General features: G+C 37.8%; 2 protein-coding genes and 1 pseudogene across 3 annotated transcripts; all 3 read right to left on the reverse strand.

The window, feature by feature from the left end:
- Nucleotides 1-4596: 4596 nt before the first annotated feature.
- On the reverse strand, nt 4597-45020 carry LOC138842251 (calcium-activated chloride channel regulator 1-like). 2 transcript variants are annotated; one of them, XM_070043402.1, is made up of 14 exons: nt 44945-45020; nt 23873-24013; nt 23463-23610; nt 22592-22700; nt 19886-20066; nt 18697-18924; nt 17006-17230; nt 15543-15720; nt 14365-14465; nt 12551-12775; nt 11605-11875; nt 10925-11092; nt 9970-10209; nt 4597-5833 (listed from the first exon to the last, which is right to left on the reverse strand). In XM_070043402.1, the coding sequence occupies exons 1-14, from the start codon at nt 44963-44965 to the stop codon at nt 5499-5501; spliced, it is 2571 nt and encodes an 856-aa protein (XP_069899503.1). In that variant the 5' UTR covers nt 44966-45020; the 3' UTR covers nt 4597-5498. The 2 variants fall into 2 exon arrangements, with proteins under 2 accessions (XP_069899503.1, XP_069899502.1); XM_070043401.1 differs by lacking the exon at nt 44945-45020 and adding an exon at nt 25269-25427.
- Nucleotides 45021-46617: 1597 nt separating this feature from the next.
- On the reverse strand, nt 46618-61693 carry LOC138803091 (calcium-activated chloride channel regulator 1-like; annotated as a pseudogene).
- A 45799-nt stretch (nt 61694-107492) lies between these two features.
- LOC138803092 (calcium-activated chloride channel regulator 1-like) lies at nt 107493-133078 on the reverse strand. The gene is given in 7 exon segments (XM_069986931.1): nt 107493-107759; nt 120086-120390; nt 124997-125236; nt 127916-128074; nt 128590-128851; nt 129584-129808; nt 133013-133078. Coding segments are annotated over 7 exon segments (1524 nt in total).
- Between the last annotated feature and the right edge of the window lie 11101 nt (nt 133079-144179).

The raw sequence follows: 144179 nt of genomic DNA on the forward strand, positions 1-144179 counted from the left end.
ATTAATCTTTTTCCTTCCTTGTTACGCAGTTCTTGAATAATCTATTCCATTTTTTTCATTTTTTACACTTTCGTAAATTTCTATTCACATAGCTTTAATCTCTAATATTCACTAATACTTCTTCTCTGATTTTTTTCCTTGTGATTTCCATGTCTGTGCTCAGGATTGCCTATGTCTCTGTTTTTACATGTGATTTCCTTTTCTGTGAGGGTGTTACTAAATAATTACAGTTATTTTAAGTTCTCAGACTGATATTTCCATAATTTCTGGCATATAAGTGTGGTTGTTATTTCTGTTGCTTTGATGTATTTTTGTTTTCCTGTCTCTAGATTTTTTTCATTTCTTTTAGTATGCCAAAAGCCAGACATTATACACAGGGTAAAACAAAGAATGGTAAACAAGTCATTAGTATGAGGTTTTGTGTCACATGGTTATGAGTCAGGCTGTGTTTACTCTTTGCAATAGCTTTAGGTGCCAGAGGCAAAAATTTGTTCTAGTATACTTGTTTTTGACCCCATGACTGTCTTTGAATTTTCTTAGACACTGGATCTTAAATTAAAGTCAGAAGCCTCCAATTCTTTCATGTCTAATCACCAGTTCATATACAACAGCCTATTAAAGTTGTAATAAGCTTGTATGTATGTGTGAAGGAAGCATCATATAGTCTTGTAATTAGATCTCTAACTTTTTGTGTTCAGTCTCCCTGGGATGTGTCTTTCTTTCATGACTATTTTCCAGCTTTTGTTCCCCTTTGGTGAGGTGGGTATGTAACAGGGCTCTGGAATGAGACGTTTTCCTCTCACCATGGAATGCTAGGTGAGGCTGGAGTCAGGTCTTTCCCTTTTCTCAAGTTGGTAACCAGCTAGCAAATTAACTAAAGCCAGTGGGGCTTCCTTGAAGATAGACAGTATGTGGTGTGTGTTTAGGAGAATAGAATGTTCTAGGCATATGTTGAAATCATAATTTCCTATCCTCTGATGAAAGTCTGAGGTCTTTCTCCACTTCTCACTCTGAGAACCTAATATTGTCTTCGCACAGAGGTGAGGATTAGTGAAGCTCCCCTTAAAATACAGGAACTCTTCACTTAGGGTTTTTGACTTTGATCGCAGAATAAGAATTTCTGGACAAGTCACAATGGTAAGAAAACTTGGCAGAGCTTTATTGAGTAAACAAGCAAGGAAAACAGACAGACAAAAAAGCAGACAAACAGAAGGCAGAGGCACACTCTAGCAGAGTGTGGGTGCTCTCATAAGGACACAAAGACACAGACACAGACAAGGAAACACACAGCTCCTTAGGCTGTTGGGTATTTATAGGGTAAAGGCAGGGAGTCTGGCTTTAAGTTATGCAAAGCTAGGTGCTTTGTCTTTGCTTTAACTACACCTGGTGTTCCAGGGAAGAATCCATCTTGCCATAAAACAGATCCTTATCCTTGAAACAAGGAAACACCTTCCTGTTGGCATTTTGGGGCATCCTGTCACGCAGTTGTGAATTCTTGGGTGAGAAAAGCATCCCTTAGGAAAGAATGCATTCAGTTGCCTCTCTTTGAAGCAAAGATAGCATTTCTAAGTTTTTAGATACCCTATTTCTTAGTTGCCTATAGCAGGCCTCAGTTTCCATAAGCTATCCTGCTTCATTTCCCCCAAAATGACTTTTGTTCCCTTAATCTTAAGGGAAGTACATGAAGGAATATCTCCTGTACTTGCTGTTAGCTGACCATATCTCCTCTTTCCTCGTCTACCCGGCTTCAATAGTACTTCTCAAAGTAAGTTTTAAGTTCTGAAATTCACTTACACTGAGTTTCTGCCTATTGACCATTTACAGTTTTAAATATTCATACTGGTATTGGTCTCACTAGTAGGCTTCTGCTCCTGGTGAGCTACAGTTCTTTCTAGTTTTTTGGCAGCAGGTTGTAATGTTGATTTTTAATTCAGCTTTTGTTGTTGTTGTGAGAATGAGAGTAAAGATATCTAAGCTTCATGCATGTTGTACTAGTAATACTCATAAATTGAACTTGTGCCTGGAGGCTTTCCTGAATTCACTATTAGTTTTTTTATTCTATTAGATTTTTAAATGTTATCTGTAAATAATTACAACTTTATAACTTTCCTTTCTTTCTTTCTCATTCCCTGATGTGTTCAGACTCAGTGTAGGTGTTTTCATTCTATCTTTTATTTTTTTATTTTTTTATTTTTTGGGTACGGTCATGGGACCTGAACTCTGGGCCTGGGCGCTGTCCCTCAGCTCTTCAGCTCAAGGCTAGCGCTCTACCACTTGAGCACAGCGCCACTTCTGGCTTTTTTCTTTTTGATTATGTGATGCTGAGGAATCGAACCCAGGGCCTCATGCATGCAAGGCAAGCACTCTACCACTGAGCCACCTTCCCAGCCCCCTCTCTATCTTTCTTTCCTTATTTTCTTCCCTTCTTTCTTTCTATTTTCTTTCTTTCTTCCTTTCTTTCTATCCTTCCTTCCTTCCTTCTTTCCTTCTTTCTTTTTTTTGTTGGTTATGGGGTGTGAACTAGAGGCCTGGTCACTGTCACTGAACTCTTTAGCTCTACCACTTTAAGCCACAGCTGCACTTTGGTTTTCTGGTTGTTAATTGGAGATAAGAGTCTGATGGACTTTTGTGCCTGGGCTGGCTTTGAGCCATGATCCTCAGATCTCAGGCCTCCTGAGTAGTTAGGATTACAGGCATGAGCCACCAGTGCCGAGTTATATCTCTTCTAATTATTGTATCTTCTATTCCTTTTTTTTTTCATCTCATAACATTTCATTCTTCAGTGATTGCTTAAGCTCTATTCAGTATGGGCCATGTATAGGATAATAAAGTATATGCTGACCCTCTTCTCATAACTAATCATAATTTTTATGATTAATAGAATCTTAAATAATTTACTTTCCTAAGAATTTAGAGTTCTCTCTGGTATCTGTTTGTATCTCTACTTGAAAACTATATACCTTTTATTTATGTTAAAATTATTCAAGTTTGAACTTTAAGTTTAAATGCTAGGTTAATAGTTGTTGAAGGTTTTATTTTGAATGAAGAATTGTAGGTTACAATGTGTTTTTAAGTATGATAGTTTTTTCTAACATTAAATCCTTTTTGGATTCCTGGATTGAATTTAACTTGGCTGATATAGTCTTACTTTTTATATATTTATTTGGATTTGGTTCGCTAACGTCTTATGGTTTCATATAGTTTCTTCCTTTCACCTATTCAAAAAGTTTTGAAATCTTGCCTTATTAGATGGATTTTCAAACCGGGTGCTGGTGACATATCTATAATAGTAGGTGAGATCTGAGGAGCTCAAATCAAAACCAACCTGGGTAGAAAAATCTGGGAGTCTCTATTTCCAATTAACCAGCAAAAAGCTGGACTCTCAAGTGGGAGAGTTCCAGCTTTGAGTAGAAAAATTAAGTGAGAGTACAAGGCTCTGAGTTCAAGCTTCACAACCAGCACACACACACACACACACACACACACACACACACACACACGCATGAACACCCATGTGTCTGCACACACAATGTGATTTTATTCTAGTATAAATCATACCATTGTAATAGTAATAACTTAGTTTATATTTTATTAGATAGTTTAGAAAGATGATACATAAATTTTTGAAACCTGTTTCTTTAGTGTATTGAATTTTGAACTCAGGGTCTCGTGCTTGTTAGGCAAGCTCTACCACTTTTCTGCTTCAGTTATTTTCAGACAGGGTCTCACTATTTTGACTTGGTTTGCCTTGGACCACAATCTTCCTGCCTATTTCTACTGTGTAGCTGGAACAATAGTCATAAATCACCATGCCTAGCTTAATGATTGAGAAGGGCATGTCACTAACATTTTTACTAGGTTGGCCTTGAACCTTGATTTTCCTGATCTCTGCCTCCCAAAAACTATCACAGGCATGAGCCACTACACAAGACCTCAAAAATTTTTGGTTTAAACCAGCGATAATAAGAGGTGGGGTTTATGATATAATGTCCTATCATGTGCATGATGTAGTATGGGTATTTTTTATATAATTGCATCATACCTGCCTTTTTCTTGAGTAAATAAAAGTACTTGTTGGTTTCTTTTTTATAATTTTTATTGAGATCAAATGATTACATAAATGTCACAAATTTCACAGTATTGTGAGAGAGTGAGACTTAAAGTCATAAGCATATTTTAAGCTTCACAAGGCAAATTGTCATTATCATGGTCTATAAAGTTTATGAATTTTATGAGCTTTGACAATACAACTCTTTCTTCCATGTCAGGTGATATGTACATTTCTTTCCTCTCTCATTTCCTCTCATTCCCTCCCTCCCATTGCTACCCTGAGTTTCTTAGTTCGTTTTCATCAATGTCCAGTGCAGCTGATGGGTCCTTCTGTTGTATGTTTTCCCCTGTTTCCCTCTGATGCTGTGTCTTCCTCCTAGTTTCTCTCAGATGTGCATTTGGTGGTTTAACAAATATTCATTAAATATATACTACATATTAAGGATCATTTTGCATACAAAGATCCCAGCAATGAAATCAATTCTTGCCCAAATAGAGATTCTTAGTAGTACTTGTAAGAGTTGTGGAAAAGAGACCACCACATGGTTCAGGCAGGAGAGAGTTTATTAGGGGAACGGCCTGCTCCAGGTGTAGCAGCCTGGCTGATGGTGGAGACATATAATATAGGGAAAGGTGAGGAAGAGGTGTGGCCACAGCAGATACAGAAGTGACATCAGAGCCTAGGGTGGTTTTGCTGACTCACAGCCAGATAATTGGTAGTCAGGTGATTAACAGTTACAGATGATTATCAGTTTCCGGCAGGTGATTTCCGGTAAGGCTTTATGCTGTCCTTTAAGAAGAGAATATGGTGGGAAGGGAGCTGTTCTCCTGGCAGACCTAACAATAATCTTGATCTAAGGATGGTCCATGCGTAGGTATAGAACTTTATTGTGATAGTCTACAGTTTCTACAAAAGAGGATTCTTTCCATTGTAAAAACAAATTTGATTTTCTTACCGTGTTAGGTCATTTTTTTAATTGAAAATTTACCTTTATATTCCTTTTTATTATAAATGTAAACATGAAGTATTCATTCATAATCTCTTGTGGGATATTACAATATTATTGTATAAACATAAATATTTTCAAATTAATTGTATATATTTTGGTTTGGTTAACATATCATATGAGTTTGTGGCATCCTCTGAAATGTTTCTTAAGAAGCCCATAAAACAAATATTCTCATTTTTCATATTGAAAATTAAAGAGTAGTAGACCTCTTGCCTACCATGGGTTAAATACCCAGAATTGTAAAAAGAAAAGAGCAAAATGAATAACAACAACAAACAACAAAATCAACAAAGTTAATAAATAGACTATCCAGAAAATATTTTGATTAACATTGAATAAGCTAATTGATATTAATTAGGAAATTTATAAATTTTGTCTAAAATAAGTATTTACTAAATACATATGGTATTGAATTTCATTTGTAATACATTCTTTCATTTAAATTACAGACAAAATCATAACCAACCCCCAAATAGCCAAACTGATTGCAGAAATACCCAGAGCAGGGATGCTGGAATCTTGTGGAACAAAGAATCTAATTGCTGGTGGAATGTTAGAAACTTCTGAGGTGAGATTAGCTTCATTGTTGGCTTGGATTGCAATGTAGAACTTGGTGTCATTTTCTACTTTAAAAAGTTCTGGGTTAAATACAAATGTTTCTTTAGAGCCAGCCTCCTTAGGTGTCAGACCAGAAGTATTTACTACTGCAGCATTGTCAAAATCATGCTGGAGATCCTGGAAAGATTTACTTATTCTTATAATGTAGTTGGCAGCTGGAAAACAGACAGACAGTTGTTGTGTTGTGAATGAAACCACAAGAACACCTCACCTGGGGGGCACCTATCAGAATGCTCACTATAGTTTAGTTAGAGAATACCAGAGGCAACTTTTGTCTGGTTACATCATTGCTCTTAGTTTAACAAGTACATGACGTTTTAAGATGCATTATGTGATCACAGAAAATTTTCATTCACTATCATTAAGCACTGAGCCTCCCTCCCTGCCAGAATTTAGTTGATACAGAGAAATATACAAAGCTGAATGAGTTTTTTAATTTAGAAAGGGAACACAGGAATGCTCAAGTATGCTTTCTTAAGTTGAAAAAAGTAATATGAGACAGGAGTAAGAGAGAAGATAAAGAAACAGAAGAGTAGGAGCAAAACACAAAAGCTGGAGAATATACTAAGCACAGGACCTAGGGTAGACCTTGACTGGTGATCTCATTCTGTTGGTTTTCTAAGTAATAGAACTTTTTATTTAAACTTTCTCATCTCCAGCTTTTCAAACCTGTAAAACATAGATTTAGTCATTCAGCTCTATCAAATATTTATTGAGTATCTACTACTCCTGTGGCAAGAATTATAAACATGAAGTGGTTAGCACAATTAAATAAGTGATGAATGAATACTTGAAATGTTAACTACAGCTATGACTTTGTTAAGAATGGAAAGAAAGATGCCTACATAAATGCTTTATCCCACGTTGCTTTTAGAATTCTACCAGAGTCACAGATATAAAAATAATCTTCTAAGCTGGGCGCCGGAGGCTCACGCATGTTATCCTAGCTACTCAGGAGGCTGAATTCTGAGGATTTCAGGGCAGGAAAGTCCATGAGCCTCTTATCTCCAATAAACCACTAGAAAACTGGAAGTGGCGCTGTGGCTCAAGCGGTAGAGCACTTGCCCTGAGCTGAAGAGCACAAGGATAGGGCCTAGGACCAGAGTTCAAGCCCCACGACCGACAAAAAAAAACTCCAAAAACTTCTAGCTGGGCTCCAGTGGCTCATGCCTGTAATCCTAGCTACCCAAGAGGCTGAGATCTGAATATCTTGGTTTGAAGCCAGTACAGGCAGGAAACTCTGTGAGGCTGTTACCTCCAATTAACCAGCAAAAAGCCAAAAGTCGAGCTGTGGCTCTAGTGGTAGTGTGCCAGCCTTGAACAAAAAGCTCAGTCACAGTACCCAGGCCCTAGATTCAAGCTCTAGTGCCAGCATACACACATAAAAATTTATCTTCTCATTAAGTATGGTGTCTTACAGGAACTTGGGAAATAAAGATCAGAATAATTTTTTGTTAAAGACTAGCCTACGCATAAACATTTCAACAAACATGGTAGAACGTGTCTGTAATCCAGACTGGAAGAATCGCAGTCCTCTGCCAGTCCAAGTAAGTGGTGCAAGATACTCAAGTGGTAGAATGCCTGCCAAGCATGCTTAAATAAATCCCTAATACAACAACAACAGCAATAGAAAAAAAAAATTTTCATGTATGAAAATTTGATGATAGATCTGATGCCACTTTTTTAAGATGAAGAATTTATTTTTATGTTTTGGGAAGTGATAAGAATATTTCAAGTATGTGGTAAGTTATTTTGGCATTTTTTTCTAAGACAAACTTAACATGTAGTTTCTCTATACATAGCCTTGTTGGTATATTTTACCATTCTGCACATAAACCTTGTGTTCCACTGAGGTAAGTCTCCTTGCCTCTCCCTCCCTCTCCCTCTTCTTTCTCACTAAGTTTAATTCAAATATTGTGAAGATTTGCCTTTTTAATTTTAATATTTGGCAGTACTTGGGTTTGAGTTCAGGGTCTTGTACTGTCGAGGCAAATGCTCTACCACTTGAGACATACCACCAGCCTTTGTTTGCTTGTAAGATATTTTTCAGATATTTTAAAAATCTTATTCTTTAAAGTCTAACCAAGACCCATTTCTCATGAAATCTTAGTCAAGCATTTCATCTGCCTTGATATTTTCTCCTATGAACGTTCACTGCATGGAATGGCTTTTCCCAAATTTTCTGGCTTAACTTTTCATTCTGATGAGATTGTATTATTCTTGAGAGTAAACTTTTTTATATTGCCATTGAGGGTAAACAGTATTGTACTGGTATGTGTTTGATACAAGTAGAGAACTATAAAATATTGGAATTTTATCTACTTATTTGGGGAATTCTAAATCTCATTTTTTTTTCTTGCCAAATATGCGTGCTTTTTTTTCTTGTTAATTGGAGATGGAGTCTTAACAGACTTCTGCCAAGCTGGCTTCAAACTGTGATCTTCCAGGTTTCAGCTCCTGAGTTGCTCAGATTACAAGTATGAACCACTGGCAACTATCTAAATCTGTATATTTAACAGGTATGGAAACTATGACTGGAGAATCTAAGTGATTGACTCGAGATTATGGAGCTGCTCATCCTCATTTCCTCGTTAAGGTGATGGTCTTGGGGGCTTAAACTCATGGCCTGGACACTGTCCCAGAGCTTTTTTTGCTCAAGGCTAGCACTCTACTATGTGAGTCACAGCTCCACTCTGGCTTTGTTTTTTTTTTTTTTTTCCTCAGTCAATTGGAGATAAGAATCTCATGGAAGCCAGCGCTGGTGGCTCACGCCTGTAATCCTAGCTACTCAGGAGGCTGAGATCTGAGGATTGCGGTTCAAAGCCAGCCTGGGCAGGAGAGACCGTGAGACTCCTATCTCCAATAAACCACCAGAAAACTGGAAGTGGCGCTGTAGCTCAAGTGGTAGAGCACTAGCCTTGAGCTGAAATGCTGAGGGACAGCGCCCAGGCCCAGAGTTCAAGCCCCACGACGGACAAAAAAAAAAAAAAAAGAAAAGAAAAGAAAGAATCTCATGGACATTCCCCTCCTGGGCATGCTTTGAATGGTGATTCTCAGATCTCAGTCTCCTGAGTAGCTAGGATTACAAGAGTGAACCACCAGTACCCAGTTTTAAGATATCTTTATGATGTTTAAGGGTAATGTTTGCCAACCACAATTACTCTTCCTGCCCTTCACAAGAAAGAGGAAGGAAGGTTTAAGCACTTATGGTTGTACATGGTGCTATTCTTCCTTCCTCTGTGCCCTCAAGTAACACAGCACTCCTTTTAGTTTCTGTAATCAACACAAAGGACATTTCATAAAAGCCAGTCTTCCACTGAAGACTCCATCTTTACTGATTTGAACTTAGAACTAAATATTTGATTAGATGATTTCCTTCCTGGCTTTTTTTCTGTGGCAATACTATTTTTTTTTGCTAGTCCTGGGACTTGAACTCAGGGCCTGGGCACTGTCCCTGAGCCTCTCTCTGCTCAAGGCTAGTGCTTTACCACTTGAGCCACAATGTCACTTCTGGCTTTTTCTGTTTATGTGGTACTGAGGACTTGAACCCAGGGATTCATGCATGCTAGGCAAGTACTCTTATCACTAAGCCACATCCCCAGCCCCAAATACTAATATTTTATTTGATTCTGCCTAGTATGGGTCATGAGAAAGTGAGTCATGATCATGAGAAAATGATGTATTTCAGAAGTGGTTATAGTGAGAGTTTTCAATATTGAAGCACAAATAATCTATATGTGGATGTTCTGTGTTTCTTTTGGCTTATGAAAGGTCTTTTGATTTTTTTAAAATAGTGCCAAAACAAATATGGCTTTGAAAATTCTATCTAGTAAGTGAGATGCCATTATCATTCCAGGTCTTAGCAGTATGACATGACTTGTCTAGTCATGTGTCTTTTATGCCCAATTGACTTAATAGGGATAATTTCTAGGAACCTCATACTGTTTGAAACTCAATGACAAATGAATAAAATTATATAAGTACAGAAATGCTTAGAAAAATAATTTCCCATGCCAGAGATAGAAAACTGTTATTCAGGCCTCCCCAATTAAGTTTAGGATGGTTTAAACTCAGAAAAGCAGTTTGTACCATGGAATATGACAAGAATGGGTTAGAATTCTGGGTTATAGATATAACTTGGCCCAATTTCTATCTCTTGGTCTTTCATTTATCACATCTGAAAACAAATGAATAATGGCCCAGGTAGACACTCCACAAATGTTATTTATAAATGAGACATTAGAAAATTCTTAGTAAATTTCTTTTACAAAATGTAAAATATCAAGCTTACCTTTGCCTTTATCAAGGGTACTGCCAGGGGCAGTCCATGAAAGGTGAACATGATCTCCTTTAACCTCAGCCTCCAAGTCTGTGATTTTACTGGGCGGGAACAAGGGAGCATTGTTACCAGCAGGAGGAGCTCCTGATACAGTGAATGACCCTCCTGAAGTTACTCGGCTGAAATCTTCCAGTTGAGCTTCTGCCAATTCTTCTTTAACTTCAGGTCTGGGTGGGTTCAGTACAATTGCACCTACCCCAAAAGAGTAATTATGTAACTTTTCATATTGTCATGTGGATACTTCATCTTGTAGAGGGGTAAGTTAAAACTTAATGGCAGACACCATCTTTGATCTTTATTAACTGCTTGACTAGAAATTCTTTGAGGGCCAAGATCCTTTTGAACTCAGGGTCCCATTCTTACTGACTAGGCACTGTATCACTTAAGCTATGCTTCAGAGCTTCGTTATGTTCTTTTCTGGATATGGTATCAAGGTTTCTACCCAGGCAAGCCTGGGCCTGCAAGCTTCCTATTGAGGCTCCCACAGATGTCCATCATGCCCTTCGTTTTGTTGTGATGGAGGTCTCAGGAATTTTTTGCCCCAGCTTGCCCAGAATTGGAATCCTGCCAATCTCCTCTTCCAGAGTAGCTGTATGACTATGTGAGACATGAGCCTGGTACAAGGATTATCTTTCATTCATCTTTGTAGCAAGCGTCTTCTATAGTGCTGGCCTCATACCAGATGCTCAGTCCAAAATTTTTCATTGTAATTGAAATGAATCAGCGTAGATGTTAACAAAACATGTGACAACCTATTTTATACTCAACCCAATGAATATAATTTGGAAACAGAGAAGTTGAATACATAATTATATACTTGACTCTTCCATAGTACATAAAATTTTCCATGTTTGCCACATGCAATGTACAAAAACATGTGACTCATTTCAATTTTAGTGCTACTTACCATTTACAACATAGCCCGGTATGTACAGAGACTTGTTCTGTCGTCTTAAACTCCGTCTAGCTGTGTAATTTCTTGCCTGAACATGAACTTTTAGACTGTATCTACCATTTCCATTGTATTCCATAAAGTATCTGGAGTAGATGCCATCATTTTTTATAGTATCAGCACCTTGACATTCAAATGTAATAATTAGTTATCCAGTAAATAAAAATGGTTGTTGTATCTATCCCTGAGCAGCAGTGATATCAACAGTTTGCGGGATAGCATAGCATAAGGTATGTGAACCCTAAAATCAAATTGTTCGCATTCAAACCTTGGCTTAGCCACAAGCTAATCCTTTCATACTGGAAACAGTCTAATTGATGATCAATTTATGTTAATTGTTATTATTTTATAAAAGAAACTTATCAAAAAGAAAACATAACTAGCTTGGGAAGTTATAGGTGAAACACTAAGAAAACTGGAGGAGGATTGTATTCATACATTCCATGGGAAAAGTAAAATTGTTTTTGAGATTAAAATGAAATAAATGTGTTTGATTTTGCTTTGTCAGACTGAGTAAAAGTTTAGAAACATTATAACTTTAAAATATGACTTATATGCATATATATGTTATGACTTCATGGAATCCTCTTGGAAGTGTTTTAAGTTCAATATAAGTTGAAGCAGATGCTAGTTACCTGCACCATTGTCCCAGAGTTCCAATGTTTTTTGATATCCATCTTGAGTCTCTATCATGGCTGTTACATTAACTCCCAGCACAGGCATAAACCCTTGACTGACCCGTGCATAAACAATTATTGGGCTAGGGTATTGTGCTGTATTTCGACTCATGTGAGCAACTGCAATTATTGGAAGTACAGAAGGATTTCTTGCTCTAGTGGTCATTGTCACCGATAGCAATTGAGGTTGGGCTTGCTTATTTAAAAGGCTGTAAGTCCAAGTACCTGTCTGAAAAAAAAAAAAAAAACTTTTTAAGAGCCTGGATAATATTACTCTTTCCAGCTAGTGCCAGTGGCTCACACCTGTAATCCTCGCTACTCAGGAGGCTGAGATCTGAGGATCATGGTTTGAAGCCAGCCTGGGTAGGAAAGTCTGTAAGGTTTTTATCTCCAATTAAATCACAGAAAAATCCAGAAGTCATACAGTGGCTCATGTGATAGAACGATAGCCCTGAGCAAAAAGGGAGTCAAGGACAGTGCCCAGGCCCGTATTTCAAACTTTAGGACCAGCAAAAACAAAATAAAACAAAAACAAAAAAAACCCTGTTTTCTTGGGATATAAACTTATTTAGAAATATAAAGAGTTCATATATGTATATATTTATACATAGGTACATATGTGTGTATGCCTAGCTGTGCTTATATATACATATACATATATATACACCTATGTGTGTGTTGAGATTTCATCTATATAAGTGTTTATTCTCAAGCTACACCCCCCCGTCCCAATATTGATTTTTAAAACTGATTTTTACAAACTAATAAATATGGATGTAAATTACTACATATTCAAATTATTTTTATTTTGACAGATTACCGTTTTTAATATTGACAATGTAGAAGACATTGTATTTTTAAGGTAGTAATTAATAAAAACATGGTGATAATAAAAAATAGTTACCTCTGCAATGCCTGGTATGTGAAGACGAGAAGATCGAATATTTAGCTTATATTCTTTGAATTCTGGGGTATTATATTGTTTTCCTTTTGGATCTTGGAGAATAATTTGTGGTTTCTGTATTGTCCAGGTAACAACAAAGAATGTGTCTCTTCCAATGGTGCTGTCTACAGACACTGTGCCATTGGCCCATGTCTTCCCTTTGACATTTAGAGTTTTGCTCTCCAACTGGTACATAAGTAAGAGGAAACATATAAAACCACTTGTTACTCATTTTGGCAACACTTGGGCTTGAACTCAGGGCTTTATACTTGTTAGGTAGGTACTCTACCACTACACCAAATTTCCATTACTACTGTCTGGCATTGGTTATTTTGAGATTGGCTTTTTACCTATGCCTGTGCCTGAACCATGATTCTCCTATATTATGCTTTTTGTTATAGTTGGGATGACAGTCATCTATCTCCAACATCCAGTTTATTCAATTGAGATTGAATCGTGGGAACTTTTTTTGCCCAGATTGCTCAGATTACAAATCTTCCTAGGGCTGGGAAGTTGGCTCAGTGGTAGAGCGCTTGCCTTGCATGCCTGAGACCCTGGGTTCGATTCCTCAGCACCGCATAAGCAAAAAGAAAAAATCCGGAAGTGGCGCTGTGGCTCAAGTGGTAGAGCACTAGCCTTGAGCTGAAGAGCTGAGGGACAGTGTTCAGGCCCAGAGTTCAGGCCCCACAACCGGACCAAAAAAAAAAAAAATGAAAAAAAAAAACAAATCTTCCTAATCTCAGCCTGTCTAGTAGTTAGCATCACAGGTATGAACCACTACACTCAAACCTATTTGTTTTCTCATAGATAATATAACCTTAAAGCTTATTAGATATGTTATAAAAATGAAATTCAAAACAGTTCCTAATGAACCACCTGCTTATTTTCTAAATGGGTTAAAAACATACCAAGAACTAAGGAAAAAGCTAAGAAAAAAATACAAATTGATCTATTGCAGAAAATAGTGTAGAAGTTAAAGAAGAGAGAGATAGCTTGGCACTGGTGGCTCATGCCTCCTAGCAACTCAGGAGCCTGAGATCTGAGGATCATAGTTCAAAGCCAGCCTAGGCAGGAACGTCAGTGAGACTCTTATCTCCAATAAAACAGCAGAAAAATAGAAGTGGCTCTGTTGCTTGAGTGGTAGAGCGCTAGCTTAGAGCTGAAAAACTGAGGGTCAGCACCCAGGCCATAGTTCAAGCCCCACGACCAACAAAAAACAAAAAAAGAGAGAGATTAGAATAGAATTTAAAATTTATTTTAAAGATTTCAACCTAAAGCCGGGCGCTGGTGGCTCACGCCTGTAATCCTAGCTACTCAGGAGGCTGAGATCTGAGGATCGCGGTTCAAAGCCAGCCCGGGCAAGAAAGACCATGAGACTCCTATCTCCAATAAACCACCAGAAAACCGGAAGTGGCGCTGTAGCTCAAGTGGTAGAGCGCTCGCCTTGAGCTGAAGAGCTGAGGGACAGCGCCCAGGCCCAGAGTTCAAGCCCCACGACCGACAAAAAAAAAAAAAAAAAAAAAAAAAAAAAAAAAAAAAAAGATTTCAACCTAAAATAACAAAGAATTAAAGAAGTTTTTCAAGAGTATATATAAAGACTAGAAGCAAGATAAAAGTGGTTGTGTCATGGAAAAGCAATTTCAGAAAGGATGTTTTTCTGTACAACTGAAATACTTTTTAGCACAGAATTATTTATTAGACAAAAAGTTAATAACTAGCATAATAGGAAGTAATTGCAATTGTGAGAAAGTAAAGAGTTTTCTTAATATACTAACCTGAATAGCCTGCTCAGAAATGTTACCACTTCTTGATGAAATTCTGCTGAATGCATCAATAAGCCCATTTATGTCTTTATTGGCATACAAACGAAGCCCTCCTAAAATGAAGTTTTCAGTGGGGAAATATATTTGTTTGCTGTTGTCAATGTCAATAAGCTTTAAAGTCTAACATTTCTCTTTAAACTGTACAAAAGATAGATTTGTAAGAACCTCATGGACTTTCTGGAATCTGTCTCTTAAATAAAATCCTATAATATCTAAACTTTGCTCAAAAATAAATAATGCAAATAAGAATAATGACAAAATTTACAGAATAAGTCATTTCATTTTTTAAAATTCATCCATTGTTAAATGTAAGTACATGTCACATTTTTAAAGCTGGTCTAATTACTAAATATCTTATAAAAATAAATTTAAAACAGTTCTTAATGAACTAGCTGCTTATTTTCTAGATGGGTCAAAAACATAACAAGAACTTAGAGAATGAATGCTAAGAAAAAATACAAATTGATTCAGTATAGAAAGTAAACAATATAGGAGTCAAGGAAGAGAGAGATTACTTACTTAGGTGTGAGAAGTTAGACTAGATTAGAGAGGGCAGGAATTAACACAAATGAGTTCCAGAAATATGACAATCAGTATCAGAAAGGCCAGCTGAAAGGGTGTTGAAGATGTCGAGGCAGAAGTTTGTAAGGGCTGGATAAGGATGCATAGAACTGGATACAAAGGGGAAAATGCATAAATATTCTCCACTCATATTTAGTGAGATTTGGAGGGAATAGTGAAGGCCGAATTAGCAATCAAGACTCCAATGACAGCCTTAAGCAAATCATTTGTAGTCAGGTCTACCATTTCCTTATCTAAAAAACAAGAATGTCTAAACCCTTACTCTGAGATTGAATAGTATTTTGGAATTGTGTAATAACTTTAGACTTGCAATTGAGTAACAATAAAAGAACTTTGTTTAGTGTATATTGACAGTGTTGTAAGGAATGAATGAAAACAGTAAGAAGCTTTATATGAAAAAGTGAAAGAAAGGGAAAATAATTTAATTTGAAGGAGAAAAGACAAAATTCATTTTATGATAGGCAATTTTTGAACAACTTTACAGCTCTGGGGAAAGCTTTCTAAGAATGTGTTGTTGTTTAATATAAAATGATGCTCCAAAGCTTTACCTGTTATATTTGACAGGGTTTCCAGTTCTTTGGCAGCGTCAGGCCCCAGAGCAATGGTGTGGATAATTGCACCACTTTGTTTGACCTCCTCAAAGCATTGGCTTATGCCATTATCTTCTCCATCTGTCAGTAATATAATTTCAGAACCAGAAGTAGTCTGGTTACTGGAGGTAATTACCTGATAGTTAAAAATTAGATTATTAGTTACACAATATCATTTCAGTTGTAACTAAGAACCAACTTGTTATTTTAGTCAGAATTTTTAGTATAATGCATTTAGAGTAAACAAAAGGAAACTTTTCATATTACCATATTGAATTTGCCAATTCAGGCTTGAATTGGCAAATGGAAATGAGTGTAGTAAAAATTTCAGAGAGCTGCTTACCACTTCTAACAATTTCAAGTATACATATTCCCTCTACTGAAGAAATAAAGAATAAAGCACAAAGAATAATTCCTGTCACATAGTAAGTATTTAGTGAGTATTAACTGTCATCCTAGGAGATACTTAGGAATATCTTTTTAATACATTTAACTTAGTCACAACTAAAGAATCTTAGGATTTACCAGGAAAAAATCCCTGACTTGACATTAGGAAGGAAGTTCATAATTTTATCATTATTATAAACATTTATTCTCATTTTTCCTGAGATCTTGTACCAAGAGTATTAGTTAAGTGCTTTGGTGTTAGATAACTAGAGAATAAATTACATTTCTGCCATTTACTAAATAGAATAGTCTTCAGTCTTTGTGAAGAGTTAAAATTAACATATACACACACCACCCCCACACACAGTTTCTCCATCTGTTAGTAATACGATGCTGGAGCTGGGAGTAGTTTGGTTACTGGAGATAGTTGCTTGGTAGTAAAAAGCTGAGTTTTTAATTACATAATGTCATTGTGATCATAGGGATTGAACTCAGGGCCTGGGTGCTGTCCCTAAAAGCTTTTTTTTTCCTTAAAAAAACTATTTTTTTTCTTTTCTTGGTACTGGGGATTGAACCTAGGACACTGCAGTTGCTAGGCAAATGCTTTGTCACTTAGCTACAACTCAGCCCCATAATCATTATATACAAACACATACACACAAATTATATATAGTTAATCTAAACCTCACTTTCCTTGCATGCAGAGTGGGCATAATAATATTACCCAATTTACAAAATAGTAGTAAGGATATAAAGCATTTAGCGTAGACAATAATGTGTATAGTCAAAACATGTTAGTTATTGTTATGCTTTTGTAAGTAAAATGCTTATACATTGAGGTGGTTTTAGTATGTAAATATTTAACATCTATTTATGACTTTGACTGTGGATTGAAATAATCTATTATTAATGACTTGTCTTGATCAGATCAGAATATTACTAAAGAGAAACTTATGAATTCATGACTTTTTTCAAAAGTACAATGAGAAAATGAAAAACAATAGTAAATGGCAAATATTTAATTTTTTTTTAACCTGGAATCCTGCTTTGAGTCCATTGCAAATTGAAGTTCCACCATCAGCATCTTGTGGCAGGTTTCCAGTGATGTTTTGGTAAGCGTTGCCATCACCTATTCTTGTTAGATTATTTTTAATTTCAGCAATATGGTCAAAGACAACCATCCCAACCAGAGATCCTCTTTCAATGACTTGAATTAAGTATAGTTCTGCTGCTTGATTCAACCGAATAAGACGGTCTTCCTGTAAAAAAAAAAAAAAAAGGTGTAAATAATTCCCAAGTCACTTCAGATCTTGACAGATTAATGAAAGATAGTCATTGGCGATACATCACAACAATAATAAGTTGATATATTTTAAAATGTAGCTCCATTTTATTAAAAAATTAAAAATTCTAATCAGCCACTGGTGGCTCCTGAACACTAACTATTCAGGAAACTGAGATCTAGAAGACTGCAGTTCAAGTCCAGCATGGCAGAAAGCCCAAGACACTCCATCTTCAAAATAAAGCAAAAGCCAGGCAGAAGACAAGCCTCAAGCAAAAGAGTGCTAGCCAAAATAAAAATAAGCTAAGAGACCACGAGATCCTGATTTCAAACCTAATACTAACAAAATAAACAAATGAGAATGTTTTAAAAGCCATCATATTTGAAAGTCTTAAAAATCGATATGCTTGGTACATGACAGCTGTATATTCAAAAATATTACCTAAGGAAATAATTTTAGATGTAGATTTTAATTGTAGTTAAGTTGAAAACTTTTAAAAGGTCCAATGAGATCATTTGACTAAATTGTAGTATGCATCTATAAAAAGCCTTTAAATACTATGTCATAGAATGATTTTTACATATATAAAAGATAATCACATTGATTTACTTATTTTATTATTATTTGGGGGATTGGTCCTGGGACTTGAACTCAGGGCCTGGGCACTGTCCCTGAGAATTTTTTCATTTCCCTCCAGCCTAGCATTCTACCACTTGGACCATAGTTCCATTTCTGGGCTTTTTTTGGTGGTTAATTGGAGACAAGAGTCTCAGGGACTGTCATACCTAGGCTGGCTTCACACCACTGTCCTCAAATTTCATCCTCCTGAGTAGCTAGGATTAAAGCTGTGAGCCACCAGAGCCCAACTATAATCACACTTTGGAAAAAGAAAAATAAATACATTGGCAAAAATAAACTAGAATATCAGGTTGGATAGTGAAATTCGTTTTTATTTTTTCTCTTTGTTCTAATTCTTCTAGTTAGTAAAAGATTAAAAAGTAAAAATCATCCATAATTGTATAGCCTTAATATAACAGTCACTTTATATTATGTATTTAATGTTATATATATTTAGCAGGTTATCTTCTAGCACTTTTTTTTTTTTCTGGTCGTGGAGCTTGAACTCTGGGCCTGGGTGCTGTCCCTGTGCTCTTTAGCTCAAGGCGAGCACTCTACTGCTTGAGCCACAGGGCCACTTTCGGTTTTCTAGTGGCTTACTGGAGATAAGAGTCTCTTGGACTTTCCTGCCCGGGCTGGCTTTGAACCGTGATCCTCAGATCTCAGCCTCCTGAGTAGCTCGGATTACAGGCACGAGCCATGGACGCCTGGCTCTTCTACATAAAATTACTGTGCTAAAATTTATTAGAGCATAAATTATGTGTTAGTTAGCCTCTTAGGACTAGCCTTAATAATTTAAGAATGTTAGCAAAAGACTGACTTACTGCACTCATGCTTCCAGATTTATCCAGTACCAAGCAGACCACTCGTTGTTTGGACTTGAGCAATGAAAATGCAGGGTGAGGTGGCATTTTCATTCCTGTGATGGGAGATGCATTCTGAAAATCCTCAGACTCTTGGACTACATCCCAAATGCTTCTGTGATTGCACATTTTGTTATGTAGGTTTGGAGCTTCTGCATTGTGTGTTTTTTTGGTACAAAATTCAGTCACCTGCAAAATAATCAGAACATTAGACATTTCAATAATTTGGAAGCATTATCTTTTCCAACCAAATGTGTGCTGAGCTGCTATGTAAAGCAAGAACAATGTGAAATAGATATTTTAATTCTGATAAAGAATTAAATCAGATGTAATTGTTATCCCACAGTGATGCAACCTAAAAATGACAAGTTATGTTTCACTACCAACTATATATCTCTTAACACACCTGTTGTTATATTTTGAACTTTGTATATTTAAATAGAATGCTTCAGGTCAAACATTAGGTTTTTTTGTTTTTTGGTTTTTGGTTTTTTTTTTTTTGTCGGTCATGGGGCCCAAATTCTGGGCCTGGGCACTGTCCCTCAGCTATTCAGCTCAAGGCTAGCTCTCTACCACTACTACTCTCAGCACTACTTCCGGCTTTTTCTGCTTATGTGGTGCTGTGGAATCAAACCCAGGGCCTCATGCATACAAGGCAAGCACTCTACCACTGAGCCACCTTCCCAGTCCTCAAACATGTGGACAAGCATATGTATTTTTTATATCATTTTATAGTAGCTTGATGCACTGTAATGAGAATACATAGAAATAATAGAAAATCTAGAATGCCAGCTTTCTAAAGCTCCATTATAGATTGCTCTAGAAAAACAGTGTCTAAAACCTGGAAGAAGGCATGGAGGTAGTTAGACTAGACACCAAATCCAATAGGAGTCAATGGAGAAGGATTTTCTAAGAATTCATTATGTCACTTCACTGAGAAGGATACACTGTCACCATTGAAGAAAAGTAAGAAAGGATGACACAATTCCCAGGCATATCCTGACAGGGGCTGGAGAGAATGGGATCTAGTTAATGGTATGAGTAAATTTCCTTCTTCTCTACTGGTACACATATCATAATAGAAAATCTATTTTCTAATTCATTTTTTCCTAAACTTTTCTTTGTAAGACAGGAAAGAGAAGGTACTTACAGAATCAAGATTTTGCATGAACATTATGGAGTCCTTTGTAGTCTGGGATTTGTCTGGAATAAATGTACATTTTGCCTCATACAACCCTGTCTGTGAGTCACGCCGACAAGGCCTTGTTACACAGCTTCCTCCCTGGCAATCATTGAAAACCACATTCCTGCCAGTAATAGCAGTGGAACATCTGTGATGAAAGAGTTAGATTGCATTTAGAAATGAAGACTAAGTGAATGAAGAATAAAGACCAGCATCCTAAAATCTTTATTTCAGTGGCAACTGCTATAGCTCATATATCATAATGTTTATACCTATTTGGTTTTTATTTCAATAAGAGCAGTCTTTTTGATTCCTATCCACTAATATTCATTGCTTATCACTGTGATCAATAAATGCACTCTTTTTTTTGGGGGGGGAGGGTCCAGTTGTAGGGCCTGAACTCTGGGCCTGGGCGCTGTCCCTCAGCTCTTCAGCTCAAGGCTAGTGCTCTACCACTTGAGCCACAGCGCCACTTCCAGCTTTTTTCTTTTTGCTTATGTGGTGCTGAGGAATTGAACTCAGGGCCTCAGGCATGCAAGGCAAGCGCTCTACCACTGAGCCATCTTCCCAGCCCCAATAAATGCACTCTTTGTGACATATTTTAAAGAGAGTTACAGAAAAATTGTTTCTTAGTGGGCAGGAGAGAATCAATATTTTAAAAATATAATTGTATTGTCCTTATTAAGGTGTCATACAGAGGGGATATGGTTTCATAAGGTAAGGCAATGAGTTCATTTCTTTTGGGACAATGTCACTCTTTCCTTTGCTTTTCCCTAGTTTCCATTTCCATTCCCTGCCCACAAGTTGCATGATTCATTTTCCATATAGTGTCTACTAAATGAGAGTCAGTATTATGATTAAAGTGTTCTTAAATTTCCATTTTTGGTATATAAAATTATATGTACCGCTAAGCTAGACTGAAGGAAGAAATATAACTAAGGTATGCATGCTTGTCCATTCTAGTCATGTGGTCTTCATGATAAAGGTAACTGTCAAACCTTTGGAAAGGAAAGGAGGGGAGGTATAGTATGAGTTAAAGAATTCTAAAAAGTTTCTGTTTATAAGCAGAATTTCCTCCTTCCCATTCTGTTAAACTTCATGACACTAGTCTATTTTAACAAATTTGCTTGTATTTTATGGATTAAAAAAGATGGTGAGTAATATTGGCCAAGAGAGTTCTGGAGTTAGACTTAAAGTTGAACTTACACATGAAGATACTTAACTGATTTAAAGTTCCTAATGCAGCCAGAGGCTGGGCTCATGCCACTAATCCTAGCTACTCAGGAGGCTGAGATCTGAGGATCGGGGTTTGAAAGCAGGAAAGTCCATGAGACTCTTATCTCCAATAAACTACTCAGGAAAAACCCTGGAGTGGCACTGTGGCTTTGGTGGTAGAGTGCTAGCCTTGAGCACAGAGAGGCTCAGAGACAATGCCCAGGCCTTCAGTTCAAGCCCAGGACTGGCAAAAAAAAAAAAAAAAGAAAATGAAAAGTGCCTGACACACAAACAATAGGAGCTCCATGATTTGTTCTAGATACTTACTTTCACTAATTTACCTATTTTTATGACTAATTATGAGGAAAATAATTGTTAAATATTTATTGTTTGAAAGCTGGTTTAGATTTGCTTTTATGACAGGCCTAATGATTTATAAAAGCACAGTCCTGGTTTTAGTTCTTGTGATAGTGTTGTTATCCAATAATACCAAGTCTTACGCCTTCCTCTGACATATTTTAATCAAGGTCTTTCAAATAATATGTAATTAATAATAAAAACATTGCTACAAAAAAGCACAGTCTAAATTACATGGACAATTACTGCTCAGTGATGTAAGCATGAGGGAACCCTCACACGTTACCGTGGGAGCTGTTTCAAGAGCATCTAACCTTAAGTGGAAGGAGAGGAAAGACATTTAGAGACAAAAAATTAAAGGCTAACCAGGCATTATATAGGCAAGGGAGGAATTTCATGGGATGAGTGGGAAATTGAGTGTCTCATGCTAAGAGCTCAGTCTGTATGAAAGTCTTGCAGTTCTAGAGACCAGGCAGACAGTACGAAGAGCCTTCTTCCATCTAATACATTTTTCTCTTATTTCCTTGCTGTATTGATTTCTGTTCTTCAGTACATTTTAATGTTCTATGTGGTTGATATTGTTTTTATGTAGTGGCTTAAACATCTCTGTTTAATGTTTATGAACAGATGGTCTGTATCCACTCCCCAAACTGGAATCGTATTTCTTAAAACTTCAACTTACCTGAATGAGAAATGCTTTTTTTTCTTTCACTGAAAGGTAAAATATATTTACCAAAAACTCGAACAGTTTCAATGATTTAAGGGAAGCAAGTTCAGTGAAAATGTAATGGATTGCATTGAACAAAAGAGTGGGTAGTTTTGACTCTATCTGATATCTTAGGGCTTAGTTTTTTTTTCCTTTCTCTTCTTCTAATAATATGTTAGTAGAATTTATATGTGTGAATATTGAAATGATTCCCAGTTCCTGATTGGTCTTCATTCCAAGGTGGAACCCTGGAATTAATTGGTAAACACCAATGGCACAGATTGCATATGTCAATTAACTGTAAGAAGATCCAACCACTTTAAATAGTCTTTGTTTGCCTATATAGAAATTTGAAGAACAGTAAGTGAAAAGATTTGTTTTGAATACAGTAATACCTTGTTGCTTCAATAGTATTCTTTCTGGAAATGTAGAATGGCCGGTTCACATTATACTCATCAAATACTCCCCACCGGAGATGGGCCCACTCATGTACAAATACTCTGCCTACAAGAGAATAAGTCATTTATAAACATGTAACTATAATTTTTTTTTTTTTTTATCGGTCGTGGGCCTTGAACTCTGGGCCTTAGCGCTGTCCCTCAGCTCTTCAGCTCAAGGCTAGCTCCCTACCACTTGAGCTACAGCGCCACTTCTGGTTTTCTGGTGGTTTATTGGAGATAAGAGTTTCACGGAGTTTCCTGCCCGGGCTGGCTTTGAACCACGATCCTCAGATCTCAGCCTCCTGACTAGCTAGGATTACAGGTGTGAGCCACTGGCGCCTGGCTTAATATTTTAATGCAATTTCTTTTGGTTTTAAAATCTTCTACCCATCTCCCAGTCTTACTGAGTCAAGAAATTCTAGAAATTGATATTTTTCACTAGGTCAAAAGAGTTGAAATTATTTAGTTGCCTATGACTCACATTATTAATTGACTCACATTATTAAACCCATGCACACAAGTAAATAGGTGAACGTAACTAGCATACTTTTTTGTTTTTTAATGTAAATATTCTTTTTTTATTGTAAGAATACTGTACAGAGGAGTTACAATTACATGGGCAAGATAACGAGTACATTTCTTATCAAGCATTGTTGCCTCCTCGTTGTTTCCCCAACTAGCATACTTTTAAAGGCATTACATAATATTTGTTTTTAATTAAAATCCTTAAAAATACAGTTAATCACAGTGTTTTATATTTTATATATTTACATATTATATATTTAATGTGCTATTGGAAATAGGAATATAAAATAGCTATTCCTACCTCGGGGCCCATAGACAGCTAAGTTGTCAGTCAACAGGAAATTTGGAGTAAAATGTATATATTGTCCTTTCTCTCCACATTGTCCATATTGTAGTGTATAGGGATCATCTCCATATTTCAGATAAGGATCAGCAACTATAACATCTGCCTAAATTAAGGCAAGAGAACAACAACAACAAAAACAACCCTCAAAAACCAAACCAAACCAAAACAAAACAAAAGCAAAAGAACCAAGAAGCAAAAACAAATTCCAAAACAGAAACAAGGGATTGTAAAAGCAAGAACTTTTTCATCTACATTTAGAAAAGATAGATTACTAATTTAATTCCTAAATGAGTGAGTAGCAATTAGCAAAAATAATATCTATTAATTTAAGGAAAGCTTAGGAAATACTTAGATAACATACCTACCTGCTCATATGATTCTTGTTTGGGCAGTAAATACTCAGATTTTGACTTCCAGGTCATTGGAATTAAAATGCTTACTTTCCTGAAATAAACTCTTTGCTTGGTGGCATGAAACAGGTAGGTTGAAGCTTCCGTTACCATTTTCTGACAAAATTAAAAATATTTTGTGGTAACAACTTTACAATGAATATAGAATGAAAGTATACAAAATAGAAAAGGCAAATTGAAGCTTATTTTCTCCAAATATTTTTCAAAGATTCACTGCAAAATAGTTTGAATATTGCTGCATCTCTCCAATCTGTAAGCTTATTTTCATATGTCCCAAAGCCAAATCCTTTTTACTTACACAAATTTGCACTCAGAATTATTGGTTGGAGATGGAAATAAAGATGTTGGGGAAGATCGAAATGTGGGTAAGATCCAAATATGAGTAAGATTGGGAGCTGTGGGAAAATTGCTTACTTATCCAAATTAAAGTTCTTATTGGGCTACTTCAAAGTTAACTGAACTCAGAGCCTCACACTCACTTGCCTTTTTTGCCTATTACTCTACCACGTAAGCCGTGTTTCTAGCCTATCTTTTTGTTGGTTATTTTGGAGTTGGAGTGTTGAAGACTTTTCTGCTCAGGCTAGATCTCAGCTTCTTGCGTAGCTAAGGACAACAGCTGTGAGCCACTGGCTCCTGGTTCAGGTTTAGTTATGTTTTGTGTTTATTAAAAAAAAAACCATTTGGTAGGTTTTGAGACATCTCATTATACAGGATGTGTTTATGGAAATACATAATTTTATCAAGTAGTCATAAAATATATGTGTATGTATGTTTGTATGTATGTATGTATGTCTAATTGGCTTCAGGCCCCAGTTTGCCACTTACTCTATGACTGCACAATTTAACTTCTTTCATTTCTATGATGAGGATAAAATTCATTGCTGAGAGGATAAAATTCATCCACTAAGAGGATCAAAAAATAGTATTAAATATTATAAATTTTTTTATTGTACTGACTAATATAAATGACATTAGGAAGAGAAATGAACTTTAAAATATGTAAGGTTTTCTTTCAGATGAAATAGATAAAAAAATTTAAGTTTTCTGTGGAAAAATATGAAGTCTGGGGTGTAAATGTGGATTATTATTTAAACTTTCTGAGAGTAGCTTTCTTTCTATTAGCTTAACTAGTTGGAAAAAGTGTTACAAATTTGGCCTTTTAATTATTCAATAAAGGAATGATTAATGCATAATTAAATCATAAAACTAAGCAGATTGAATCCTAGCAGTTTAGACCAGTTTTACATAAATGATGACTTTGGGAAGTTATAACAGTTTGAGTATTTGTATGTGCTGAGATGGAAATAGTTATCAAAATAAAAATATAGGAGTAATAAAAATTTTCTCTTACCTGGATGTTCTGAATTAGTTTTTCATCTTCTGTTACATTGGGGTTAATTGCAATGACAATGCCTTCATATCCATTGTCATGTAACTTTACCATTGAGCTTTTCACCTCTGGCAAGAGATGCAGAGCTAGACATAGAATGCCACTCAGACTGAACATCATTTCTGCCCAGGCTACAATTATACAGAAATGCAAGGAGGGTATTTATATGTCTGCCTATTAGTTTAGGAATTTGAATCAAGACCAAAATATTTGCATAAATTTGATATAGTAAAATACACTGTTTTCTCAGTAACTCCCTTATCTTATTCATTCTAATGATGTAGTTGTGAAATAGCAGTGGGGATTATGCTAAACATCCTTAGCATTCTTTGTGTGGATAGTCAAGCTCAAAGTAGTGAGTGGCTGTCATTGTCCCCACCAAAGTTAACCTCAGGATCTCCTTACTGAAAAGCAATTCAGTAAGAGGTGAGAATGAAGAAAAAAAGCACCAGGAAAGGGAAGAAGAAAACGTCTTGGAAAAATAAAAACCTGAAAGGGACTGTAGAGGGAGTGGTAATGATTAAAGGTTTATATTCTTTCTTTAGATGGGGGTGCTATAAAGACAATGGTTCAAAACATCTGTGGGTCAGTGGGAAAATTTTTACCTTCTGTGATAAGTGCTTGTTTATTTCAGTTCTCAAATACCATTGAGTGTTTTAAATCCTTGCATTGAATGTTTTAAGTTCTTGCATAACTTGGGAACTTAATATGTTTCAGTTAAGATTTCTTTCTTCCTTTTACTCTTGTATTTTTTGGATTGAACACAAATGGACCTTAGCTTGAACTTGTTGTACAATGGTATTGTGAGCTGGCTCTAAAGTTAGAAAAATATAAATTCTATTCTTTCTTGATTTGGTCACTTAATGCTCAGTAATTCTTTTTTGGTAAGAGTTGTGTGGCTCATTTTTTAGGCCTGTCTTTCTGAGCTATTAGAATAATTTGTACTAATAGAAGCTCTAAATGAGATACTCTATGAATAGGATCTACAAAGTTTTCATACAAGACTACTGACACCAGATAAGCTCTTAATATGTTATTATTGAGCATTATATATTATTGATACAAACTTATTATAGATTTTGATAGCTAAAATTTCAGTTTTCATTGTTTTATTTTTTCAACATTTCTTTGTTTTTTTGTTGTTCGTTGCTTATGTGGTGCTGAGGAATCAAACCCAGGGCCTCGTGCATGCAAGGCAAGTGCTCTACCACTGAGCCACCTTCCCAGCCCTCATTGTTTTATTTTTTAAATATGATATGTCAGTGTTTTACTGCAAGTCCCTGAGCATGCCAAAAACTAGAGATAGAACTGTCTGCCAGAATGAAACTATAGGCTTTTTGGAATGCTCTTTCATTATCTCTTGTAAAAATCTAAGTCATCCACATTAAAAGTAGTGTCTTGGGCTGGGAAGGTGGCTCAGCGGTAGAGCGCTTGCCTTGCATGCTCAAGGCCCTGGGTTCGATTCCTCAGCACCACATAAGCAAAAAGAAAAAAGCCGGAAGTGGCGCTGTGGATCAAGTGGTAGAGCGCTAGCCTTGAGCTGAAGAGCTGAGGGACAACGCCCAGGCCCAGAGTTCAGGCCCCATGACCGGACCCAAAAAAAAAAAAAAAAGTAATATCTTTTTTTCCTTTGAACTTATTTGTGCCACCATGTATACCTAACATCCGCATTGCTCTTCCAATTTACTATTTTTGTTAACCAGTACTGGGGGTTTTGAACTCAGAGAATTGTGCTGCTAGGTAAACTACTGCTTGAGCTACACCCCCAGTCCTTTTTACTTTAGCTATTTTTTAGAGAGGGTCTTACAATTTCATCCCAGCTAAGCTTGGAGGGCAGCCTCCTGTCTGTAGCTATGTGTATGGGTGTGAGCTACCGCATCCAGTCTTGCTTTTGTTATTATTGATATGCATAGTAGATCTTCTTACAAGTTTGTGACCTTCCTTGGAGGGAAGGTATATTTTTCTTAATTCACTTGTTCTCAGCCTTAGTTTCTTTAACCTTAAAATGAGGAAATAATAACGAAGGAATTTTGGGCAGATTAAATACATTAACATGGTGAAAGTACATACAAGTGCTGGTACATATTGGACTCACAATAAATATTTATTTAGTATGGGGAGAACAAAAACTGTGTAATTCCTTAGAAATCTAATTCACAGTTCAACCAGGAAACCTGTATTTGAAAGGGGTGAGATGGGATCAATGGGATGGGAGTAGATGAATGAAGAGAGGATGGGGGGGAGAATGCAGTCATAAATATATCCTCCCAACCTGTGAAAAGTGAGGGAATAGTGTGTGTTGAGAGGGATAGGAGAGAACATTGAAAGGGGTGACACTGATAAACATGCATTGTATTTATAAACTGCTTTTTTGGATGGCAACTCCTTTGTACAATATATCAGAATTATTGTTTAGTGCTTTTCCTTGTTTCTTTTAACTTATATGAAAAAATATGAATTTTTCTAGGTGCTAGGTCCAGTGCTCTACTCGAGCAAGTACAGAAATGAGTAAATATAACATTACTAACAAAGAACTTAAAGATTATTTGTGTAGATTAGAAATGTAAAAAAAAAAAACACAAGATAGAGCAAGAACAGTTCTGTAGGAGAATTATATGCTCAGAACTAAAATCGGGGAATAATTTCTGGTGAAATGATTCAGAAAGACTTTGGGAGAAGGCCATTCTTTAGGAGATTGAGGAATGGAGAACTTATCCTTTCAGAAAAGGAAAACTTTGGTATGGAAACTGAGGACATTCAGCTTCAGAGCTTATATATTTTTAAAGCTTTTTTTCCCTCCCCCAAACCTTTTTTTTTTCAGCAATGCTGAAGATCAAACCCAGAGCCTTATGCATGCTAGACAAATGTTCTCCACTGAGCCATACCCCAGTCTTCCATCTGTTTTCAAACAAATGCCACATATAGTACTTTTGAAAAAGATGATCAGAGAGTATTCAGCTTGAAAATATTTTGAAAGTAGATTCTTTTATAAACAATAGTCATCAGTAGAAGAGTCAAGAGAATGTGAATCATTGGAATAGTATTTGAATTCATGGCTTTGCACTTGCCTAGCAAGTGGTTTACCACTTGAACCATATTTCTAGCCTATTATCATTGATTTTTTATTAGTTAAAAGAATTTCTATTTTGTTTCAAGATAGAAACAAGGCTGAATAATGGCATTTTCTTTGGCTGATTTGCTTCAAAATCTTAAAAGTTACATATAAGTCTTTCCAAATTTAGTTACACATATTTGATTATTTTGTGGACAGAAACTCTTTACTGTAAGTCATTTTAAATCAAATCAAATTGAAATGGACAACTGTAAAAATCATATTGTCAAAACATTCTAGAGTTCAAAGTCAGCCCTGGCAGGAAAGTCCATGAGACTCTTATCTCCAATAAACTACTCACAAAACGGAAGTGTGGCTCAAGTGGTAGAGTACTTGCCTTGAGTTGAAGAGCTGAGGGACAGCGCCCAGGCCTATAGTTCAAGCCCCATAACCCACCAAAAAAAAAAAAAAAAAGCCATTCTAGAAATGTAGTCTCCAACTAAGTTCCCTTAAATGTATGTATGTTCTTTTCTTTTCATCTTTTCTTTTCTTTTTTTTCCTTTTCTTTTCTTTTCTTTTTGTTTCTCTTCCTTCTGAAGGACTAAGCTAGCTCCATTCTAAAAGCAATCCATCATCTCCTGTAAAACTGACCTCAGGTTAAACTTAAGGGACAAAACAATTATTGTCTTGGAAGGTTCTCTGCAATTATACCCATTATACCCCTAGCAACTGCCAGTTAGATAAGGGTTGAGAAACACAACCCCAGTTACTGGAAAATGGACGGAATGGTCAGCTGGTAGAAGTATCTGCAGGGTCAGGGAACCCAAAATTTGCCTGCGAAATGCTGACCAATTATGTAGAAGCTCTCGAACCTTAAACCCCCTCCTATTTGCTGGAAACCCTATAAGAACCCTCCTGAACATGTGATCGGGACTCACAAATCTGACTCGCTGTGCTGGTGATGATTGAGAGTCCAGGCTCAAGCTTGCAAATAAACAACTCTTTTGCTGTTTGCATTGGTCGTGGTCTCTGGGGGTCACTCGGGGGTCTTGAGTTTGAGTCTAACATCTGGGGGCTCATCCGGGATCCCCTCCATAAGCCCACCCAGACACCAGATCACGGAGTCGTGAAAAATCCGGCCGGTAAGTTGAGGCATTGCCATTCTGTATTTTTGGTTGCCTGCAGGTTCTGTATCTGTAATTCCAGTCTCCCGCGGGGTCTGTATTCTGGTTGGCAATTAGTCTTGGTGGACGTGCTATAAAGCTGCCAATGGGGTCTGTGGGAGATGTCCCCAGTCCCCATCTGGGTAAATTGCTGTTTAGTGCAGCTGGCACTTTCTGGTTGGCAATTTACAATGCGCAGCCTGTATCTTTGTCTTAAGTTGTGTCTTTGTATTGAGTGTTATGTTTGTCATTTGGGGTTTATCTTAGCCTTAAGCCTTGGCCCAGGGGGGGTCTGAGTATGGGAGAGAATCAGCCAGTCTGAGGGGATGGCTGCTAGGGACTTATTTCCCTTGCCCCAAATGACTGGGACTTCTCTTCCACCTCGGAAGGCCCCTGGGTCAACAAATGTTGGTGAGATGTTACCCCATTCACTGAGACCTGATTGTTCTCTGTTTTATGTTTTCTGATGTAGGGAAGTTCTGGGTGAGAGTGGCAGGCTCACTCAACAGACTCTGGATTCAGCTTACTGAGTGAGAATGGCACAGAGTTCTGTGCCATTCTGGGCCCATTAGTCTCCAACTCAGCCTTTGGTTGTTGTCTTGTCTAGTTCTGTTTTAGATTTGGTACCAGTTTTAAATGTGGATCCTTGGTTTTTGTGCTTATTTTTGTTTTTGTTATTTATTTGAACATCTCTAGGGGAATAAAAGTTCCACCCTCCCTCTAGGCTCGGTCACAGACCTGCTATGCCCCGCTTCCTGTGAGGTGTGGAAGGTTGCTAGACTACTTTGGTTCCCTTCAAGTCTCAGGCTGCATTTTCTACTTGTGGAGGCTGCCAGAGGGGAGGGTGTGGAAGGCTGTGTGCCTGTTTTTGATTTTTCAGCTAGTCCTGACAATGTAACAATTTGTAAAGTACTCTTATCTAAAATTGGATAAAAAATCAGGCCAGTTTAGTTTCAGGTGCCCTCCCCACAGCCTTCCTCCAACAGAAGGGATTCAAAAGACCGATTGGTGAAATGCCTTGCTAAACAAGAAAGCCCTGGGAAAAATTGTCTTAAATTTTTGTTTGAAAACTTAAAAAAATGTACATACAACTGATTTTGATTTTTGTGTGCTTTAAGAAACTGTGTGAGTGTGTTTTGTATGTGTTTGTGAACATGTTCAGTGTAAAAATTGTCAGCATGCTGTAACAATTGGGTGAGTTTAAGTTTAAAATTCAAAAGGTTATGAGATTTGGACATTACCAATTTTTTAAAAAAAATTTAAATTGTTTTAAATGGTTTTTTTTAAGGATTCTTTAACTTAAAAATTAGAAAATCTGGTATTTTAAAATGCATAAGGCTGTTTACACTGTAAGAAAGTTATCTGGCTTAACAAAAATGCATTGGCTGTTTGGGATTTAGTTCTCTTGGCTAAAATTTGGGGATAAATATTAGAAATTTAAATGTAAAGGTTAGTTTAACACTGTCAAAGATGTTACTTGTTCTGTATGTGTAAAACTATTTCATTCAATTACCAAGAGGGAAAAAAAGGGGGGAAAACTTAGAAGCCAACAGAAGACCTATCTTTAGGGGTGAGGGGTGAACTGGCAGAAGTGCAGTTCATCTGGTCATGCATGGTGGGACAGGCCCTGGGGTAAGTCCACAGATGGTGGAACAGGCCCTGGGAGGAGTCCACGCATGGTGAAAGAGGGCAAGCTGGCACAAACGCAGTTCATCTAACCCTAAAGAGTCAGACTTGGTGCGTGCCCATTCAACAGGAGGGGCCAAGTGGCCCATCTTTATTCTGTCCCTTTTCCCTGCAGTTAGACGCTGGAAACATGATGGTAACCATAAGTGATGTGATGATCTCATTAGCATTGCTAAAACTGCCTCTTGGAGTGTTAAAATTAAAATTAAGAAGGCCTTAAAAAGAGGGTTAAATTTTTTTTCTGCATAATGTGTTTTGCTCTCAATGATATTTTGCAATTGGATATGTTTTTTAAGGCATAAAGGTGTTAAAGTACAGTGATGGTGATTGCAATTCTTGCCTTAAGGAAAAGTTTTAATGTGTATCTATTTAAAAACAAGCAGCCGAAAGGAAATGAGTGACACCTAGCCTTGCGAGTTCAAGGGATTTTTCAAAAAAGGAAATGAGTGACACCTAGCCTTGCGAGTTCAAGGGATTTTTCAAAATGCAACTAAAAACTAAAGTATAGAATATTAAAACAGAGATTAATAGGAAGCTTAAAAATTAGGAATGGATTTCTGTGTATAACGTTTAAAAGTAAAATTGTTCTAAACATTTGCCTCAAAGTGTAAAAAGGAATAATTAAGATTAACAAAATAATTGCTTAATTCCTATTTCAGTTTGCTCTAATAGTTTTTTTTTTGTAACAGTTCCTAGCAGGCCCACAAAAAGGGTTGAGGATTCTTGTAAGTTTGTCAGATGTAACTTCCGCTCTTAATAAGTTCCAAGTAAGAGCATGCTTAAAAGCTACTTCTATGTTGACCACCTTGTTGTTTTTAATTGGAGTAAAGTGGCCTTTTATGAGACTCATTGGTCTGAAAACTGTTTCAAAGCCAGCCTGGGCAGAAAAAGGTCTCTGTGAGACTGTCACTTCTACTCAGCCAGTGGAAGGCTGAAAGAACAAGCAGAGCTGCTTTAGGACTCACAGTGGCAGAGTGTTAGCCTTACTCTATAGAACTGAGGGACAGCATTCAGGCCCTGAGTTCAAGTCCAGCAACCAACTAAGGGAAATGCCAATGAGGCATTTATACCAGTGTGGAGAAGACACTCGTGGGATGAAAGCAAATGGAGGTGCATCCAGAGGCAGTAAGCCCCTGCTTGGATGGCAGAAATAATGTCAGATCCTAGAGTTATTTGTGTGTGGTCCTTCAAATATTGGTCAGAACCAGGAGGTCAGGAGAAGATAGTTTGTAAGCATGCCTAATGTTCATGACTATCTACCTTGTAAGGGACAGGAACTTGCCAGTCCTCTGTGATAGTAGTAAAAAGCTAAAGTTATAAAATGTGGGGGATAGTCCTAACTGACAGTAACTGAGCTGACACCAGCTACATGAAATTCATCTGCTCAGGAAAAAAGGGTTTATAAACCCGAGAGTGTGTTTCTATTGACATCTGTCTGAGGCCTGCACAGGTAACTTAGGCATTGTTAGAGTCACTAGAGATCACATTCCTAAGCCATCCAGAAAGATGCTTTTGCAAACCAGAGTGCTAAACAAGCTACACTGCTGTAGATGGAGAAAAGTTCTGTGCATTTGTCAAAAGTTAAAATATTGTTCTTAATGACATCTAACCCAGGTAACCTCTTTGTAAAATAGGCTAAGGTTATAGGTTCCTGGCTAGGTAGGATCAACACCCCTGAGTCAGCTTGAAGAAGTTATAGAAGATAAAACTTCACCCATCATCCTCTTTTAAGAACAAGGGACCAGAGTCACTTGTTTTTTAAAAATGTGGCAAAATAGACAGAAGGAAAAGGCATGGGAAATAGTAGCACAGGTCTGAGTCCTCTATATCTGCCTAGAAAAGCAGCCTTCTTAAAAGAACTATCTAGTTTCAAAAGTTGTCATTTTGGTAAATTGTCCTGTGCTATTGTCTAAATAGTCTTAAAAACTAGTGGGGACACAGCCTGCCAAGCCTATGCAATGTATCCTTAACCAGTCTGTGTAGGAATTTGCAGCCCAGCATGAGGTGTGACAGTCCCTTGGAGCCACTGAGAGCCCCTGCTGCTGCTGCTGCTGCTGCTGTTGCTGCTGCGGCTGCTGCATACCCTAATGGGCAAAGTTCAACAATAGCCTGACAGTCACCTGGAGGAAATCTACATCCTCACCAAGACCACCTTCACTGTGGTAAAAGTAGACTGAACTCCTGCCTGGTTCCATCACCTGAGACTGCATCCCAGTTGAAAGCTGCTAAAACTAAGATACTGTGGGACATTCTTTTGGTGATATCCAGTAACCTTCTCTACTCCCACAGTGGATATTGGGGGCAAGGATATCACTGGCTTGCCTTAGGTACTTCAGGGCATAGTGACTGGAAATCCACTCTATAGTCACAGCCTAGTTTGGCTCTGGTATGGTAATAACCTGCTTCTAACTGAGTATGTATTGTTAATTCAGGTAGTAAAAGGAATAGGACCCAGCCTTGCTCTTAGCCTTAAAATCTAGCAAGCTTCTCCACCCCAGTGGTGCCTTGAGGCCATTGGGAGATAACTTGGTTCTGCAAGCCAAAGGAAAAATGGACAGTTTTACATGAGACTCTTTTTTTTTTTTTTTGTCGGTAGTGGGACTTGAACTCTGAAAATGGGCAGTTTTAAACTGTAGCCACAAAGAAGCTCAAAGATTTCTAAAGAAGAGGAAAGTAGTAAAGAAAGCCTTGGGAAAAGAATTGGGAAAAATTGGTATCCCCTGGATAAGAAAGGATTTAAAAAGTAAGGATTGTCTTAAAATGTTTGTAAAGAAGACAAACCTCAGAAAGTTTAAGTATGTAGCAAGTGGTATGGGAATGGCTTAAAATTGGAGCTTACAAGTACAGCTGGAATAAAATTAAGTTAGCTGTGATATATGGAGTCAGGACTGGTGGAAGAAAACGTAAGGGCTTTTGGTACTGTTAATTTGGTTACTCACAATCTGACCTTGTATACTCAACAGACTGGTGTCCTTTGTAAAAGAGAGGATCAGCACAGTCCATCTATTAGTTCTGAGATCTCAATACCAAACTGTAAATATAGAAGACTGTGCCAATTAGGGGACATGATTGGTCCCCAATGCTCTAGAAGAGGAGGGAATGAAGGACTATGCTAACTCCATTCTAAAAGCAATCCATCATCTCCTGTAAAACTGACCTCAGGTTAAACTTAAGGGACAAAACAGTTATTGGAAAAATCAGTTCTTGGAAGGTTCTCGGAAAGCCGGCAATTGAAACTGCAATTATACCCATTACACACCTAGCAACCGCCAATTAGATAAGGGTTGAGAAACACAACCGCAGTTACTGGAAAATGGATGGGATGGTCAGCTGATAGAAGCAGCTGCAGGATCAGGGGACCCGAAATTTGCCCGTGAAATGCTGACCAATTATGTAGACGCTCTCAAACCTTAAACCCCCTCCTATTTGCTGGAAACCCTATAAGAACCCTGCTAAACATGTGGTTGGGGCTCACAACTCTGACTCGCTGTGTTGGTGATGATTGTGAGTCCAGGCTCTAGCTTGCAAATAAATGACTCTTTTGCTGTTTGCTTTGGTCGTGGTCTCTGGGGGTCACTCGGGGGTCTCGAGTTTCAGTCTAACATTTCCTTCCTTCTTTCCTTCCACTTGTGGAGCTTTAACTCAGGGTGCTATACTTGAACTCTTTTGTTCAAGGCTAGAGCTCCACCACTTTGAGCCACAGCTCCACTTCCATTTCTTGAGTGGTTAATTGGAGTTTTCTGCTCAGGCTGCCTTCCAACAGCCACCCAAAAATCTCAGCCTCCCAAGTAGCAAGGATTACAGGCACAAGCCACTAGTACTGGGATCTAAGTGGTTCTTATTGAAATCATTACTTCATTTCTCCCTGGATCATCTTCCTGAAAGATGTTACTAGATGAAAAGATATAATATTAGAAGCATGCAAGGATTGTAGCAACAGCCCATTGGTTTGTATAGTTAAATTGTCTTCTGAAAAGCAAAATAAAACCATGTGATCTAAACAAGGAAATATTCAGAGCTTACCTGTGGATATGGTTCATTAATTCAGAGATTTATGAGCTAATACACCCACTGATACAATCATCCTTAAATGTCATCGTTAATTCCTGTAGAGATTATGCTGGAACTATTTATTACATAAACTTGCAACTAACAAAAATAGTGAAATGTCATGGCATATTCATTTCCTTGTTGGCCCTCTCTTAGAATTCTCTTTATTACTTCTCCCTTTTCTTTCTTTTGTTTCTTTGTCTTTTCTATTTTGCTACTGGGGATCCAACATAGGACACTGCACTTGCTAGGCAAGACATTGCCACTGAGATACATTGCAGCCATGGTTTGTCTTCTGGTATTTCTTCATAGCATATAAATCTTTCACCTATGATTTCTTTCTTACTGCTGCTTTTTATCTCATAACCTTTGGAAGGTCACTGTATTTGCTGTCAATAAACAATATTTGAAAATATTGTCTTCAATTTCTTATCTATTTACTTACTCATTCACAAATTGTAATAAACATTAGCACTGTGTCAAATGCTCTGATTATGTTACAGTTCTAACTTTCTTCAAGGTACTGATAAATGACCTTGTAAGTTAGAAATTATCCAAATTGATTTTTCTGTTGCTTTTTATACATACTTAAACATTATTTCAATTTTTCAATTCACATAATGCTATATTCAACCATTTATTCTCACTGTACTGGGATTTCAACTAAGGACTTCATGTTTGCTAGGTAAGCAATCTACAACTTGAGCCAGACCTCTAGCCTCCCTTGCTTTGAGGGTTTATTTTATTTTGTTTTTATTGTCAAGGTGATGTAGAGAGGGCTTACAGTTATATAGGTAGTGAGTACATTTCTTGTCTAACTTGTTACCCCTCCCTCATATTTCTCCCTCTTTCCCTCCCTCCCAATCACCCCATCCATGCGTTTGGATTTATAAGGTCCCTTGCTTTTGGCCTAGGTGGGCCTTCTTTCATGGCTTTTTTTTATTTCAGATAAATTTACTCTGTTTACCTTACACATTTTTCTGCCTTTTATTTCTTTAGTGGGTATAGGAAACAAATTCATCCTTCTAGTTGGTATCAATGAAAAGAATAGGACTGGGAAGGTGGATCAGTGGCAGAGAGCTTGCCTTGCATGCATGAGGCCCTGGGTTTGATTACTCAGCAACACATAAGCAGAAAAAAAAGCCGGAAGTGGACCTGTGGCTCAAGTGGTAGAGTGCTAGCCTTGAGGTAAGGGGTGAGGGACAGCACCCAGGCCCAGAGTTCAGGACCCACAACCGTACCTCCCCCCCCAAAAAAAATATTTCACCAAGTTTGACAGAATGATTTTAGCAAGGTTAGCTCGAGGAAATACCAAAATATAAAAAATAAGATTGGGCAATAGCTGGTTAGTTCAAGTCATATTTCTCCTAAGGGTAAAAGCAGAGACTTTACTGTAGCCTACACTTTTTAAAACAATTCTTTTTATTTTTATGACTGAGACCTGATGCTTTTGCTCTTTGATTGATGCTCTACCAACTAAGTTATGCCTCTAACCCCATGATTATACTCCTGATGATTTTGGGTTTTAGGAGAAACTGTTCTGTTGGGATTTTTACTTGCTTTGCTTATCATGTGACTTTTTGTTAGATCTGGTCTACTGGGGCTTAATTCAGGATTAAAGTCCAAAAACAATGTTTTTTCTTGCTTTATCACTTTAGCACCTGTTAAATTGGAGAATAAATAAAGAGGAGACATGAGATCAGAGTTTGTTATTTCAGTGCAAAATAAGATACGGTTCAGGTCCTTTTCTTCAGAGTGACTCAGGTGATTCTGACTAAAGATAGCATATTTCCTGCTTGCACCTTGTGCTTTGACTATCAGGTTGTTACTGGTCCCATTTTGTGGTCATCTGGTCAGTTGTGAGACTGATTCATTACAGCTCATACTTGGGAAGGCAAATATTTATTGAGCCTGGTGACAGGCATTGGGGCTATCATGATACATAGGAGATTTCTTCTTATTGTTAAGAATCCTACTCTCTAGAGATAAACAAAGACAAATAAATGGCAAGGATGTGAGGAAAAACAAAGACAAATAAATGGCAAGGATGTGAGGAGTTTCGTGTGCACCAGGAGTAAGAAGTAGTTGTTAGATGAGGTTAGAATAATGTAACTTAGAGGAGGCAAGAGATGGTGGTAGTGGTGTCGGGTGTCAACTATTCTAAAACGTGAGAATAAGCATGCATTATCCAGACAACTGTAGGCTGTGGAAATGGAGGCATAATGGAGGAGAGGTCTCATGAAGAATGAGAAGAGCCTCCCAGGCTCAAGCTCCTGTTATATATTCAGAGCACTAGGGGCAGGCAGGAAGGGTGGAGCCACAGATGGCATCAGGAATTGAGAGACTTGAAACTGGAGGACTGAGCTGGTAAAGAGACTTTGAGGGGATTATCAGTTACATAGACATGGTCAGAGTACCAAGGAGAGTCACTGATTTTTAGAGAGGAAAAGGACTGAACTAGATTGAATTTTTTTTTTTGTCTTTTCTTTTTTGGTACTGGGGATCGAACCCAGGACGTTGCACTTGCTAGGCAAGCGCTTTGCCACTGAGCTACATCCCAGCCCTAGACTGAATTTTAGAAAAGACGAACTATAAAGTGAATAGTGGTCACAAGCAGACCTGGATTTCTAGCACTGATTTTTTTTGGCACACAGGTTGTGAAATAGTACCCATCTAGGATGCTAGGAACTGAGTTAGACTGGATATTAGACTCTACTCCTTGTACTCAGGAGCCTCCAGGCAGGACAGAACTCAAACAGGATTTCATAGTTTAACTTTTTGGGGAATTGTTTTGTGGAGAATCCTGGTTAGAAATGATAGGTGTGAACCAGGGAGACAGACACACTGGGGGCATTTTAACATATTAAGAATCATCTGGACTTGGTAACTGATGGGGTTTAGAGAACAAACTAACAAGAATAGGAAAATCTCTGTCATTTTATGAACGTGTTAGAATATTCAGCATTCAGTACTTTTGTTTTTCTCTTTTATTTTCTCTCAAAAAGGTCCAATTCGTTACTTCAAATAACTTATTCTGCAGGGAAGCTTGTAGAGGGACTTCTGTTAAATAGCAAACAAATACATTTGGGAGTCTGGAAACTATATGAAAAGTGATGCCAAGAGGGGACATCCTTTCTGTATGAATGTGGAGGAGGAGGAGAGGTGAGCAGTAGGATTAGGATTTTAAGAGAGCATGTTGTTCTTAGAAGACAGAGGAGGGAGACTGAAGGTTAGAATCTCAAATGAAAGAAAAGAGCATGTTGTTCTTAGTAAGAAGATGGACACATAAAACAGTATGTGCTTTGGGGGAAATCATGTGTCTGTGACTGATTTCAATTGTGGTATAGAGGGAATGATACCATAGAAAAGAGGAGGTAGAGGTGAAATCCTGGTAATGTGCTCATGTATCTCACAAATATTTGTGTCTTTATTCTGCTGTGGCACCTGACAAATGAGGGATCAGTTCAACTGGCCACATCTCTACCACTGAGATATGTTGAGGTAGTTCAATCTAAGTCAAGTTGAGCTATATTGTGTCGTTTTTACCAAATTACTTTGAAGTTATTGTGGGACTTGGCTTGGGAGGATACACTGAAGACAGAAAAACCAACTATGGCTAAATTTTCCAGCAGTATGCATTAGTGACAGCCTGAGGCACTATTATTGAAGAGAGTAGAGTTGTGTCTCCACATAGGATGCCTTTCTTCCTTAGTAGGATGGCTTACTTACTATTTTCTAGATTTCCTGCCAGAGACAATAGAACTAAGCTTCCTTTCCCAAATCTAGTATTTTTTTACCTAGTTGATGGACTGTTAGACCCTGTGGCTTAATTGGAATGCTCATGCCTGTACTTCACTTTGGAGGTGTTATTGCTAGTTTTTCCTTCAGTATTTATTGTCAGGGCTAGCACTGCCATCTATGTTGATGTGCAGAGCACTTTGCTTAGAAGAGCTCTGAAGATGGTTTAATTCTTTGTCATTTGTCTTGAAACCCTGATTAATATTCAAACAAAAGCCTCTCGTTTTCATTGTGGACTGGAAAAAATAAATTGGATTGCCTGTCTTGACTACAAGTATAGCAATCATTTAGTTTTCTTATTCTTCCTAATTCATGATCATGTACTTAATATCCACAGACATTAGGGAATTAAATCAAGGCCTGCTCTCGGAGAAAATAGCCCACTCATGGTACTGACTCGAACACTGGAACATCTGGAAGGGATGTAACCAGATAGATAGGCTTTACCTATTGTTATGATGTAAATAGATAGGAAAGACCCAGGGAAAACACCTCTGGTGACAACAAAGAACTTTAGTCCTTCATTCTCCTCTCGCCAGATAACAGGCCAGGTATTCAACCCTCACTCTTTCCCTATATTTTCTTTGTATCCACCATTCTAAGCTGGCATTCTAGAACTGGCTGAACAAGTACAGGTCTGCTAGAAGAACTAGCAATGCCAATAGATCTTCTGTTTCAACAAAACAGTCCCAGTACCCTAAGGCATAGATCCTTTTTCCTCAGCATGTCATGAGACAAAGTCATATCTTCTTAGTCACCAGAAAGCTAATATTTACTTCCTCTTCCCTTGTTCTTACTGATATTCTTTTCAATTTAAACTATAAAATCCAGGTCAAAGAGTCTAATCTGTGTTGAAAGACTTAAAAAGGATCCACAAGGATCATTTCTGTGTCTTTGATTTTGACTTACTTCCAAATCAGCAAATAAGTCCTGTTAAGACTACTTGACATATGGATGTAAGTGATTATATGTGTCGTTTTTCTTCAGTTCTCTGGTTTGCTAAGTTGTGATCCTAACAATCTTTCTGTAACGTGTAGGGAAACAACCAATATGAAGTAAAGAAAAACCATATACTTGTAAACTTGGACTGAGAAGAAGCTGTGAATTTAGCCTCTCAACTAAATATGCACTTCTCAACCTACATCTCCTTGTCAATTGGTCTTATTAATATGGTTGTGCCCCAAGTTTAGAGCTCTGAGTAATGTATTAAAATGTGTGGCGTTTTTTTTTTTTTCTGTAAAAGACAATAGACAGTACCATCAGTAGATTTTTCCTAAGATGAAAGTAAAAGCACATGGGTAGTTATGGCTTCCTAAGGGAAAAGAAATGGATACATATTTCTATTAAACTGAAGTCTGGAGTCCCTAAGGTTTGAAGGTGGCATTTCATTTTTTAAATTGTTATCTTTGATGTCCACAAATTACAGTAAATGTGACATTAGTTATTATAATATCTAATTTGCAATATTAGATACGTATAGAAGACTATCAATTTATACTTGTAGCTATGTCATCCCTCAAGTATTGTTTATTTGTTTTTATACTTTATACTTTATTTTGACCGCTTAGACAGTTTTAACTTCTTGATGAAGCTTGAAATGGCAAAATGTTTCAAAGTGGTTTTTATTTATACTTTTGCTTTTATTTTTTTGGTTAATTGTGAGCTTAAGGACTTGTGCTCCCACCATTTTTTTTCTTTGTATGTTATCTGAGCTGTGGTTCTTGTGCATACATAAAATGCCAAGGTAAGCCTATCTTGATTCTTCCATTGGAATGCCTAATTTTACTGTTTACATTTGACTGTGAAGATATTTACAGTGCTGACAGCCAGTGGCTCAGGCCTATAATCCTAGCTACTCAGGACTGAGATCTGAGGATCACGGTTCACAGCCAGCCCGGGAAGGAGAGTCTGTGAGACTCTTATCTCCAATAAACCACTAGAATACCGGAAGTGGCACTGTGACTCAAGTGGTAGAGCACTCACATTGAGCTGAAGAGCGCAGGGACAGTGCCCAAGCCCAGAGTTCAAGCCCCACAACCGACAAAAAAAAAAAAAAAGATATTTACAGTGTCATTTTTCATCTTGTATACGAATACTCAGATGATAACTCATCCTGGCATAGAGCAGCGATGACAAAGATACTGTGAGTTTTGGCATCATGACCAGGTCACAGAATTATAAAGAGGACTAAACCCAGGAACCAGATTAAAAAATATATATTTACAATATTAAGCTTCAAATGGTAGAACTTTTTATGTCCCAGTTACAAATAACATTATCTCACTTGATCTTTTTAAGCACTAACATATCAGCATTCAGATATTCACAGGTAACTTGCAATGAGCTTGAAATGGCACCAAAAGTGTTAGAATACAAGCCTGTCTGACCTTAGACTCTAGAAGTCCACACCATATAGCAAAATCAGAAGGGGACCAGAAAACAAAGGTGGGGGCCATTTCAACGAATGCTGGAATCAGATGAGAGCCCAGTGAGAGAGTGTTAACTTTTGAAGTCTGGAACAAGGCAAGATATTCACTCTTATCTTGCCTATTCAACACAAGGAGAGAACTATTAGTTAACAATATCACTATTAGTTAACAATATCTAATGTTTATAAACCTTACAGATATCAACACAAAGCTAGTGGGAACACCAGGCACTGGAGGCTAACACCTGTAATCCTAGCTACTCAGGAGGCTGAGACCTGAGGATCTCAGTTCAAAGGCAGCCTGAGGATGATAGTCTTTGAGACTCTTATCTCCAGTAAACCACTAGAAAAAGAAATCAGAAATGGTCCCGTGGCTCAAGCAGTAGAGGGACAGCACCCAAGCCCAGAGCTCAAGCCCCCCAAACAACTAAGAAAAAAAATGGATAAATGAAGGTGGCAAATTTGAGGATGAAAAATCCACCAAAATCCATGTAATAAAGATATATTTCCATTTGATAACAAGGCACTTGGAAAAAATAAGAATTCAATGTTAGTTACATAAATAAAACACTTTAAAATTGTAACAGCATTTAATATTTTACATAGCATTTCATGCTTTTGTCCCAGCTGGTCTGGATCATAGGCCTCTTTTTTTAAATTTTATTTTATTGTAAAGAGGCTGTACAGAGGGGTTAGTTACAGTTGCATGAGTAAGGCAATGAGTACATTTCTTGTTGAGCATTGTTCCCCCTTCCCTTGTTGTTCTACCACTATTCCTTCCTTCCCCCACCTCTTTCCTCTCACCCCCACCCAAAATTGTAAAGTTCATTTCCAAGATACTGTCTTGTGGGTATCATCATGCTGTCTTTGTAACTGGAATGACCCAGCTTATTATATGTAATGAAGTCTGACTTTATACTGAGGCTGGCCTTGAATCAGAGTCATGAGTCACCACATATAGCTCATTTGAGAATGAAATGTATATCAAAATGAGGATCAAAAAATGATACACATCTAGGAATCAACATAAAAAACTTTATCTCTATGTTAAGACATTGAATGAATAAAATGGAAAACTGTAATATCCCTATTATTCACATGAACAACTATTTTTAGTTAGAAATCTTTCTAGACCTTTTAAGATTATTTTTATAAGTTCATGACCAGATAGGAGGAATAAGAAATAGAGGAGTAGTCCTTTCTTGTGTTGTTTCTGCTTTTTAAAAGTGTTGTTGAAGGTCTTCTTGAAGACTTTCTTTCTGGGAGGAAAGCAGTGGCACCTACAATAAGACACACAAGTACCACCAGTGCCAACACTGACAGCACCAGAGTGGTAACATTAACTGCAGACTTGGCATTACCAGCACCAGATCTGCATTAGGGACAAACAAAGCTACTTGTGCAATGTTGGATAATTTGATGTCAAACTGCTCTTGTCTACATTTTGAATGGCAATGAATATGTGAGCAGCATTTTCCTCTGAGATATTTCCTGGCCTAAATGCAAAGGTCTCCTCAGAGTTGGCTTCACTTGGAAACAGGTTAGAAGTGTGAACTTGAAGAGCATTGTCAAAATTGTGTCTCAGGTCAAGTATATTTCCACTTATTCTACTGTTGAACTAAGGAAAAAAGAGTTGTCAATGTTTTAGTAACTAGAATACCATATTCAATTTCTTTCTACATATTCTAAAAAATACTGTTTAGGTAAAATATATGTTTATATCAGCCTGAAAGTTTTTATAAAAGATGAATTTTGAGGGCTGGGATAATGGCTCAATGATAGAGCATTTGCCTTGCAGGCATGAGGCCCTGGGTTCGTTTCCTCAGCACTCTACAACAAAAAGAAAAAAGCCGCAAGTGGGGCTGTCGCTCAAGTGGTAGAGCTCTAGCCTTGAGCTGAAGAGATGAGCAACAGCGCCCAAGCCCAGAGTTCAGGCCCCACGACTAGATCAAAAAAAAAAAAAAGATGAATTTTGACTGCTAAAGTCAATGAATATATTTGTCATTGTTGTTGTCATTTGCTCTGTTTTTTAAATCATTACCATCTTTTATTATATAAAGTTTTCTGACATATGTATAATCCTGAAAAGACTGTAGATTAATCATATATTATCAAAATTAAAATTCTTTATTGTTCAAAGTCCTCATTAAGAGAAAATGTTATCACAAACCAGGAAATATATTTACAAATCACACTTCTGATGATAGACTTAAATCCACAAAATTTCATATTTTTATGACTCATTAGAAAATAAGAAAAATAATGATCAAAATATTTAAGTAACAATTTCAAGAACACTGCTAAATAAACATATCAATGAATTGAAAGTCAAAATGCTAGAAGGATTTATATTTTTAATTATTAATAAGATTTTTATTGTGAAAATACCACACAGAGAGGTTACAATTACATGAGGAAGGTAATGAGTACATTTCTTATCAAGAATTGTTGCCTCCTCCTTTGTTTCCCATGACCATCCCTACCTCCCATTCCTCTCTTCCTCTACCAAAGTTCTAAAGTTTGTTTTTCAACATTGCATCTTGTATATTTCATTGTTGCAATGGGTCCAACTGTATACCTATTTAAAAATTTTGTTTTTTCCCTTTCCCTTCCCAAATTATACCAACATCAAATACAGTGAAAACAGGGGTTATACTGTGAGGGAGGGACATACAAATCAACAAAAAAAAATCACCTTATAAATATGTTAGAAGCAATAGCAAGAATGAAAAACCACTTGAGTCCTTATCTTGGGGTTCGTTTCACTTGACATCAACTTGTCTGACCTTTTCTGCTTGTCTTAAACATATACTTGTTATTGCAGTTTGGGCATTTTCCTCAATGATCACAAACAAGGCCATATTAAAGCCACCAGCACAACTATGTTTATTGCAGCATTATTTACCATAGCTAAGATATGGAACCAACCCAGATGCCCCTCAGTAGATGAATACATCAAGAAAATATGGTATATATCCACAATGGAATTCTATGCCTCCATCAGAAAGAATGACATTGCCCATTTGTTAAGAAATGGAAAGACTTGGAAAAAACTATATTAAGTGAAGTAAGCCAGGCCCAAAGAAACATAGGTCCATGATTTCCCTTATGTTTTGCTCTTTTTAAACACAGGATATCACTGTGATTCACAGGTGGCCTAGAAATCACTGTGTAACTCAAGCCAGCTTGGAACCCATGATTCTTCTGCCTCACCCTCCCAAGTACTAGTATTAAAAGTGTGCCACACTGTGTTCCATTGAATTTTGGCTTTTAAACTCTGCCAAATGTATGACTTCATATATAATAAGAAAATGTTAAAATATGCCATATTTGACTTATTCAAAAGTATGACATTATGAAGTTCATCTGTCAAAATACATTCTTTCCTAACATATCCATGAAACCTTGCTTTTCCGATGAGTACCTTTGTATGATACTTTGTGTGACACTTTGTTCTTACCTTTTCCATTAACAAAATCATTTCCTGGTGCTGTCCATGTTAGACTGATTTTATCTCCTTCAAATGTGGCATAAAGGTCTATGATTTGACTTGGAGGAAACATATCACCCAAGGGACCCTAGGCCTTGTGACATCACAAATGCACCTCCACATGCTGTTCTGCTGAAATTCTCCAAGACTCTCTGACCATCCTCATTGATGTCAGGTCTGGGTGGAATTGCTTGAACCTTTCTTGCATTGAAAATTCACTGGTTCAAAATAGGCAAAACTGTGCTAATATTTCTAGAACTCAATAAAGCCTTTTTATCATTTTCTTTATCACTATAATAGAGTCACATTTCTACTAAGCCTTATGACATAATCATAGCATTCTGTTGGTGGGAGACTGCTTTACCAGAATGGTGTAGGATAAAAGTGAATGAAAAATTGAATTGGAATACTGTACTGAATGAGAATAATGTCATTTTGTTGTTGGTTTTTGCCAATCATGGACCTTGAACTCTGGTCTTGGACACTGTCCCTCAACTCTTCAGCTCACGGCCAGTGCTCTACCATTTGAGTCACAGCGCCATTTCCATTTTTCTAATGGAGAGAAGAGTCTCACAGACTTCCCTGCCCAGGCTGGCCTTGAACCATCATCATCAGATCTCAGCCTCCTGAGTAGTGAGGATTACAGGCTTGAGCCACCGACATCCGGCTAATGTCACTTAATTTAACATGAGCCTTTAAAAAAGGTATTGCTTTACTTCTAACATTGTTTCTTAGAGAAGGATATAGTTGGGAAAATTACTGCAGATTCCCTTCCAACCACTTGGTCTAGGCCTGCTTCCTCCTGCAAATAGTGTTGAAATAAAAGCTTTACAGACTCTTCTGCCAAGGCTGACTTTGAACCTGGATCCTCAGATTTCAGAATCCTGAGTAGCTGGGATCACCTCTGGAATACTTCTCATTATTTTCCAATTGCTAATGAAAAGTCACAAGTTAAAAGGACTAAAGGAAAGGAAACAAAGTTTGCATCCTTAATGCTTATTGTCATCATTTTTTGTTTTGAGTTAATAAAAACCCTCTACATAAATGTTCAGTCTTATAGCCATGTATTTTTAATGGTAACTCCTGCCACTGTGTACTTCACCACATAACATAGTAGATTTTCTTCTTTTGTCCTGCCCCAAAACTGGCTGTATTACTGCTAATATAGTTAAGGTGTTCCAAACTAACATAATACTAACTGAAATGTTTTGGTTCCTACTAGATGCCAAGTAGTTTTCCAAAGTTGAGATTAACCTAAAGGAAATGATCTGCAAACTTCCCTGTAAAAATAGAAAAAGCAATACTTTTGTTTTTTGTTGTTAGTCCTTGGGCTTGAACTCTGGGCCTGGGTGCTGTCCCTCAGCTCTGCAGCTCAAGGCTAGCATTCTACCACCTGAGCCACAGTGCCACTTTTGGTTTTCTGAGTGGTTTATTGGAGAAAAGGACTTTCCTGCCCAGGCTAGCTTTGAACTACGATCCTCATATCTCAGTGTCCTGAATAGCTAGGATTATAGGCGTAAGCTATCCATACCTGTAATTTTTTTAAATTGTAAAATATTTTTAAATTGTAAAATACTTCAAGATTTTGTTATATGAAATTGCAAATACTATTCAAGCTATGACTGGATTCTATATATTATGAATCACCATTCACTACCCAGTAGCTCTATTTTCTGGATACCAAAAGCTTTGTCTGGCAGAGTGCATTCATCCATGAGCCCACACTTTTGAGCTAGATCTACCATTTCTTTATAGGCTGTAACATAACTGGAGTAGACACCATCATTCTTGAAAGAATCAACACCTTTTTGTAGAAATAAATGTTATTCTTGTTGTTTTGATACATTAAAATAAAAATTCATACTTTTTCTAAGATAAGCTTTGGTCCTATAAGCTTGACTCAGTATTTCACATATACATCTGGAAAATATTTTGCATTATATGTTGCCAGGACATTATGTTATTGAATTGATGTCTGTTGTGTTCTTTTGATACCAAAATATCTGTTTAACAAATATGTACATATTGATATTTGTTTTTGCTTAATTAACATTTCATACCTCATGTATCTATCTTATCATTTTAAAAACAGATTTTAATAACCTTTTTTAAAAATTATTTCTCTGCCCAATGAATTGCTCTCTGCCTACTTTATATTATTTAATCTCTCTGTTTAGGTCAAAGGGTCCCTACTAAAAACAAATGAAGTTTCTTGGGGTAGCATTTAACTGTCTTTATTGTAAAAAAAAATGACAGGTTGTCTCATCTTCAAGAACCTCTTTTCTCCCTTTATCTTGCTCTTGCTTTCATGATCACTTAAATATTTCCTCTGACAGAAACCCCCATCCTATCTACTATTAGAATAGAGATGCTCAGAATAAAATAACCCTGTATTAGAATTAGAGTACATGGTGGCTATAATCCTCACAACATTGAGATCTGGAGGATTTAGCCAGGGCATAAAAGTTCTCAAAATGCTATCTCCAATTAACCAACACAAAGTTGGGCTAAATGTAAGCCTGAAGTGGTAGGGATCCAGCTGCGCAAGCAAATAAGCAAGCAGAATGAGAATGAACCTCTGAGTTCAAGCCCCTGTACTGGCAAAACAACAAAAACAAACAAACAGCATACTTCTCAGCATCACCAGCATTAGAATCAGTTGTTAAAGTACAAAACACATTGTCCTAAAGGGTTAATAGTCTAAATCAGATACTATTAAAACAAGGGCCTATACCAAGAGGTTGGTAACACTATAAATCGGAAGATGTTTACCTGTACAAATTTCCCAGATTACCTGGAGAAAGGACTCAGTGTCTTGTGTCTTTGTACACTAAAGTGGGAGTATGCCTTCTCTAAGTCATTGCTAATACTATCACCTTCTTAGGTAAAGGTATTCCAAAGTAGTTTATTTTCTAATTAGCTAAATATTTATTTGATCAAATGCTAAGAAATGAAATAATTGCAGATAAGTTTAGGGTTTTTTTTGGGGGGTCCAGTCGTGGGGCCTGAACTCTGGGCTTGGGCACTGTCCCTCAGCTCTTCAACTCAAGGCTAGTGCTCTACCACTTGAGCCACAGTGCCACTTCCTGCTTTTTTCGTTTTGCTTATGTGGTGCTGAGGAATCAAACCCAGGGCCTCAAGCATGCAAGGCGAGTGCTCTACCACTGAGCTACCTTCCTAGCACCTGCAGATAAGTTTATACAGATAAAAGTATTATTAATGATTGATTTTTCTCCCAGTGTACCACAGACATTAATGCCATACTTAAAAAACTGGAAAAGGGACACCTCACACCCCCAGTGGAGACTTTAGAGACAGCATTCAAGGTGTACAATGGGAGAGAATGAAAAAGCCCAAAAGGCTAAATAGCAAATACTAGCCAAGGCAAGTTAGAGACTGCACTTGGAAGAGATGGTTATAGGCACACGTCTCCCATGTCTGCTTAAAACATTGGAAAAATATTGGGACAAATATCTAGTTAATGAGGTAGACACTCTGGTAAATTCCTCAGGGGCCGTGGCCTAAATCCGTGGGGCACCAGCCTACAAAAGCCAGTCTACTCAGAGAAAGCAGACAGGAAAATACTGAGAGATTTTAACTGTCTGACCCATCTGTGTAGAAATTGTGGACACCTCAGCAGGAGGTGATCAATCAGTCCATTCTAGAGGAAAGACCAAAGAGAACAAACAGCCACAGCTCTCCATTGACAAATGTGTAACATCCCTTCTTTAGCAACAATGCCACCCACTTCCGTTGACTGATCTTGTGGACCATGACCTGACAAATCCCTTTCTGGATTGCTTTTAGCTCCTCCTCTATACTTTATGGGGGAAATTACTCTCCTTTGAGGAACCTATTAACCTCACCCACCTGTTAGACCTTGTACCTGATTTACATTTACAAGGAGTCTTTGTGGATTTCATGCCCACTGACATTTACCTCTTTACTCAATTTCACTTCTTTCACTTCTTTTTTAGGGGATTGTTTCTAGGAATCTCATGTAGTTTGAAACTCACTGATTAATGAATAAAATTATAAAAGTACAGAATGCTTAGAAAAATGATTTTCCTTGCCAGGGACAGAAAGCAGTTATTCAGGCCTCCCCAATAAAGTTTAGGATAGTTCAATCTCAGAAAAGCAGTTTGGTACGAACTGCTTTTTAATGTCAAGCTTACCTTTGCCTTTATCAAGGGTACTGTCAGGGGCAGCCCATGAAAGGTGAACACGATCTCCTTGAACCTCAGGCTCCAAGTCTGTGATTTTACTGGTTGGGAACAAGGGAGTATTATCGCCAGCAAGAGGAGCTCCTGATACAGTGAATGACCCTCCTGAAGTTAGTCTGCTGACATCTTCCAGTTGAGCTTCTGCCAAGTCTTCTTTAACTTCAGGTCTGGGTGGGTTCAGTACAATTGCACCTACCCAAAAGAGTAATTTTGTAATTTTTCATATTGTTATGTGGATACTTCATCTTGTAGAGGGGTAAGTTAAAACTTAATGGCAGACACAGAAAAGTGACAATTTTTAGTGAAACATCCCTCTTGCTTTAGTATAACTTTGAAATGAATGAAGAGATACTATGCTATGTTAAAACCATCTTTGATCTTTATTAACTGCTTGACTAGAAATTTTTTGAGGGCAAAGATCCTTTTGAACTAAGGGTCCCATTCTTACTGACTAGGCACTGTATCTCTTAAGCTATGCTTCAGAGCTTCTGGACTTCCTTATGTTCTTTTCTGGATATGTTACCAAGGTTTCTACCCAGGCAAGCCTGCAAGCTTCCTATTGAGGCTCCCACAGATGCCCATCATGCCCTTCATTTTGTTGTGATGGAGTTCTTAGGAAGTTTTTGCCCCAGTTTGCCTGGTATTGCAACAATCCTGCCAATCTCCTCTTCCAGAGTAGGTGGTATGACTAGTGTGAGAAATGAGCCTGGTACAAGGATTATCTGTCATTCATCTTTGTAGCAAGCATCTTCTATAGTGCTGGCCTCGTACCAGATGCTCAGTCCAAAATTTTTCATTGTAATTGAAATGAACCAGGGTAGATGTTAACAAAATATGTGACATCTACAAATTCAACATGATACCTATCAAAATTCCAACCTCATTCTTCAAGGAATATATATTCTCTAGTTTAAATTACCGACAAAATCATAATTTCCTTTCTAAAACATTCTCTAGTTTAAATTACTGACAAAATCATAATTTCCTTTCTAATATATTCTCTAGGTTAAATTACAGACAAAATCATAGCTGACACCCAAATAGCCAATCTGGTTGCAGAAATATTGATGCCCAGAGCATGGATTCTGGAATCTGTGGAACAGTGAACCTAACTGCTAGTTTAACTTCTGAGATGAGATGAGATTCATTGTTGCCTTTGATTGTAATGAAGATCTTGGTGCCATTCTCTACTCTAAAACGTTCTGCTCTAAATCCAAATGTTTCTTTAGAGCCAGCCTCCTTAGATGTCAGATCAGCAGCATGGTCAAAATAATGTTGGAGCTCCTGGGAAGACTTACTTCTAATTATGGTGCAGTTGGCAGCTGGAACACAGACAGACAGGATGGTTCACTGCAGGCATGTTGCCTGGTGGGCACTGATCAGATGCTCACTATAGTTTAGAGAACACCAGATACAGCGTTTGTCTGGTTATGCCATTGTTCTTAGTTTAACAAGTACACTAGGTTTTTAAAATGTATTATATGATGACAGAAAATTTCCATTCACTGTCATGAAGCACTGAGCCTCCCTCCCTTCCAGAATTTAGTTTATGCAGAGAGATTTACAGAGCTGAATGTGTTTTTTGATTTGAAACAGGGAGCACAGGAGTGCTCAAGTGTGCTTTCTTATGAAGCTGAAAGAAAGTAATATGAGAGGGGAAGAAGTGAGATGATCAAGGAACAGAGGAGTGGGAGGAGACCCAAAAGCTGGAGTTTGTACTAAGCTCAGGACCTAGGGCCGACCTTGACTGGTGATCTCCATTACTGGTTTTCTAAGTAATAGAACATTTTACCTCAACTTTCTCATCTGAAGCTTATCAAACCTGGAAAACATAGATTTAGTCATTCAGCTCTATCAAATATTTATCGAGTATCTCCTACTCCACTGGTGAGAATTATAAACAGTAATACATGAAGTGGTTAGCACAATTAAATACATTAAGAATGAATGTTTGAAATGTTATCTACAACTATGAATAGTTAAGAAAGAAAGGTGCCCACATAAATGCTTCATCCCAACTGCTTTTAAAATTCTACCAGAGATATGGAAATATAAATATGTTCTAGATGATACCAGTGGCTCATGCTTATAATCCTAGCTACCCATGAGGCTAAGAGCTGAGCATGTTGCTTTGAAGCTCAGGCAGGAAAGTCTATGAGACTTATCTCTAACTAACCAGCAGAAGCTAGAAGTTGAGCTGTGGCTCTAGGGATAGAGTACAAGCCTTGAACAAAGAAGCCAAAACACAGTGCTGAGTCTCTGGATTCAAGGCCCGGGGCTGGCATCCACACACACACAAAAATATCTTGTAGCTAGGGATGGTGGCTTCCATCTGTAATCCCAGCTACTTGGGAAGGGGCGATCAGAAGAATCTTTGCTCAAGACCGGCTGGGGCATAAAGACTCCCATCTTAACAAACATGATAGGCCATACCTGCAATCCATACTATGCAAAAGGTACAGTTAGCAGAATTGCAGTCTTCTGGCGGTCCAAGCAAGAACTTTAAGACTTTCTAAAAAGTAACCAAATCCAAAAGGGCAGACTCAACTGGTAGAGTGCTTGCCTCGCATGCTTAAGACAATCCTTATCCCTCATATAACAACAGAAATGAAAACTAAACAAAAAAGCTTTTCATGTTTAGAAATTGGATGTTAGGACATCAAATGTCCTTTTTTGAGATGAAGACTTCATTTTTTTATGTTTAGTGAAAGAATGACACTATTTTAAGAATGAGGTAAGTAAGTTTTGGACTGTTGTTTATTTTTATTTGTTTTTTTTTTTTTTTGCCGGTTTTGTGGCTTGAACTCTGGATCTCAGCCTCTTTGTGCTGAAGGCACTGCCACTTGAGCCACAGCACCACCTCCAGCTTTTATGAGTTTACTGGAGATAAGAATCTTAGGGACTTTCCTGACTGTGCTGGCTTCAGATCAGTCACTATCCTCAGATCTCCGACTCGAGTAGCTAGGATTATAGGAGTCATCCATCAGCACCTGGCCTGGCTAAGTTAAGATTAACATGTAGTTTCTCTATACATAGCCTTGTTGACATACTCTACCATTCTGCACATAACCTTGTGTTTCACTGAGGTAAGTCTTCTTCTCCCTTTCCCTCCTCCACCCTTTCCCCTCCCTCTCCTTCCTCCCCTGTTTAACTCAAATATTATGAAGGTTTTCTTCTTTAATTTTAATGTTTGACAGGCCTTGAATTTGAGTTCTTGGTCTTGCACTTGCTAGGCAAGCACTCTACCACTTGAGACACACTGCCAGCCTGTGTTTGCTGTTAGCTTCATGTTTAGACAGGACCTCACTTTTGCCTTGCACCAGTCTTGGAGCATCACCACAATCCTCCTGCCTTTGCTTCCTGAACAGCTGAGGTGGCAGGCTCACCTCCCCCATGTGTAGCTCCTTTGGTGTGTTATGATGGGGAATTTTAACTTTTTCTCTGAGCTGTAGTCTTCCTGCAGTCTTCCTACCTCTTCATTAGCTGGAAGTATAGGCAAGAGCCACTATGACAAGCTACTTTTCCTTTCTTGACCTTGATGATGTCATTGGATTTCAACTCCTTCAATGGCTTCTTTTTCTCTATCTCTATATGGAATTTTTGTTGTTGTTGTTGTTGGTTGTGGGGACTGAACTCTGCTCCTGGGTGCTGTCCCTGATCTCCTCAGCTAAAGGCTAGCACTCTGCCACTTGAGCCACAGCGCCACTTCCAGCTTTTTCTGCTTATGTAGTACTGAGGAATTCAACCCAGGGCTTCTTGCATGCACTCTATACTGAGCCACCTTCCTAGACCTCTATATGGAAATCTTATTCTTCAAGGCCCAGACAAGACTTCTTTCTCATGAAGTCTTGCTCAAGTAATTTATCAGCCTTGATATTTTCTTCCATGGACTTCTCCTGCATGGAATGGTATTTCCAATTTTTCTGGCTTAAATTTTCATTCTGATGAGATTTTATTGCTTTTAAGAATAGACTATTTTTTGTATGCATTATCCTGCCCATGTAATTGTAGCCCCTCTGTACAGTATGTTCTCAAATAAAATAAAATAATATTAAAAAAAAAAAGAATAGACTATTTTTTAGACTGCCCTGCTCTTAAGGTATTTTATGATGTTTAAGGCTAATGCTTGCCAGCCACAATTATCCTTCCTGCCCTTCAGAAGAAAGTACAGGGTGATAATTCCCCAGTGCCTACAAGTAGCACATCACTCCTTTTACTTTCTGTAATAGCACAAAGGACATTTCATAAGAGACCAGTCTTCTACTGTATGTTCCACCTTTACCAAATTAATTTAGAGCTAAATATTTGATTATATGATTTCCTTCTTGGTGTTTTTAGTGGCAATACTAATATTTGATTTGATTATGCTGTCTACTGAAAAGTTATGAGAAAATGATGTATTTCCAAAGTGGTCATAGTGATTGTTTTCAACATTGTAGCAAAAGTATGGGTGGATGCTGTATTCTTTTCTTGGCTTATAAGAGTCTTTTTTATTTTTAAATAAATCAAACATTCCAAGATAAAAAATAAAACAAGCATGCCCAAACAATTATGGCTGTGTGTGTGTGTGTGTGTGTGTGTGTGTGTGTGTGTGTGTGTGAGTCATGAGACTTGAACTCTCGGCATGAGCACATTCCTTCAGCTCTTCATATAAAGGCTAGTGCTTTACGACCTGAGCTACAGTGCCACTCTGGTCTTCTGGTGGTTTACTGGAGATAAGAGTTTCACAGACTTTCCTCCCTCGTCTGGCTTTGAACTGAGATCCTCACATCTTAGCCTCCTGAGTAGCTAGAATGACAGGCCTGAGCCACCAGTGCCTGGCTACAAATATGGCTTTGAAAATTCTATTTAGCAAGTGAGATGCCATTAGCATTCCATGTTTTAGTACTGTGAAATGACTTGTCTGATCATGTGTCTTTTATGGTCATTGACTTAATAGGGATAGTTTCTAGGTATCTCATGCAATTAGAAACTCAATGATTAATGAATAAAGTTATACAAGTAGAGAATGGTTAGAAAAATGATTTTCCTTGCCAGGGACAGAAAGCAGTTATTCAGGCCTCCCCAATTAAGGTTAGGATGGTTCAAACTCAGAAAAGCAGTTTGGTACAAAAGGACATGGCAAGAATGGGTTAGAATTCTAGGTTATACATATAACGTGGCCTAATTTATATCTCTTAGTCCTTCAGGTTTCACATCTGAAATCAAATGAATAATGGCCCAGGTAGACACCCACAAATACTATTTATAAATGAGATATAAAAAAATGAAAGCTAATGGACATTCTTTTAGAAAATGTAAAAGCTTAATGTCAAGCCTACCTTTGCCTTTATCAAGGGTACTGCCAGGGCCAGTCCATGAAAGGTGAACACGACCTCCTTGAACCTCAGCCTCCAAGCCTGTGATTTTACTGGTTGGGAACAAGGGAGTATTGTCACCAGCAGGAGGAACTCCTGATACAGTGAATGACCCTCCTGAAGTTAGTCTGCTGACATCTTCCAGTTGAGCTTCTGCCAAGTCTTCTTTAACTTCAGGTCTGGGTGGGTTCAGTACAATTACACCTACCCAAAAGAGTAATTTTGTAACTTTTCATATTGTCATGTGGATACTTCATCTTGTAGAGGGGTAAGTTAAAACTTAATGGCAGACACAGAAAAGTGACAATTTGTAGTGAAACAACCCTCTTGTTTTAGCATAACTTTGAAATGAATGAGGAGATACTTTGCTATGTTAAAACCATCTTTGATCTTTATTAACTGCTTGACTAGAAATTCTTTGACGGCAAAGATCCTTTTGAACTAAGGGTCCCATTCTTACTGACTAGGCACTGTATCACTTAAGCTATGCTTCAGAGCTTCTGGGCTTTGTTATGTTCTTATCTGGATATGTTACCAAGGTTTCTACACAGGCAAGCCTGGCCCTGCAAGCTTCTTATTCAGGCTCCCACAGTTGCCCATCAGGAATTTTTGCCCCAGCTTGCCCAGAATTGCAATCCTGCCAATCTCCTCTTCCAGAGAAGCTACTATGACTAGTGTGAGACATGTGCCTGGTACCAGCATTATCATTCATTCATCTTTGTAGCAAGCATCTTCTATAGTGCTGGCCTCATACCAGATGCTCAGTCAAAAATTTTTCATTGTAATTGAAATGAACCATGGTAGATGTTAACAAAACATGTGACAACCTATTTTATACTCAACCCAATAGTATGAATATAATTTGGAAACAGAGAAGTTGAATACATAATTATATAGTTGACGCTTCTATAGTACATAAAATTTTCCATGTTTGCCACATGGAATGTACAAAAACACGTGACTCATTTCAATTTTAATGCTACTGACCATTTACAATATAGCCGGGTATGTTCAGAGACTTGTTCTGTCGTCTTAAACTATGTCTAGCACTGTGATTTCTTGCCTGGACAAGAACTGTATCTACCTCTTCCATTGTATTCCATAAAATATCTGGAGTAGATGCCATCATTTTTGACAGTATCAGCACCTTTAGGTTCAAATAAATAGTTATCCAATAAATTCAAATGGCTATTGTTTCTTTCCTGGAACAGTAAATGATATCATCATTTTGGGAGATAGCAAATGTGACCTCAGGATCTCCTTAAGGAAAAGCTCTTCAGGGACAGGGAAGAAGTGGTAGTGAATTAAGGGCTTCATTTTATTTATATATCTTTTATTTTATTTTATTTTATTGTAAAGGTGATGTATACAGGGGTCAAAGGTGAGGTTCAGTAGGAAAAGTTTTAGCTTCTGTGATTAGTAGTTGTTTATTTCAGCTTACAAATAACTGAATGCTTAAGTTCTTTCATAACTTGGGAACTTAATATGCTTCAGGTAAGTTTTCTTTCATTCTTTTAATTTTTTTTTGATTGAACACAAGTGGTTCTTATCTTGAAATTGTTGTACAATGGCATTGTGAGCTGGCTCTAAAGTTAGAAAAATACAAACCCTACTCTTTCTTGCTTTGGTCACTTAATATTCATGGGATTTTTATTTTTGTAAGAATTATGCAGTTCATTTTTCAGGCTTTTTCTTTTGTTGTGCTAGAATAATATTGTTGTGTAGAATAATTTGTACTTATAGAAGCTCTAAATCTATGGATCAGATCTACAAGGTTTCATACAAGCTCTTAATTAATATTATACCTTAGTAGTAAGCATTATAAGTATACAATCAATACAAGCTTGTTTTTCACTTTGATAATTAAAATTTCTGTTTTAATTGTTTTGTTTTGTCATCATGTAAATACAAACTCCCAATTTTTTATGGCAAGTCCCCGTGTATGCCTAAGACTAGCAGTAGAACTGTCTGGCACACTGAAACCATAGGCTTTTTGGAATGCTCTTTCATTTTTTTCTTGCTGTATCCTTGCAGTTCCAGCCTAAGAACAGCCTCATCTGTAAAAATGTACTAAACCATCCACAGGAAAAGCAATATATATTTCCTTTGAACTTGTTTGTGCCTAACATCTGCATTGCTCTTGTAATTTACTATTGTATTACTAGTACTTGGGAGCCTTGTGCTGCTAGGTAAACTACTGCTTGAGTCATCCTCCCAGTCCTTTTTGCTTTAGCTATCTTTCAGAGAGGGTCTTACAATGTCACTCCAGCCATGCTTGGATGCAGTCCACCTACCCACAGCCCCCTGTGTCGCTATCATTATGGGTGTGAGTCCCCACATCCAGTCTTGCTTTTGTTATTTTTCATATGAATAGTAGCTTGGAGGGAGAATTTTTTTTCTGAGGTTAATCTTTCTCAGTCCTAGTTTCTTTAACTATAAAATGAGGAAATAAAAACTAGACGAGCTGTTGGTCAGATTAAATACAAGAACAAGGGGAAAATACTTGTAAATGCTGGTGCATATTAGACTCAATAATGCTTATTAAGTATGGAGAAAACTCAAACTGTGTAATTCCTTAGAAAGTCTAACTCACAGTTCAAGCAGGCAACCTGTATTTGAAAGGGGTAAGATGAGCTCAATGGAAGGGTGGGCAGATGAATGAAGAGAGGATGGGGAGAATACAGTCACAAGTGTCAAAACAAATCCTCCAAACTTGTGCAAAGTGAGGGAAGGTGGCCTGTTGAGAGGGAAGGGTGAGAACATTGAAAGGAGGCTGACACTGATCAATATGCATTGTGTCCATAAACTGCTTTGCTGAATGAAAACTCCTTTGTACAATTATTTAAAGATGATAAAAATGCATATTAATATACGTGTTCAGTGTATGCAATGAATGCATTTGGGTGCCTCATCCAATGCTCTACTCTTGAGCAAGTACAGGATGATTACATATAACATTACTGATGGAGAAATTAAAATCACTTCTGTAGATTAGAATTGTAGAAAAGAAGAAGAAAACAACAACAACACAAGATAGGGCAAGAACAATTCGATAGGAAAGTTATAAGGTCATCACTAGGGAGCTATAAATTGGGTAATATTTATGGTGAAAGGATTCAGGAAGACTTTGAGAGACAGCCATCCTTTAGGAGATTGAAGAATGGAGAACTGATACTTTCCAAAAAAGGAAACCTTTGGTATTGAAACTCAGTACATTCTGACTCTTAAGCTATGCATCAGAGCTTCTGGGCTTCTTATGTTCTTTTCTGGATATGGTATCAAGGTTTCTACCCAGGCAAGCCTGGGCCTGCAAGCTTCCTATTGAGGCTCCCACAGATGCCCATCATGCCCTTCGTTTTGTTGTGATGGAGTTCTCAGGAAGTTTTTGCCCCAGCTTGCCTGGAATTGCAATCCTGCCAATCTCTTCTTCCAGAGTAGCTGATATGACTAGTGTGAGACATGAGCCTGGTACAAGGATTATCTTTCATTCACCTTTGTAGCAAGCATCTTCTATAGTGCTGGCCTCATACCAGATGCTCAGTCAAAAATTTTTCATTGTAATTGAAATGAACCAGGGTAGATGTTAACAAAACATGTGACAACCTATTTTATACTCATCCTATAGTATGAATATTATTTGGAAACAGAGAAGTTAAATACATAATTGCATACTTGACTTTTGCATAGTACATAAAATTTTCCATGTTTGCCACATGGAATGTACAAAATCATACGACTCATTTCAATTTTATTTTTTTATTTTATTTGTGAACATACTGTACAGAGGGGTTACAATTACATGGGCAGGATAATGCGTACATTTCTTACCAAGCATTGCAGCCTCTTCCTTTTGTTTACCCTTCACGTCCCTTCCCAGCCTCCCCCCTCCCCCCCAATCCCAATCCTTCTCCTTCCCCCCCATCCCCCCCCCCCCGCACCGACGTTGTAAAGCTCATTTTGGACGTTGTAAAACCCCTCAGTAGATGAATGGATCAAGAAAATGTGGTATATATACACAATGGAATTCTATGCCTCCATTAGAAAGAATGACATTGCCCCATTTGTTAGGAAATGGAAAAACTCATTTCAATTTTAATGCTACTTACCATTTACAACATAGCCAGGTATGTACAGAGACTTGTTCTGTCGTCTTAAACTACGTCTAGCTGTGAGATTTCTTGCCTGGACAAGAACTTTTCAACTGTATCTACCACTTCCATTGTATTCCTTAAAATATCTGGAGTAGATACCACCATTTTTAACAGTATCAGCACCTTTAGGTCCAAATGTAATAGTTATCCAGTAAATACAAATGGCTACTGTTTCTCTCCTGGAACATTAATGATATCAGCAGTTTGGGAGATAGCACAGCACATATGAACACTAGAATTAGACTCCATAACAACCTTGGCTTAGCGTCATGCTAATCTTTTGATATTGAAAACAGTCTAACTGTGATTTTATGTATTCAACTGATATTAGCTGCTATTATTTTATAAAAGAAACTTATCAAAAAGAAAATATGTCTAATTGGGGAAATTATAGTTGAAACACTAACACTTAGAATACTGGAGTAGGATTGTATTCATCTATTCCATGAGAAAAATAAAATTTTTCTAGATGTTGAAAGATAAAAGTGTTTTATTTTACTTTGTCAGAGTCAGTAAAACAGTTATAAACATTATAACTTTGAAATATGTAGTACAAGCATATATATCTTATGACTTCATCATAGGATCCTCTAGGAGATGTTTTAAGTGCAATGTAATTTGAAGCAGATGCCAGTTACCTGCACAATTGTCCAAGAGTCCATCTACAATCTCTACAATGATTATTACATCGACATCAATATCCAACGAACATATATCCTCTTCCCAGACTGTGGAATGAAAAATTACTAGGTTTATGTGTTGTGTTGTATTTTGACTCCTGTAAGCAGCTGCCATTGTTGGAAGTATGGAAGGATTTCGTGCTCCAGTGGTCATTGTGACTGATAGTAATTGAGGTAGGGCTTCATTATTTAAAACTCTGTAAGTCCAAGTACCTGTCTGGAAAAAAAAAGAAAAAACAAAACTTCCTTCAAAACCTTGTTAATATTGCTCTTTCCACCCAGTGGCAGTGGTTCAGACCTGTAATCCTAGCTCCTGGGAAGACTGAGTTGTGAGGATTGCAGTTTGAAGCCAGCCAGGGCAGGAAAATCTATAATAAATTTTAATTTCTGATTAAATCAGGAAGAAAGGAAGGATTGATACCATGGACCAAGTAGAACAGTGCCAGTCTTGGGTAAAAAGTAGCTCAGGGGCAGCGCCTAAGAATAAGGAACAAAACAAACAAACTCTCTCTCTCTCTTTGGGATATAAACTGATTTAAAAATACAAAGAGCTTATATATATATATGCATACACATGTACAAATATATGTATATGCATATATATGCAAGTATCCATACACATGTATACATATGTGTGTTGTTATATGCATATAGTTTGTATGTATATATGAGTGTGTGTAATTTTGAGGATGGAAATTGTTTTCATCTATACTAGATAATTGTCTTTTTCCAAACTACACTCTCAGCTCTAGCAGCAATTTGAAAGCTGATTTTACAAACTAGTAAATAACATGAATGTGAATTATTACATATTCCATTCATTTTTATGGCAGATGACCTGTTTAAATTTTAATATTGACAATACACAAGACAAAATCATATTTATAAAGTACAAATTAATAAAAAAACAAAGTGAAAATGAAAGAATAGAATTACCTCTGCAATGCCCGGTATTTGAAAATGGGAAGTCGACTATTTTGCTTATGTTCTTTGAAATCTGAAGCATCATATTCTTTTCCTTTGGGATCTTGGAGAATAATTAGTGGTTTTTGCATTGTCCAGGTAACAACAAACAATGTGTCATTTCCAGTGGTGCTGTCCACAGACACTGTGCCATTGGCCCATGTCTTCCCTGTGACATTCAAGGCTTTGCTTTCCAACTGTTACATCAGTAAAAGGAAACAGGTAAAAGCAATTTGTTATTAATTTTGACAATGTGTGGGCTTGAAGTCAGGGACACAAACTTGTTAGGCAGGTGCTCTGCCTCTGAACTACACTTCCATTATTTGTTTGTTTGTTTTTGCTTGTTGGTATTGGGGGGCTTGAACTCCAGGCCTGGGTGCTGTCCCTGAGCTCTTCTCAAGGCTGATGCTCTACCACTTTGAGACACAGTGCCACTTGTGGTTTTCTGGTGGTTAATTGTTGATAAGACTCTCATGGAGCTGGGGGCCGGTGACTCACACCTTTAATCCTAGCTACTCAGTAGGCTGAGATCTGAAAATGGTGGTTCAAAGCCAGACCGGGCAGGAAAGAACGTGAGAATCTTATCTCCAATAAACCACTAGAAAACCAGAAGTGGCACGGTAGCTCAAGTGGTCGTGTGCTCACCTTGAGCTGAAGAAGTGAGGGACAGCACCCACGTCCAGAGATCAAGCACCACAACTGACAAAAAAAAAAAAAAAGAGTCTCATGTAATTTCCTGGTCAGGTTTGCTTTGGAGTCTGCTCCTCATATCTCAGCCTCCTGAAGATGACAGGCATAATACATATGTCTAATTGGCTTCAATTCCAAGTTTGGCACTTACTATATGACTGTACAAACCATTTCATTTCTTTCATTTCTAGGATAAGGGTAAAATTCCTTGCCCTTAAGTATATACTAAAATTAAAATAGTTTCTATTGTACTGACAAACTCTGGGGCTTAAACGTAGATTATTTTTTAAAGTCCCTGAAATAGCTTTCTTTCTATTAGCTTAACTTTTTGAAAAAATATTATGAGTTTGGCCTTTTAATTATTCAATAAAGGAATGATTACTAATACTAAACATAATTAAATCATAAAATGAAACAGATTGAATACTGGCAGTTTGGATCTGTTTTACACAAATGATGAATACTGTCCTAAAGACTTTGGAAAGTTGTAATGGTCTGAGTATTTTTAAGAGGAAATAGTTCTCAAAATAAAAATACATGAGTAATAAAAGTTTTCTCTTACCTGAATGTTCTGAATGAGTTTTTCATCTTCTGTTACATAGGGGTTAATTGAAATGACAATGCCTTCATATGCATTGTCAGGTAACTTTACCATTGAGCTTTTTACCTCTGATAAGAGATGCAGAGCTAGGCATAGAATGCCCCTCAGACTGAACATCATTTCTGCCCAGGCTACAATTAGATGGAAATGCAAGGAGGGTATGTATATATCTGCCTATTAGTTTAGGAATTTGAATCAAGACCAAACTATTTGCTTAAATTTGATATGGTAAAATACACTAAAATGTCTAGGTGAACTTCCTTATTCATTCTAAAGATGTAGTTATGAAGTAACAGTAGGGATTATGCTAAACATCCTTAGCATACTCTGTGTAGATAGTCAAGCTCATAGTAGTGAGTGAGTTATCCTTCTTACTATGAAATATGACCTTAGGATCTCCTTACCGAAAAGCTCTTCAGGGAGAGGTAGTGAATTAAGGGCTTGATTTTTATTTATTTTTAATTTTATTTTAATGTGAAAGTGATGTATAGAGGGGTTACAGCTGCGGTTCAGTGGGAAAATTTTTATCTTCTGTGATTACTACTTGTTTTTTTCAGCTTTCAAATAATATTGAATGCTTAAGTTTATTCATAACTTGGGAACTTAATATGCTTCAGATAAGTTTTCTTTCATTCTTTTAATTTTGTTTTGATTGAACACAAATGGTTCTTAGCTTCTACATGTTGTACAATGGCATTGTGAGCTGGCTCTAAAGTTAGAAAAATACAAACCCTACTCTTTCTTGCTTTGGTCACTTAATATTCATGGGTTTTTTTTTTTTGTTAAGAGTTATATAGTTCATTTTTTAGGCTTTTTCTGTAGTTGTGAATTAGAATAATTTGTACTTATAGAAGCTCTAAATCTATGGGTCAGATCTACAAGGTTTTCATACAAGGTCTAAATATTATACTTTAGTGGTAAGCATTATATGTATACAATCAATACAAGCTTGTTATTCACTTTGATAATTAAAATTTCTGTTTTAATTCTTTTATTTTGTCATCATGTAAATACAAACTCCCAGTGTTTTATTGCAAGTCCCCGTGTATGCCTAAGACTAGATGTAGAACTGTGTGGCACACTGAAACCATAGGCTTTTTGGAATGCTCTTTCATTTTTTTCTTGCTGTGCCCTTGCAGCTCCAGCCTAAGAACAGCTTCATCTGTAAAAATGTACTAAACCATCCACATGAAAAGTAATATATATTTCCTTTGAACTTGTTTGTGCCTAACATCTGCATTGCTCTTGTAATTTACTATTTTATTACTAGTACTTGGGAGCCTTGTGCTGCTAGGTAAACTACTACTTGAATCATATTCCCAGTCCTTTTTGCTTTAGCTAACTTTCAAAGAGAGTCTTACAATTTCATTCCATCCAGGCTTGGACTGCAGTCCTGTGTTGCTATCATTATGGGTGTGAGCCCCCACATCCAGTCTTGCTTTTGTTGTTATTGATATGCATAGTAGCTTGTTTCCTTTCTTGGAGGGAGAATTTTTTTTCTGAGGTTAATCTTTCTCAATCTTAGATTCTTTAACTATAAAATGAAATAATAACTAGAAGGACTGTTGGGCAGATTAAATACAAGAACATGGGGAAAATACTTGTAAATGCTGATGCATATTAGACTCACAATGAATGTTTATTGAGGATGGAGAAAACTCGAACTGTGTAATTGCTTAGAAAGTTTAACTCACAGTTCAAGCAGGCAACCTGTATTTGAAACGGGTAAGATGGGCTCAATGGAAGGGTGGGCAGATCAATGAAGAGAGGATGGGGAGAATACAGTCACAAGTGTCAAAACAAATCCTCCAAACTTGTGCAAAGTGAGGGAAGGTGGCCTGTTGAGAAGGAGGGGTGAGAACATTGAAAGGAGGCTGACACTGATCAATATGCATTGTGTCCATAAACTGCTTTGCTGAATGGAAACTCCTTTGTACAATTATTTAAATATGATAAAAATGCATATTAAAATAGATGTTCAGTGCTTTTCCTTGTTTTTTATATGGAAAAAATATGAATGCATTTAGGTGCCCCATCCAATGCTCTCCTCTTGAGCAAGTACAGGATGATTACATATAACATTACTGATGGAGAATTTACAATCACTTCTGTAGATTAGAATTGTAGAAAAAAAAAGAAGAAAACAACAACAACACAAGATAGGGCAAGAACAATTCGATAAGAAAGTCATGATGTCATCACTAGAGAGCAAAAAATTGGGTAATATTTATGGTGAAAGTGTTCAGGAAAACTTTGGGAGAAAGCCATTATTTAGAAGACTGAGGAATGGAGAGCTTATACTTTCCAAAAAGGAAAGCTTTGGTATTGAAACTCAGGACATTCTGACTGGGGTAAGGGGAATCTCAGTGTGGTTTTGATTTGCATTTCTTTTATGGCCAGAGATGTTGCTTATCTAATTTGTGGAAGGGAAAGGAATCATAGAAACAGCAGGACAAAGGAAGAACTAATGCAACAAGGTAGTCACTAGGCACTATGTTGAAGAACTTTACAACTGGGAGGGTGGGATGGGAATGAGAAGTTATAAGGGTGGGGGGGGAAATAAGGGAGGAGTAACAGTGTTTTAAAAAATGTACTCATTACCTTCCTTATGTAACTGTAACCCCCTGTTCATCACCTTTACAATAAATTCAAATTTTATTTTTAATTCAGAAAAACCCATAGAACATTCTGTTTCAGCGCTTACATTTTTTAAAGCATACTCTATTTCCACCCTTTCCCTTTTTTCTTTTTAGCAATGCCAGGAATCAATCCCAGAGCCTTATGCATGCTAGATAAGTACTTTCCCTGAGCCATACCCCAGTCCTCAGGCTGTTTTCAAACATATGTCACATATAGTACTTTTGAAAAAGATGATCAGATAATATAGGCTTGAAAAATATTTGGAAATTAGCTTCTTTGATAAACAGTAGTCATCAATAGAAGAGTCTAGAGAGAGTGAATTGTTGAGATTTAGGATAGAAACACATGGCCTTGCACTTACTAAACAAGTGATTTAACACTTGAGCCAGGCTTCTAGAATATTACCATTAATTTTGTATGAGACAAAAGAATCTCTGTCTTGTTTCAAGATAAGTCATTTAAAATTGGATCTTAAATTGAAATGGACAACAACTGTAAAAATCATATTGTCAAAATGTTCTAGAATGTAGGCTTCAACTAAGTTCCCTTACATGTATGTTTGTCCTTTTCTTTTCTCTTCTTTTCTCTTTTTTTCTTTTCAGTTTGCTTTCCTTCCTTCCTTCCTTCCTTCCTTCCTTCCTTCCTTCCTTCCCTCCCTTGTGGAGCTTTAACTCAGGGTGCTAAACCTGAGCTTTTTTGCTCAAGGCTGGAGTTCCACCACTTTGAGACACAGCTCCACTTCCAGTTTTTGAGCCATTAATTGGAGATAAGAATCTCACAGGCAGTTTTCTGCTCAGGCTGCCCTCCAACAGCCACCCAAAGATCTCAGCCTCCAGAGTAGCAAGGATTACAGGCACAAGCCAATAGTACTTGGATTAGGTGGTTCTTATTGAAATCATTACTTCATTTCTCCCTGGATCATCTTCCCAAACGATTTTACTAGCTGAAAAGATATAATATTAGAAGCATGCAAGTATTGTAGCCACAGCCCATTGGTTTATATAGTTAAATTGTCTTCTGAAAAGCAAAATAAAACTAAACAAGGAAATATTCAGAACCTACTTGTGGATATAATTCACTAATTCAGAGATTTAAGAGCTAACACACCTACTGATACAATCACCCTTAAATGTCATAGTTAATTCCTGTAGAGATTATACTGGAACTATCTATTACATAATCTTACAACTAACAAAAAGAGTGAACTGTCATAGCATCTTCATTTCCTTGTTGGCACTCTCTTAGAATTCGCTTTATTACTTCTCTCTTTTCTTGCTTTGTTTCTTTCTTTTTTCTATTTTGCTACTGGGGATCCAACCTAGGACACTGCACTTGTTAGGCAAGCCATTGCCACTGAGATACATTGCAGCCATGGTTGGTCTTCTGGTGTCTCTTCATACCATATTAATCTTTCGCCTATGATTTCTTTCTTACTGCTGCTTTTTATTTCATAACCTTTGGATGGTCACTGTATTTGCTGCCAGTAAACAAGCCCCAAATTTAAATATATTGTTTTCAGTTTTCTTGTCTATTTAGTTACTCATTTACAAAAATACTGTAATAAACATTAGCACTGTGTCAAATGCTCTGATGATGTTACAGTTCTAACTTTCTTCCACGTACTGATAAATGACCTTGTATGTTAGTAATTATCTTAATTGATTTTTTATGCTCTTTATACATCCTTAAACATTATTTCAATTCACTTAATGCTATACTCAACCTTTTATTCATGCTATACTGGGGTTTCAACTAAGGACTTCGTGTTTGATAAAATTTGAGCCAGACCTCTAGTCTTCTTTGCTTTGGGGGTTTATTTCATTTAGTTTTTATTTTATTGACAAGGTGATGTAGAGAGGGGTTACAGTTATATAGGTAGTGAGTACATTTCTCGTCTAACTTGTTACCTTCCCCTTCATTTTTCTCCCTCTTTCCCTCGCCCCACCCCAACCCCCCCATTCCATGCTTGGTTTTATAAGGTCCCTTGCTTTTGGCCAAGATGGGCCTTGTTTCATGGCTGTTTTTTTCACTTCTAATAAATTTACTCTGTTTCCCTTACGCATTTTTCTGCTTTTTAATTCTTTAGTGGGTATAGAACACAAATTCATCCTTCTAGTAGGTATCAATAAAAAGAATATTTCACCCAGTTTGACAGAATGGGTTTAGTAAGGCTAGATCAAGGAAATACCAAAATAAAAAAAATGAGATTGGGCAATAGCTGGTTAGTTCAAATCATATTTCTCCTAAAGGTTAAAGCAGAGACTTCCCTGTAGCCTACACTTTTTAAAACAATTCTCTTTTTATTTTTATCACTGAGACTGGGACTCAACCTCAGGACCTGATGCTTTTGCTCTTTGATTATTACTCTATCAACTAAGTCATGCCTCTAACCCCATGATTACACTCCAATGATTTTGGGTTTTAGGAGAAACTGTTCTGTTGGGATTTTTACTTGCTTTGCTTATCATATGACTTTTTGTTAGATCTGGTCTACTGGGGCTTAATGTAGGATTCTAGTGCAAAAACAATGTGTGTTTTTTTTTCCTATCACTTTAGCAGCTGTTAAATTCGAGGATTAATGAAGTGGAGAATTGAGATCAAAGTTTTTAATTTCAGTGCAAAGTAGGATACTGTTCAGGTCCATGTCTTCAGAGTGACTCAGGTGTTTCTGACTAAAGATAATGTGTTTTCTCCTTGTTGCTTGTGCTTTGACTATCAGGTTGCTACTGGACCCATTTTGTGGTCATCTGGTCAGTTGTGGGACTGATTCATTACAGCTGATACTTGGGGAAGGCATATTATTTATTGAGCATGGTGACAGGCATTGGGACTATCATGATACATAGGAGATTACTTCTGATTGCTAAGAATCCTACCCTATAGAGATAAACAAAGACAAATAAATGGCAAGAATGTGAGGAGTGTAGTGTGCACCAGGAGTAAGAAGTAATTGTTAGATGAGGTTAGATTAATGTAACTTAGTGGAGACAAGAGATGGTGGTAGTGGTGTCGAGTGTCATCTATTCTAAAACGTGAGAATAAGCATGCATTATCCAGACAAGGGTAGGTTGTGGAAATGGAGGCATAATGGAGGAGAGGCCTCATGGAGAATGAGAAGAGCCTCCCAGGCTCAAGCTCCTGTTATATATTCAGAGCACTAGGGGCAGGCAGGAAGGGTGGGGCCACAGATGGCATCAGGAATTGAGAGACCTGAAACTGGAGGGCTGAGCTGGAAGAAAGACTTTGAGGGGATTATCAGTTACATAGACACGGTCAGAGTACCAAGGAAAGAGACTGATTTTTAGAAAGGAAAAGGAGAGAACTAGATAGAATTTTAGAAAAAACTTGGACTATAAGGTCAATTGTAGTCAGAAGCAGATCTGGATTTCTAGCACTGATTATTTTTGGCACACATGTTGTGAAATAGTACCCATCTAGGATCCTAAGAACTGAGTTAGACTGGATATTAGACTCTACTCCTTGTACTCAGGAGCCTCCAGGCAGGACAGAACTCAAACAGGAGTGCATAGTTGAACTTTTTGGGGAATTGTTTTATGGAGAATCCAGGTTAGAAATGATAGGTGTGAACCAGGGAGACAGACACACTGCGGGCATTTTAAGATATTAAGAATTGTCTGGACTTGGTAACTGATGAAGTTTAGAGAATACAGTAACAAAAATAGGAAAGTCTTTGTCATTTCATGAATGTGTAAGAATATTCAGCATTCTGTGCTTTTGTTTTTCTCTTTTACTTTCTCTCCTCAAGTTCCATTTCTTTGTTTCAAATAACTTATTCTGCAGGGAAGCTTGGAGAGGGAATTCTGTTAAATAGCAAACAAGTGCATTTGGGAGTCAGGAAACTATATGAAAAGTGATGCCAAGAGGGGACATCCTTTCTGTCTGAGTGTGGAGGAGGGAGCGGAGGGAGCAGTAGGATTAGGACTGTAAGAGAGCATGTTGTTCTTAGAAGACAGCAGAGGGAGACTGAAGGTTAGAATTTCAAATGAAAGAAAAGAGCATGTTGTTCTTAGTAAAGGCATCGACACATAAAACAGTAGATGATTTGGGGAAATCATGTGTCTCTGACTAATTTCAATTCTGGTATAGAGGGAATGATGCCATAGAAAAGAGGAGGTAGAGGTGAAATCCTGGTAATGTGCTCATGTATTTCACAAATATTTGTGTCTTTATTCTGCTGTGGCACCTGACAAATAAGGGATCAATTAAACTGGCCACATCTCTTCCACTGAGATAAGGTGAGGTAGTTCAATCTAAGTCAAGTTGAGCTACATTGTGTGGCTTTTGCCATATTACTTTGAAGTTATTGTGGGACTTGGCTTGGGGAGGATACACTGAAGACAGAAAAACCAACTATGGCTAAATTTTCCAGCAGTATGCATTAGTGACAGCCTGAGGCACTATTATTGAAGAGAGTAGAGTTGTGTCTCCACATAGGATGCCTTTCTTCCTTAGTAGGATGGCTTACTTACTATTTTCTAGATTTCCTGCCAGAGGCAATAGAACTAAGCTTCCTTTCCCCAATCTAGTATTTTTTGACCTAGTAGGTGGACTGTTAGATCCCGTGGCTTAATTTGAAAGCTCATGCCTGTACTTCACTTTGGAGGCGTTATTGCTAGTTTTTCCTTCAGTATTTATTGTCAGGGCTAGCACTGCCATCTATGTTGATGTCTAGAGCACTGTGCTTAGAAGAGCTCTGATGGTGGTTTAATTCTTTGTCATTTCTGTCTTGAAACCCTGATTATTATTTAAACAAAAGCCTCTCATTTTCATTGTGCACTAGAAAATATAAATTTGATAGCCAGTTCTGACTACAAGTACACCAAGCATTTAGTTTTCTTATTCTTCCTAATTCATGACCATGTACTTAATGTCCATAGACATTAAGGAATTAAATCAAGCCCTGATCAAGGAGAAAATAGCCTGCTCCTGGTACTGACCTGAACACTGGAACATCTAGAAGGGATGTAACCAGATAGATAGGCTTTGCCTATTGGTATGAGGTAAATAGGTAGGAAGGACCCAGGCAAAACACCTATGTTGACAACAAAGTACTTCAGGCCTTCATTCTCCTATCAACAGATAACAGGCAGGTGTTCAACTCTCACTCTTTCCCTATATTTTCTTTGTATCCACTATTCTAAGCCATTAGAACTGGCTGAACAAGTATGGGTCTGCCAGACGAACTAGCAATGCCTAATAGATCTTCTGTTGAACAGCACAGTCCCAGTACTCTAAGGTAGAGCTCCTTTTTGTCAGCATGTCATGAGACAACATCATATTTTCTTAGTCACCAGAAAGTAATACTTACTTCCTCTTCCCTTGTTCTTACTGATATTCGTTTCAATTTAAACTATAAAATCCAGGTCAAAGAGTCTAGTCTGTGTTGAAAGACTTAAAAAGGATCCACAAGGATCATTTATGTGTCTTTGATTTTGGCTTACTTCCAAATCAGCAAATAAGTCCTGTTAAGACTACTTGACATATGGATGTAAGTGATCATATGTGTTGTTTTTCTTCAGTTCTCTGGTTTGCTAAGTTGTGATCCTAACAATCTTTCTGTAAAGTGTAGGGAAACAACCAATATGAAGTAAAGGAAAGCCATATACTTGTTAAACTTGGACTCAGAAGAAGCTGTGAATTTAGCCTCTCAATAAATATGCTCTTCTCAACCTAAATCTCCTTGTCAATTGGTCTTATTAATATAGTTGTGCCCCAAGTCTAGACCTCTGAGTAATGAATTAAAATATGTAGAGATTTTTTTTCTGTAAGAGGCCATAGACAGTAACATCAGTATTTTTTCCTAAGATGAAAGTAAAAGCACATGGGTAGTTATGGCTTCCTAAGGGAAAAGAAATAGATACATATTTCTATTAAACTGAAGTCAGGAGTCCCTAAGTTTTGAAGGTCGGCATTTTATTTTTTAAATTGTTATCTTTCATGTCCATGAATTTCAGTAAATGTGACCTTAGTTAATATGATATCTAATTGGAAATATTAGCTAGGTATATAAGACTATCAATTCATACTTGTAGCAATGTCATCCCTCAAATATTGTTTGTTTTATTTTATACTTTATACTTTATTTTGACTACTTAGTTTTAACCTCTTGATAAAGTTTGAAATTGCAAAATGATTCAAGGTGGTTTTTATTTATATGGTTGCTTTTATTTTTTGGTGAATTGTGAGCTTAAGGACTTGTGTTCCCACCATTTTTTTTTTTCTTTGTGTGTAATCTGAGCTGTGGTTCTTGTGCATACATAAAACGCCAAGGTAAGCCTATCTTGATTCTTCTGTTGGAATGCCTAATATCACTAACTGTTTACATTTGACTGTGAAGATATTTACAGTGCTGGGAGCCAGTGGCTCACACCTGTAATCCTAGCTACTCAGGAGACTGAGATCTGAGGATCACGGTTCAAAGCCAGCCCGGGCAGGAAAGTCTGTGAGACTCTTTTCTCCAATAAACCCCTAGAAAACCGGAAGTGGCACTGTGGCTCAAGTGGTAGAGTGCTCACCTTGAGCTGAAGAGTGCAGGGACACCGCCCAAGCCCAGAGCTCAAGCCCCATGACTACAATGTCATTTTTCATCTTGTATACAAATACTCATATGATAACTCATCCTAGCATAGAGCAGAGGTGACAAAGGTACTGTGAGTTTAGTCATCATGGGTAGGTCACAGCATTATAAAGAGGAGTAAACCCATGAACCAGATTAAAAAATATATATTTACAATATTAAGCTTCAAAAGGTCAAACTCTTTCTGTCCCAGTTACAAATATCATCTCATTTGATCTTTTTAAGCACTTAATATATCTGCATGCAGATATTAACAGATAACTTGCAATGAGCTTTAAGTAGCAGCAAAAGTGTAAGAATACAAGCCTGTCTGACCTTAGAACCTAGAAGTCCACTCCATATAGCAATATCAGAAGGGGACTAGCAAACACAGTTGAGGGACATTTCTAAGAATGCTGGAATCAGATGAGAGCCAAGTGAGAGAGTGTTAACTTTTGAAGTCTGGAACAAGGCAAGATATTCACTCATCATGCCTATTCAACACAAGGAAAGGACTATTAGTTAACAAGATCACTACTAGTTAACAATATCTAATGTATATAAACCTTACAGATGTCCACAAAAAAGCTAGTGAGAATTGCCAGGCGCTTGTGGCTCACGCCTGTAATCCTAGCTACTCAGGAGGCTGAGACCTGAGGATCACAGTTCAAAGCCAGCCTTGGCAGGAAAGTCTTTGAGACTCTTATCTCCAATAAACCACTAGAAAAAAACATCAGAAGTGGCCCTGTGGCTCAAGCAGTAGAGGGACAGCACCCAAGACCAGAGCTCAAGCCCCACAACTAACCAAAAAAAAAAATCTATGAGAATTGATAAATAAAGATGGCAAATTTGAGGATGCAAAATCAACCCATGTACTAAATATATATCCATTTGATAACAAGGCGCTTTAAAAAAATAAGAATTCAATGTTAGTTACAAAAATAAAACACTTCAGAATAAATTTAACAGCATTTAATATTTTACATAGCATTTCATGCTTTTGTCCTAGCTGGTCTTGAATATAGGCCTCTTTTTTTTAAATTTTATTTTATTGTAAAGAGGCTGTACAGAGGGGTTACAGTTGCATGAATAAGGCAATGAGTACATTTCTTGTTGAGCATTGTTCCCCCTTCCCTTGTTGTTCTACAACTATTCCTTCCTTCCCCCACCTCTTTCCTCTCACCCCCACCCAAAATTGTAAAGTTCATTTCCAAGATACTGTCTTGTGGGTATCATCATGCTGTCTTTGTAACTGGAATGACCCAGCTTATTATATGTAATGAAGTCTGACTTTATGCTGAGGCTGGCCTTGAATAGTGATCTTTCTCATTTCCATCTCTAGAGTCACTGTGGAATTAGAGCCATGAGTCACCATATATAGTTCATTTCAGAATGAAATGTGTATCCAAATGTGTATCAAAAAATAATACACACCTAGGAATCAATATAAAAAACTTTATCTCTATGTTAAGAAAATGAATGAATAAAATGGAAAACTGTAATATCCCCAATTACTCATATGAACAACTATTTTTATTTAGTTAGAAATCTTTCTAGACCTTTTAGGATTATTTTTATGAGTTCAAGATCAGATAGGATGAATAGGAAATAGAGGAATAGTCCTTTCTTGTGTTGTTTCTGCTTTTTAAGTGTTGTTGAAGGTCTTCTTGAAGACTTTCTTTTGGGGAGGAAAGCAGTGGCACCTACAATAAGACACACAAGTACCTCTGATGCCATCACTAACAGCACCAGAGTGGTAACATTAACTGCAGACTTGGCATTACCAGCACCGTATCTGCATCAGGGACAAACAAAGTTACTTGTGCAATGCTGGATAATTTTGATGTCAAACTGCTTTTGTCTATACTTTGAATGGCAATGAATATGTGAGCAGCATTTTCCTCTGAGATATTTCCTGGTTTAAATGCAAAAGGTCTCCTCAGAGTTGGCTTCACTTGGAAACAGGTTAGAAGTGTGAACTTGAAGAGCATTATCAAAATTGTGTCTCAGATCAAGCATATTTCTACTTATTCTTATGATCTATTGTTGAACTAAGGAAAAAACAGTTTTCAATGTTTTAGTAACTAGAACACCATATTCAATTTCCTTCTATGTATTCTTTTTCCTTTTTTAATTTAATTTTATTGTAAAGATACTGTACAGAAGAGTTACAGTTACATGAGTAAGGCAATGAGTACGTTTCTTGTCAAGCAAGCATTGTTACCCCTTCCCTTGTTGTTCTCCCACTATCCCATCCTTCCCCCACCTTCCTCATTCATCCCCCCTCCTTGGTTATTCTTTTTTTTATTGTAAAGATACTATACAGAGGGTTACAGTTACATGAGTGAGGTAATGAGTACAGTTCCTATTGAACATTGTTACCCCCTCGATTTTTTTCCCCTTATTATCCCTTCCCTCCCTACCTTCCCCGAGGTTCCTTTTTTATTTTTAATTGTGATTAAATGGTTACATTATTTCCCAAATTTCACAGTATTGTGGAATAATGATGCTCATTTAAAGTCACAATCTTATTCTAACTTTCCTGGAGCAAATTGTCAGTCACAGTCTATAACATATAACAGTGTACACATATACACCATACATGTGATCAGCAGCATGGGCATATTTAGTAGTGGTTCAAACAGATGAGTGGGGGTTCTTTGTTTCTTAAGTCCTGTTAATTTTGTCGTATCACCTAACATTTTGGATTTAACATCCACTTATCAGGGAGACCACGTACCGTTTGTCTCTTTGCTCTTGCCTTACCTCGCTCAACATGATTTCTTCTAGCTCCATCCATTTCCCTGCAAATGCCATTATGTTGTCATTTCTAATGGCTGCATAATATTCCATTGTGTATAGATACCACAATTTTTGGATCCATTCATCTGTGGTGGGACATATGGGTTGTTTCCATATCCTAGCTATTGTGAACAGTGCTGCAATAAACATGGAGGTGCATGTGTCCTTGTATATTGGTTCCTGTTGTTCAGGGTAGATGCCTAGAAGTGGTATGACTGGGTCGTAAGGGAGGTCAATCCTTAGCTTTCTGATGGCCCTCCAGACTGCTTTCCAAAGTGTTTGTTAAGTGCACATTCCGACCAGCAGTGTAATAGGGTTCCTCTTTCTCCACATCCCCTCCACCATTTGTCGTTGGCTGATTTGTGGATGTGGGACATTCTGACTGGGGTAAGGTGGTATCTCAGGGTTGTCTTTATTTGCATTTCCTTCACCACCAGGGATGATGAACATTTCCTCATGTGTTTGCCATTTTTATTTCTTCATCTGAGAAGCCTCTCTTTAGTTCCCTTGCCCATTTAGTAATTGGTTTGTTAGGTTTGGGAGGGATTAGTTTCTTGAGTTCCCTGTATATACTGGATGTTAACCCCTTGTCTGATATATTGCTGGTAAATATTTTTTTCCCAATTAGTTGGTTGTCTTTCTAGCTTGGTTGCCATAGATTTAGCTGTGCAAAAGCTTTTTATTTTAAGGTAATCCAATTTGTCGAACCTCTCTCCAATTTGTTGTGACCCTGGGACTCTGTTCAAGAAGTTCTGTCCTGCGCCAATTAGTTCAAGTGTCTCTCCTACTCTGTCTTGCAGTAGTTTCAGAGATTCAGGTTTAATGTTAAGGTCTTTAATCCATTTTGAGTTGATGTTGGTGCATGGTGATAGGCTGGGGTCCACTTTTAGTTTTCTGCATGTGGCTGCCCAGTTTTCCCAGCACCAGCGGTTGAAGAGGCTGTGTTTCTTGGATTGTATGTCTTTGGCTCCTTTGTCGAATATCAGCTGGCTGTAGGCCTGTGGATTTATTTCTGGATCTTCTATTCTATTCTATTGGTCTTCAGGTCTGTTTTTGTGCCAGTACCATGCTGTCTTTGTTATTACAGCTCTGTAGTAGAGTTTGAAGATCGGCATGGATAGCCCTCCCATATTGTCTTTATTCCCTAGAATTGTTTTGGCTATTCTAGGTCTTTTGTTGTTCCATATGAATTTTTGGACTGTTTTCTGTATTTCAGTGATGTTCGTCATTGGGATTTTAATAGGAATTGCATTGAATTTGTATATTAATTTTGGCAGTATTACCATTTTCAATATATTAAGTCGGCCTATCCAAGAGCATGGGAGGTCTTTCCATTTCCTAGTGTCTTCTGCAATTTCTTTCTTTAACTTTTTATAGTTTTCATTAAATAGTTCTTTTACATCTTTGGTTAGGTTAATTCCTAAATATTTTATTTTTGGGGAGGTTATTGTGAATGGGGTTGCTCCTTTTATTTCCCTCTCTTCTTATACATTGTCAGTGTACAGGAAGGCAACTGATTTTTGTGGGTTTATTTTGTATCCTGCTATTTTGCCGAAGTGATTTATGATTTCTAAGAGTTTGGGGATGGAGTTTTGGGGATCGTGAAGGTACAGTATCATGTTGTCTGCAAAAAGGGATAGTTTAACTTCTTCTTTCCCTATGTAGATACCTTTAATGTCTTTTTCTTGCCTTATTGCCCTGGCTAAGGGTTCCAGGACTATATTGAAGAGGAGTGGAGACAGTGGGCATCCTTGCCTTGTTCCTGATTTTAGGAGAATTGGTTGTAGCTTTTCCCCATTAAGTTTTAAGTAATGTTCCTTCTACTCCCATTTTCTCGAGCCTTTAGCATGAATGAATGTTGAATTTTATCAAAGGCCTTTTCTGCATCTGTGGCAATAATCATGTGATTCTTGAGCTTGGCTCTGTTGATGTGTTGGATTACATTTATTGACTTATGTGTGTTAAACCCTCCCTGCATCTGTGGGATGAAGCCTACCTGGTCATAGTGTATAATTTTTTTATGTGTTTCTGGATTCTGTTAGCTAGAATCTTGTTAAGGATCTTTGCATCTGTGTTCATCAAGGAAATTGGCCTGTAATTCTTTTATTTGGTTGGGTAGTTGCCTGGTTTGGGGATGAGTGTGATATTGGCTTTGTAGAATGAGTTTGGGATAGCTCCCTTCTTCTGTGTTTCTCTGAAGAGCTTGAGGAGTATGGGTATTAGTTCTTCTTTAAAGATCTTAAAGAATTCTGCTGTGAATCTATCTGGTCCTGGGCTTTTTTTTTTTTTTTTTGGAAGAATTTTGATAGCTTCCTGTATCTTGTTGTAGGATATTGGCTTATTTAATTGGTTTACTTCTTCTTTGCTCAGTTTGGGCAACTTGTATTTCTCTAAAAATGCATCCATTTCTGCCAGTTTTTTTTCCTTTAGAGAGTATAACTTTTGAAAGTAGTCCAGTAGGATTGTTTGGATATCTTGGGTAGGTGTTGTGATTTTTCCCATGGCATCCCTAATCCTGTTAATATGGGTTTCCTCTCTTCTTTTTTAAATTAATCTTGCCAACGGGCCATCAATTTTATTTATTTTTTTCAAAAAACCAGCTTTTTGTTTGGTTAATTTTGGCTATGATTTTCTGATTTTCTAATTATTAATCTCTGCTCTTAATTTGGTTATCTGGCTCTGTCTAGTAACTTTAGGTCCCATTTTTTCTTGTTTTTCTAGCTGTTTTAATTGCAACATGAGATTATTTACTTGGTCTGTTTCCATTTTCTTGGTGTGCGCACTGAGGGCAATAAATTTGCCCCTCAGGACTGCTTTTGCTGTGTCCCACAAGTTCTTTGCAAGGTGTTTTCATTTTCATTGAGTTGTAGGAAATGCTTTATTTCTTCTCTGATCTCTTCCCTTATCCAGGCATTGCTAAGAAGTGTGCTGTTCAATTTCTATGTATTAGAGAAATCTCTGCGGTATGCTTTGTTATTGAGAACTAGTTTGATTCCTCTGGGGTCAGATAGGATACATGGGATTATGTTGATCCCTTTGTATTTGCTGAAGTTCCTTGCATGAACTATGATATGGTCTATTTTGGAGAAAGTTCCATGAGCTGCTGAGAAGAATGTGTACTGTCTTGTTTTAGGGTGAAATACTCGGTAGATGTCAGTTAATTCCGCTTGAAGTATGGCCTCACTTAATTCGGTAGCTTCTTTGCCAATCCTCTGGTTGGTAGACCTTCCTTTGGTGAGAGTGGTGTGTTAAAGTCTCCTAGTATTATCGTATTGGGATCTATTTTATTCTGTAAGTTTGAGAGCATTTGTTTAACATATCTGGGTGCACCAATATTTGGGGCATATAAGTTGATGATGGTAATATCCTCCTCTTGGACTGTTTCCTGTATTAATATGTAATGTCCGTCCTTGTCTTTCTGTACTGATTTTAATGAAAAGTTTATTTTGTCAGATAGGATAGCTACACCTGCTTTCTTGCTGGGGGCATTTGATTGGTAGATCCTTTTCCAACCCTTTACTCTGAGCTTGTTTGTATGTTTGGCTGAGAGGTGGGTCTCCTGAAGGCAACAGATGGATGGGTCATGTTTTCTGATCCAATCTGCAGTGCTTTTTCTTTTGATTGGTGAATTAAGCCCATTAATATTAAGAGATAGTATAGAGAGATGCATTGTGGTCCCTGTCATTCCCTGTTTTCCTCAGTTTTTCTTCTTTCCTTTCCTCCTGTGCTTGCTCAGTTAGACTTTGATTAATTCCTGTCTGGGTGCAGGTCCCAGTTCCTGGTTGCTTTCTTCAGGTTGTGTCCCCCATCTTAGTATTCTTTGTAATGCTGCCTTAATGCTTATTTATTCATTTAGTTTTTCTTTGCTATGAAACATTTTCAGTTCTCCATCGAATGTGAATACTAGCTTTGCCAGGTATATCAGTCTGGATTGGCAGTTATTGGCTTTCAGGGCTCATATGGTGCTTTCCCAGGCCTTTCTTTTTTTTATTTTTTTAATTTTATTTTATTTTATTTGAGAACATACTGTACAGAGGGGTTACAATTACATTGGCAGGATAATGCATACATTTCTTACCAAGCATTGCCCCAGGCCTTTCTTGCATTCAGTGTTTGTGTGGAGAGATCTGCAGTGATTCTAATTTTTCCCCATTGTAGTATAGCTCCTTCTCCATTTTTGCTGCACGCAAGATTGTTTCCTTATTATTCAGATCTATCATTTTTACTATAATGTGTCTAGAAGTGTTTCTCCTGGGATCTTGCTTGTTGGGTCTTCTATATGCTTCTGTTATGTAGGTAAGATGTTCTTTTTTGAGGTGGGGAAAATTTTCACCGATTATCTTGTTGAATAGGTGTTGCATTCCCTTGCTCTGATATTCCTCACCTTCATCCACTCCAATTATACGAAGATTAAATATCTTGGCACTCTCTGCTTGCTCTTGAATTTCCCTTTGGTTTAATTTGAGTGATTTTTCCATATCTGTCACTTTTTGGTTCAGTTGGTATATTCTGTCTTCTGTATCTGACACTCTACATTCCATTTCATTCACTCTGTTAACTGTGGCTTCTATTGTGGTTTGCATGGAGGAAATGGATTCCTTTATGGATTCGATGTTGGTTCTCAAAGTACTGATCTCACCTCTTAATGAGGTATGTTCTGCCCCAATTTTGGCATTTATCTCACTTCTTACTAAGGTTTGTGCAGCCTCTATTTTTGCATGCATCTCCTGTTTGATATCCTGTATCTCTTTTGATAGTTCATCCTTATGCTCTTTTTCTGGTCTATTTCTCACTTTATTTCTTGAGTCATTGCCTCCAGCAACCCTTGGATGTAGCTTTTGTCTTCCATTCCTGCTTTGCTCCCACTGGGGCTCTCCCCTGCATGGCTGCTGGCTATTGAGGATAGCTTGCTATCCTGGGTGTTGATAAACCTTGTAATTTTTCTCTGTGATTTTCACATGGGGGTTCGGGGATTATTGGAGACTAATCTGCAATTTTGTTTTGGTGTGTCTGTCTTTGCTTGCTTGCTGATTCTGTATTGGTAGAGAGAGTCTGTGCCTGATTTGGGTTCTGTTGGGGGCCTACCTCCAGCTGCTGGTCTGACTTACATAGGATTCTCAGCTCTCTGCTGTAGATCGCTGGCAATTCCCACCTTTGGAAGGGTTGAGCAGCCTAGACTGCTCCTGTTTGCTCCTACTGGTGCTGTTGGCAAGATCGGATGTTCTGGATGCACTCTCCCAGATGCTGGAGTCTGTTATGGGCTCCTGATGTTTTTCTTTGTTGTTGTTGTTTTGCTTTTGGCTGTTTGTGGGCTTGAACTCTGGGTTTGGGTTCTGTCCCTCAGCTCTTCAGCTCAAGGCTGGCACCCTACCATTTGAGCCACAGCACCACTTCTGGCCCTTTCTGCTTATGTGATGCTGAGGAATCAGATTCAGGGCCTTATGCACCCAAGACTAGCACTCTACTGCTGAGCCACCTTACCAGACTGAGCTCCTGCCTACTATCAGGTGCTGATGGCCTGTATTGCCCAATTCCCAGCCTAGAGTATATGGGTCAGGCTTTGGTGGGATTTGGGCTTCTCTTGTCCTGAGCCTCCAGGTCTTTCGTTGTCACAGGCATGCTTCCCACTGGGTGCAGTTCCCTGTTTTTCTCCCCTCTGCTGAGGCATATGCTCAGCTTTTGACTTCGGTTGGGAGGAGTTGGTTGTGTTATTCAGGTGCCGGATCCACAGGCCTGGTCCCGGCCCCCTGCCTGGGGCACGCCGATTGGGCCTGTGCTGCTGTGTATACCACCTAGGTTATGCAGCCTGGGGTACACAGTTCAAATTTCTTCTACTGTTGGTTGTCTTGACCTAGGGGCGCTGTTGCTGGCTTGAGCGTTTAAGCTCCCTTCCAAGGGTCCTTCCACGTATTCTAAAAAATATTATTTAGGCAAAATATATGTTTATATCAGCCTGAAAATTTTTATAAAAGATAAATTTTGACTGCTAAAATCAATGAATAAAATTGTTATTGTTGTTGTTGTTTGCTCTTTTTTAAAAATCGTTACCATCTTTTATTATATAAAGATTTCTGACATATGGTATCAACAGCATGATCCTTAAAAGACTGTAGTTTAATCATATATTATTAAAATTAAAATTCTTTATTGTTCAAAGTCCTCATACAGAAAAAATGTGATCGCAAACCAGGAAATATATTTACAAATCACACATCTGATGACAGACTTAAATCCACAAAATTTCATATTTTTATGACTCATTAGAAAATAAGAAAAATAATGATCAAAATATTTAAGTAACAATTTCAAGAACACTGCTAAATAAACATATCAATGAATTGAAAGTCAAAATGCTAGAAAGAATTTTTAAAATATTAATAACTTTTGTATATTGTGAAAATACCATACAGAGGGGTTACAATTACATGAGCAAGGTAATTGTAATTACATGAGCAAGAATTTTTGCCTCCTCCTTTGCTTACTATTACCATCCCTACCCTCCCATTCCTCTCTCCTCCCACCAAAGTTCTAAAGTTTGTTTTTCAAAAAAACATCTTGCACATTTCATTGTTGCAATGGGTCCAACTCTATCCCTATTTAACAATTTGTTTTTTCCCTTCCCTTCCCCAAATTATACCAAAATCAAATACAGTGAAAACAGGGTTTATACTGTGGGAGGGGGGGACATACAAATCAACAAAAAAAATCAGCTTATGAATATGTTAGAAACAATAGCAAGAAAGAAAAACCATTTGCGTCCTTACCTTGGGGTTCGTATCACCTGACATCCACTTGTCTGACTATTTCTGCTTATCTCAGACATACAGTAGTTATTGCAGTTTGGGTATTTACCTCAATGATCACAAATAAGGCCATAATAAAGCTACCAGCACATCTATGTTTATTGCCGCATTATTTACCATAGCTAAAATATGGAACCAACCCAGATGCTCATCAGTAGATAAATGCATCAAGAAAATGTGGAATATATCCACAATGGAATTTATGCCTCCATCAGAAAGAATGACATTGCCCCATTTGTTAAGAAATGGAAAGACTTGGAAAAAATTTATAGTGAAGTAAGCCAGGCCCAAAGATACGTAGGTCCATGGTTTCCCTTATTTGTTGCTCTTTTTAAACACAGTATATCACTGTGATTCACAGGTGGCCTAGAAATCACTGTGTAACTCAAGCCAGCTTGGAACCCATGATTCTTCTGCCTCACCCTCCCAAGTACTAGTATTAAAAGTGTGCCACACTGTGTTCCATTGAATTCTGGCTTTTAAACTCTGCCAAATGTACAACTTTATATATAATAAGAAAATGTTAAAATATGTCACATTTGACATATTTTATATGTCAAATATAAATATTTGACTTATTCAAAAGTATGACATTATGAAGCTCATCTGTCAGAATTCATTCTTTCTTAACACATCCATGAAATCTTGCTTTTCCGATGAGTACCTTTGTATGATACTTGGTGTGACACTTTGTTCTTACCTGTTCCATTAACAAAATCATCTCCTGGTGCTGTCCATGTTAGGCTGATTTTATCTTCTTCAAATGTGGCATAAAGGTCTATGATTTGACTTGGAGGAAACATATCAGCCAAGGGACCCTAGGCCTTGTGACATCACAAATGCACCTCCATATGCTGTTCTGCTGAAATTCTCCAAGACTCTCTGACCATCCTCATTGATGTCAAGTCTGGGTGGATTTGCTTAAACCTTTCTTGCATTGAAAATTCACTAGTTCAAAATGGGAAAAACTGTGCTAATATTTCTAGAACTCAATACATCCTTTCTATCATTTTTCATTATAATAGAGTCACAGTTTCACTGAGCCTTATGACATAATTATAGCTTTCTGTTGGTGGGAGACTGCTTTACCAGAATGGTGTAGGATAAAACTGAATAACAAATTGATGTGGAATACTTTACTGAATGAGAATAATGTCATTTTTTTGTTTTTTGTTCTGTTTTTTGTTTTTTGTTCTTTTTTTTGTTTTTTGTCAGTCATGGACCTTGAACTCTGGGCTTGGGTGCTGTCCCTATGCACTTCAGCTTAAGGCAAGTGCTCTACTACTTGAGCCACAGCGCCATTTCCAGTTTTCTATTGGTTTATTGGAGATAAGAGTTTCACAGACTTTCCTGCCCAGGCTAGCTTTGAACCATAATCCTCAGATCTCAGCCTCCTGAGTAGCTAGGATTACAGGTGTGAACCACCAATACCCAGCTAATGTCACTTAATTTAACATGAGCCTTTTAAAGAGGTATTACTTTACTTCTAACTTTGTTTCTTAGAGAAGGATATCCTTGGGAAAATTATTGCAGATTCCCATCCAACTCTGCTGGAAATGGTGTTGAAATAAAAGTTCTACAGACTCTTCTGCCAAGGCTGACTTTGAGCCTGGATCCTCATATTTCAGAATCCTGAGTAGCTGGGATCACCTCTGGAATGCTTCTCATTATTTTCCAATTGCTAATGACTGTCACAAGAGAAAAGGACCAAAGGAAAGGCAGCAAAAATTGCATCCTTAATGCTTATTGTCATCATTTTCTTGTTTTGAGTTAATAAAAACACTCTACGTAAATGTTCAGTCTTATACCCATGTATTCTGAATGGTAAATCCTGCCACTGTATACTTTACCTCATAACATAGTAGATTTTCTTCTTTTGTCCTGCCCCAAAACTGGCCTTATTACTGCTAATATAATTAAGGTGTTCCAAACTAACATAATACTAACTGACATGTTTTGCATTCTTACTTGATGCCAAGTAGTTTTCCATAGTTCAGATTAACCTAAAGGTAATGATCTACAAACTTCACCGTAAAAATAGAAAAACAATACTTTTATTTTTTGTTAGTCCTGGAACTTGAACTCTGGGCTGGGCGCCGTCCCTCAGCTCTTCAGCTCAAGGCTAGCGTTCTACCACCTGAGCCACGATGCCACTTCTGGTTTTCTGAGTGGTTTATTGGAGATAAGAGTCTCATGGACTTTCCTGCCCAGGCTTGCTTGGAACTATGATCCTCATATCTCAGTGTCCTCAATAGCTAGGATTATAGGTGTGAGCCATCCATGCCTGGCTACAATATTTTTAAATTGTAAAATATTTGAAGCTTTTGTTATATGAAATTGCAAATACTATTCAAGCCATGACTGGATTCTATATATTATGAATCACCATTCACTACCCAGCAGCTCTATTTGCTGGACACCAAAAGCTTTGCCTGACAGAATGCATTCCTCCATGATCCCACACTTTTTTTTTTTTTTTTTTTTTTGTCGGTCGTGGGGCTTGAACTCTGGGCCTGGGCGCTGTCCCTCATTTCTTCAGCTCAAGGCGAGCGCTCTACCACTTGAGCTACAGCGCCACTTCCGGTTTTCTGGTGGTTTATTGGAGATAGGAGTCTCACGGTTTCTCCTGCCCGGGCTGGCTTTGAACCGCGATCCTCAGATCTCAGCCTCCTGAGTAGCTAGGATTACAGGCGTGAGCCACCAGCGCCCGGCCGAGCCCACACTTTTGAGCTAGATCTACCATTTCTTGTATAGGCTGTAACATAACTGGAGTAGACACCATCATTCTTGAAAGAATCAACACCTTTTTGTAGAAATAAATGTTATTCATGTTGTTTTGATACATTAAAAGACAAATTCATATTTTTTCTAAGATAAGCATTTGCTTCTATAAACATGACACAGTATTTCACATTTATGTCTGGAAAATATTTCCCATTATATGCTGCCAGGACAAGATGTTATTGAATTGATGTCTGTTGTGTTCTTTTGATACCAAAATATCTATTTAACAAATATGTGCATATTGATATTTGTTTTTGCTTAATAAACATTTTAACACCTCACATTTCTATCTTATCATTTTAAAAACTGATTTTAGTACCTTTTTTTACTATTTCTATGCCCAATGAATTGCTCTCTGCCTACTTTATTTTTTATTATGTAATCTCTCTGTTTAGGTCAAAGGATCCCTACTAAAAACGAAGGGCTCGGAAAGTAGCTCAGTGGTACAACACTTGCCTTGCATGCATGAGGCCCTGGGTTTGATTCCTCAGCATCACATAACCAAAAAGAAAAAAGCCAGAAGTGGTGCTATGGCTCAAGTGGTAGAGCACTAGCCTTGAGCTGAAAAGCTGAGGGACAGCTCCCAGGCCCAGAGTTCAGGCCCCATGACCGGACCACCCCCAAAAGTCATTTATATGTGCTGGGAAGTTGGCTCAGTGGTAGAGCGCTTGCCTTGCATACATGAGGCCCTGGGTTTGGTTCCTCAGCAACACATAAGCAAAAAGAAAAAAAAGCCAGAAGTGGCACTGTGGCTCAAGTGGTAGGGCACTAACCTTGAGCTGAATAGCCGAGGGACCATGCTTAGGCCCAGAATTCAGGCCCCACGACCGTACACACACACACAAAAAAAAAAAAAAAAAGAAAAGAAAAGAAAAGAAATATTCAGTAAAACAAATGAAGTTTCTTGGGGTAGCATTTAACTGTCATTATTGTAAAAAAAATGGCAGGTTGCCCATCTTTAAGAACCCCTTTTCTCCCTTTATCTTGCTCTTGCTTTCATGATTACTTAAATATCTCCTCTGATGGAAAACCCCATCCCACCTACTATTAGAATAGAGATGCTCAGAAAAAAAAAAAAACCTTATTAAAACTAGAGGTTCATGGTGGCTATAATCCTCAAGAGACTGAGATCTGGAGGATTGAGCCTGGGCATAAAAGTTCTCACGATGCCATCTCCAATTAACCAACACAAAGTTGGGCTAAATGTAAGCCTGAAGTGGTAGGGATCCAGCTGCGCAAGCAAATAAGCAAGCAGAATGAGAATGAACCTCTGAGTTCAAGCCCCTATATTGGCAAAACAACAAAAACAAACAAACAGCATACTTCTCAGCATCACCAGCACTAGAATCACTTGTTAAATTATAAAACACATTGCCCTAAAGGGTTAACAGTCTAAATCAGACACTATTAAAACAAGGGCCTATACCAATAGGTTTGTAACACTATAAATCTGAAGATGTTTACCTGTACAAATGTCCCAGATTACCTAGAGAAAGGACTCAGTGTCCTATGTTTTTGTACACTAAAGTGGGAGTATGCCTTCTCTAAGTCATCACTAATGCTATCACCTTCTTAGGTAAAGGTATTCCAAAGTAGCTTATTCCCTAATTAGCTAAATATTTATTTGGTCAAATACTAAGAAATGAAACAATTGCAGATACGTTTATATAGATAAAAATATTATTAATGATTGATTTTTCTCCCAGTGTACCTCAGACATTAAGGCCACACTTAAAAAACTGGATAATGGACACCTCGCACCCCCAGTGGAGACTTTAGAGACAGCATTCAAGGTGAACAATGGGAGAGAATGAAAAAGCCCAAAAGGCTAAATAGCAAATACTAGCCAAGGCAAGTTAGAGACTGCACTTGGAAGAGATGGTTATAGGCACACATCTCCCATGTCTGCTTAAAACATTGGAAAAATATTGGGAAAAGATCTAGTTAATGAGGTTGACACTCTGGTAAATTCCTCACTGGCCACGGCCTAAATCAGTGGGGCACCAGCCTGCAAAAGCCAGTCTACTCAGAGAAAGCAGACAGGAAAATACTGAGAGATTTCAACTGTCTGACCCATCTGTGTAGAAATTGCAGACACCTCAGCAGGAGGCCTTCAATCAGTCCATTCCAGAGCACAGACCACAGAGAACAGCCACAGCCCTCCATTGACCAATGCTTAACTTCACTTCTTTCCCGACAATGTCCCCCCACTTCGATGGATGATCTTGTGGACCATGACCTGACAAATCCCTTTCTGGATTGCTTTTAGTTTCTCCTCTATACTTTATGGGGGGGAGGAATTTCTCTCCTTTGACAAACCTATTAACCTCACCCACCTGTTAGACCAGGTACAGGACTTACATTTGCAAGGAGTCTTTGTGGAGTTCATGCCCTCTGAAATTTACCTCTTTACTCACTTTTCACTCTTTTCACATATTTTTTTGGGTGGGGGAGGGTGTCTGGTCATGGTGCCTGAACGCTGGGCCTGGGCACTTGTCCTTCAGCTCTTCAGCTCAACGTTAGTTCTCTACCACTTGAACCACAGCCCCACTTCCGGCTTTTTTTCTTTTTGCTTATGTGGTGCTAAGGAATCGAACCCAGGGCCTCATGCATGCAAGGCAAGCACTCTACCACTGAGCCATCTTCCCAGCCCATCATATTTTCTTAACTTGTGCTTTCAATCAACCTTTGCTTCTCTCATTTCAGACGGGGACTCTCCATTGTCTTCCCTGATGATGCCCTGCCTCCCAGGGTACCCCTCTGCTTTCTGAGTCACCCATAAATTCTGGAGAACAGGCAGATATTCCTAAACATTGTCTGCCACAGCAAGATTTCTAGATGTCTGTGTGATTTTCTGGCAGGGACTAACACAGGCAGAAGGGGACTGTTCACTTAGGTAGACTAACAATACTCTTGATCGATGGATGGTCCATGCATAAATATAGAACTCTATTGTGAAAGTCGACTATTTCTACAGAGGAGGACTTTCCATTATAAAAACAAATTTGTTTTTCTTACCACATTAGATCATTTTGTATTGAAAATTTCTTTATAGTCTTTTTTATTATACACTTTGTAAACATGGATAATTCATAATTTATTGTGGGATAATATAATCTAATGAGGGATATTATAGTATTACTGTATAAACATAGATTTTTCAAATGCCTTGTATAAATTTCACTTGGTTCATATATTAAATAAGTTTGTGGAATCCTCTAAAAATATTTCTTTAAAAGCCCATAAATGGAAACAAACATCCTCATTTATTACAAAGTTTTTTTAATTGTGAAAATATCATAAGAGGGGTTACAATTACATGAGCAATGTAATAAGCACATTTCTTATCAAGCATTGTTGCTGCCTCCTATGTTTTTCTGCAACCATCCCTGCCCTCCCATCACCATGCCTACACTCCCCTCCCTGCCCCCTGCCAAGGTTGTAAAGTTTGTTTTCACCATAGTATTTTGTACATCTCATTGTTGCAATGGGTCAACTGTATCCCTAATTAAACAAATTGATTTTCCCCTTCCCCTCCTCAAAATATACCAACATCAAATACCGTAAAAACAGGGGTTATATGGTAGGGGAGGAACATACAAAGCAACAAAACCATCACCTTATAAATATATTAGAAACACTAGCAAGAAAAAAACTCACTTGTGTCCTTATCTTGGGGCTCATTTCACGTAATATCATCTTATCAGATCTTTTCTGTTTGTCTCAGGCATATACTAATTATTGCAAATAAGGAAAACCATGGAACTTATGTTTCTTTGGGCCTGGCTTACTTCACTTAATGTAATTTTTCCAAGTCTTTCTATTTCCTAACAAATGGGGCAATGTCATTCTTTCTGATGGAAGCATAGAATTCCATTTTGGATATATACCACATTTTCTTGATGCATTCATCTACTGAGGGGCATCTGGGTTGGTTCCATATCTTAGCTATGGCAAATAATACTGCAATAAACATACCTGTGCTGCTAACTTTAGTATGGTCTTGTTTGTGATCATTCACGTAATGCCCAAAAGTGGGATTGCCGGGTCATAGGGGAGCTCTATGTGGGGTCTTCTGAGGAAATTTCACACTACTTTCCAAAGTGGTTGAACAAGTTTACGCTCCCACCAACAATGCAGTAAGGTTCCCTTCTGTCCACATCTTCAATGTTGAAAATTAAAGAGTGGTAGAGCTCTTGCCAAGCATGGGTTTAATACCCAGAATAGTAAGAAAAAAAAAGCAAACCAGACAATGGCAAAAAGAACATAATAACCAAGTGAAAGAATAGATTGTTTAAAGACTGACAATATTTTGATATACATTTAATAAGCTAATTGATATTAAGTGATTAGGAAATTAATTATTTTTGTACTAAATGAAATGTGCTTACTAAATATTTATGACACTGAATTTCCTTTCTAACATATTCTCTAGTTTATATTACAGACAAAATCATAATTTCCTTTCTAATTCATTCTCTAGGTTAAATTACAGACAAAATCATAGCCAACACCCAAATAGCCAAACTGGTTGCAGAAATATTGATCTCCAGAGCGGGGTGCTGGAATCTTGGGGAGCAGTGAACCTAATTGCTAGTTTAACTTCTGAGATATGATGAGATTCATTGTTGCCTTTGATTGCAATGAAGATCTTCATGCCATTCTCTACTTTAAAACGTTCTGCTCTAAATCCAAATGTTTCCTTAGAGCCAGCCTCCTTAGATGTCAGATCAGCAGCACGGTCAAAATCATGTTGGAGCTCCTGGGAAGACTTACTTCTAATTATGGTGCAGTTGGCAGCTGGAACACAGACAGACAGGATGGCTCACTGCAGGCACGTTGCCTGGTGGGCACTGATCAGATGCTCACTATAGTTTAGAGAACGCCAGATACAGCGTTTGTCTGGTTATACCATTGTCCTTAGCTTAACAAGTACACCAGGTTTTTAAAATGTATTATATGATCACAGAAAATTTTCATTCACTGTCATGAAGCACTGAGCCTCCCTCCCTTCCAGAATTTAGTTTATGCAGAGAGATATACAGAGCTGAATGAGCTTTTTGATTTGGAACAGGGAGCACAGGAGTGCTCAAGTGTGCTTTCTTATGAAGCTGAAAGAAAGTAATATGACAGAGGAAGAAGTGAGATGATCAAGGAACAGAGGAGTGGGAGGAGACCCAAAAGCTGGAGTTTGTACTAAGCTCAGGACCTAGGGCAGACCTTGACTGGTGATCTCCATTACTGGTTTTCTAAGTAATAGAACGTTTTACCTCAACTTTCTCATCTGAAGCTTATCAAACCTGGCAAACATAGATTTAGTCATTCAGCTCTATCAAATTTTTATTGAGTATCTCCTACTCCACTGGTGAGAATTATAAACAATGATACATGAAGTGGTTAGCACAATTAAATACATTAAGAATGAATGTTTGAAATGTTATCTACAACTATGAATAGTTAAGAAAGGAAGAAGGGTGCCCACATAAATGCTTCATCCCAACTGCTTTTAAAATTCTACCAGAGTGATGTTCTAAGTGGTACCAGTGGCTCATGCTCGTAATCCTAGCTACCCATGAGGCTAAGAGCTGAGCATGTTGCTTTGAAGCTCAGGCAGGAAAGTCTATGAGACTTATCTCTAACTAACCAGCAGAAGCTAGAAGTTGAGCCATGGCTCTAGTGATAGGGTACAAGCCTTGAACAAAGAAGCTCAGACACAGTGCTGAGTCTCTGGATTCAAGGCCCGGGGCTGGCATACACGTTTAAAAAAATATATCCTGTAGCTAAGTATGGTGGCTTCCATCTGTAATCCCTGCCACTTGAGAAGGGAAGATCTGAAGAATCTTTGCTCAAGACCGGCTGGGACATAAAGACTCCCATCTTAACAAACATGGTAGAACGTACCTACAATACATACTATGCAAAAGGTACAGGTAGCAGAATTGCAGTCTTCTGCCAGTCCAAGCAAGAAGTTTAAGATTTTCTAAAAATTAACCAAATCCAAAAGAGCAGACTCAAGTGGTAGAGTGCTTGCCTTGCATGCTTAAGACAATCCCTATCCCTAACATAACAGAAATGAAAACTCAACAAAAAAGCTTTTCATGTTTACAATTTGATGTTAGAACATTGAGTGCCCTTCTTTGAGATGAAGACTTTATTTGTTATGTTTTGTGGAAGGATGACAGTATTTTAAGAATGAAGTAAGTAACTTTTGCCTTTTTTTGTTGTTTCTTTGGTGCGGTTCCTGTGGCTTGAACTCTGGACCTGAGCTTCTTTTTGCTCAAGGTACTACCACTTGAGCCACAGCACCACCTCCAGCTTTTATGAGTTTACTGGAGATAAGAATCTTAGGGACTTTCCTGACTGTGCTGGCTTCAGATCAGTCACTATCCTAGATCTCTGCCTCTTGAGTAGCTAGCATTATAGCAGTCATCCATCAGCACCTGTTCTGGCTAAGTTAAGATAAACATGTAGTTTCTCTATACATAGCCTTGTTGGCATATTCTACCATTGTGCACATCAACCTTGTGTTCCACTGAGGTAAGTCTTCTTCTCCCTTTCCTCCTCCACCCTTTTCCCTCCCTCTCCTTTCTCCCCTGTTTAATCAAATATTATGAAGGTTTCCTTCTTTAATTGTAACGTTCGGCAGGCCTTGGTTTGAGTTCTTGGCAAGCACTCTACCACGTGCTAGGCAAGCACTCTACCACTTGAGACACATGGCCAGCCTGTGTTTGCTGTTACCTTCATGTTTAGACAGGACCTCACTTTTGCCTTGCACCAGTCTTGGAGCATCACCACAATCCTCCTGCCTTTGCTTCCTGAACAGCTGAGGTTGCAGGCTCACCTCCCCCATGTGTAGCTCCTTTGGTGTGTTATGATGGGGAATTTTAACTTTTTCTCTGAGCTGTAGTCTTTGTGGAGTCTTCCTACCTCTTCATTGGCTGGAATTATAGGCAAGAGCCACTATGACAAGCTAATTTTCGTTTCTTGACCTTGATGGTGTCATTGTATTTGAACCCCTTCAATGGCTTCATTTTCTCTATCTCTATATGGTTGTTTTTTTTTTTTTTGTCAGTTGTGGGGACTCAACTCTGCTCCTGGGCCCTGTCCCTGATCTCCTAAGCTCAAGGCTAGCACTCTGCCATTTGAGCCACAGAACCACTTCCAGTTTTTTCTGCTTATGTGGTGCTGAGGAATTGAACCCAGGGCTTCATGCATGCACTCTACACTGAACCACCTTCCCAGTCCTCTATATGGAAATATTCTTCAAGGCCCAGACAAGACCTCTTTCTCATGAAGTCTTGCTCAAGTAATTCATTGGCCTTGGTATTTTCTTCCATGAACTTCTACTGCATGGAATGGTGTTTTCCAGATTTTTCTGGCTTAAATTTTAATTCTAATGAGATTCTATTGCTCTTGAGAATAGACTATATTTATATACTACCATCTAGAGTTCACAATATTGTACTGGGTATATATATGTTTTCCTTATTTACTAGTTGGCCAATGATATACTTGTTAAATTGATACCCCAAATGATACAAGTAGAGAAGTATAAAATATTGGAATCTTATGTAATTATTTTGGTAATTCTAAATCTGTATTTCTCTTCTTGCTACAAGAGGGGATTAAACTCAAGGCCTCATGATTTTTTTTTTCTGGTTATCTAGATATGGAACCTCATGGACTTCTGCCCAAAATGTGATTTTCCACATCTCAGCTTCCTAAGTTGCTCCAGTTACATGGATGAGCCACTGGCATCTTGGTAAATTAGCAGATTTACCAGGTATGGAAAAGAGGCATGGAAAGCATGACTGGGACAATATAAGGGCTTCACTCAAGATTATGGAAATGCTCATTTCCTCTTTGAGATATCTTTCTCTATCCTTTGCTGGCCCTTGGGCCTTGAATTCAGGGCCTGTACACAGTTTGTTTGCTCAAGGCTAGCACTCTCCCACTTGAGGCCACAGCTCTACTTCTTACTTTTGTTCTTTTGGGCAGTCAATTGGAGATAAAAGCCTCATGGACATTCCTGCATGGGCTAGTTTTGAATGATGATTCTCAGATCTCAGCTTTCTGAGTAGCTAGGCTTGCAGGTGTGAACCACCACTGCCCTGCTCTTAACGTGTTTTATGATGTTTAAGGCTGATGCTTGCCAGCCACAATTATCCTTCCTGCCCTTCAGAAGAAAGTACAGGGTGATAATCCCCCAGTGCCTACAAGTAGCACATCACTCCTTTTACTTTCTGTAATCAGCACAAAGGACATTTCATAAGAGACCAGTCTTCTACTGAAGGCTGCATCTTTACCAAAGTAATTTAGAGCTAAATATTTGATTATATGAATTCCTTCTTGGTGTTTTCAGTGGCATTACTAATATTTGATTTGATTCTGCTATCTATTGAAAAGTCATGGGAAAATGATGTATTTCCAAAGTGGTCATAGTGATTGTTTTCAACATTGAAGCAAAAGTATGGGTGATGCTCTATACTTCTTTTGGATTATAAAAGCCTCTTTTCTATTTTTTAAAAAAGCAAACATGCCAAGATAAATAATAAAACAAGCATGCTCAAACAAATATGGCTGTGTGTGTGTGTGTGTGTGTGTGTGTGTGTGTGTGTGTGTGTGTGTGTCTGTCTGTCTGTCTGTCTGTCTTCTGTCTGTCTGTCTGTGTCAGTCATGGGGCTTGAACTCTAGGCCTGAGCACTGTCCCTCAGCTCTTCAGATCAAGGCTAGTGCTTTACCACTTGATCTACAGTTCCATTCTGGTCTTCTAGTGGTTTATTGTAGATAAGAGTTTCACAGTCTTTCCTCCCTGGGCTGGCTTTGAACTGAGATCCTCAGATCTCAGCCTCCTGAATAGCTAGCATGACAGGCCTGAGCTACCAGTGCCCAGGTACAAATATGGCTTTGAAATTTCTATTTAGTAAGTGAGATGCCATTAGTATTCCATGTGTTAGTACTGTGAAATGACTTGTCTGGTCATGTGTCTTTTATGGTCATTGACTTAATAGGGAAAGTTTCTAGGTATCTCATGCAATTAGAAACTCAATAATTAATGAATAAAGTTATACAAGAAGAGAATGCTTAGAAAAATGATTTTCCTTGCTAGGGACAGGAAGCAGTTATTCAGGCCTCCCCAATTAAGGTTAGGATGGTTCAAACTCAGAAAAGCAGTTTGGTACAAAGGAACATGGTTAGAATTCTAGGTTATAGATATAACTTGTCCCAATTTCTATCTCTTAGTCCTTCAGTTTTCATATATGAAAACAAATGAATAATGGCTCAGGTAGACACCCCACAAATACTATAAATGGGACATTAGAAAATGAATGCTAATGGACATTCTTTCACAAAATGTAAAAGCTTAATGTCAAGCCTACCTTTGCCTTTATCAAGGGTACTGGCAGGGCCAGTCCATGAAAGGTGAACACGACCTCCTTTAACCTCAGCCTCCAAGCCTGTGATTTTACTGGGACTGAACAAGCGAGTATTGTTACCAGCAGGAGGAGCTCCTGATACAGTGAATGACCCTCCTGAAGTTGGTCTGCTGAACTCTTCCAGTTGAGCTTCTGCCAAGTCTTCTTTTTTTTTTCTTTTTTTAAAATTTTTATTTATTTTTTTATTGTAAACATACTGTACAGAGGGGTTACAATTACATGGGAAAGATAATGAGTACATTTCTTATCAAGCATTGTAGCCTCCTCCTTTGTTCCTTTTCCCATCCCTTCCCAGCCTCCCCCGTCCCCCTACCCAATCCTCCCCTACCACCAAAGTTGTTAATTTCTTTTTCGACCTGACAACTTGTACCTCTCATTGTTGCAATGTGCCCACCTATATCCCTATTTAAACGAATTGTTTTTCCCCTTCCCCTCCACAAATTATACCCACATCAAATACAGTGAAAGCAGGGGTTATACTGTGGGTGAGGGACATACAAAGCAACAAAGAAATAATCTTATAAATGCGTTAGAAACAAATGCATGAAAGAAGAAAAAACATTTGAATACATATCTTAGGGTTCATTTTCCTAACATCACTTTATCTGACCTTTTCTGCTTGTCTCAGACATATGCTAGGTATTGCAAATAAGGCAAACCATGGGACCTATGTTTCTTTGGGTCTGGCTTACTTCACTTAATATAATTTTTTCCAAGCCTTTCCATTTCTTAACAAATGGGCAATGTCATTCTTTCTGATGGAGGCATAGAATTACATTGTGTATAAACACCACATTTTCTTGATCCATTCATCTACTGAGGGGCATCTGGGTTGGCAGCTACATCCCAGCCCACCTGCCACCTCTTCTTTAACTTCAGGTCTGGGTGGGTTCAGTCCAACTGCAATAACCCCAAAACAGTAATTATGTAACTTTTCATATTGTCATATGGATACTTCATTTTGTAGAGGGGTAAGTTAAAACTTAATGGCAGACACAGAAAAGTGACAATTTTTAGTGAAAAAACCCTCTTGTTTTAGTATAACTTTGAAATGAATGAGGAGATATTATGCTATGTTAAAACCATCTTTGATCTTTATTAACTGCTTGACTAGAAATTCTTTTAGGGCAAAGATCCTTTTGAACTCAGGGTCCCATTCTTACTGGCTAGGCACTGTATCACTTAAGCTATGCTTCAGAGCTTCTGGACTTCCTTATGTTCTTTTCTGGATATGGTATCAAGGTTTCTACCCAGGCAAGCCTGGGCCTGCAAACTTCCTATTGAGGCTCCCACAGATGCCCATCATGCCCTTCGTTTTGTTGTGATGGAGGTCTCAGGAATTTTTTTCCCCAGCTTGCCCGGAATTGCAATCCTGCCAATCTCCTCTTCCAGAGTAGCTGGTATGACTAGTGTGAGACATGAGCCTGGTACAAGGATTATCTTTCATTCATCTTTGTAGCAAGCATCTTCTATAGTGCTGGCCTCATACCAGATGCTCAGTCCAAAATTTTTCATTGTAATTGAAATGAACCAGGGTAGATGTTAACAAAACATGTGACAACCTATTTTATACTCAACCCAATAGTATGAATAAAATTTGGAAGCATAGAAGGTGAATAAGTAATTATATACTTGACTCTTCCATGGTTCACAAAATTTTCCATGTTTGCCACATGCAATGTACAAAAACATGTGACTCATTTCAATTTTAATCCTACACACCACTTACAACATAGCCAGGTATGTACAGAGACTTGTTCTGTCGTCTTACACTCCATCTAGCTGTGTGATTTCTTGCCTGAACAAGAACTATTAAACTGTATCTCTCACCTCCATTGTATTCCATAAAATATCTGTAGTAGATACCATCATTTTTGACAGTATCAGCACCTTTAAGTTCAAATGTAAGTTATCCAGTAAATACAAACGGCTACTGTTTCTCTCCTGGAACAGTAATGATATCAGCAGTTTGGGAGACAGCACAGTACATATGAACATTAGAATTAGACCATTCCAAACTTGGCTTAGCCACATGCTAATCTTTTAATATTGAAAACAGTCTAACGGTGATTATATGTATTCAACTGATATTAGCTGCTATTATTTTATAAAAGAAACTTATCAAAAAAGAAAATATATCTAGTTGGGGAAATTATAGTTAAAACACTATGGGAAATTATAGTTAAAACACTAACACTAAGAATACTGGAGGAGGATTATATTCATCTATTCCATGAAAAAAAATTTTTCTTGAGGTTGAAAGATAAATGTGTTTTATTTTACTTTGTCAGATTCAGTAAACCCTATATAAACATTGTAACTTTGAAATATGTAGTACAAGCATATATATCTTATTACTTCATCATAGAATCTTCTAGGAGATGTTTTAAGTGTAATTTGAAGAGGATGTTAGTTACTTTCATCATTGTCCAAGAGTTCTGATCCTACTTGCTGTCCATTTTTCAATACTAAGATGACTATTAGCCTGATGTCCACTATAAGTATTTCCTCTTCCCTGACATTTGCATGAACAGTTCTTGGGTTTATGTGTTGTACTGTATTTTGACTCCCGTAAGCAGCTGCCATTGCTGGAAGTATGGAAGGATTTCTTGCTCCAATGGTCATTGTAACTGATAGCAATTGAGGTTGGGCTTGATTATTTAAAAATCTATAAGTCCAAGTACCTGTCTGGAAAAAAAAGAAAAAACAAAATCTCCTTCAAAGCCTTGTTAATATTGCTCTTTCCATCCAGTGGCAGTGGTTCAGACCTGTAATCCTAGCTCCTACAGAAACTGAGATGTGAGGATTGCAGTTTGAAGCCAGCCAGATCAGGAAAATCTATAATAAATATTAATTTCTGATTAAATCAGAAAGAAAGGGAGGATTGATACCATGGATCAAGTAGAACAGTGCCAGTCTTGAGCATAAAAGAGCTCAGGGGCAGTGTCTCAGGATCGGCACCAAAACAAACTCTATCCTTGGGATATAAACTAATTTAAAAATATCAAGAGCTTATATATATATATATATATATATATATATATATATATATATACATATTCATACAGATGTACATATAAATGTATATGTATGTGTACTTCAGTATACATATATGTGTACATATATGTGTTGTTGTATGCATGTAGTTTATATGTATATATATATGAGTGTGTGTAATTTTGAGAATGAAAATTGTTTTCATTTATACTAGATAATTGTCTTTTTCCAAACTACACCCCCAGCTCTAATAGAGATTTGAAAGCTGATTTTAAAAACTAGTAAATAACATGAATGTGAATTATTACATATGCCATTCATTTTTATAGCAGATGACCTGTTTTAATTTTAATATAGACAATATACAAGACAAAATCATATTTATAGAGTAGTAATTAATAAAAAACAAAGTGAAAATGAAAGAATAGGATTACCTCTGCAATGCCCGGTATTCGAAGATGGGAAGTTCGACTATTTCACTTATGTTCTTTGCAAGCTGAAGTATCATATTCCTTTCCTCTGAGATCTTGGAGAATAATTTGTGGTTTTTGCATTGTCCAGGTAACAACAAACAATGTGTCATTTCCAGTGGTGCTGTCCACAGACACAGTGCCATTGGCCCATGTCTTTCCTGTGACATTCAAGGCTTTGCTTTCCAACTGTTATATCAGTAAAAGGAAACACATAAAACCAATTTGTTATTTATTTTGACAATACGTGGGCTTGAACTGAGGGACACAAACTTGTTAGGCAGGTGCTCTGCCCCCGAACTAAACGTCTAGTATTGGTTTGTTTGTTTTTGTTTGTTGGGATTGGGGGGCTTGAACTCTGGGTCCGGGAAAGCTGATGCTCTACCACTTTGAGACACAGTGCCACTTGTGGTTTTCTGGTGGTTAATTGTCGATAAGACTCTCATGTAATTTCCTGCCCTGGCTTGATTTGAATTCTGATCCTCCTATCTCAGCCTCCTGAGGATGACAGGTATAATACATATGTCTAATTGGCTTCTATTCCAAGTTTGGCACTTAATATATGACTGCACAAACCATTTCTTTTCTTTCATTTCTAGGATAAGAGTAAAATTCCTTACTCTAAGTATATGCTAAAATTAAAATAGTTTTTATTGTACTGACAAAGTCTGGGGCTTAAACGTAGATTATTATTTAAAGTCCCTGAGAATAGCTTTCTTTCTATTAGCTTAACTAGTCAAAAATATTATGAGTTTGGCCTTTTAATTATTCAATAAAGGAGTGATTACTAATACTACTGGATAATTAAATCAAAAAATGAAACAAATTGAATATTGACAGTTTGGATCAGATTTACACAAATGATGAATACTGTCCAAATGATTTTTGGAAATTTTAATGGTCTGAGTATTTATATGTACAAAGGTGGAAATAGTTATCAAAATAAGAATATATCAATAATAAAAGTTTACTCTTACTTGGATGTTCTGAATGAGTTTTTCATCTTCTGTTACATAGGGGTTAATTGAAATGACAGTGCCTTCATATGCATTGGCAGGTAACTTTACCATTGAGCATTTTACCTCTGACAGGAGATGCAGAGCTAGGCATAGAATGCCCCTCAGACTGAACATCATTTCTGCCCAGGCTACAATTAGATGGAAATGCAAGGAGGGTATTTCTATATCTGCCTATTAGTTTAGGAATTTGAATCAAGACCAAACTATTTGCATAAATTTGATATGGTAAAATACACTAAAATGTCTAGGTGAACTTCCTTATTTATTCTAAAGATGTAGTTATGAAGTAGCAGTAGGGGTTATGCTAAACATCCTTAGCATACTCTGTGTAGATAGTCAAGCTTATAGTAGTGAGTGGTTCTCCTTGTTACTATCAAATGTGACCTCAGGATCTCCTAACAGAAAGCTCTTCAGGGAGAGGCAAGAAGTGTTAGTGAATTAAAGGCTTAATTTTATTTATATATTTTTACTTTAATTTTATTATGAAGGTGATGTATAGAGGGGTTAGAGCTAAGGTCAGTGGGAAAAGTTTTACCTTCTGTGAATAATATTTGTTTATTTCAGCTTTCAAACAACATTGAATGCTTAAGTTCTTTCATAACTTGGGAATTTAATATGCTTCAGATAAGTTTCTTTTCATTTCTTTAATTTTTTTTGACTTAACACAAATGGTCCTTAGCTTAACTTCTTGTACAATGGCATTGTGAACTGGCTCTAAAGTTAGAAAAATACAAACCCTACTCTTTCTTGCTTTGGTCACTTAATACTCATGGGATTTTTATATTTGTAATAATTATGCAGTTCACTTTTTAGGCTTTTACTTTTGTTGTGCAATTAGAATAATTTGTACTTCTAGAAGCTCTAAATCTATGGGTCAGATCTACAAGGTTTTCATACAAGCTCTTAATTATTATTATACCTTAGTAGTAAGCATTATATGTATACAATCAATACAAGCTTGTTATTCACTTTGAAAATTAATATTTCTATTTTAATTCTTTTGTTTTGTAATCAATTAAATACAAACTCTCAATGCTTTATTGCAAGTCCCCGTGTATGCCTAAGACTAGAGGTAGAACTGTCTGGCACACTGAAACCATAGGCTTTTTGGAATGCTATCCCATTTTTTCTTGCTATGCCCTTGCAGCTCCAGCCTAAGACCACCCTCATTTGTAAAAATGTACATCCACATGAAAAGTAATATATATTTCCTTTGAACTTGTTTGAGCCTAACATCTGCATTGCTCTTATAATTTACTATTTTATTACTAGTACTTGGGGCATTGAACTCAGAGCCTTGTGCTGCTAGGTAAACTACTGCTTGAGTTATCCTCCCAGTCCTTTTTTTCTTTAGCTATCTTTCAGAGAGGGTCTTAGAATTTCATTCCAGCCAGGCTTGGACTGCAGTCCTGTGTCGCTATCATTATGGGTGTGAGCCCCCACATCCAGTCTTGCTTTTGTTATTATTGATATGCATAGTAGCTTGTTTCCTTTCTTGGAGGGAGAATTTTTTTCTGAGGTTAATCTTTCTCAGTCTTAGATTCTTTAACTATAAAATGAGGAAATAAAAACTAGAAGGACTGTTTGGCAGATTAAATACAAGAACAAGCGAAAAATACTTGTAAATGCAGGTGCATATTAGACTCACATGAATGCTTATTGAGGATGGAGAAAACTCAAACTGTGTAATTCCTTAGAAAGTCTAACTCACAGTTCAGCCAGGAAACCTGTATTTGAAAGGGGTAAGATGGGCTCAATGGAAGGGTGGGCAGATGAATGAAGAGAGGATGGGGGAGAATACAGTCACAAGTGTCAAAACAAATCCTCCAAACTTGTGCAAAGTGAGGGAAGGTGGCCTGTTGAGAGGGAAGGGTGAGAACATTGAAAGGAGGCTGACACTGATCAATATGCATTGTGTCCATAAACTGCTTTGCTGAATGGAAACTCCTTTGTACAATTATTTAAAGATGATAAAATGAATATTAAAATAGATGTTCAGTGCTTTTCCTTGTATCATTTATATGAAAAAAATATGAATGCTTTTAGGTGCCCCATCCAATGCTCTACTCTTGAGCAAGTACATTATGATTACATATAGCATTACTGATGGAGAAATTTAAATCTCTTCTGTAGATTAGAATTGTTGAAAAAAAATAAAAGAAAACAACAGCACAAGATAGGGCTAAAACAATTCAATAGGAAAGTTATAATCTGAACACTAGAGAGCCAAAATTTGAGTAATAGTTTATGGTGAAGTGATTCAGGAAGGCTTTAGGAGAAGGCCATTCTTTAGGACATTGTGGAATGTAGAGTTTATACTTTCCAAAGAGTAAAGCTTTGGTATTGAAACTCAGGACATTCTGACTGGGGTAAGGTGGAATCTCAGTGTTGTTTGGATTTGCATTTCTTTTCTGGCCAGGGATGTTGTTTATCTAATTTTTGGAAGGGAAAGGGAATCATAGAAACAGCAGGACAAAGGAAGAAGTAATGCAACAATATAGTCACTAGGCACTATGTTGGAGATGAACTTTACAAATGGGAGGGTGGAATGGGAAGTGAGTAGTTATAAGCAGGGGAAAATAAGGGAGGGGGTAACAGTGTTTTAAAAAAATGTACTCATTCAAAGCAGACACTCTGAACACATTACAGGATGGAATAGGAGAAACCCTAGGCCTCCTTGGCACAGACCGAAATTTTCTTAATAGAGACCCAGATACAACAAATCAAAGAAAGATTGGACAAATGTGATTGCATGAAATTGCAGAGCTGCTGCATGGCAAATGACATAGCTAGCAAGATCAATAGAAAGCCCCCGAATTGAGAGAAGATCTTCACTAGCCATACAACAGACAACGGTCTCATATCTAAAATATACCTAGAACACAAAAAATTAAATCCCCCAACAACAAATCCTCAAAGAAACAACTGCCCAATAAATAAGTGGGCTAAAGACTTAAATAGAAACTTCTCTGAAGAAGAAAGAAGGATGGCCAATAGACACATGAAGAAATGCTCAACCTCCCTAGCCATAAAAGAAATGCAAATCAAAACAACATTGAGATACCACCTCACCCCATTTAGAATGGCAAAAATCAAGAACTCTAACAACAACAGATGCTGGAGGGGATGTGGACAGAAGGGAACCTTACTTCATTGTTGGTGGGAGTGTAAACTTGTTCAACCACTTTGGAAAGCAGTATGGAGGTTCCTCAAAAGACTCCACATAGAGCTCCCCTATGACCCAGCAATGCCACTTTTGGGCATTTACCCAAATGTTTACAAACAAGACCACACTAAAGCTACCAGCACAACTTTGTTTATTGCAGCATTATTTACCATAGCTAAGATATGGAACCAACCCAAATGCCCCTCAGTAGATGAATGGATCAAGAAAATGTGGTATATATACACAATGGAATTCTATGCCTCCATCAGAAAGAATGACATTGCCCCAATTGTTAGGAAATGGAAAGGCTTGGAAAAAATTATATTGAGTAAGTAAGCCAGGCCCAAAGAAACATAGGTCCCATGGTTTCCCTTATGTGCAATATCTAGTATATGTCTGAGTCAAGCAGAAAAGATCAGATAAGGTGATGTTAGGGAAATGAACCCTAAGATATGTATTCAAACATTTTTTTTTCTTTCATGAGATTATTTCTAACACATTTATAAGATTATTTCTTTGTTGCTTTGTATGTCCCTCTCCCACAATAAAACCCCTGCTTTCACTTTATTTGATGTCGGTATAATTTGTAGAGGGGATGGGGAAAAACAAATCATTTAAATAGGGATAAAGGTGGACCCATTGCAACAATGAGATGTACAAGTCCTTATGTCAAAATCGAACTTTACAACTTTGGTGTGGGGGGGGAGGATTATGTGGGGGGTCGGGAGGAGGCTGGTAAGGGATGGGAAGGGGAAACAAAGGAGGAGGCTACAATGCTTGATAAGAAATGTACTCATTATCTTGCCCATGTAATTGTAACCCCTCTGTACAGTATTTTCACAAGCCACTAATACTGGGATTTAAGTGGTTCTTATTGACATGATTCCTTCATTTCTCCCTGGATCATCTTCCTGAATGATGAAAAGATTCAATAGATGAAAAGATATAATATTACAATCATGCAAGTATTTTAGCAACAGCCCATTGGTTTATATAGTTAAATTGTGTTCTGAAAAGCAAAATACAAGCATGTGATCTAAACAAGGAAATATTCAAAGCTTACCTGTGGATATGGTTCACTAATTTAGAGATTTATGAGCTAACACACCCACTGAAACAATCATCCTTAAATGTCATAGTTAATTCCTGTAGAGATTATTCTGGAACTATCTGTTACATAAACTTGGAACTAACAAAAACAGTGCACTGTCATGGCATCTTCATTTCCTTGTTGGCATTCTCTTAGAATTCTCTTTATTACTTCTCTCTTTTCTTTCTTTTGTTTCTTTGTCTTTTCTATTTTGCTACTGGGGTTCCAACCTAAGACAATGCACTTGCTAGGCAACCCATTGCCACTGAGATACATTGCAGCCCTGGTTGGTCTTCTGGTGTCTCTTCATAACATATAAATCTTTCACCTATTTTTTCATTCTTACTGCTGCTTTTTATCTCATAGCCTTTGGAAGGTCACTCTATTTGCTGCCATTAAATAAGCCCAAAATTTGATAATATTGTCTTCAGTTTTCTTATCTATTTAGTTACTCATTCACAAAAATACTGTGCTCTGATGATGTTACAGTTCTAACTTTCTTCAAGGTACTGATAAATGACCTTGCAAGTAGTAATTATCTTCATTGATTTTTCTGTTGCTCTTTACACATGCTTAAGCATTATTTCAATTCTCATAATACTATACTCAACTTTTATTGTTGCTGTACTGGGGTTTCAACTAAGGAATTCATGTTTGCTAGGCAAGCAGTCTACAACTAGAGCCAGACCTCTAGTCTCCTTTGCTATTGGGATTTATTTTATTTTGTTTTGATTTTATTGACAAGGTGATGTAGAGAGGGGTTACTGTTATATAGGTAGTGAGTACATTTCTTGTCTAACTTGTTACCCTCTCCTGTATTTTTCTCCCTTTTGGCCTCTCTCCAAACCCCCACTGCATGCTATTGGTTTTATAAGGTCCTTTGCTTTTGGCCAAGGTGGGCCTTGTTTCATGGCTGTTGTTTTCACTTCTAATAAATTTACTCTGTTTCACTTGTGCATTTTTCTGCCTTTTAATTCTTGTTGGGTATAGGAAACAAATTCAAACTTCTAGTTAGTATCAATAAAAAGAATATTTCACCCAGTTTGACAGAATGGGTTTAGGAAGGCTACATCAAGGAAATACCAAAATTAAAAAATGAGATTGGGGAATAGCTCGTTAGTTCAAATCATATTTCTCCTAAGGGTAAAAGCAGAGACTTTCCTATAGCATACCCTTTTTAAAACAATTCTCTTTATTTTTATGACAGAGACTGGGACTCAAACTCAGTACCTGATGCTTTTCCTCTTTGATTAATGCTCTACCAACTAAATCATGCCTCTAACCCCATGATTACACTCCGATGATTTTGGGGTTTTAGGAGAAACTGTTCTGTAGGGAATTTTACTTGCTTTGTTTATCATGTGACTTTTTGTTAGATCTGGTTTACTGGGGCTGAATTCAGGATTCTAGTCCAAAATCAAAGTTTGTTTGTTTTTCCTATCACTTTATCAGCTATTAAATTGGAGAATTAGTGAAGAAGACACAAGAGATCATGGTTTGTAATATCAGTGCAAAGTAAGATATGATTCAGGACCTTGTGACTCAGGTGTTTCTCACTAAAGATACCATATTTCCTCCTTATTACCTGTGCTTTGACTATCAGGTTGTTACTGGTCCCATTTTGTGGTCATCTGGTCAGTTGTGGGACTGATTCATTATAGCTGATACTTGGGGAAGGCAAATATTTATTGAGCATGGTGACAGGCATTGTGGCTATCATGATACATAGGAGATTTCTTCTGATTGTTAAGAATCCTACCCTCTAGAGATAAACAAAGACAAATAAATGGCAAGGATGTGAGGAGTTTAGTGTGCACCAGGAGTAAGAAGTATTTGTTAGATGAGGTTAGATTAATGTAACTTAGAGGAGGCAAGAGATGGTGGTAGTGGTGTCAGGTGTCACCTATTCTAAAACGTGAGAATAAGCATGCATTATCCAGACAAGTGTAGGTTGTGGAAATGGAGGCATACTGGAGGAGAGGCCTCATGGAGAATGAGAAGAGCCCCCCAGGCTCAAGCTCCTGTTATATATTCAGAGCACTAGGGGCAGGCAGGAAGGGTGGAGCCACAGATGGCATCAGGAATTGAGAGACTTGAAACTGGAGGACTGAGCTGGTAAAGAGACTTTGAGGGGATTATCAGTTACATAGACATGGTCAGAGTACCAAGGAGAGTCACTGATTTTTAGAGAGGAAAAGGACACAACTAGAATGAATTTCAGAAAAGACTTGGACTATAAGGTGAATAGTGGTCACAAGCAGACCTAGATTTCTAGCACTGATTATTTTTTAGCACACAAGTTGTGAAATAGTACCCATCTAGGATCCTAAGAACTGAGTTAGACTGGATAGTAGACTCTACTCCTTGTACTCAGGAGCGTCCAGGCAGGACAGAACTCAAACAGGAGTTCATAGTTTAACTTTTTTGGGAATTGTTTTGTGGAGAATCCAGGTCAGAAATGATAGGTGTGAACTAGGAAGGCAGACACCCTGCAGGCGTTTTAAGATATTAAGAATTGTCTAGACGTGGGAACTGATGGGGTTTAGAGAATAAAGTAACAAGAATAGGCAAGTGTCATTTCAAGAATGTGTTAGTATATTCAACATTCTGTGCTCTTGTTTTGCTCCTTTATTTTCTCTCCTCAAGTTACAGTTCTTTGCTTCAAATAACTTATTCTGCAGGGAAGCTTGGAGAGGGAATTCTGTTAAATATTAAACAAATGAATTTGGAAGTCTGGAAACTATATGAATAGTGATGCCAAGAGGGGACATCCTTTCTCTCTGAGTGTGGATGGGGAGCGAAGGTGAGCAAGAGGATTAGGATTGTAAGAGAGCATGTTGTTCTTAGAAGATAGAGGAGGGAGACTGAAGGTTTGAATCTCATATGGAAGAAAAGACCATGATGTTCCTAGTGAGAGCATAGACACATAAAACAGTATGTGCTTTGGGGGAAATCATGTGTCTGTGACTGATTTCAATTGTGGTATAGAGGGAATGATGCCATAGAAAAGAGGAGGTAGAGGTGAAATCCTGGTAATGTGCTCATTTATCTCACAAACATTTGTGTCTTTACTCTGCTGTGGCATCTGACAAATAAGGGTTCAGTTAAACTGGCCACATCTCTTCCACTGAGATATGTTGAGGTAGGTCAATCTAAGTCAAGTTTAGCTATATTGTGTAGTTTTTACCAAATTACTTTGAAGTTATTGTGGGACTTGGCTTGGGGAGGATACACTGAAGACAGAAAAACCAACTATGGCTAAATTTTCCAGCAGTATGCATTAGTGACAGCCTGAGGCACTATTATTGAAGAGAGTAGAGTTGTGTCTCCACATAGGATGCCTTTCTTCCTTAGTAGGATGGCTTACTTACTATTTTCTAGATTTGCTGCCAGAGGCAATAGAACTAAGCTTCCTTTCCCAAATCTAATATTTTTTTAACCTAGTAGATGGACTTTAGACCCTGTGGCTTAATTGCAATGCTAATTCCAGCACTTCACTTTGGAGGTGTTATTGCTAGTTTTTCCTTTAGTATTTATTCACTAGGCTAGCACTGCCATCTATGTTGATGTGCAGAGCACTGTGCTTAGAAGAGCTCTGAAGATGGTTTCTTTGTCATTTATGTTTTGAAACCCTGATTAATGCTTAAACAAAAGGCTCTCATTTTCATTGTGCACTGGAAAATATAAATTGGATTGCCTGTCCTGACTACAAGTATAGCAATCATTTAGTTTTCTTATTCTTCCTAATTCATGATCATTAATGCCCACAGACATTAAGGAATTAAATCAAGGGCTGCTCTAGGAGAAAATAGCCCGCTTGTGGCACTGACCTGAACACTGGAGCATCTGGAAGGGATGTAACCAGATTGGTAGGCTTTGTCTTACACGTATGAGGTGAATAGGTAGGAAGGACCCAGGGAAAACACCTCTGTTGACAACAAAGAACTTCAGGCCTCCATTCTACTCTCAACAGATAACAGGCCAGGTGTTCAACCCTCACTCTTTCCCTATTTTTTTCTTTGTATCCACTATTCTAAGCCATTAGAACTTGCTGAACAAGTAAGGGCCTGCCAGAAGAGCTAGCAATGCCAATAGATCTTCTGTTTCAACAGCACAGTCCCAGATACCCTAAGGAATAGATCCTTTTTGTCAGCATACCATGAGACAAAGTCATATCTTCCTAGTTACCAGGAAGCTAACACTTACTTCCTCTGATATTCTTTTCAATTTAAACTATAAAATCCAGGTCAAAGAGTCTAGTCTATGTTGAAAGACTTAAATAGGATCCACAAGGATCATTTACGTGTCTTTGATTTTGACTTACTTCCAAATCAGCAAATAAGTCCTGTTAAGACTACTTGACATATGGATATAAGTGATCATATGTGTTGTTTTTCTTCAGTTCTCTGGTTTGCTAAGTTGTGATTCTTAAAATCTTTGTGTAAATGTAGGGAAACAACCAATATGAAGTAAAGGATATGCTTGTAAACTTGGACTCAGAAGAAGCTGTGAATTTAGCCTCTCAAGTAAATATGCTCTTCTCAACCTACATCTCCTTGTCAATTGGTCTTATTAATATGTTTGTGCCCCAACTCTAGAGCTCTGAGTAATGAATTAAAATGTGTGGTGTTTTTTTTCTGTTAAAGGCAATAGACAGTACCATTAGTAGATTTTCCTAAGATGAAAGTAAAAACACATGGGTAGTTATGGCTTTCTAAGGGAAAAGAAATAGATACATATTTCTATTAAACTGAAGTCAGGAGTCCCTAAGGTTTGAAGGTGGCATTTTATTTTTTAAATTGTTATCTTTCATGTCCAAAATTTCAGTAATTATTAAATTAGTTATTATGATATCTAATTGGAAATATTAGATATGTGTAAAAGACTATCAATTTATACTTGTAGCAATGTCATCCCTCAAATATTATTTGTTTGATTTTATACTTTATACTTTTTTTTGACCACTTAGACAGTCTTAACTCCTTGATGAAGTTTGAAATGGCATAATGTTTCAAAGTGGTTTTTATTGATATTTTTGCTTTTATTTTTTAGGTGAATTGTGAGCTTAAGGACTTTGCTCCCACCATTTATTTTTTTTCTTTTTTCTTTGTATGTAATCTGAGCTGTGATTCTTGTGCATACATAAAATGCCAAGGTAAGCCTATCTTCATTCTTCCATTGGAATTCCTAATATAACTGTTTACATTTGACTGTGAAGATATTTACAGTGCTGGGAGCCAGTGGCTCAGGCCTATAATCCTCGCTACCCAGCAGAATGAGATCTGAGGATCACGGTTCAAAGCCAGCCCAGGCAGGAAAGTCTGTGAGACTCTTATCTCCAATAAACCACTAGAAAACTGGAAGTGGTTCTGTGGCTCAAGCGGTAGAGTGCTTGCCTTGAGCTGAAGAATGCAGGGAGATCACCCAAGCCCATAGTTCAAGCCCCCCAACCAACAAAAAAAAAAGATATTTACAATGTCATTTTTCATCATGTATACAAATACTCAGATGATAACTCATCCTGGCATAGAGCAGAGATGACAAAGGTACTGTGAGTTTAGGCATCATGACCAAGTCACTGCATTAAAAAGAGGAGTAAGGAGGGACCAAGATAGCGATGGGGCAGTAGGGAAACACCACAGCTCTCCCCAACCAAAAAGAGAGTTCGAGTTCCAACGCTTATTCTCCCCAAGAGACCGACAACAACAAAAAGACGAACACTCAGAGAAAAACCGGAGGTGGAAAATAACAAAAAAAGAAAGAGAGGAAAAGAAGAATTTCAGAACAGAGAAGAGTGAACACCCCTCCCCCAACCTTTACTGGCTGCGCGGCAGTGCGCCAAGCCGCTGGCCAGCCAGCACGGCGGGGGCTGCCGGAGCTCCAGAGACACAGGGGGCCGCTTGCAGATCACCAGGTACTGGTTTGCAGAACAGCGGATCGCCAGGAACAGAGAAACCTACCAGCCAGGAGTCTCCACGAGGATCCCACCCCCACCCCTCACTCTCCACCCGAGCAGAGAGGCTCCATCCCGCCAAAGCCGCCTGGCACCAGCAGCACGACAAAGGGACCTATCTGCAGACCACCCGGGCAGAAGCCGCCTGAGGCACTAGACCCATCCATTCGCCATCCCAATGACCCGGCAGGGGCTGCCCGGGTCCCAGAGGCACAAGGGGCTGCCTGCAGATCACCCACGCAGAAGCTGCCTGAGGCACTAGACCCGTCTGTTCGCGATCCAACAACCCCGCACGGGCCACCCGGGTCGAGGCACAGGGGGCTGCCTGCAGATCATCCGCACAGAAGCCGCCTAAGGCAACGGCGTCAGACCCACTGGATCTCTACAACCCGCCAAGAAGCCGCCTGAGCATGGACACGGTGGACCCGACAGCTTCGATAGAGGCAGAGACAGAAAAGAATCACACAGAGCCACCACCGCCCAGCCCAGGTCGCAACCACCCCAACTGAACTCGGAATGCAACAACAACTGACGACCTACACCACACAGAAACAACCAGCTCCAGGGTGAGTTCCCCACAGGGGACAGTGTATCCCTCAAGGGAGACCAGAACTGGAGGGAATCCCCAGACCCTGACCCAGACTCCCTACCCCAACACCTGGACCACAGGACCCACTAAAACTGGGAACTGTTCGAGAGCTCCACCAGCCCGTGGAGCACACTCCGCTGGCCAGGCCAGAGCAAGAGTGCCCCTGGAAGGGAGCTTAAATGCCCAATCCAGGAACAGCGCCCCGGGGTCAGGACTACCAACAGTAGAAGAAATTTGAACTGTGTCCTCCAGGCTGCATAACCTAGGTGGTATACACATCAGCACAGGCCTAACGAGCGCGCTCCAGGCTGGGGCCGGAACCAGGCCTGGGGATCCGGTGCCTAAACAACACAACCAACTCCTCCCAACTGAAGTAAAAAGCTGAGCATACGCCTCAACAGAGGGGAGAAAATCAGGAAACAGCACTCCCCGGGAAGCATGCCTGTGACAACAAAAGACCTGGACGCCCAGGACAAGAGAAGCCCCAACCCCACCAAAACTCCACCCATATACCCTAGGCTGGGAATTGGGCAACACAGGCTGCCAGCACCTGATAGTAAGCAGGAGCTCAGGCTGATAAGGCGGCTCAGCAGTAGAGTGAGAATCTTGGATGTATGAGGCCCTGGATCTGATTCCTCAGCATCACAAAAGCAAAAAGGGTCAGAAGTGGTGCTGTGGCTCAAATGGTAAGGTGCCAGCCTTGAGCTGAAGAGCTGAGAGACAGCACCCAAACCTAGAGTTCAAGCCCACAACCAGCCCAAAACAAACAAACAAAAACACATCAGGAGCCCATAGCAGTTTCCAGTATTTGGGAGAGTGCATCAAGAGCATCTGTTCTTCACAAGAGCACCCTTAGGAGCAAACACAAGCAGTCTAGGCTGCTCAACCCTTCCAAAGGTGGAAATTGCCAGCAATCTACAGCAGAGAGCTGAGAAACCTAAGTAGGTCAGAAAAGCACCTGAAAATAGGCTCCCAACAGAACCCAGATCAGGCACAGACTCTCTCTACCAATACAGAATCAGCAACCAAGCAAAGACAGACACACCAAAACAAAATTGAAGAGCAGTCTCCTGAACCCCCATGCGAAAATCACAGAGAAATATCACAAGATTTACCACCACCCAGGACAGCAAGCTCACCTCAAAAGCCAGCAGCCACGCAGGGGAGAGCCCCAGTGGGAGCAAAGCAGGAATGGAAGACAAAAGCTACATCCAAGGGTTGCTGGAGGCAATGACTCAAGAAATAAAGTGAGAAATTGATCAGAAATTGAAAGAGCACAAGGATGAACTATCCAAAGAGATACAGGATATCAAACAAAAGTTGGATGCAAAAATAGAAGCTGCACAAACCTCAGTAAGAAGTGAAATAAACGCCAAATTAGAGGTAATACATACTGAGATCAGTACTCTGAGAACCAACATTGAATCCATAAAGGGATCCATTTCCTCCATGCAAACCACAATAGAAGCCAGTCAACAGAGTGAATGAAATGGAAGATAGAGTGTCAGATACAGAAGACAGAATACACCAACTGGACCAAAAAGTGACAGATATGGAAAAATCACTCAAATTAAACCAAAGGGAAATTCAAGATCAAGCAGATAATGCCAAGAAATTTAACCTTCCCATAATCGGAGTGGACGAAGGTGAGGAATTCCAGAGCAAGGGAATGTAACACCTATTTAACAAGATAATCAATGAAAATTTTCCCCACCTCAAAAATGACCATCTTAACTACATTACAGAAGCTTATAGAACACCCAACAAGCAAGATCCCAGGAGAAACACTTCTAGACACATTATAGTAAAAATGATAGATCTGAATAATAAGGAAACAATCCTGCATGCAGCAAAAATGAAGAAGGAGCTATACTACAACGGGAAAAAAATTAGAATCACTGCAGATCTCTCCACACAAAGAATGAATGCAAGAAAAGCCTGGGAAAGCACCATACGAGCCCTGAAAGCCAATAACTGCCAAACCAGACTGATATATCCGGCAAAGCTAGCATTCACATTCGATGGAGAACTGAAAACTTTTAATAGCAAAGAAAACCTGAATGAATACATAAACATTAAGCCAGCATTACAAAGAATTCTAAGAGGGGGGACAGAACCTGAAGAAAGCAACCAGGAACTGGGACCTGCCCCAAACAGGCATTACTCAAAGTCTAACTGAGCAAGCACAGGAGGAAAGGAAAGAAGAAAAACTTAGGAAAACAGAATGGCAGGGACAACAATGCATCTCTCTATACTTTCTCTTAATATAAATGGACTGAATTCGCCAATTAAAAGAAAATGAACTGAAGACTGGCTCAGAAAATAAGACCCATCCATCTGTTGCCTTCAGGAGACCCACCTCTCAGCCAAACATACAAACAAACTCAGAGTAAAGGGTTGGAAAAGGATCTACCAATCAAATGCCCCCAGCAAGAAAGCAGGTGTAGCTATCCTATCTGACAAAATAAACTTTTCATTAAAATCAGTACAGAAAGACAAGGACGGACATTACATATTAATACAGGAAACAGTCCAAGAGGAGGATATAACCATCATCAACTTATATGCCCCAAATATTGGTGCACCCAGATATGTTAAACAAATGCTCTCAAACTTACAGAATAAAATAGATCCCAATACGATAATACTAGGAGACTTTAACACACCACTCTCACCAAAGGAAGGTCTACCAACCAGAGGATTGGCAAAGAAGCTACCGAATTAAGTGAGGCCATACTTCAAGTGGAATTAACTGACATCTACCGAGTATATCACCCTAAAACAAGACAGTACACATTCTTCTCAGCAGCTCATGGAACTTTCTCCAAAATAGACCATATCATAGTTCATGCAAGGAACTTCAGCAAATACAAAGGGATCGACATAACCCCCTGTATCCTATCTGACCACAGTGGAATCAAGCTAGCTCTCAATAACAAAGCATACCGCAGAAATTTCTCTAATACATGGAAATTGAACAGCACACTCCTTAACAATGCCTGGGTAACGGAAGAGATCAGAGAAGAAATAAAGCATTTCATACAACTCAATGAAAATGAAAACACCTCACAAAGAAACTTGTGGGACACAGCAAAAGCAGTCCTGAGGGGCAAATTTATTGCCCTCAGTACCCACATCAAGAGAATGCAGACAGACCAAGTAAATAATCTCATGTTGCAACTAAAACAGCTAGAAAAACAAGAAAAATGGGACCTAAAGTTGCTAGACGAAGCCAGATAACCAAATCAAGAGCAGAGATTAACCAATTAGAAAATCAGAACACCATAACCAAAATAAACCAAACAAAAAGCTGGTTCTTTGAAAAAATAAACAAAATTGATGGCCCATTGGCTAGATTAATTTAAAAAAGAAGAGAGGAAACCCACATTAATAGGATTAGGGATGCCACGGGAAACATCACAACATGTACCCAAGATATCCAAACAATTCTAACAGACTACTTTCAAAAGCTATACTCCCTAAAGGAAGAAAATCTGGCAGAAATGGATGCATTTTTAGAGAAATACAAGTTGCCTAAACTGAGCAAAGAAGAAGTTAACCAATTAAATAAGCCAATATCCTATAATGAGATACAGGAAGCTATCAAAAGTCTTCCAACAAAAAAAAGCCCAAGACCAGATGGATTCAAAGCAGAATTCTATAAGACCTTTAAACAAGAACTAATACCCATACTCCTCAAGCTCTTCAGAGAAACAGAAGGAGGGAGCTATCCCAAACTCATTCTACGAAGCCAATATCACACTCATCCCCAAACCAGGCAAAGACCCAACCAAAAAGGAGAATTACAGGCCAATTTCCTTGATGAACACAGATGCAAAGATCCTTAACAAGATTCTAGCTAACAGAATCCAGAAGCACATAAAACCAATTATACACTATGACCAGGTAGGCTTCATCCCAGAGACACAGGGATGGTTTAACATACGTAAGTCAATAAATGTAATCCAACATATCAACAGAGCCAAGGTCAAGAATCACATGATTATTGCCACAGATGCAGAAAAGGCCTTTGATAAAATTCAACATTCATTCATACTAAAAGCTCTGGAGAAAATAGGAATAGAAGGAACATTTCTAAAAACAATAAAAGCCATTTATGACAGACCAATAGCCAATATTATACTTAATGGGGAAAAGCTACAACCAATTCTCCTAAAATCAGGAACAAGGCAAGGATGCCCACTGTCTCCACTCCTCTTCAATATAGTCCTAGAACCCTTAGCCAGGGCAATAAGGCAAGAAAAAGACATTAAAGGGATCCGCATAGGGAAAGAAGAAGTTAAACTATCCCTTTTTGCAGACGACATGATACTATACCTCCACGATCCCAAAAACTCCATCCCCAAACTCTTAGAAATCATAAATCACTTTGGCAAAATAGCAGGATACAAAATAAACCCACAAAAATCAGTTGCCTTCCTATAAACTGACAATGTACAAGAAGAGAGGGAAATAAAGGGAGCAACCCCATTCACAATAACCTCCCCAAAAATAAAATATTTAGGAATTAACCTAACCAAAGATGTAAAAGAACTATTTAATGAGAACTATAAAAAGTTAAAGAAAGAAATTGCAGAAGACACTAGGAAATGGAAAGACCTCCCATGCTCCTGGATAGGCCGACTTAATATACTAAAGATGGTAATACTTCCAAAACTAATATACAAATTCAATACAATTTCTATTAAAATCCCAATGACATACATCACTGAAATACACAAAACAGTCCAAAAATTCATATGGAACAACAAAAGACCTAGAATAGCCAAAACAATTCTAGGGGATAAAGACAATATGGGAGGGCTATCCATGCCGAACTTCAAACTCTACTACAGAGCTATAATAACAAAGACAGCATGGTACTGGCACAAAAACAGACCTGAAGACCAATAGAATAGAATAGAAGATCCAGAAATAAATCCACAGGCCTACAGCCAGCTGATATTCGACAAAGGAGCCAAAGACATACAATGGAAGAAATACAGCCTGTTCAACCGCTGGTGCTGAGAAAACTGGGCAGCCACATGCAGAAAACTAAAAGTGGACCCCAGCCTATCACCATCAACATCAACTCAAAATGGATTAAAGACCTTAACATTAAACCTGAATCTCTGAAACTACTGCAGGACAGAGTAGGAGAGACACTTGAACTAATAGGCACAGGAAGGAACTTCCTGAACAGAGACCCAGGATCACAACAAGTTGAAGAGAGACTCGATAAATGGGACTACCTTAAAATAAAAAGCTTCTGCACAGCTAAATCTATCGCAACTAAGCTAGAAAGACAACCAACTAATTGGGAAAAAATATTTACCAGCAATATATCAGACAAGGGGTTAACATCCTGTATATACAGGAAACTCAAGAAACTAATCCCTCCCAAACCTAACAAACCAATTACTAAATGGGCAAGGGAACTAAAGAGGGACTTCTCAAATGAAGAAATAAAAATGGCAAAGAAACACATGAGGAAATGTTCATCATCCCTGGTGGTGAAGGAAATGCAAATAAAGACAACCCTGAGATACCACCTTACCCCAGTCAGAATGTCCCACATCTACAAATCAGCCAACGACAAATGCTGGAGAGATGTGGAGAAAGAGGAACCCTATTACACTGCTGGTGGGACTGTACACTTATACAACCACTTTGGAAAGCAGTCTGGAGGCCTTAGAAAGCTAAAGATTGACCTCCCTTACGACCCAGTCATACCACTTCTAGGCATCTACCCTGAACAACAGGAACCAATATAGAAGGACACGTGCACCTCCATTTTTGTTGCAGCGCTGTTCCCAATAACTAGGATATGGAAACAACCCATATGTCCCACCACAGATGAATGGATCCAAAAACTGTGGTATCTATACACAATGGAATATTATGCAGCCATTAGAAATGACAAAATAATGGCATTTGCAGGGAAATGGATGGAGCTAGAAGGAATCATGTTGAGCGAGGTAAGCCAAGAACGAAGAGACAAATGGTACATGGTCTCCCTGATAAGTGGATGCTAAATCCAAAATGTTAGGTGATATGACAAAACTAACAGGACTTAAGAAACAAAGAACTCCCACTCATCTGGTTGAACCACTACTAAATATCCCCACGCTGCTGATCACATATATGGTGTATAACATGTGAACACTGTTATATGTTACAGACTGTGATAGACAATTTGCTCCAGGAAAGTTAGAATGAACTTGTGACTTTAAATGAGCATCATTATTCCACAATACTGTGAAATTTGGGAAATTATGTAATCACTTAATCACAATACAAAAAAAAAGAACCTCGGGGAAGGGAGGGAGGGAGGGGATAGTAGGGGGAAAACAATGGAGGGGGTAACAATGTTCAAGAGGAGGTGTACTCATTACCTCACTCATTTAACTGTAACCCTCAGTATAGTATATTTACAATAAACAAAAAGAGGAGTAAACCCAGGAACCAGATTAAAAAATTTATATTTACAATATTAAGCTTCAAAAGGTAGAAGTTTTTATGTCCCAGATACAAATACCATTATCTCATTTGTTCTTTTTAAGCATTTAACATATCTGCATGCAGATATTAACAGATAACTTGCAATAAGCGTTAAGTAGCAGCAAAAGTGTAAGAATACAAACTTGTCTGACCTTAGAAACTGGAAGTCCATTCCATATAGCAATATCAGAAGGGGACCAGAAAACACAGTTGGGGGCCATTTCTAAGAATGCTGGAATCAGATTAGAGCCGAGTGAGAGAGTGTTAAATTTTGAAGTCTGGAACAAGGCAAGATCAGCTCAATGTAAGTGCTCTACCCCTTGAGCCACAGTGCCACTTCTAGTTTGCTATTGCGTTATTGGAGATAAGAGTCTCACAGACTTTCCTGCCCAGGCTGGCTTTGAACCATGATCCTCAGATCTTAGCCTCCTGAGTAGCTAGGATTATAGGTGTGAGCCACTGTCGCCCGGCTAATGACACTTAATTTAACATGAGCCTTTTAAAAAGATATTGCTTTACTTCTAACATTGTTTCTTAGAGAAGGATATGCTTGGGAAAATTATTGCAGATTCACTTCCAACCACTTGGACTAGGCCTGTTCCCTCCTGCAAATGGTGTTGAAATAAAAGTTTTACAGACTCTTCTGCCAAGGCTGACTTTGAGCCTGGATCCTCATATTTCAGAATCCTGAGTAGCTGGGATCACCTCTGGAATACTTCTCATTAATTTCCAATTGCTAATGACCGTAACAAGAGAAAAAAACTAAAGGAAAGGTAGCAAAGTTTGCATCCTTAATGCTTATTGTCATCATTTTTTTTGTTTTGAGTTCATAAAAGACCCTCTACATAAATATTGTCTTATAGCCATGTATTGTGAATGGTAAATCCTGCCACTGTGTACTTCACCTCATAATGTAGATTTTCTTCTTTTGTCCTGCCCTAAAACTGGCTGTATTACTGTAATATTGTTAAGGGGTCCCAACTGATATAATACTAACTGAAATGTTTTGCGTTCTTACTAGATGTCAAGTAGTTTTCCAAAGTTGGGATTAACCTAAAGGTAATGGTCTGCAAATTTCACTGAAAAAAAAGAAAAAGCAATACTTTTATTTTGTTGTTAGTCCTGGGGCTTGAACTTTGGGCCTGGGTGCTGTCCCTCAGCTCTTCAGCTCAAGGCTAGCATTCTACCGTCTGAGCCACAGTGCCACTTCTGGTTTTCTGAGTGATTTATTGGAGATAAGAGTCTCATGGACTTTCCTGCCCAGGCTGGCTTGGAACTATGATCCTCATATCTCAGTGTCCTCAATAGCTAGGATTATAGGCATGAGCCATCCATTCCTGGCTACAATATTTTTAAATTGTAAAATATTTGAAGCTTTTGTTATATGAAATTGCAAATACTATTCAAGCCATGACTTGATTCTATATATTATGAATCATCATTCACTACCCAGCAGCTCTATTTGCTGGACACCAAAAGCTTTGCCTGACAGAATGCATTCCTCCATGAGCCCACACTTTTGAGCTAGATCTACCATTTCTTGTATAGGTTGTAACATAACTGGAGTAGACACCATCATTCTTGAAAGAATCAACACCTTTTTGTAGAAATCAATGTTATTCTTTTTGTTTTGAGGCATTAAGAGACAAATTCATATTTTTTCTAAGATAAGCATTTGCTCCTATAAGCATGACTCAGTATTTCACATTTACGTCTGGAAAATATTTCACGTTATATGCTGTCAGGACAATATGTTATTGAATTGAGGTCTGTTGTGTTCTTTTGATACCAAGATATCTGTTTAACAAATATGTGCATATTCATATTTGTTTTTGCTTAATAAACATTTTAACACCTCACATTTCTATCTTATCATTTTATAAACAGATTTTAGTGCCCTTTTTACTATTTCTCTGTCCAATGGATTGCTGTCTGCCTACTTTAATTTATATTGATTATGTAATCTTTCTGTTTAGACCAAAGGGTCCCTACTCAAAACAAATGAAGTTTCTTGGGATAGCATTTAATTGTTCTCTTGCTAAAAAAAAAAAAAAAAAAGACAGGTTGTCTCATCTGCAAGAATCCCTCTTCTCCCTTTATCTTGCTCTTACTTTCATGATCACTTAAATATCTCTTCTGACAGAAAACCCCATCCCATCTATCATTAAAGTAGAGATGCTCAGAATAAAATAAACCTGCATTTGAAGTAGAGGTTCATGGTGGCTATAATCCTCACAAGACTGAGATCTGGAGGATTGAGCCAGAGCATAAAAGTTCTCAAGATGCCATCTCCAATTAACCAACATAAAGTTTGACTATATGTAAGCCTGAAGTGATAGGAATCCAGCTGCGCAAGCAAATAAGCAAGCAGAATGAGAATGAACCTCTGAGTTCAAGCCACTGTACTGGCAAAACAACAAAAACAAACAAACAGCATACTTCTCAGCATCACCAGCACTAGAATCACTTGTTAAGGTTAACAGTCTAAATTAGACACTATTAAAACAAGGGCCTATACCAATAGGTTTGTAACACTATAAATCTGAAGATGTTTACCTGTACAAATCTCCCAGATTACCTAGAGAAAGGACTCAGTGTCTTGTGTTTTTGTATACTAAAGTGGGAGTATGCTTCTCTAAGTCATTGCTAATACTATCACCTTCTTAGGTAAAGGTATTAAAAAGTAGCTTAATCTCTAATTAGCTAAATATTTATTTGGTCAAAAGCTAAGAAATGAATCAATTGCAGATAAGTTTATATAGATAAAAATATTATTAATGATTGATTTTTCTTCCAGTATACCTCAGACATTTAGGCCACACTTAAAAAACTGGATAATGGACACTTCACACCCCCAGTGGAGACTTTAGAGACAGCATTCAAGGTGTACAATGGGAGAGAATGAAAAAGCCCAAAAGGCTAAATAGCAAGTACTAGCCAAGGCAAGTTAGAGACTGCACTTGGAAGAGATAGTTATAGGCACACGTCTCCCATGTCTGCGTAAAACATTGGAAAAATAATGGGAAAATATCTAGTTAATGAGGTTGACACTCTGGTAAATTCCTAGGGGCCAGTGGGGCACCAGCCTGCAAAAGCCAGTCTACTCAGAGAAAGCAACCAGGAAAATACTGAGAGATTTCAACTGTCTGACCCATCTGTGTAGAAATTGCAGACACCTCAGCAGGAGGCCTTCATTCAGTCCATTCCAGAGCACAGACCACAGAGAACAGCCACAGCTCTCCACTGACCAATGCTTAATTTCACCTCTTTCCCGACAATGTCCCCCCCCCACTTCTGTTGACTGATCGTGTGGACCATGACCTGACAAATCCCTTTCTTGATTACTTGTAGCTCCTCCTCTATACTTTATGGGGGGGAATTACTCTCCTTTGAGGAACCTATTAACCTCACCCACCTGTTAGACCTGGTTCAGGATTTACATTAAAAGGAGTCATTGTGGACTTCATGCCCCCTGAAATTTACCTCTTTACTCACTTTTCACTCCTTTCCCATGTTTTTTTTGGGGGGTAGGGTCCAGTTGTGGGGCCTGAACTCTGGGACTGGGCACTGTCCCTCAGCTCTTCAGCTCAAGGCTAGTTCTCTACCACTTGAGCCACAGCGCCTATTCCATTTTTTTTCTTTTTGCTTATGTGGTGCTGAGGAATCGAACCCAGGGCCTCATGCATGCAAGGCAAGCACTCTACCACTGAGCCATCTTCCCAGCCCATCATATTTTCTTACCTTGTGCTTTCAATCAACCTTTGCTACTCTCATTTCAGATGGGACTCTCCTTTGTCTTCCCTGATGATGCCCTCCCTCCCAGGGTACCGCTCTGCTTTCTGAGTCACCCATAAATTCTGGAGAACAGGCAGATATTCCTAAACATTGTCTGCCACAGCAAGATTTCTGGATGTCTGTGTGATTTTCTGGCAGGGACTAACACAGGCAGAATGGGGCTGATCACTCAGGCAGACTAACAATACTCTTGATCGAAGGATGGTCCATGCATAAATATAGAACTCTATTGTGATAGTCAACTTTTTCTACAGAAGAGGAATCTTTCCATTATAAAAACAAATTTGTTTTTCTTACCACATTAGGTCATTTTGTATTGAAAATTTCTTTGTATCCCTTTTTATTATGTACTTTGTAAACATGAATACTTCATTCATATTTTTTGTGGGATAATATAATCTAATGAAGGATGTTATAATATTACTATATAAACATAGATTTTTCAAATGCTTTGTATGAATTTTGTCTTGGTTCATATATTAAATGAGTTTGTGTAATCTTCTGAAAATGTTTCTTAAAAAGCCCATAAATAGAAACAAACATCCTTTTTTTTAATAAGTTTTTTTTATTGTGAAAATACCATACAGAGGGGTTACAATTACCTGAGCAATGTAATAAGTACATTTCTTATCAAGCATGGTTGCTGCCTCCTCTGTTTTCCCCCAACCATCCCTGCCCTCCCATCACCACGCCTACACTACCCTCTGCCCCCACTCCCCCCTCCCACCAAAGTTGTAAAGTTTGTTTTCACCACAGCATTTTGTACATCTCATTGTTGCAATGGGTCAACTTGTATCTCTAATTAAACAATTTGTTTTTTCCCTTCCCCTCCCCAATTATACCCACATCAAATACAGTGAAAACAGGGGTTATACTGTGGGGGAGGGACATACAAAGCAGCAAAACTATCACTTAATAGATATATTATAAACAGTAGCAAGAAAAAATTCCACTTTTGTCCTTCATTTCACCAAATATCATCTTATCTGACGTTTTCTGTTTGTCTCAGGCATATACTAGTTATTGCAAATAAGGGAAAGCATGGGACCTATGTGTCTTTGGGCCTGGCTTACTTCACTTAATATAATTTTTCCAAGTCTTTCCATTTCCTAACAAATGGGGCAATGCCATTCTTTCTGATGGAAGCATAGAACTCCATTGTGGATATATACCACATTTTCTTGATGCATTATTTACTCAGGGGCATCTGGGTTGGTTCCATATCTTAGCTATGATAAATAATACTGCAATACACATAGCTGTGTTGCTAGCTCTGGTATGGCTTGTTTGTCATGATTAGAGTAAATGCTAAAAATAGGGATTGCAGGGTCATAAGGGAGCTCTGTGTGGAGTCTTTTGAGGAACCTCCACACTACTTTCCAAAGTGGTTGAACAAGTTTACGCTCTCACCAACAATGCAGTAGGGTTCCCTTCTGTCCACATCTTTAATGTTGAATATTGAAGAGTGGTAGAGCTTTTGTCAAGCATGGGTTTAATACTCAGAATAGTAAGCAAAATAAAAAAGCAAACCGAACAATGGCAAAAAGAACACAATCAACCAAGTGAAGCAATAGATTCTGTAAAGACATAAAATATTTTGATATACATTTAATAAACTAATTGGTATTAACTGATTAGGAAATTGATTTTTTGTACTAAATTAAGTGTGCTTACTAAATATTTATGACACTGAATTTCCATTCTAATATATTCTCTAGTTTAAATTACAGATAAAATCATAATTTCCTTTCTAATACATCCTCTAGTTTACATTACAAATAAAATCATAATATCTTCCTAATACATTGTCTAGCTTAAATTACAGACAAAATCATGACCAATCCCCAAATAGCCAAACTGGTTGAAGAAATATTGATGCCCAGAGCGGGGATGCTGGAATCTTGTGGAGCAGTGTACCTAATTGCTAGTTTAACTTCTGAGATGAGATGAGAATCATTGTTGCCTTTAATTACAATGAAGATCTTGGTGCCATTCTCTACTCTAAAACATTCTGCTCTAAATCCAAATGTTTCTTTAGAGCCAGCCTCCTTAGATGTCAGATCAGCAGCACGGTCAAAATCATGTTGGAGCTCCTGGGAAGACTTACTTCTTATGGTGTAGTTGGCAGCTGGAACACAGACAGACAGGATGGCTCACTGCAGGCACGTTGCCTGGTGGGCACTGATCAGATGCTCACTATAGTTTAGAGAACGCCAGTTACAGCGTTTGTCTGGTTATACCATTGTCCTTAGATTAACAAGTACACCAGGTTTTTTAAATGTATTATACGATCACAGAAAATTTTCATTCACTGTCATGAAGCATTGAGCCTCCCTCCCTGCCAGAATTTAGTTTATGCAGAGAGATATACAGAGCTGAATGAGCTTTTTGATTTGGAACAGGGAGCACAGGAATGCTCAAGTGTGCTTTCTTATGAAGCTGAAAGAAAGTAATATGAGAGGGGAAGAAGTGAGATGATCAAGGAACAGAGGAGTGGGAGGAGACCCAAAAGCTGGAGTTTGTACTAAGCTCAGGACCTAGGGCCGACCTTGACTGGTGATCTCCATTTCTGGTTTTCTAAGTAATAGAACGTTTTACCTCAACTTTCTCATCTGAAGCTTATCAAACCTGGAAAACATAGATTTAGTCATTCAGCTCTATCAAATACTTATTGAGTATCTCCTACTCCACTGGTGAGAATTATAAACAATGATACATGAAGTGGTTAGCACAATTAAATACATTAAGAATGAATGTTTGAAATGTTAGCTACAACTATGAATAGTTAAGAAAGGAAGAAGGATGTCTACATAAATGCTTCATCCTGACTGCTTTTAAAATTCTACCAGTGATGTTCTAGGTGGTACCAGTGGCTCATGCTTATAATCCTAGCTATCCATAAGGCTAAGAGCTGAGCATGTTGGTTTGAAGCTCAGGCAGGAAAGTCTTTGAGACTTATCTCTCACTAACTAGCAGAAGCTAGAAGTTGAGCCGTGACTCTAGGGATAGGGTACAAGCCTTGAACAAAGAAGCTCAGACACAGTGCTGAGTTTCTGGATTCAAGGCCCGAGGCTGGCATCCACATTTAAAAAATATATCCTGTAGGTATGGATTGCTTCCATATGTAAAATATATCCTGTAGGTATGGTTGCTTCCATATGTAATCCCAGATACTTGGGAAGGGAAGATCAGAAGACCAGCTGGGGCATAAAGACTCCCATCTTAACAAACATGGTAGAACATACCTGCAATCCATACTAGGCAAAAGGTACAGGTAGCAGAATTGCAGTTTTCTGCCAGTCCAAGCAAGAAGTTTAAGACTGTCTAAAAATTAACCAAATCCAAAAGAGCAGACTCAAGTGGTAGAGTGCTTGCCTTGCATGCTTAAGACAATCCCTATCCCTAACATAACAGAAATGAAAACTCAACAAAAAAGCTTTTCATGTTTACAATTTGATGTTAGAACATCGGGTGCCCTTCTTTAAGATGAAGACTTTATTTGTTATGTTTTGTGGAAGGATGACAGTATTTTAAGAATGAGGTAAGTAACTTTTGCCTTTTATTTTTTTTGGTGCGGTTCCTATGGCTTGAACTCTGAACCTGAGCTTCTTTTTGCTGAAGGTACTACCACTTGAGCCACAGCACCACCTCCAGCTTTTATGAGTTTTATGAGCTTTTATGAATGTCTTAGGGACATTCCTGACTGTGCTGACTTCGGACCAGTCACTATCCTAGATCTCTGCCTCTTGAGTAGCTAGGATGATAGCAGTCATCCATCAGCACCTGGCCTGGGTAAGTTAAGATTAACATGTCGTTTCTCTATACAAAGCCTTGTTGGCATACTCTACCATTCTGCACATAACCTTGTGTTCCACTGAGGTAAAGTCTTCTCCCTTTCCATCCTTCACCCTTTCCCCTCCCTTTCCTTCCTCCGCTGTTTAACTCAAATATTATGAAGGTTTTCTTCTTTAATTTTAATGTTTGACAGGCCTTGGCTTTGAGTTGTTGGTCTTGCACTTGCTAGGCAAGCCCTCTACCACTTGAGACACACTTCCAGCCTGTGTTTGCTGTTAGCTTCATGTTTAGACAGGACCTCACTTTTGCCTTGCACCAGTCTTGGAGCATCACCACAATCCTCCTGCCTTTGCTTCCTGAACAGCTGAGGTGGCAGGCTCACCTCCCCCATGTGTAGCTCCTTTGGTGTGTTATGATGGGGAATTTTAACTTTTTCTCTGAGCTGTAGTCTTTGTGGAGTCTTCCTACTTCTTCATTAGCTGGAATTATAGGACAGAGCCACCATGACAAGCTACTTTTCCTTTCTTGACCTTGATGATGTCATTGGATTTCAACTCCTTCAATGGCTTCTTTTTCTCTATCTCTATATGGAATTTTTGTTGTTGTTGTTGTTGGTTGTGGGGACTGAACTCTGCTCCTGGGCGCTGTCCCTGATCTCCTAAGCTCAAGGCTAGCACTTTGCCACTTGAGCCACAGCGCCACTTAAAGTTTTTTCTGCTTACGTGGTACTGAGGAATTGAACCCAGGGCTTCATGCATGCACTCTACACTGAACCACCTTCCCAGTCCTCTATATGGAAATATTCTTCAAGGCCCAGACAAGACCTCTTTCTCATGAAGTCTTGTTCAAGTAATGCATCAGCCATGATATTTTCTTCCATGAACTTCTACTGTATGGAATGGTGTTTTCCAAATTTTTCTGGCTTAAATTTTAATTCTAATGAGATTCTATTGCTCTTGAGAATAGACTTTTTTATACTACCATCTAGAGCTCATGATATTGTACTGGGTTTATATTTGTTTTCTTTAGCTACTAGTTGGCTAATGATATACTTGTTAAATTGATACCCCAAATCATACAAGTAGAGAAGTTTAAAATATTGGAATCTTATATAATTATTTTGGTAATTCTAAAGCTGTATTTCTCTTCTTGGTATAATAGGGGATTAAACTCAAGTCTCCTGATTGCTTTTTTTCTGGTTACTGGATATGGAACCTCACGGACTTCTGCCCAAAATGTGATTTTCCACGACTCAGCTTCCTAAGCTGCTACAGTTACAAGGATGAGGCACTGGCATCTAGGTAAATCTGCATATTTACCAGGTATGGAAAAGAGGCATGGAAACTATGACTGGGAAAATATAAGTGCTTCACTCAAGATTATGGAAATGCTCATTTCCTCTTTGAGATATCTTTCTTTATTTTTTATTTATTTATTTATTTTGCTGGCCCTTGGGCCTTGAATTTCGAGCCTGGACACTGAGCTTGTTTGCTCAAGGCTAGCACTCTACCACTTGAGGCCACAGCTCTACTTCTTACTTTTGTTCTTTTGGGCAGTCAATTGGAGATAAAAGCCTCATGGACATTCCAGCATGGGCTAGTTTTGAATGATGATTCTCAGATCTCCGCTTTCTGAGTAGCTAGGCTTGCAGGTGTGATCCACCAGTGCCCTGTTCTTATGGTATTTTATGATGTTTAAGGGTAATGCTTGCCAGCCACAATTATCCTTCCTGCCCTTCAGAAGAAAGTACAGGGTGATAATCCCCCAGTTCCTACAAGTAGCACATCACTCCTTTTACTTTCTGTAATCAGCACAAAGGACATTTCATAAGAGACCAGTCTTCTACTGAAGGCTCCATGTTTACCAAATTAATTTAGAGCTAAATATTTGATTTTCTTTTAAGTGTTTTAGTGCTGTTTAAGTGGCAATACTAATATTTGATTTGATTCTGCTATCTACTGAAAAGTCATGAGAAAATGATGTATTTCCAAAGTGGTCATAGTGATTGTTTTCAATATTGAACCAAAAGTATGGGTGGATGTTCTATACTTCTTTTGGCTTATAAAAGCCTCTTTTTTATTTTAAATAAAAGCAAACATGCCAAGATAAATAAAACAAGTTTGCCCAAACAAATATAGCTCTCTGTGTGTGTGTGTGAGTGTGTGAGTGTGTGTGTGTGTGTGTGTGTGTGTGTGTGTGTGTGTGTGTGTTTGTGTGTGTGTCATGGGGCTTGAACTCTCGGCATGAGCACTGTCCTTCAGCTCTTCATATCAAGGCTAGTGCTTTACCACCTGAGCTACAGCGCCACTCTGGTCTTCTGGTGGTTTATTGGAGATAGGAATTTCACAGACTTTCTTCCCCGGGCTATTTTGAACTGCGATCCTCAGATCTCAGCCTCCTGAGTAGCTAGGATGACAGGCATTAGCCACCAGTGCCTGGCTACAAATATGGCTTTGAAAATTCTATTTAGTAAGTAAGATGCCATTAGCATTCCATGTTTTGCTACTGTGAAATGACTTATCTGGTCATGTGTCTTTTATGCTCATTCACTTACTAGGGCTAGTTTCTAGGAATCTCATGCAGTTTGAAACTCAATGATTAATGAATAAAATTATAAAAGTACAGAATGCTTAGAAAAATGATTTTCCTTGCCAGGGTCAGAAAGCAGTTATTCAGGCCTTCCCAATTAAGTTTAGGATGGTTCAAACTCAGAAAAGCAGTTTGGTACAAAAGAACATGGCAAGAATGGGTTAGAATTCTGAGTTATAGATATAACTTGGCCTAATTTCTATCTCTTAGTCCATCAGGTTTCACATCTGAAATCAAATGAATAATGGCCCAGGTAGACACCCACAAATACTATTTATAAATGAGATATTAGAAAATGAAAGCTAATGGACATTCTTTCAGAAAATGTAAAAGCTTAATGCCAAGCCTACCTTTGCCTTTATCAAGGGTACTGCCAGGGCCAGTCCATGAAAGGTGAACATGACCTCCTTTAACCTCAGCCTCCAAGCCTGTGATTTTACTGGGCAGGAACAAGGGAGTATTGTCACCAGCAGGAGGAGCTCTTGATACAGTGAATGACCCTCCTGAAGTTAGTCTGCTGACATCTTCCAGTTGAGCTTCTGCCAAGTCTTCTTTAACTTCAGGTCTGGGTGGGTTCAGTCCAATTGCACCTACCCAAAATAGTAATTTTGTAACTTTTCATACTGTCATATGGATACTTCATCTTGTAAAGGGGTAAGTTAAAACTTAATGGCAGACACAGAAAAGTGACTAATTTTAGTGAAAACAACCCTCTTGTTTTAATACAACTTTGAAATGAATGAGGAAATGTTATGGTATGATAAAACCATCTTTGATCTTTATTAACTGCTTGACTAGAAATTCTTTGAGGGCAAAGATCCTTTTGAACTCAGGGTCCCATTCTTACTGACTAGGCACTCTATCACTTAAGCTATGCATCAGAGCTTCTGGTTTCCTTATGTTCTTTTCTGGATATGGTATCAAGGTTTCTACCCAGGCAAGCCTGGGCCTGCAAACTTCCTATTGAGGCTCCCACAGATGCCCATCATGCCCTTCGTTTTGTTGTGCCAGAGGTCTCAGGAATTTTTTGCCCCAGTTTGCCTGGAATTGCAATCCTGCCAATCTCCTCTTCCAGAGTAGCTGGTATGACTAGTGTGAGACATGAGCCTGGTACAAGGATTATCTTTCATTCATCTTTGTAGCAAGCATCTTCTATAGTGCTGGCCTCATACCAGATGCTCAGTCCAAAATTTTTCATTGTAATTGAAATGAACCAGGGTAGATGTTAACAAAACATGTGACATCTACAAATTCCATGCAATACCTATCAAAATTCCAACCTCATTCTTCAAGGAAATAGAAGAGGCAATCCAAAAATTCATATGGAACAATAAAAGACCTCCAATAGCAAAATCACTCCTCGCCAGAAAGGACACTGCTAGAGGAATATCAATACCAAATTTCAAACTCTACTATAAAGCCATAGTAATCAAAATAGCTTGGTACTGGCATAAGAACAGACCTCAGGACCAGTGGAATAGATTTGAAAACCCATAAATGAACCTACAGACCTATAGCCATCTAATCTTCAATAAGGGAGCTAAAAAAATAGAATGGAAGAAAGACAGCCTCTTTAGTAAATGGTGCTGGCAAAATTGGTTAACTACTAGTAGAAAACTAAAGCTAGATCCTTATATATCACCCTGTACCAGAATCAACTCCAAATGGATTAAAGACCTTGAACTCAAAGCAAACACTCTGAAAACATTACAGGATGGAATAGGAGAAACCCTAGGTCTCCTTGGAGCAGGCCGAAATTTTCTTAATAGAGACCCAGAAACACAACAAATCACAGAAAGGTTGGACAAATGGGATTGCATGAAGCTGCAGAGCTTCTGCATGGCAAAGAACATAGCTAGCAAGATCAATAGAAAGCCCATGGATTGGGAGAAGATCTTCACTAGCCATACAACAGACCAGGGTCTCATATCTAAAATATACTTGGAACTCAAAAAATTAAATCCCCCAACAACAAATCCTCAAAGAAACAACTGCCCAATAAATAAGTGGGCTAAAGACTTAAATAGAAACTTCTCTGAAGAAGAAAGAAGGATGGCCAATAGACACATGAAGAAATGCTCAACCTCCCTAGCCATAAAAGAAATGCAAATCAAAACATCATTGAGATATCACCTCACCCCATTTAGAATGGCAAAAATCAAGAACTCTAACAACAACAGATGCTGGAGGGGATGTGGACAGAAGGGAACCTTACTTCATTGTTGGTGGGAGTGTAAACTTGTTCAACCACTTTGGAAAGCAGTATGGAGGTTCCTCAAAAGACTTCACATAGAGCTCCCCTATGACCCAGCAATGCCACTTTTGGGCATTTACCCAAATGTTTACAAACAAGACCACACTAAAGCTACCAGCACAACTTTGTTTATTGCAGCATTATTTACCATAGCTAAGATATGGAACCAACCCAGATGCCCCTCAGTAGATGAATGGATCAAGAAAATGTGGTATATATACACAATGGAATTCTATGCCTCCATCAGAAAGAATGACATTGCCCCATTTGTTAGGAAATGGAAAGGCTTGGAAAAAATTATATTAAGTGAAGTAAACCAAGCCCAAAGAAACATAAGTCTCATGGTTTCCCTTATTTGTAATATCTAGTATATGTCTGAGTAAAGCAGAAAAGGTCAGATAATGTGATGTTAGGAAAATGAACCCTTAGGTATGTATTTAAATGTTATTTTCTTTCATGCATTTGTTTCTAACTCATTTATAAGATTATTTCTTTGTTGCTTTGTATGTCCCTTCCCCACAGTATAATCCATGCTTTCACTATATTTGATGCCGGTATAATTTGTGGAGGAGAAGGGGAAAAACAAGTCGTTTAAGGATACAGGTAGACCCGTTGCAACAATGAGAAGTACAAGTTGTCATGTCGAAAACGAACTTTACAACTTTGTTGGGGGTGGGAGGATTGCGTGCGGGTTGGGGGGGAGGCTGGGAAGGGATGTGAAGGGTAAACAAAGGAGGAGGCTGCAATGCTTGATAAGAAATGTACTCATTATCTTGCCCATGTAATTGTAACCCCTCTGTACAGTATGTTCACAAAAAATAAAATAAAATTAAATTTAAAAAAAACATGTGACAACCTATTTTATATTCATACTATAGAATGAATATTATTTGGAAACATAGAAGTTGAATACATAATTGTATACTTGACTCTTCTATAGTATAAAAAATTTTCCATGTTTGCCACATGCAATGTACAAAAACATGTGACTCATTTCAATTTTATTGCTACTTACCATTTACAACATAGCCAGGTATGTACAGAGACTTGTTCTTTCTTCTTAAACTATGTCTAGCTGTGTGATTTATTGCCTGGACAAGAACTTTTAAATCCTATCTACCACTTCCACTGTATTCCTTAAAATATTTGGAGTAGATACCATCATTTTTGACACCTTTAGGTTCAAATGTAATAGTTATCCAGTAAATACAAATGGCGACTGTTTCTCTCCTGGAACAGTAATGATATCAGCAGTTTGGGAGATAGCACAGCACATATGAACACTAGAATTAGACTCCATTCCAACCTTGGCTTAGCCACATGCTAATCTTTTGATATTGAAAACAGTCTAACTGTGATTTTATGTATTCAACTGATATTAGCGGCTATTATTTTATAAAAGAAACTTATCAAAAAGAAAATATGTCTAGTTGGGGAAATTATAGTTGAAATACTAACACTTAGAATACTGGAGCAGGATTGTATTCATCTATTCCATGAGAAAAATAAAATTTTTCTAGCGGTTGAAAGATAGAAGTGTTTTATTGTACTTTGTCAGACTCAGTAAAACAGTTATAAACATTATAACTTTGAAATATATAGTACAAGCACATATATCTTATGACTTCATCATAGGATCCTCTAGGAGATGTTTTAAGTGCAATGTAATTTGAAGCAGATGCCAGTTACCTGCACCATTGTCCAAGAGTCCAACTGCAATCTCTACAATGATTACTGTTATATCGACCTCAATATTGAACGTACATATAACCTCTTCCCAGACTCTGGCATGAAAAATTCCTAGGTTTATGTGTTGTGCTGTATTTTGACTCCTGTAAGCAGCTGCCATTGTTGGAAGTATGGAAGGATTTCTTGCTCCAGTGGTCATTGTGACTGATAGTAATTGAGGTTGGGCTTCATTATTCAAAAGTCTATAAGTCCAAGTACCTGTCTGGAAAAAAAAAGAAAAAACAAAACCTTCTTCAAAGCCTTGTTAATATTGCTCTTTCCACCCAGTGGCAGTGGTTCAGACCTGTAATCCTAGCTCCTGGGGAGACTGAGACGTGAGGATTGCAGTTTGAAGCCAGCCAGGGCAGGAAAATCTGTAATAAATATTAATTTCTGATTAAATCAGAAAGAAAGGGAGGATTGATACCATGGATCAAGTAGAACAGTGCCAGTCTTGGGCAAAAAGTAGCTCAGGGGCAGCGCCTAAGAATGAGGAACAAAACAAACAAACTCTCTCTCTCCTTGGGATATAAACTGATTTAAAAATACAAAGAACTTATATATATATATATATATATACATACACATTACAAATATATGTATATGCATATATATGCAAGTATACATACATGTGTATATATATGTATTGTTGTATGCATATAGTTTGTATGTATATATATATATATATATGAGTGTGTGTAATTTTGAGGATGGAAATTGTTTTCATCTATACTAGATAATTGTCTTTTTCCAAACTACACTCTCAGCTCTAATAGTGAATTGAAAGCTGATTTTACAAACTAGTAAATAACATGAATGTGAATTATTACATATTCCATTCATTTTTATGGCAGATGACCTGTTTTAATTTTAATATTGACAACATACAAGACAAAATCATATTTATATAGTAGTAATTAATAAAAACAAAGTGAAAATGAAAGAATAGAATTACCTCTGCAATGCCCGGTATTCGAAGATGGGAAATTCGACTATTTCGCTTATGTTCTTTGAAATCTGAGGTATCATATTCTTTTCCTTTGGGATCTTGGAGAATAATTAGTGGTTTTTGCGTTGTCCAGGTAACAACAAACAATGTGTCATTTCCAGTGGTGCTGTCCACAGACACTGTGCCATTGGCCCATGTCTTCCCTGTGACATTCAAGGCTTTGCTTTCCAACTGTTACATCAGTAAAAGGAAACACGTAAAACCAATTTGTTATTTATTTTGACAATGTGTGGGCTTGAACTGAGGGACACAAACTTGTTAGGCAGGTGCTCTGACCCTGAATTACACTTCCAGTATATGTTTGTTTGTTTTTGCTTTTTGGTATTGGGGGGCTTGAACTCTGGGCCTGGGTGCTGTCCCTGAGCTCTTCTCAAGGCTGATGTTCTACCACTTTGAGACACAGTGCCACTTGTGGTTTTCTGGTGGTTAATTGTTGATAAGACTCTCACGGAGCCGGGCGTCGGTGATTCACACCTGTAATCCTAGCTACTCAGGAGGCTGAGATCTGAGGATGGTGTTTCAAAGATAGCCCACGCAGGAAAGACCATGAGACTCTTAGCTCCAATAAACCACTAGAAAACCAGAAGTGGCACGGTAGCTCAAGTGGTAGAGTGCTCGCCTTGAGCTGAAGAAGTGAGGGACAGCACCCAGTCCCAGAGATCAAGCCCCACAACTGACAAAAAAAAAAAAAGAGTCTCATGTAATTTCCTGGTCTAGCTTGCTTTGGACTCTGCTCCTCATACCTCAGCCTCCTGAAGATGACAGGCATAATACATATGTCTAATTGGTTTCAGTTCCAAGTTTGGCACTTACTATATGACTGCACAAACCATTGTTTCTTTCATTTCTAGGATAAGAGTAAAAATCCTTGCTCTTGACTATATGCTAAAATTAAAATAGTTTTTATTGTACTGACAAACTCTGGGGCTTAAACGTAGATTATTATTTAAAGTCCCTGAAATAGCTTTCTTTCTATTAGCTTACCTAGTGGAAAAAATATTATGAGTTTGGCCTTTTAATTATTCAATAAAGGAATGATTACTAATCCTAATGCATAATTAAATCATAAAATGAAACAGATTGAATGCTGGCAGTTTGGATTAGTTTTACACAAATCATGAATACTGTCCAAAGGACTTTGGGAAGTTGTAATGGTCTGAGTATTTATGTGTGGAAATAGTTCTCAAAATAAAAATACATGAGTAATAAAAGTTTTCTCTTACCTGAATGTTCTGAATGAGTTTTTCATCTTCTGTTACATAGGGTTAATTGAAATGACAATGCCTTCATATGCATTGGCAGGTAACTTTACCATTGCGCTTTTCACCTCTGACAAGAGATGCAGAGCTAGGCATAGAATGCCCCTCAGACTGAACATCATTTCTGCCCAGGCTACAATTATATAGAAATGCAAGGAGGGTATTTATATATCTGCCTATTAGTCTAGGAATTTGAATCAAGACCAAACTATTTGCATAAATTTGATATGGTAAAATACACTAAAATGTCTAGGTGAACTTCCTTATTCATTCTAAAGATGTAGTTATGAAGTAGCAGTAGGGATTATGCTAAACATCCTTAGCGTACTCTGTGTAGATAGTCAAGCTCATAGTAGTGAGTGAGTTATCCTTCTTACTATGAAATGTGACGTCAGGATCTCCTTACAGAAAAGCTCTTCAGGGAGAGGTAGTGAATTAAGGGCTTGATTTTTATTTATTTTTATTTTTATTTTATTGTGAAAGTGATGTATAGAGGGGTTACAGCTGAGGTTCAGTGGGAAAAGTTTTAGCTTCTGTGATTAGTACTTGTTTTTTTTCTGCTTTCAAATAACATTGAATGCTTAAGTTTATTCATAACTTTGGAACTTAATATGCTTCAGATTAGTTTTCTTTCATTCTTTTAATTTTGTTTTGATTGAACACAAATGGTCCTTAGCTTGAACTTGTTGTACAATGGCATTGTGACCTGGCTCTAAAGTTAGAAAAATACAAACCCTACTCTTTCTTGCTTTGGTCACTTAATATTCATGGGTTTGAGACACAGCTCCACTTCCAGTTTTTGAGTGGTTAATTGGAGATTAAGAATCTCACAGGCAGTTTTCTGCTCAGGCTGCCCTCCAACAGCCACCCAAAGATCTCATCCTCCGGAGTAGCAAGGATTACAGGCACAAGCCACTAGTACTGGGATTTAAGTGGTTCTTATTGAAATCATTACTTCATTTCTCCCTGGATCATCTTCACAAAAGATTTTACTAGCTGAAAAGATATAATATTAGAAGCATGCAAGTATTGTAGCCACAGACCATTAGTTTATAGAGTTAAATTTTCTTCTGGAAAGCAAAATAAAACTCTGTGATCTAAACAAGGAAATATTCAGAGCCTACCTGTGGATATAATTCACTAATTCAGATATTTATGAGCTAATACACCTACTGATACAATCATCCTTAAATGTCATAGTCAATTCCTGTAGAGATTATACTGGAACTATCTATTACATAATCTTGCAACTAACAAAAACAGTGAACTGTCATAGCATCTTCATTTCCTTGTTGACACTCTCTTAGAATTCGCTTTATTACTTCTCTCTTTGCTTTCTTTTGTTTCTTTGTCTTTTCTATTTTGCTACTGGGGATCCAACCTAGGACACTGCACTTGCTAGGCAAGCCACTGAGATACATTGCAGCCCTGGTTTGTCTTCTGGTGTCTCTTCATAACATATAAATCTTTCACCTATGATTTCTTTCTTACTGCTGCTCTTTATCTCATAATCTTTGGAAGGTCACTGTATTTGCTGCCAGTAAACAAGCCCCAAATTTAAATATATTATCTTCAGTTTTCTTATCTATTTAGTTACTCATTTACAAAAATACTGTAATAAACATTAGCACTGAGTCAAATGCTCTGATGATATTACAGTTCTAACTTTCTTCAAGGTACTGATAAATGAATGACCTTGTATGTTAGTAATTATCTTAATTGATTTTTCTGTTGCTCTTTATACATCCTTAAAGATTATTTCAATTCACATAATGCTATACTCAATCTTTTATTCATGTTATGGGGTTTCAACTAAGGACTTCATGTTGCTAGGCAAGAAGTCTACAACTTGAGCCAGACCTCTAGTCTCTTTTGCTTTGGGGGTTTATTTTATTTTGTTTTTATTTTATTAAGAAGGTAATGTAGAGAGGGGTTACAGTTATATAGGTAGTGAGTACATTTGTTGTCTAACTTGTTACCTTCTCCTTCATTTTTCTCCCTCTTTGCCTCCCTCCCAATCCTCCCACTGCATGCTATTGGTTTTATAAGGTCCTTTTATTTTGGCCAAGATGGGCCTTGTTCATGGCTGTTTTTTTTTCACTTCTAATAAATTTACTCTGTTTCCCTTAAGCATTTTTCTGCCTTTTAATTCTTTAGTGGGTATAGGAAACAATTTCGTCATTCTAGTTGGTATCAATAAAAAGAATATTTCACCCAATTTGAAAGAATGGGTTTAATACGGCTAGATCAAGGAAATAACAAAATAAAAAAAATGAGATTGGGCAATACCTGGTTAGTTCAAGTCATATTTCTCCTAAGGGTAAAAGCAGAGATTTCCCTATAGCCTACACTTTTAAAAACAATTCTACTAAATGTGGTATATATACACAATGGAATTCTATGCCTCCATCAGAAAGAATGACATTTCCCCATTTGTTAGGAAATGGAAAGGTTTGGAAAAAATTATATTAAGTGAAGTAAGCCAGGCCCAAAGAAACATAGGTCCCATGGTTTCCCTTATTTGCAATATCTAGTATATGTATGAGTCAAGCGGAAAAGGTCAGATAATGTGATGTTAGGAAAATGAACACTTAAATATGTATTTTAATGTTTTCGTTTCTTTCATGCATGTCTTCTAACGCATTTGTAAGATTATTTCTTTGTTGCTTTGTATGTCCCTCCCCCACAGTGTAACCCCCGCTTTCACTATATTTGATGTCAGTATAACATGTGGAGGAGATAGGGACAAACAAGTCGTTTAAGGATTCAGGTGGACCTGTTGCAACAATGAGAAGTACAAAATGTCATCTCAAAACCAGCTTTACAATGTCGGTGTTGGGGGGGGAGGGGGTATGATTGGGTGATGGGGAGGGGGGAGGCTGGGAAGGGAGGTGAAGGGTAAACAAAGGAGGAGGCTGCAATGCTTGGTAAGAAATATATGCATTATCCTGCCCATGTAATTGTAGCCCCTCTGTACAGTATGTTCTCAAATAAAATAAAATTAAATTAAAAAAAATTCTACTATTATTTTTATGACTGAGACTGGGACTCCAACTCAGTACCTGATGCTTTTGCTCTTTGCTTAATGCTCTACCAACTAATTCATGTCTCTAACCCCATGATTACACTCCTGATAATTTTGGGTTTTAAGAGAAACTGTTCTGTTGGGAGTTTTACTTGCTTTGTTTATCATGTGTCTTTTTGTTAGATCTGGTCTACTGTGGCTTAAAGTAGGATTGTAGTCCAAAATCAATGTTGGTTTTTTTTTTTAATCACTTCATCAGCGGTTAAATTGGAGGATTAGTGAAGAGGAGACAAGAGATCAAAGTTTGTAATATCAGTGCAAAGTAAGATATGGTTCAGGTCTTTTTCTTCAGAGTGACTCAAGTGTTTCTGACTAAAGGAACCATATTTCCTGCTTGAACCTTGTCCTTTGACTATCAGGTTGTTACTGGTCCCATTTTGTGGTCATCTGGTCTGTTGTGAGACTGATTCATTACAGCTGATACTTGGGGAAGGCAAATATTTATTGAGCCTGGTGACAGGCATTGGGGCTATCATGATACATAGGAGATTACTTCTTATTGTTAAGAATCCTACCCTCTAGAGATTAACAAAGACAAATAAATGGCAAGGATGTGAGGAGTTTAGTGTGCACCAGGAGTAAGAAGTAGTTGTTAGATGAGGATAGATTAATGTAACTTAGTGGAGGCAAGAGATGGTGGTGGTGGTGTTGGGGTGTCACCTATTCTTAGAATAAGCATGCATTATCCAGACAAGTGTAGGCTGTGGAAATGGAGGCATAATGGAGGAGAGGCCTCATGGAGAATGAGAAGAGCCTCCCAGGCTCAAGCTCCTGTTATATATTCAGAGCACTAGGGGCAGGCAGGAAGGGTGGAGCCACACATGGCATCAGGAATTGAGAGACCTGAAACTGGAGGGCTGAGCTGGTAAAGAGACTTTAAGGGGATTATCAGTTACATAGACATGGTCAGAGTACCAAGGAGATTGACTGATTTTTAGAGAGGAAAAAGACAGAACTAGATTGAATTTTTGAAATGATTTGGGCTATTAGGTGAATAGTGGTCACAAACAGACCTGGATTTCTAGCACTGATTCTTTTTGGCACACACATTGTGAAATAGTACCCATCTAGGATCCTAGGAACTGAGTTAGACTGGATATTAGACTCCACTCCTTGTACGCAGGAGCCTCCAGGCAGGACAGAACTCAAACAGGAGTTCATAGTTGAATTTTTTGGGAATTGTTTTGTGGAGAATCCAGGTTAGAAATGATAGGTGTGAACTACAGAGACAGACACACTGCGGGCGTTTTAAGATATTAAGAATCGTCTGGACTTGGTAACTGATGGGGTTTAGAAAATAAACTAACAACAATAGGAAAGTCTCTGTCATTTTATGAATGTGTTAGAATATTCAGCATTCAGTGCTTTTGTGTCTCTCCTTTATTTTCTCTCCTCAAGGTCCAATTCTTTGCTTCAAATAACTTATTCTGCAGGGAAGCGTGGAGAGGGATTTCTGTTAAATAGTAAACAAGTGCATTTGGGAGTCAGGAAACTATATGAATAGTGATGCCAAGAGGGGACATCCTTCCTGTCTGAGTGTGGATGGGGAGGAGAGGTGAGCAGTAGGATTAGGATTTTAAGAGACCATGTTGTACTTAGAAGACAGAGGAGGGAGACTGAGGTTAGAATGTCAGATGGAAGAAAAGACCATGATGTTCCTAGTAAGAGCATCGACACATAAAACAGTATGTGCTTTGGGGGAAATCATGTGTCTGTGACTGATTTCAATTGTGGTATAGAGGGAATGATGCCATAGAAAAGAGGAGGTAGAGGTGAAATCCTGGTAATGTGCTCATTTATCTCACAAATATTTGTGTGTTTACTCTGCTGTGGTACCTCACATATAAAGGATCAATTAAACTGGGATATGTTTAGGTAATTCTTCCACTGAGATATGTTGAGGTAGTTCAATCTAAGTGAAGTTGAGCTAAATTTGGTAGTTTTTACCAAATTACTTTGAAGTTATTGTGGGACTTGGCTTGGGGAGGCTACACTGAAGACATAAAAGCCAACTATGGATAAATTTTCCAGCAGTATGCATTAGTTACAGCCTGAGGCACTATTGTTGAAGAGAGTAGAGTTGTGTCTCCATTCAGGATGCCTTTCTTCCTTAGTAGGATGGCTTACTTACTATTTTCTAGATTTCTTGCCAGAGACAATAGAACTAATCTTCCTTTCCCAAATCTAGTATTTTTTGACCTAGTTGATGGACTTTTAGATCCCGTGGCTTAATTTGAATGCTCATGCCAGCACTTCACTTTGAAGGTGCTATTGGTAGTTTTTCCTTCAATATTTATTGTCAGGGCTAGCACTGCCATCTATGTTGATATCCAGAGCACTGTGCTTAGAAGAGCTCTGATGGTGGTTTAATTCTTTGTCATTTCTGTCTTGAAACCCTGATTATTATTTAAACAAAAGCCTCTCATTTTCATAGTGCACTGGAAAATATAAATTTGATAGCCAGTCCTGACTACAAGTGTAACAATCATTTTTTTATTATTCTTCCTAATTCATGACCATGTACTTAATGCCCACAGACATTAAGGAATTTAATCAAGGCCTGCTCTAGGAGAAAATAGCCCACTCATGGTTCTGACCTGAACAGTAGCATCTGGAAGGGATGTAACCAGATTGATAGGCTTTGTCTTACAGGTATGAGGTGAATAGGTAGGAAGGACCCAGGGAAAACACCTCTGTTGACCACAAAGAACTTCAGGCCTTCATTCTCCTCTCAACAGGTAACAGGCCAGGTGTTCATCCCTTACTCTTTCCCTATATTTTCTTTGTATCCACCATTCTAAGCCATTCGAACTGGCTGAACAAGTACGGCCCTTTCAGACGAACTAGCAGTGCCAATAGATCTTCTGTTTCAACAGTACAGTCCCAGATACCCTAAGGCATAGATCCTTTTTGTCAGCATGTCATTAGACAAAGTTATATCTTCCTAGTGACCAGGAAGCTAACACTTCCACTTCCCTTGTTCTTACTGATATTCTTTTCAATTTAAACAATAAAAGCCAGGTCAACCAGTCTAGTCTATGTTGAAAGACATAAAAAGTTTCCACAAAGATTTTTTATGTGTCTTTGATTTTGACTTACTTCCAAATCAGCAAATAAGTCCTGTTAAGACTGCTTGACATATGGATGTAAGTGATTATATGTGTTTTTCTCCAGTTCTCTGGATTGCTAAGTTGTGATCCTAACAATCTTTCTGTAAAGGATCGGAAAACAACCAATATGAAGTAAAGGAAAACCATATACTTGTAAACTTGGACTCAGAAGAAGCTGTGAATTTAGCCTCTCAAGTAAATATGCTCTTCTCAACCTACATCTCCTTGTCAATTGGTCTTATCAATATGGTTGTGCCCCAAGTCTAGGACTCTGAGTAATGAATTAAAATGTGTGGATTTTTTTTTCTGTACAAGACAATAGACAGTACCATCAGTAGTTTTTCCTAAGATGAAAGTAAAAGCACATGGGTAGTTATGGCTTCTTAAGGGAAAAGAAATAGATACATATTTCTATTAAACTGAAGTCAGGAGTCCCTAAGGTTTGAAGGTGGCATTTTATTTTTTAATTGTTATATTTGATGTCCACGAATTTCAGTAAATTATTATTATGATATGTAATTGGAAATATTAGATAGGTATAGGAGACTATCAATTTATACTTGTAGCAATGTCATCCCTCAAATATTGTTTGTTTAATTTCATACTATATACTTCATTTTGTCTACTTAGACGGTTTTAACTTCTTGATGAAGTTTGAAATGGCAAAAAGTTTCAAAGTCATTTTTATTTATTTTTTTGCTATATTTTGCTGAATATTGAGCTTGAATTGTGAGCTTAAGGATTTGTGCTACCACCATTTTTTTTTCTTTTTCCTTTGTATGTAACCTGAGCTGTGGTGGCTTGTGCATGCATAAAATGCCAAGGTAAACCTATCTTGATTCTTCCATTGGAATGCCTAATCTCACTAACTGTATACATTTGACTGTGAAGATATTTACAGTGTCATTTTTCATCTTGTATACAAATACTCAGATGATAACTCATCCTGGCATAGAGCAGCGATGACAAAGGTACTGTGAGTTTAGGCATCATGACCAGGTCACAGCATTATAAAGAAGACTAAACCCAGGAACCAGATTAAAAAAATATATATTTACAATATTAAGTATCAAAAGGTAGAACTTTTTATGTCCCAGTTACAAATATCATTATCTCATTTGATCTTTTTAAGCGCTTAACATATCAGCATGTGTAACTTGCAATGAGCTTGAAGTGGCAGCAAAAATGTAAGAATACAAGTTTATCTGACCTTAGACCCTAGAAGTCCATACCATATAGCAATATCAGAAGAGGACCAGAAAACACAGTTGGGGGGCCATTTCTAAGAATGCTGGAATCAGATGAGAGCCTAGTGAGAGAGTGTTAACTTTTGAAGTCTGGAACAAGGCAAGATATTCACTCATCATGCCTATTCAACACAAGGAAAGAAGTAGTCATCACTATTAGTTAACAATATCTAATGTTTATAAACCTTACAGATGTCCACAAAAAAGCTAGTGAGAATTACCAGGTGCTGGTGGCTCATGCCTGTAATCCTAGCTACTCAGGAGGCTGAGACCTGAGGATCATGGTTCAAAACCAGCCTGGGCAAGAAAGTCTTTGAGACTCTTATTTCCAATAAACCACTAGAAAAAAAATCACTGTGGCTCAAGCAGTAAAGCACGCTCACCTTGAGCTGAAGAGTGCAGGGACAGCACCAAGCCCAGAGTTCAAGCCCAACAACCAACCAAAAAAAAAATTATGAGAAATTTGAAAGGAAGATGGCAAATTTGAGGATGCAAAAAAACCCATTTATTAAAGATATTTCCATTTAATAACAAGGCACTTTGAATAAATAAGAATTCAATGTTAGTTACAAAATAAAACACTTTAAGAATAAATTTAACAGCATTTAATATCTTACATAGGATTTCATGCTTTTGTTCCAGCTGGTCTTGATCATAGGCCTCTTTTTTTAAATTTTATTTTATTGTAAAGAGGCTGTACAGAGGGGTTGCAGTTGCATGAATAAGGCAATGAGTACATTTCTTGTTAAGCATTGTTCCCCCTTCCCTTGTTGTTCTACCACTATTCTTCCTTCCACCACCACTTTCCTCTCACCCCCACCCAAAATTGTAATGTTCATATTCAAAATACTGTCTTGTGGGTATCATCATGCCTTCTTTGTAACTGGAATGACCCAGCTTATTATATGTAATGAAGTCTGACTTTATGCTGAGGCTGGCCTTGAATAGTAATCTTTCTCATTTCCATCTCTAGAGTCACTGTGGAATTAGAGGCATGAGTCACCATATGTAGCTCATTTCAGAATGAAATGTGTATCCAAATGTGTCTCAAAAATGATACACATCTAGGAATCAATATAAAACCTTTATCTCTATGTTAAGAAAATGAATGAATCAAATGGAAAACTGTAATATCCCCAGTTATTCACATGAACAACTATTTTTGCTTAATTAATAATCTTTCTAGGTCTTTTAAGATTATTTTTATGAGTTTATGATCAGATAGGATGATTAAGAAATAGAGGAATAGTCCTTTCTTGTGTTGTTTCTGCTTTTGAAAAGTGTTGTTGAAGGTCTTCTTGAAGACTTTCTTTTGGAGAGGAAAGCAGTGGTACCTACAATAAGACACACAAGTACCACCAGTGCCATCACTGACAGCACCAGAGTGGTAACATTAACTGCAGACTTGGCATTACCAGCACCAGATCTGCATCAGGGACAAACTAAGCTACTTTTGCAATGTTGGATAATTTTGATGTCAAACTACTCTTGTCTATACTTTGAATGGCAATGAATATGTGAGCAGCATTTTCCTCTGAGATATTTCCTGGCTTAAATGCAAAGGTCTCCTCAGAGTTGACCTCACTTGGAAACAGGTTAGAAGTGTGAACTTGAAGAGCATTGTCAAAATTGTGTCTCAGGTCAAGTATATTTCTACTTATACTTATGATCTACTGTTGAACTAAGGAAAAAACAGTTTTCAATGTTTTAGTAACTAGAATACCATATTCAATTTCCTTCTGCGTATTCTAACAAATATTGTTTAGGCAAAATATATGTTTATATCAGCCTAAAAGTTTTTATAAAAGATGAATTTTGATTGCTAAAATCAATGAATACATTTGTTATTGTTGTTGTTGTTTGCTCTTTTTTAAAAAATCGTTACCATCTTTTATTATATAAAGATTTCTTACTTATGGTATCAATAGTATGATCCTTAAAAGACTGTAGATTAATCAGATATTATCAAAATTAAAATTCATTATTGTTCAAAGTCCTCATAAGGAAAAACTGTTATCACAAACCAGGAAATATATTTACAAATCACACTTTTGATGACAGACTTAAATCCACAAAATTTCATATTTTTATGACTCATTAGAAAATAAGAAAAATAATGGGGCAGGGACGGTGGCTCAGTGGTAGAGCACTTGCCTTGCATGCATGAGGCCCTGGGTATGATTCCTCAGCACCACATAAGCAGAAAAACAAAAACAAAGAAAAAGAATGATCAAAATATTTAAGTAACAATTTCAAGAACAATGCTAAATAAACATATCAATGAATTGAAAGTCAAAATGCTAGAAGGATTTATTTTTTAACTATTAATAAGTTTTTTATTGTGAAAATACCATACAGAGGGGTTAGAATTACATGAGCAAGGTAATGCGTACATTTCTTATCAAGAATTGTTGCCTCCTCCTTTGTTTCCCCTTACCATCTATACCTTCCCATTCCTCTCTCACCCCACCAAAGTTCTAAAGTTTGTTTATCAACTAAGCATCTTGGACATTTCATTGTTTCAATGGGTCCACCTCTATCCTTATTTAAACAATTTGTTCTTTCCATTTACCTCCCCAAGTTATACCAACATCAAATACAGTGAAAACAGGGGTTATAATGTGGGAGGGGGGAACATACAAATCAACAAAAAAAAATCACCTTATAAATATGTTAGACACAATAGCAAGAATGAAAAGCCATTTGAGTCCTTATCTTGGGGTTCTTTTCACTTGATATCAACTTGTCTGACCTTTTCTGCTTGTCTCAGACATTATTGCAGTTTGGGCATTTTCCTCAATGATCACAAACGAGGCCATACTAAAGCCACCAGCACAACTATGTTTATTGCAGCATTATTTACCATAGATAAGTTATGGAACCAACCCAGATGCCCCTCAGTAGATGAATGCATCAAGAAAATAAGGTATATATCCACAATGGAATTCTATGCCTCCATCAGAAAGAATGACATTGCCCCATTTGTTAAGAAATGGAAAGACTTGGAAAAAAATATATTAAGTGAAGTAGGCCAGGCCCAGAGAAACATGGGTCCATGATTTCCCTTATGTGTTGCTCATTCTAAACGCAGGATATCACTATGATTCACAGGTGGCCTAGAAATCACTGTGTAACTCAAGCCAGCTTGGAACCCATGATTCTTCTCCCTCACTCTCCCAAGTACTCTGCTAGTATTAAGAGTGTGCAACACTATGTTCCATTGAATTCTGGCTTTTAAACTCTGCCAAATATACTACTTTAGATAGATAGATAGATAGATAGATAGATAGATAGATAGATAGATAGATAGATAGATAGATAGATAGATAGATATAGATAGATATGTATATATACATATATATAATAAGAAAATGTTTAAAATGGTGTTAGAAAAAAAGTTTTACAGACTCTTCTGCCAAGACTGACTTTGAACCTGGATCCTCAGATTTCAGAATCCTGAGTAGCTGGGATCACCTCTGGAATACTTCTCATTAATTTCCAATTGCTAATGACCGTAACAAGAGAAAAGAACTAAAGGAAAGGCAGCAAAGTTTGTATCCTTAATGCTTATTGTCATCATTTTTTTTGAGTTCATAAAAGACCCTCTACATAAATGTTGTCTTATAGCCATGTATTGTGAATGGTAAATCCTGCCACTGTGTACTTCACCTCATAACGTAGATTTTTCTTCTTTTGTCCTGCCCCAAAACTGGCTGTATTACTGTAATATTGTTAAGGTGGTCCCAACTAACATAATACTAACTGACTTGTTTTGCGTTCTTACTAGATGTCAAGTAGTTTTCCAAAGTTGAGATTAACCTAAAGGTAATGATCTGCAAATTTCACTGAAAAAATAGAAAAAGCAATACTTTTATTTCATTGTTAGTCCTGGGGCTTGAACTGTGGACCTGGGCACTGTCCCTAAGCTCTTCGGCACAAGGTTAGCATTCTACCGTCTGAGCCACAGTGCCACTTTGGTTTTCTGAGTGATTTATTGGAGATAAGAGTCTCATGGACTTTCCTGCCCAGGCTGGCTTGGAACTATGATCCTCATATCTCAGTGTCCTCAATAGCTAGGATTATAGGCATGAGCCATCCATTCCTGGCTACAATATTTTTAAATTGTAAAATACTTGAAGCTTTTGTTATATGAAATTGCAAATACTATTCAAGCCATGACTGGATTCTATATATTATGAATCACCATTCACTACCCAGCAGCTCTATTTGCTGGACACCAAAAGCTTTGCCTGACAGAATGCATTCCTCCATGAGCCCACACTTTTGAGCTAGATCTACCATTTCTTGTATAGGCTGTAACATAACTGGAGTAGACACCATCATTCTTGAAAGAATCAACACCTTTTTGTAGACATAAATGTTCTTCTTGTTGTTTTGATACATTAAAAGACAAATTCATATTTTTTCTAAGATAAGCATTTGCTCCTATAAGCATGACTCAAATTTCAAATTATGTCTGGAAAATATATTGCATTATATTCTGCCAGGACAATATGTTATTGAATTGATGTTTGTTGTGTTCTTTTCATACCAAAATATCTATTTAACAAATATGTATATATTGATATTTGTTTTTGCTTAATAAACATTTTAACATCTCACATTTCTATCTTATCATTTTATAAACAGATTTTAGTGCCCTTTTTACTATTTCTCTGCTCAATGGATTGCTGTCTGCCTACTTTAATTTATATTAATGATATAATCTTCCTGTTTAGACCAAAGGGTCCCTACCAAAAACAAATGAATTTTCTTGGGGTAGCATTTAATTGTTCTCTTGCAAAAAAAAAAGACAAGTTGTCTCATCTGCAAGAATCCCTTTTTTTCCCTTTATCTTGCTCTTGCTTTCATGATCACTTAAATATCTCTTCTGACAAAAAACCCCATCCCATCTACTATTAAAGTAGAGATGCTCAGAATAAAATAAACCTGCATTTGAAGTAGAGGTTCATGGGGGCTATAATCCTCACGAGACTGAGATCTGGAGGATTGAGCCAGGGCATAAAAGTTCTCAAGATGCCATCTCCAATTAACCAACATAAAGTTAGACTCTATGTAAGCCTGAAGTGATAGGAATCTAGCTGCGCAAGCAAATAAGCAAGCAGAATGAGAATGAACCTCTGAGTTCAAGCCCCTGTACTGGCAAAACAACAAAAACAAACAAACAGCATACTTCTCAGCATCACCAGCACTAGAATCACTTGTTAAATTATAAAACACATTGCCCTAAAAGGTTAACAGTCTAAATCAGACACTATGAAAACAAGGACCTATATCAATAGGTTTGTAACACTATAAATCTGAAGATGTTTACCTGTACAAATTTCCCAAATACCTAAAGAAAGGACTCAGTGTCTTGTGTTTTTGTACACTAAAGTGGGAGTATGCCTTCTGTAAGTCATTGCTAATACTATCACCTTCTTAGGTAAAGGTATTAAAAAGTAACTTAATCTCTAATTAGCTAATATTTATTTGGTCAAATATTAAGAAATGAAACAATTGCAGATACGTTTATATAGATAAAAATATAATTAATGATTGATTTTTCTCCCAGTGTACCTCAGACATTAAGGCCACACTTAAAAAACTGCATAATGGACACCTCACACCCCCAGTGGAGACTTTAGAGACAGCATTCAAGGTGTACAATGGGAGAGAATGAAAAAGCCCAAAAGGCTAAATAGCAAATACAAGCCAAGGCAAGTATAGAGACTGCACTTGGAAGAAATGGTTAAAGGCACGCATCTCCCATGTCTATTTAAAACATTGGAAAATACTGGGAAAAGATCTAGTTAATTAGTTTGACACTCTGGTAAATTC

This window comes from Dipodomys merriami, unplaced genomic scaffold, assembly GCF_024711535.1.
Source record: "Dipodomys merriami isolate MVZ:Mamm:240054 unplaced genomic scaffold, mDipMer1.0.p SCAF_332, whole genome shotgun sequence".
Lineage (NCBI taxonomy): Eukaryota > Metazoa > Chordata > Mammalia > Rodentia > Heteromyidae > Dipodomys > Dipodomys merriami.

Coding starts and splice junctions, on each gene's coding strand:
- LOC138842251 (XM_070043401.1), bottom strand. CDS start 25,427: ATGATGTTCAGTCTGAGTGGCATTCTATGTCTAGCTCTGCATCTCTTG. Junction 22,701..23,462: donor AGCTGTCTATGGGCCCCGAG/GTAGGAATAGCT, acceptor ATTCTCTTGTAG/GCAGAGTATTTGTACATGAG. Junction 5,834..9,969: donor TACCCTTGATAAAGGCAAAG/GTAAGCTTGATA, acceptor TCTGTTTTCCAG/CTGCCAACTACATTATAAGA.